At 38.4% G+C, this 121896-nt stretch overlaps 4 protein-coding genes across 21 annotated transcripts; all 4 read left to right on the plus strand.

Annotated features, from left to right (window-relative positions):
* The first annotated feature begins 841 nt into the window (after nucleotides 1–841).
* On the plus strand, nucleotides 842–21872 carry LOC101168808 (synaptotagmin-like protein 2). Its single transcript, XM_011483540.4, has 17 exons — nucleotides 842–882; nucleotides 2247–2438; nucleotides 6342–6499; nucleotides 8003–8117; nucleotides 9802–9853; nucleotides 9950–10046; nucleotides 12916–13440; nucleotides 15164–16438; nucleotides 16659–16723; nucleotides 17259–17363; nucleotides 17473–17642; nucleotides 18827–18929; nucleotides 19638–19799; nucleotides 19881–19974; nucleotides 20057–20162; nucleotides 20884–21089; nucleotides 21181–21872. Exons 2-17 carry the CDS (start codon nucleotides 2338–2340, stop codon nucleotides 21330–21332), a joined length of 3486 nt encoding a protein of 1161 aa, XP_011481842.1. The 5' UTR covers nucleotides 842–882; nucleotides 2247–2337; the 3' UTR covers nucleotides 21333–21872.
* A 3563-nt stretch (nucleotides 21873–25435) lies between these two features.
* Nucleotides 25436–78572, plus strand: LOC101168565 (disks large homolog 2). Of its 10 annotated transcripts, none has more exons than XM_020708842.3 (23): nucleotides 25436–25630; nucleotides 37460–37624; nucleotides 42577–42630; nucleotides 44605–44655; nucleotides 45684–45808; nucleotides 47375–47544; nucleotides 47863–47999; nucleotides 51030–51174; nucleotides 52804–52945; nucleotides 55159–55311; nucleotides 56874–57030; nucleotides 59143–59245; nucleotides 59811–59925; nucleotides 62989–63165; nucleotides 63323–63398; nucleotides 66198–66294; nucleotides 70384–70434; nucleotides 70812–70913; nucleotides 72530–72553; nucleotides 74008–74180; nucleotides 75775–75884; nucleotides 76207–76298; nucleotides 77647–78572. In XM_020708842.3, the coding sequence occupies exons 1-23, from the start codon at nucleotides 25565–25567 to the stop codon at nucleotides 77751–77753; spliced, it is 2592 nt and encodes an 863-aa protein (XP_020564501.1). In that variant the 5' UTR covers nucleotides 25436–25564; the 3' UTR covers nucleotides 77754–78572. The 10 variants fall into 10 exon arrangements, with proteins under 10 accessions (XP_020564501.1, XP_020564503.1, XP_020564502.1 ...); XM_020708844.3 differs by lacking the exon at nucleotides 66198–66294 and adding an exon at nucleotides 66678–66723; XM_011483536.4 differs by lacking the exon at nucleotides 25436–25630 and adding an exon at nucleotides 33180–33485.
* Nucleotides 78573–80637: 2065 nt separating this feature from the next.
* bbx (BBX high mobility group box domain containing) lies at nucleotides 80638–115140 on the plus strand. Of its 8 annotated transcripts, none has more exons than XM_078931214.1 (15): nucleotides 80643–80768; nucleotides 84092–84168; nucleotides 95079–95250; nucleotides 95326–95583; nucleotides 97007–97208; nucleotides 97282–97349; nucleotides 97455–97523; nucleotides 97852–97932; nucleotides 103530–103595; nucleotides 104756–105575; nucleotides 105683–105809; nucleotides 107428–107579; nucleotides 107815–107931; nucleotides 109460–109649; nucleotides 110814–115140. In XM_078931214.1, exons 3-15 carry the CDS (start codon nucleotides 95092–95094, stop codon nucleotides 110890–110892), a joined length of 2388 nt encoding a protein of 795 aa, XP_078787340.1. In that variant the 5' UTR covers nucleotides 80643–80768; nucleotides 84092–84168; nucleotides 95079–95091; the 3' UTR covers nucleotides 110893–115140. The 8 variants fall into 8 exon arrangements, with proteins under 8 accessions (XP_078787341.1, XP_078787340.1, XP_023818204.1 ...); XM_023962434.2 differs by lacking the exon at nucleotides 80643–80768 and adding an exon at nucleotides 82730–82867; XM_023962437.2 differs by lacking the exon at nucleotides 80643–80768 and adding an exon at nucleotides 82730–82867 and having other exon boundaries at nucleotides 95329–95583.
* Nucleotides 115141–115783: 643 nt separating this feature from the next.
* On the plus strand, nucleotides 115784–120458 carry tiprl (TIP41, TOR signaling pathway regulator-like (S. cerevisiae)). Of its 2 annotated transcripts, none has more exons than XM_004076387.5 (8): nucleotides 115784–115910; nucleotides 116506–116634; nucleotides 116751–116930; nucleotides 117216–117315; nucleotides 117594–117725; nucleotides 119461–119556; nucleotides 119641–119703; nucleotides 119832–120458. In XM_004076387.5, the coding sequence occupies exons 2-8, from the start codon at nucleotides 116510–116512 to the stop codon at nucleotides 119961–119963; spliced, it is 828 nt and encodes a 275-aa protein (XP_004076435.1). In that variant the 5' UTR covers nucleotides 115784–115910; nucleotides 116506–116509; the 3' UTR covers nucleotides 119964–120458. The 2 variants fall into 2 exon arrangements, with proteins under 2 accessions (XP_004076435.1, XP_020564506.1); XM_020708847.3 differs by having other exon boundaries at nucleotides 115827–115910; nucleotides 116531–116634.
* The last annotated feature ends 1438 nt before the right edge of the window (nucleotides 120459–121896 follow it).

Here is a 121896-nt window from a genome sequence, read left to right on the forward strand (position 1 = left end):
TGACCAAAAACACTTTTTCTGAAGGGAATGATACAGTCTCCTCTGACTGTTTTCCTACTAAACCACCTTTAAATATGGAAGCCACGTTTTTTTTTCCAGTTTCACTTTTTTACAGATAAAAATTACGGCAGTAGGTAACTGTGTCCTACTATAGATTCAAAATGAAGGGAATAATGTAAAAATCCAAATACTGCATCCATCCATCCATCTTCCAAACCCAATCAATCACTTTTGGGGTCATAGGGTTGCTGGAGCCTTTCCCCACCACTGTTGGGCAAAGGTGGAGTAAACCCTGGAAAGGTTGCCAGATCAAATCAATCAAAATTAAACACCAAATATTAAGAAAATCAGTCCATGCTAGCTCTTCTAACAAAAACATATTTTTGTAAGGACTCTTAAACCCCTCAACCAAAATGGAGCACAGCAGGAGGAGAGGCTGTTCCAAAACCTGGAAGCAGACACATGGTAAGTTAGGTCCTTTATGCTTTTTGGAGCACCTTTTTAGGCACTGTTGAAAGCTTATAAGCTTATCAAAAGGGCCAATGAGTTTTTTGTTTTCTTTTCAGATCTGGACTCTAGGCACTTTAGCTTTTTTACTTTTATGGGCATTTTTTTGTTTTGCTGTGTGAAGTATCTCTTATTCATTTATTTTTCAGTACAAAATCCACAGAAGCAAACAGTTACACGGCTTTACCATGCAGGGTTATACATGGTTTTAGCTAAAGCTGCAGTTCGGCTGCTAAAAAGCTTGTGACATTAAGCACTAAAATGCAAGTTTCCACTTTCTTTCTGGTTGTCTTATGTGTGAAGCTCCGCCCACCCACAGCAGCGCTGATTCACTTGGAGCTTTAATTACCATACAGCAAGGAGCCACAAAGTGAGGTGAGACTATACTTTTTTCCCCATTTTTTTAACTTTATCCTTGTCTTTGTCTCTTTTTTTTTGCTTTGATTTTTGTTTGTTCTTTGTTTGGGAAATACTGGAAAAATGATTTCAGTAAAACTAAACATTTTTGTAATTAAACAAATGTTTCCCTTTTTATTTGATCAGATCCAATAAACTGTTATAAAAATAACCATAAAAGACATAAAGAATTGTGGAATTTGAAATGCGTTGTGAAATAAATGTTTTTTTTAAATTAAAAACTCAATATTAGTTTTTGTACTCTAGTGTATTTTTTGGTCCGTGCATGGATAGCTTTTGCAGAACAGACTTATCTGTCTGTCTGTCAGACTTTTCTGGCACTGATATTACGGGAAAATAAATAATACAAACAGTTTTTTAAAATGTTTTCCAATATTTTTTTTACAACCTGATGACTGCTTTCAATTTGGGGAACAGTTGCCTCTGAAATTCAGGGAACTCTGTTACCCACTTATAATTATGATTCATGTGTTTACCCTATTTAAACACATTTCTTTTTAAAAGTAAATCATGAAACACGTGGGATTGTTGTCCTTTTCTCAAAGCAAGATATATATGTGTGAAGCAGCTCAATCATAGATTCAGGTTATTTTTCCATCTGAAACATGAGCCGTTCAGAGGTTACACTTTCTGATTTTGCACGATTGCAGTACGACTGTGACGCAACCATTGCACGCCTGTCATGTTCTCCACATAAGCTGACAAACATTACTTCCAATCTTATAGTGAGATTCTCACATCTTTTCCCAATAGGAAAACCATGCAGCATTCCCCAGAAAGATTTAGCTGTTTGAATGCAATGCAGCAGCTTTGCGGAATTAACTGTAGAACATGTGAGCATTCCTGAAAAATGTTCACACTGAGTCAGAGATTTGCTTTTTTCCCCCCAGGAAGTCTTATGTCTGACCACAACGGAGAGGCATAAGAAGGAATTTTGTGACTTTACCAAGATAAGATGTAATGTTTTTGCTTTTTCTAAGCTCTTGTGTAATGTTTCATAGGGGAAATATACAGTTCACACACACACACGGCTTACACAGGATTACAACAAAAACAACGTTTTCTCCCCCTTTTCCACAAGATTTGTAAAACTTTGTAAAACTCATGGCCATGTCAAGAACATTACATTCAATGCAACAAGGTCAAAGTAGAAAAACAGGGTGATTAAACTGAAATGAATCTGCAGTGTTTGTTTTTACATGTCAATTTGGTCTAAAAGGTTACAAAATCCAGAATATTTTCATGTGTTTTAGGGAAAAATTAAAAATCTAGCTTGCCTTGACATTCTTTGCTGTTTTATTCTGTTTTTTCGCAAAGCTCAGATGATTCGGCTTGAGGAAGCAGTGATGTCCAGTTATTAGACTAAAAAGAAAAAGCAGACATTATCACCGGACAAAAAGGAAAGGAAGAATCATGATTGATTTGAGCTTCCTAACAGAAGAGGAACAAGAGTGCATCCTGGCTGTCCTGAGAAGAGATGCAGAGCTCAAACAGGCTGAAGAACGGCGCATCGAGTAAGTCCCTCAGTTTAATTTAACTTAAAGTCCACTTATCTTTTGATGTATTGTTTGTAAAAGCATTCCCAGTAGTCTTCTAAACATTATAATGCTGTTTTTTTGAAAAAAAACTGTTGTTTTCTAGGACATGTAGTCTCTGCAGAGAGGCAAGATCATTAGAAATTTACTTCTGAGTTGTGCTTAATTTTATTTAAATACACTTTATTACCAAAAGCATTCACTCACCTGCCTTGGCTCACATGTGAACTGAAGTGACATCCCATTCCTAACCCATAGAGTTCAATGTGATGTTGGTCCATCTTTTGCAGCTATTACAGCTTCAACTCTTCTGGGTGTTCATAAGAGTTTTTGACTATTCTTCCTAAAGCACGTTGGTGAGGTCACACACTGATGTTGGTGGAGAAGGCCTGGCTCTCAGTCTCCGCTCTAATTCATTCCAAAGGTGTTCTATGGGGTTCAGGTCAGGACTCTGTGGAGGCCAGTCAAGTTCATCCACACTAGACTCTGTCCTCCATGTCTTTACGGACCCTGCTCTGTGCTCTGGTGCACAGTCATGTTGGAAGAGGAAGGGGCCTGCTCCAAACTGTTCCCACAAGGTTGGGAGCATGGAATTGTCCAAAATGTTTTGGTATCCTCAAGCATTCAGAGTTCTTTTCAAAGGGAACTAAGGGGCCAAGCCCTGAAAAACAACCCCTTACCACAATTCCTTCTCCACAAAATGTCACACTCTTCACAATGCGGTCCGAAATGTACCGTTCTCCTGACAACCTCCAAACCCAGACTTGTCGATCAGATTGCCAGATGGAAAAGTGTGATTCATCACTCCAGAGAAGGCATCTCCACTGCTCTAGAGTCCAGTGGCGGCATGCTTTTCACCACTGCACTTGACGCTTTGCATTGCACTTGGTGATGTTTGGTTGGATGCAGCTGCTCAGCCATGGAAACCTATTCCATGAAGCTCCCAAGGTACTTTACTTGGACTAACCTGAAGGTCACATTTAGTTTGGAGCTCTGTAACAATTGCCTTAGCAGAAAGTCAGCGACCTCTTTGATACTACACTGACCAAAAATATAAATGCAACACTTTTGTTATTGCTCCCATTTTTTATGGTATGAACTCAAAGATGTGAAACATTTTCCACATACACAAAATAACCAGTTCTCTGAAATATTGTTAACAAATCTGTCTAAATCTGTGATATTGGGCACTTCTCCTTTGCCAAGACAATCCATCCCACCTCGCAGGTGTGCCATATCAAGATGCTGATTAGACAGCATGATTATTGCACAGGTGTGCCTTAGACTGACCACAAGAAAAGGCCACTCTGAAATCTTCCGTTTAGTTTTATTGAGGGGGTCAGCGGACTCAGACAACCAGTCAGTATCTGGTGTGACAACCATTTGCCTCATGAAGTGCGACACATCTCCTTTGCATAGAGTTGATCAGGTTGTCTATTGTGGCCTGTGTAATGTTGGTATACTCTTCCTCAATGGCTGTGCGAAGTTGCTGGATCTTGGCAGGAACTGGAACACGCTGTCGTATACGCCGATCCAGAGCATCCCAAACATGCTCAATGGGTGACATGTCCGGTGCGTATGCTGGCCATGCAAGAACTGGGATGTTTTCAGCTTCCAAGAATTGTGTACAGATCCTTGCAACATAGGGCCGTGCATTATCATGCCGCAACATCTGGTGATGTTGTTGGATGTACGGCACAACAATGGGCCCCAGGATCTCGTCACACTATCTCTGTGCATTCAAAATGCCATCAATGAAATGCACCTGTGTTCTTTGCCCATACCATATGCCTGCCCATACCATAACCCCACCACCACCATGGGCTACTCGATCCACAACATTGACATCAGAAAACCGGTCACCCACACGACACCACACACGCTGTCTGCCATCTGCCCTGAACAGTCTAAACCGGGATTCCCCCGTGAAGAGAACACCTCTCCAACGTGCCAGACGCCATCGCATGTGTGCATTTGCCCACTCAAGTCGGTTACGACGACGAACTGGAGTGAGGTCGAGACCTCGATGAGGACGACGAGCATGCAGATGAGCTTCCCTGAGACGGTTTCTGACAGTTTGTGCAGAAATTCTGTGGTTATGCAAACCGATTGTTTCAGCAGCTGTCCGAGTGGCTGGTCTCAGACGATCTTGGAGGTGGACATGCTGGATGTGGAGGTCTTGGGCTGGTGTGGTTACACGTGGTCTACGGTTGTGAGGCCGGTTGGATGTACTGCCAAATTCTCGGAAACGCCTTTGGAGACGGCTTATGGTTGAGAAATGGACATTCAATTTCCTAGCAACAGCTCTGGTGGACATTCCTGCTATCAGCATGCCAATTGCACGCTCCCTCAGAACTTGCGACATCTGTGTCATTGTGCTGTGTGATACAACTGAAGATTTCAGAGTGGACTTTTCTTGTGGCCAGTCTAAGGCACACCTGTGCAATACTCATGCTGTCTAATCAGCATCTTGATATGGCACACCTGTGAGGTGGGATGGATTGTCTTGGCAAAGGAGAAGTGCCCAATATCACAGATTTAGACAGATTTGTGAACAATATTTCAGAGAACTGGTTATTTTGTGTATGTGGAAAATGTTTCACATCTTTGAGTAAAAGATGTGAAAAAATGGGAGCAATAACAAAAGTGTTGCGTTTATATTTTTGGTCAGTGTCCGCTGACCCTTCTCCATCAGAAAACGTGGTCTACCACTATGTGGCTGAGTTGCTGTCGTTCCCAAACTCTTCTATTTTGTTATGACAGAGCTGACAGTTGACTGTGGAATATTAAGGAGAAATATGGAAATTTCATGACTGGATTTGTTGTACAGGTAACATCCCATGACAGTTCCATGCTGGAATTTACTGAGCTCCTGAGAGCGGTCCATTCTTTCACAAATGTTTGTAACAACAGTCATGCAGACTATTGTTGAATTTATACACCTGATTCTGATCATTTGGATGGGAGAGCGAATATTTTTGATAATGTACCGTAGTGTACATCCGAAAAAGAACGTGTTATAGACACCAAAAATTCAATTGTTATCAGTGTGGGTCAGAGTGTCTTTATATGATATAAGATGGATAAACCACTCAGTTGAGGACCAACATGCCTTCTTTCAACTTCAGCAAAAGTACCGGTAGTGAGATTTTGCTGACCCATTTATTCAAATGTTTCAAATGAGAATGAGAGTCTTTGTGAGGTGCTCAAAAGTTAATTTGAGCAACAAATTAACTTTTGAACAATTACTACATGGGACATATCTGAGAATCTTTTTTTGTCCAGGCGTTTTTCAGCTAGAGATTCTCCCAACAGTGCTGAAAAATACAAATAAAAGTTCCGTTTATATACGCCGTCTCTGCATTATCAACCCTACAGAAATGTTTGTCATCCATAAACTAAAAATCTGCTGTTAAAAAAACAATTGAAACAAACAATTGAATTGAGTAAAAACAATTGAGAATTTACCTTTACAATATTAATTTAGCATTTAACCCTTGTGCTATCTTAAATGACCCCACCCTTGCATTGATGTGTTCTCCCTACCATGACAAAGGTGGAAAAGGTGGAAAGATTTCATGTAATCCATGGACACCAGTGAAGATCACAAATCATTGAAGAAAAAAGGTTCAGAGCACTGTCTAGTGGGTCTAGATGACCCAACTCCCAATGTGAAAGTGCCTAGGATAGCACAAGGGTTAAATAAAACACATGGATCTAAAATCCATTACAGAGACAGTTTTGTTGCTTAAATATCACAAAAGTTGAATAAACTTCCTCTGAGTTGCAGCTTTTTGTTGATTTAAAGTTTGGTAAAATGAGATTTTAAAAAGATGTTTTGAAGAAATAAGCCTTTTTTCGATTTTGATCATTTGTTGTCAGAACGCTCCAGAAAACTGTGAGCGATAAGAGTCAGCTGAAGTTCCTGACTGGAGAATGGTTCTACGAGACCAAACAGCTTCGCCACCAGGACCGGATCCATGGTTCTGACATCATCATGGCCTCCATGGCAGACAGGCGGCATCAGCCACTGACTATAAGTGAGTCAATATACTTTTTTTGTGTTTAGAAACACTGCAACATAACATGTAAGGGGTTTGCAGACCCAAATAAAATAGTTGGATAAATGTTCACGTTTTGTAAAGAAATCAGTTCAAAAACTGAATTTCCAACACTTAAGATTCAAATGTAGATGTTGGTGCCCTACATTGCTCCTTTGATACTTTGTTCCTGTCACCTCCTATTTCTTTTTGCAATATTTCCTTAGTGACATTTCACCTGATCGATGCAAGGCAGCTTTTTGTTTTTCATAGCTCATACAATAACAAACACTGTGGTTATCCAAAGTTACCTTTGACATTTGTAACTCCCAAATATATGCACTTTTTGGCATTATAACAGGTTGGTATTACCTAAATGTCAGTAAAATAAAATAAAGGTTACTTGAAATAAATTATACATTAATCATGTTCACAGTCATGACTGTAAGCCAAAAAAACTACGGTAATTCTAAAAAATACGTTGGAGGGAAGAACTTGAAATGTAGGACTTTTTGTCAATTCTGTCTATTCATAAAGTTATTCTATTTCATCTTAAAATATTAGCTTTATTTAGTTGTGTAATTTTACTAATTCTAAGTTTTTTGTTCTTAATTATAATAGTATTATTGTTATAGGTACCATTTTCTCTTTTTGTCATAATTCATAATTTCTTACATGTATGACAAAAAACAAAAAAGTGTTACAGTTTAGGGGGTTTTATATTTAAAGAGGAGAAAAAAGTAAGACTTAAAAGTTTATTGATTTAAAGAAAGAAATAAAAAGATAAATAAAAAGGTTAATCAACATATTGGGTTAGAGAAGAACCAACACAACTCATGTGATGCTTTCAGCTCTGGAGTCTTGAGATGTCCGATAGTAAAATAGTTTGCTGAATGCAAAATTTATGAATTTAATTCATGAATTTTTTGCACAGAAAACATGACTTAGCAGTTTATAGAATTCATTTGACAATCTACATAACTCCCATGGCTTAATCTACCACTATTAACATTAAAAACAACACAGCTTTAAATGATCTGAAAGTGGCTTTAGTTTGAGACATTAAACTAATTCCTTCTTTGAGTTAGTTCTGTTTAAAGTCTAAATAAATAGAGGTCAGTTTGAAATGGCTGAAGAAAAACATCAATATTCACTGTTGGAGTGGTGAGGTTTAAGGCTTGAACCCAAAATGGCTAAATGCATTGATTGACCTTTAGCCAAATTGATTTTTGGCTAAATTCAAGAGGTCACTGTTAGAATTGCTCTGCAGACTTCTGGAGATTCTTGAAATTCTAAAATTAGTGACCTGTCAAACGTGATCTGAAACTGGTAATAAGTCTTGCTCCTCCACCCTTTGAGGCATAGATTTCAGCTAATCAAAAACACACATCTGCTGATCAAAAATATTTCATATCTTCGGTGCCTTTTGCTCGGTGGCTCTGGAAACGTTGTCTGGATATCTGTCCGATGTTTTTGACAACAACTGTGTCCTTTATGCCACAGTGAAGGCCTCCTATGTGTTGGTGAAAAGCAGCAGCTTCACAAGCTGTGAAAGTACAGAGGAAATCTTTCCTTCTGGGTTCCGTGGATCACAGGAGGCTGAGCTCTGCACTGATGGGTGAGTGAAGACGGGTTAAAGGCAGACTCTTTCCTCCTACAGCCCACATTTTTAGCTAAATATCACGAAACAAACATGTTTCCCAAAAAACTGGAGCAATAAGGCATTGAGAGGTCTTTGCAGCATTTCTGTATTATAAGTGTAGAACCATTCCTGAGACAGACTGTCCAGGGTGCACCCTTGCCTTTGCCCAACAGTAGGGGATAGGCTCCAGTAACTGTGTGACCCCAAAAAAAGGATTCAGTGGTTCAGAATTTGGATGGATGAATGGATTTGGTTAAAAAAAAAGTCAAAAACTTGACAATTTGGAATTTGTAACCAAAAGAGATGCTGCTTTCATTTAAGTGTTTTAAAGAATAGAATATTTATTTTTGTTGCGATCTCTTATTTAATTTTAGAATCACCACTTCAGAATAATGGTCAAATGTTCCAGATTATTGATATTGAGTGTCTCTGTGTGCTGTGGCGTGCTGGGTTGGGTTTTCCTTTCTTTTTTAATGTTGTTTTGAAGTTGCTTGTAAGTTGAGTAACTCCTTCTGTGAAAAAATGCACACTTTAAGGGGTTACCGAGAAAAACGGGCCCCATTGATCTTTTAATCTTCTTTCAAATGTCACATGCTCCTGTTTGCCTCCGCTGCTGAGGACGGACAGTAATCCCCTTCAAGAATGCACTGTTTCCCAAGAGTCAATGTTTCATTTAAAACGCCGTATTGAGAGCCTTTACTGGCCATCAGTGAAGCTAAAAAGTGTCTAATAAGGAAAATCTTCAAAAAAATGAACGTTCATCAAATAATAATAGACAGAAAATGATGGACAGAGACAGACAGACAGATAGATAGATAGATAGATAGATAGATAGATAGATAGATAGATAGATAGATAGATAGATAGATAGATAGATAGATAGATAGATAGATAGATAGATAGATAGATAGATAGATAGATAGATAGATAGATAGATAGATAGATAGATAGATAGATAGATAGATAGATAGATAGATAGATAGATAGATAGATAGATAGATAGATAGATAGATAGATAGATAGATAGATAGATAGATAGATAGATAGATAGATAGATAGATAGATAGATAGATAGATAGATAGATAGATGGACTGGCGACCTTCGCCCACAAGTGACCGGGATAGGCTCCGGCAGCCCTGTGACCCCGAAAGGGAACAAACAGAAGAAGATAAATGAATGAATGAAAAATGTTACTTGTATTGTTGAAAAAAAATTGTGTAAAACAATTAATTTGGGTGTGGATTAAAATTATTGAATTAATTGATTACCTTTTCAAAATAACTGTATGCTGTGAAGAAAGAACCGATTTTTAAAATGAGCAATACATTTTCAAATTATAGTTATTTTCTAAATCAGGCTTAAACAATCTCAATGTTTTCAACAGAATTTAGAAATCTTTGAAGCAACATGAGGTTCCAAAGTTACTTTACTTATATGTGCTCTGCTGATTGATATATCATAAATTTTTATTCATTTTTCTGTTGTTATTATTGTTATTACTCATTCATTCTGTTGCAATTTATAATTTCTTACATGTTGACTAGAAAAAAAATTCTTTAAATTCCCATAGATGCTATAAAAATACAATTTTGGAAGTGTTGAGGTCCAGAATTAGGATTAAATGGAAAATAGTTTTGAAAAAATCTGTTCTATCCACAGATTCCAGAACACTGAGAAGAACATTCAAGCTGGTCTAAGATCTCCTCTGAAGGTGGGATTTTTAATGGCTTACTGACAACAGTTAGTCAAATGACAGTTCGTAATAATTTAGTTTTTTTTTTTTTTTACATTACTGTCATCTGTACAGAAGAGAGAAAACCCTTTTGATGATCAACACTCTCTAAAAAAGCAGGATTGTCAGTTAGAGGATGCAGAAAAGGATCCAGGTCTGACACAGAGAGGCGGTGAGTGTAAATGTCTTCTTTGTCATGTCATATCAGGTGTTAATGTGACTTTCTTTCATGTCAATCTGAGTAACATCCAGGGTTTCCTTTCATCTGTCTGGAGTGAGTTGACAAAAATACACCAGGAACTTTCTCAAGGGCAAGTTTCAGAGCCAGAGTTTATCAGTCAAAGCATAGATTTAGAGAGAAAAACATTCCAATGTGCTAATCTGAACTGTATGACTCCTAAACAGTTAATAAGAGCTCAGAGTATGAAGTTATGTGAAAATCGTCATTCTTAAAAAAACAAAACTAGTTTTTTACTAATTAGGTATGAGACTATGTCATTTGTAAGAAAATGCTTCTTTTTAAAATGATTGTGTTTAAAAAATATTCTTTTTTATGCAAGCTTTACCAATTTTTATTTATTTTGTTTTGCATTACGTTGATCGTGTCCGTTTGAACTGACAAAAATCATTACTGTCTCAATTTGACTCACCAAAGCCCTGTAGACTTTCAATAAAAGAAGTCCAAAAAAGTAAAAATAAAAGAAAAAATTTTGTACTTATATATGAAGTCAAATTAAATTTCGAAAGCACAGATAATTATAACTAATACAAACAAACAAAAAATATGTGGCATTACACTTTTTAAAAAATGATTTTAGGATTCCTACACTTACAGTTTTTCTCAGTCGCTTTAGTACAATTCTCAGATCAGAATGAAATTCCCCAAACTATTTGTTCAATCTTCACATCATGATGTCACTTGTGCACATCATTTAAGCAGTTTCTCACTTCTTTGAACAAGTTGCAATTGCTTTGGTACATCCATGCAAGTGATTATGTACAATTCTCTGTTCTTTGCTACATTATCAATTGTTTATGTCATGTTGATCAAAATGTATTATATAGTTCACTGTGCAATAGTCTTACTCCTCAAAACAGCTAGTCATTAGTTCATCGTATAAGTCATTAACTGCAAAATGGTTGACCAAGTTGTCATAATGTGACAAACATATTTTGGTGCATTGCAAGAGAGAATATTCGCTGTGATGTGGATGAGAATTTGTGGCCTAACATACAGGAACGACAAGAGGTGTAGGAGGACCACACCAATTCCTACTGCACTGCCTGTACAGTTGGACAGAATATTGTCCTATCTTTCTTTTCCCTTTGTGTTACAGTTTTTCTCAGTCGCTTTAGTACAATTCTCAGATCAGAATTGAAGTTTGCAAATACGTGTGTGCATTTCTCAAAACAATTTGTACAAACCGAAAAACACTATGGATTTCTTGCAAAAGCCTGTAACTTGCTCAAAATCTTTAGTTCATCTCTCAAAACTAAGTCTTTATGTCATTGAACATGTCAGTGCCATCAGAATGTCAAGTCCTTCTGTCATTGTCTACGAACAAGATAGTCAAATGACTTAGTCATGTTGTCAATATAACTGTGTACTTTAGAGGGAGGTTCTGATGGAAACTATGGCTAAAGTTTGGATGACAATTATTGTAAAATGTAAGTTACACCTTTTTTGTTTGATTGCAGGAGACTGGACAAGATTCACATTTACACTTTTATTGTTCATATTGTAATTTGTTGACAGACCATGTCATACCAAAATAGAAAAAACCCACTGCAAACAGTAACACAAAGGGAAAAAAAGATAGGACAATATTCTCTACAACAGTACAGGCAGTGCAGTAGGAATTGGTGAGGTCTTCCTACACCTCTTGTCGTTCCTCTATGTTTTGCCACAAATTCTCATCCACATCACAGCGAATATCCTCTCTTGCAATGCAGCGAAATATGTTTGTCACATTATGAAACCTGGTCAACCATTTTGCAGTTAATGACTTATACGATGAACTAATGACTAGGTGTTTTGAGGAGTAAGACTATTGCACAGTGAACTATATAATACATTTTGATCAACATGACATAAACAATTGATAATGTAGCAAAGAACAGAGAATTGTACATAATCATTTGCAGGGATGTACCAAAGCAATTGCAACTTGTTCAAAGAAGTGAGAAACTGCTTATATGATGTGCACAAGTGACATCATGATGTGAAGATTGAACAAATAGTTTGGGGAATTTCATTCTGATCTGAGAATTGTACTAAAGCGACTGAGAAAAACTGTACTGTTTGCAGTGTGTTTTTTCTATGTTGGTATGACATGGTCTGTCAACAAATTACAATATGAACAATAAAAGTGTAAATGTGAATCTTGTCCAGTCTCTTGCAATCAAACAAAAAAGGTGTAACTTACATTTTACAATAATTGTCATCAAAACTTTAGCCATAGTTTACTTCAGAACCTCCCTCTAAAGTACACAGTTATATTGACAACATGACTAAGTCATTTGACTGTCTTGTTCCTAGACAATGACAGAAGGACTTGACATTCTGATGGCACTGACATGTTCAATGACATAAAGACTTAGTTTTGAGAGATGAACTAAAGATTTTGAGCAAGTTACAGGCTTTTGCAAGAAATCCACAGTGTTTTGCTGTCTGTACAAATTGTTTTGAGAAATGCACACACGTATTTGCAAACTTCAACTCTGATTTGAGAATTGTACTAAAGCGACTGAGAAAAACTGTAAGACAGCTGGCGTTCGCTCAAGAGACACCAGGGGGCAGATGTGAGCCGCAATGTCAGATTCTCCTGGCAACAACACAATCTGAAAGAGATGAAGGAATAGGAAAACAGTGGTCCTCTCATTTTATATTTAACTCATGTCTAATAGGTTAAGTAACTTCAAACTAAGTTTTTGTAATTATTTGATATTAAATTAGTGGATTTGTATTTACACACGGAAGAAAACTTAATCCTAAAGCTAATGTCCTTTATTTGTTTTTCTTTATATTTTGCTTCATTTAGAGACCAAAATATCAGCTGACAGCTTCATCTCAACTGCTGCACAGAATAAACAAAAGATCAAGGATTACACAATCACAGAGGATGCATTTGTTTCATTTCCTGTTCCTGAAAAAACCGGGTCAAATATGAATTCTCAGGATGGATCACGTGGCAGAAGTTTTACTGAAATGCACATCATCCTTCAGAACCTGTCTGCTTCCAGCTCCACGGTGGCTCCATGTTCCTACCTGGACGCTCCGACTCCAGTCAGCCAGGAAACAGACAAGAAACAGGACAGTTTTGAGTCTGGTGGCCAAAGTGCCATAAGAGACCTGCAGAATCTTCAAGAACAGAGTATGCTAGGAATCCAACCTCTCACTTCTTCAGAGACAAAAAACACCAGCACTTTTAAGATCAGTACAGTCACTGGCACACGCAGATCCTGCCTACAGCAGAGTCAGGAGGACTCACAGGAAGGTGAACTCCCCTGCAAACATGATGCGAATGTCCAGAAGCATCACATTTCCCATCATCAAAACCTTGGTGGTAAGAATTTTGTTTGCCTGCAGATCTAAAAGTTGGAAAGAACGAAATGTCTCAACAATCAGGTGTCTAACAACTATTCCTGTTTTAGTATTTGACTATTTAGCCTTTTCGTACTTCTGATGAATCTAGCTGCTTTCTGCAATTTACTTCAATAACTTTTATAACAATCAATGGATAATTGCTTTGTTTGTAATATGATAAGAATTTACTGATATCATATTGTAGTTATAGAAATCTACAGTCCTGTCTTTTAGGTTTTAAGTTATTTGAGACAGGGTGTAACATGTGAATAGTTTTTGCGGAGGGTGAAGTCCCCAAAGCAACGTCTCACCCGCAGTCAGTCAGAGGTCAGGGTGCTTTGACAGACTGAGAGCAGCCTTCTAGGACATGCTGACTACTCATTTGGCTGTTTTGCTGTAGAGGCACTCTATAGCTTTTGCACTAAAATCTTAATTTTACATGCCTTCACACTAGCTTTTGTTTTTTGTTGATACAATATTAATTATCTTTGCACTCATGATTCCTCGTCCGTGTTGAATTTAAGCCCCTTAAAATCCGTCGCTGAATTTGGAACTGATCTGAAATTATAAGATGCTGTAATTCCGTAAATGACCACTGAAAGCTGAAAACATTTTCAAATGATTCCCAGATGGCATTTAACAAAAATTGACTCAGTAGATTTAGTTTGAGCTCAAAGTTGTGTGTGTCAGTGATTGCAAGGTGGGTGTGGGTGGACTGAACAAAACTCAAGAAAGTCACACCACACTCTGCAATGCATGTTCAAGTGGCCACTTCCTGTGAAAAAAGTCTAAGTAAATGTGCGTTTTGGGCTTTCACTTTCAAAACTCTTGCATTCATGCATAGCTGTGCAACTTTCCACAACCGTTTTTGCACTCTGTAAATGAAACATGCAACCATTGAACACACGTTGAGTGTTAAATCAGGTTCAACTTTGACCAATCACGGACTTGGACGTGATGTATGCATAGCATCCCCTTTAATTCATGGAATTGCCTTCCATTTGGAAATTGATCAGGGAGGAAAAATTAATAATTGACGTTTGTTTCCTGACGGAATTCTATGACACCAAGTCTTTCATGTCTCAGAAAAGAGCTCTGAAAAGAAAACGCTTGGAGCAAAATTTGGGAAATTTATACTGGCCCAATATTTTGCACTGAGCCTCTTTCAACTATAGGTGGCGGACATGCACTAGAATCGGGTAGTGACACTTTGTGCTTAACGCACGTTCAAGAATGCAAGTTTTGCGTTTTCTTGAACAAGCATCACATGCCTGGTATGAACATAGCATTATACTTTAGTCCGCCCCAATGGCCCATATTCGGAAAAGCTTAGATCATTAAGGGGCTATAAATAATTCTGCTAATATAGGCATAACTATCTTACAGAAAATTACTTTGAAGTTTTGCAAAAGTAAAATAAAGTTAAGAAAAAACAAAATTATCCCTTATCTTGTAGTTTCATCAAACAGAACTGTTAAAACACAGACTAAAAGTGTTCATGCTTTTTCCGCAGACTCCTGGCCGGTTAAAAATACTCCTTAATTTATGAAGTCGCTCATACTTCAGATATGAAACAGTTCTGAATAGTAGAACAAATAAAATCCCAACACTGGGTCACACATGCACACAGAGAACAGTTGGTACTTCTGCTGTCAAGTATTTAAAGGGTGAAATATACACGAATAATCCGTCTTTCTTTGCAGATGTCTGTGAGCAGTGTTACTTTGAGTCGATAATCCCAGCAGCTTTCAGCTTTGTTTCTGCTTTGGAGGAGGTGGAGAAACGTCCCTTCCTCGCTAAAGCCAGGAGCAGTCCAGACGAACGCTCACCTGAGGACAGCTCAAATGCCACCTCAGGCCTCAAACACAGCTCTGAAAGGTCACCTCAGGTTCCTCCCACAACGTATGAAAGCAGACTCCACACACTGGAGCAGGAAGAGATGGCCTGTACACCAGCAGAAGATGAGATTGAGAAGAAATCTCACGAAGAAGAAGTACAGACAACTCCGATCTCCCAAGTCAGGTCACTGCAGCTTGCTGTGCTGCAGAACCGTCCATTCAAAGAAACACTGACATTATTAGATGTGGATAATCAACAAGAGGGGTCGAAGAGCCAAGCTCAGGTCATGAAGAGAAAATCCAACTTGAAAGCTTCTTGGATGACAGAAAAGACAAGTGTTGATTTATCCTCAACGGGACAGGAGGTGAAACACAAAACCAAGACCAAGATTGTTCATTTTTACAGCTTTCATAAAAACCCCAATGCGAAAAACAACAGCGTCTCACCTCAGATTGGAAATCAGGAGGACACAACAGGAAGACCCATAGAAAAGGATATGCCATCCCAGATGGAGAATGACACGATGAAAGACGATGAGACGTACAGAGCCAACCCAGTGTTCATTTATGAGGATGACGCTCTGTTGGCAACAGAGTTAAAGATTACTGAGCCAGAGGACAGCCAGGGCACGTCAGGACATTTCATGGACAAGAAACTCTCATCTCCAGAAGAAGCTTTGAGCAGCTCCATTTTCACGAACAACCCAGTTTTTTCAGAAGATACAGTAACATCTGGGGAGGAAGTGGATCAAAACAATACTAAAGAGCGTCCCCGTCCAGATGGCTCACAAGTAAGCAGCTTCAGATGTGGGGAAGTTCAAGAACGTGACGCCAAGGCTGACACTGAACAATCCCCAAATTTCAGTGAATGGCAGATTCCGAAATCAAAAGACAAGTTTGAAAAAATCAGAAAGAGTCCAAGTAAAACCTACCCCCCAAACGATTTACCTCAAGAATCCTCATGTGCCAAGGAATTTAGGCTGAGAGAGTCTCCATTGAAAACCTTTCCAATAGACATCGTTCCCGAGGTGAAAGTTGCACAAGAGCCGCAGCAGAAGATAAAGTCAGAGTCCAGACAGATGGAGAGTTTCTCTCCTGTAAGAAAGCAGAGGGAGCTACCCAACACCAACACTGATGAGGGTATGTCTTCCTCTTCACCTGTTGCTAAACAAAGTCGAGACAGGGTCACACGATGTTTACTTTAAAAGAAAATAATTGTAAAGTGAGTAGGAAATGATAAAGAATTAGTGTCGATTGGATTTAGAAGCAGTGATTTGCAATGTCTTTAAATATTGAACTTTTGTAATGTTGTAAAAAGCCTCTTTTTGTCATTTTTTTCTGTTTTATCTTCCAAAAACAGCTATAAGTTTCTCCAGGTCAAATAAAATGAAGACCAGCTATTCTCTTCCTCTTCAGCTGGATCAGGTAAATAAAGTCTAAATGTTTTTTTTCTTTGCGCACTTCCTTGTTAAGTTGTACTAACGGAAGTTATGTTGCAGTTGCCTTCATTGGATCAATTCCAATCCCACCCCCCCAGAAACTTAATTATTGACTAAACTTCAATCACTCCCAACAAAAAAGGCTGCATGAGGTTTTGTATTTAAATCTTTGACAGAAAGACTAGATTTTGTGTACAAACAGAAAAAACATCAATTCAAACAAAGTACATCTGAATAATTAAATACACAAATGTGTAAACTCACACATGTACACACTCACACACACGCTTGAATGAGCAAATGTAACATGTACTGTATGTATGGTTTGATTGTGTGAGTCTGAGCACATTGAAGTGGTTCCTTTGGGAGTTTTGTGCATACATTGTGACATAGTTCTGGGTTCAACTTGGAAGACCCTCTTTAAAAAAAAGAAAATGAAATGTTTCCTACTTGTTCATAGCACAGTTACAGGTGAAATCGTATTCTCATCTTATTCGTTTGTTGTTTTGTTTTTTTCATAGAGAGCCAATGACAACACGTTTGAGACCAGCTTTGGACACAGGAGGAACACCAACAGCTCCATCTCTGACATGAGCTTCTCCTCAGAAATGGACTCCATGTCCCCTGTGTGTTAACAAACCTCACTGAAATTCTATTTATATTTAAAAAAAAAACGAGTCAGAATGAGTTTAATTGGTTCCCAAGCATTTTTTCTGTCTTGTTATGAATAAACAGATGAGCAGCAGCCTGAACAGCATCTGCCCTGCAGACGTCAGAGACACTGAGGTCCAGGGCAGCATACAGTTTGCACTGACCTACATCCAGAAGCTCGGAGAGTTTCAGATCTTTGTGGTGCTCTGTAGGGGTCTGGCTGTGGCGGACCCCAAGAAGAACCGTACCGATCCGTAAGTGTTTCTCATAAATGTTACGCTGAAAACAGAAGAGTATCTGTGTTACATTTTTTTGGTAACATGAAGCTTGTCAAAGAAAATATGGTCTCATCTGAAGTCATCTCCTCATACATGTCAGCTGATCATTTCTGCCAAAATACTAAATTGACTGGATTTTAATTCAAATGTTTTAAATTAATATTAAGTGTGATTTGACACAATTTCATTAAATGTCAATTCACGTATGTCAATTTTTATGTCCATTTGTGCTTTTCCACTTCATCATGCTCATTTAAGTTTGTTTTGTTTTAAACAAAATTGATGTGATTCAGTTGTTTATAATGTAAGCATGTCAGTCAATGAAATCCTCCACAAATGACTTTCATACAGTAAATTCTAATATAAATGGAGAGATTCTCAAACTCACTATTTTCAGAGACCTAAAGGATGGAGGGATGGGGGGATATCTACTGTATATGGATGCATAGATGGATAAATGTAATTAATGTAGAAATTAAAATATAGCTTTATGTGTTAATAAAAATAAAGATGCTGTCCTGGCCCCTCTGTTCCAAATGCCAGAGACAAAAATCTGTCTCAACACAGAACCCAGCAACCATAAACTCAATAAAGCCGACGCACTGAATGTGGATCGGGTTAGATCCAGCTTCTCCTGAAAAGCACAAAGGTTTGTGGGATGCTGGAAAGCAGTCAATGTACGTCTTCAGCCTCACACTCAGTGGCACTCTCATAGTAGCACTCTCAATCCGGCCTGCGTAAAGGGATTAAGATTCCACTCCAACTCCACTTTGTAAAACCATCTCACTCCTTTAAGCAGCTTAACCTGCTGTATTTCCCCCAATGGGAGGGGCCGGACCATTATACACAATGTAGCAGCAGCTGTCTAACCTCCCTGCTGCAGGCAGCATACAATAATTCACACCAACAGCTGGATCCTAGCAGGTCACATGTCTATGCTGCAGGCTAAAGCAGGTGTTTATTTTGTGTATATGTCTTTGAGTGTCGATCTTTTTCTGTGTAATTGTGTCAAAATCACCTTCCTCTTTGTTTTGACCCTCGTAAATAAAGGGAACAACCAGTTTTCTTTTTTTTTTGTCATCGAATGTGCTTTAGTGGGTTGACAAAGATGGCTGATGATCATTTCTGATAATAATACTTACCCTATCGTGCTTTTGCAGATATGTGAAATGCAGCCTTCTCCCTGACAAAACAAAGCTGGGCAAGAAAAAAACCTCAGTGAAGAAGAAGACACTAAGCCCAACCTACAATGAAGTCCTAGGGGTGAGAATACGTCTCCAATTTCCTTTTAACCCCCTTGACACCTATAGATGCAATTATGGACCAAACAACTTCAGCTCCAAAATTATCTTAATTTGCATCCAGATGAAAGCAAAAGCGTTAATGTTTTGTTTTTTTTCAGAGATGGAAATAAAATTGGCGTCTCTGAGTTAAACTTCTTATAAGCCAAAAAGTCATTCTTTTGCCACCAACATTTTGCCGTCTACACAAAAGTTTCCCACTTTCTGACATGCCAAACCAGGGTCTTAATGTGCCCGTCCCAAGCCCAGATAAATACAGGGGGTTCTGTCAGGAAGGGCATCTGGCGTAACATCTTTGCCAAACCAAACATGGGAATCAGAACTATGATATTCATACCAGATCAGTTTAACTACGACCAACATCAGCACTGTTCACCGAGAGGATGCTGGTGGAAATACTGTTGGTTGAAGGAGAGCTGAAGGTGGTTTTAGCTGGTTTAAGAGTAGACTCTACTCTAACACCAGCTAGCTGGAGATATTCTATTTTAAACATTTCGGCTGTGAACTGACACTTAATCAATCAAGTAAATTAAGTTTATGTAAATTTATATTTTGTGAATTAAATTAAAAAATAGTGGAGAATTTACAAAACTCTATCAATGTTGCTACATTATAATATATGGAGGAGAGAAATACTATTAATATGTGTTGATATCTTTTGATTTCATAGTTTAAAATCCCAATGGAGGTGTTAAGAATCCAGCATTTGAACATCACTGTGAGTCACAAAGACACGTTTGGGCGGAGCAGCTTCCTGGGCGAAGTGGACCTGGATTTGTCTGTGTGGGACTTCAGCAACACTCAGATTAACGAATTTCCACTTAAAGCAAAGGTGAAAGCTTCTTGTCAGTGTATTAGTCTGCAATGTTGCAGCACATTTTAGAGTTTTACTGACCCTAGTTGCACAATTTAGGTTCCAGTGCAGGTTTTAGCGGTATCGAGCTCTACGATGAACAGCAGAGGAGAAATGAGAGTTGCTTTACGATTCCTGCAGCAGCCCCCACAGAGTGAGTCTTTGATTGATGTCATTTGGTTTCCCGTTTGTGACGTAATCAGGTCTACCTTTTTATGAGCTGTGTGTGTTCACAGGCAGTGGAGCAGCACGAATAGAGATGGGTGAGGTCCAGATTTGGGTGAAAGATTGCAAGAATCTTCTTCCAGTGAGAGGATCCATGATTAACCCGTTTGTAAAGTGGTAGGAAATGAAGACTTTCATGTGTTGGTACAAATTTGCATTGTTAAAGTAATGAATTATACAAAACTGAGAGCAACTAATACACGTTATGATGTGATGCTGATAAGCGGTCAATAGGAAGACATCTATCTAATCCAATGCATCATAAAGAAAGAAATATATAGACTAAAACAGCATCTTAATGTTACCAGAATGTGAAAATGCTGATTTTGTCATAAAACAATAAATGGCAGATGTGTTAATAACTGTTAATGTTAATTTAATCTGTGATTATTTAAATTTAAACATTGAACATTTCTGTTGAAAGACATCATTTCAAGGGCTTAGTGGAAAAAAAGCTTCAAAAAGTCAATTGCACTACATAAAAGGAATTTGTACTAAGCATCAATGAAAGACCGCAACCCTACAAAGATTACTGGATGAAACAATAGTGGACAATTACTAAGATGTACTTTCCCTTCTTATTCTTTATTTTATATTTTTCTAAAAATCATATTTTCTGAATTTCTCTGACAGTTCTGCTGGAAAAAAAATCTATCTTTATCTTGAATTACACAAAAATACAAAATTAGGGAAAATAAATACTGTTTTACAAACTTGTGGGCCAGACAGATTATTCATAAGGTCATGACAAATTATTCGACATTTGTCTTTTATGTGTTTTTTTTCTTTCCATTTCCCATGCAAGGGCCTCTGAAAAACATGTTTTGTTTTTTTCCAGCACTGTGCTTCCTGACATGAGCAGTAAAAGTCGACAGAAGACACGCGTGGTGAAGAGGACAGTCAACCCCATGTTTAACCACACTATGGTGTACGAAGGCTTCAGACTGGACGACCTCAGAGAGATCTGTGTGGAAATCACTGTGTGGGATCAAGATCACCTGAAGAACTACTACATAGGTGGACTCAGGCTTGGGCTGGGGACAGGTGATTCATTACTGTTCCTCATTCACACACAATAACACAACATTTGACATGAATGTGCAACCAAAACTATATTGTGTGTTTGTCTTTGCAGGCAGAAGCTATGAAGTCGACGTGGTTTGGATGGACTCAACAGCACATGAAGTCAACTTATGGAACCGAATGTTAAAATCTAATGCTGAATGGGTGGAGGAGGTTCTGCCTTTGAGGTTGCTGGCAGGAGCAGCAAACAGTGTGTCAAAGTGATGCATGCTGGGATTTCTGCTCATGCTCATGGGAATGGGCTGACTTAACTGACGTGCAAATCACATCAACAAATCACTTGACGCAAAAACATTTTAAAGATCACAACAACAATTAAAAAAACGAAAGAAGTAATCATTTAAAAAAGCATTGCATTTAAGAAAACAAAACAAAATTCCAGAAACCTAAACGTAAAAACCAAAAAAAATTCTGAAAACAAAAGTAATTTCCAAAAAACATAATGAAATTTTAAAAAACGAAACATGAGAAACCAGAAAGGATAGATAACATGGGACATCGCTGATTGGATGATGATACCCGTATCGCATCGTGCTGCATGTTTTGTTTTCTAAAACGCTATGCTGTTTTTTTAAATATTTGTTTGGCTTTTTAATTGTGATCTTTGTGTTCTTGCGTTGAGGGATTTGTTGATGTGATTTGCACGTCAGGGCCACCGCACTCAAATTTCAACAAATTGAATCAAATTTGTAAAAATTGAAATTTTTGTTATGATGTCATAAAATGTATCTTGAATTTGATGTCACTAAATTTAAAAAGCATATATTTTCAATAATTACTGAAACAACACAAAATGAAAACTCTCTGGTTGTGTAGAATGAGATTCATTTATTTTTATCATGTGGTGGAGCCAACCTTTATTTAATGAATACACATTGATTTTGCAAAGGACTGAATCTTGCAAGCGGCAGTTTGTTTTAACTCCTTATTGCAGTTCTGTTCATCAATTGTAGGCCCAGTAGAAACTGATGAATGATCACCATTCAAAATATTTTAAACCAGGGTTTGGTTTACTTTGATGGAGACACCCAGCAATATGTTTAGATACTATGCAAAACTCAACAGAATTCAAAGATGTCTTTTTCACCATTGAGAGATTATGTTGAAAGTAATGGCTTTTAGCTGGTTGGCAGCTGTCCTTTAAAAATGCACCTTAAAACTAAATGAAACAACTTAACAGGACATTAAAAAACACACATTGGAACAAGAAAACAACTAAAAGTGCCTGTTGTAAATTGATTATTTTCAAAAATCTGTCAAATTATTTTCTAATTTCCACCACAAACAAGTCAGAGCATTTTCAAGATAGATGCAGTAAAAATAGTAAAGCTTTAAAAAGAAGTTTAATATATTCTCCTGGTGGATTTCAAAATGTATGTATATTCACAACATATTTTTATGCACTTAGATATTTAATCTGCTCACTGAGACATGTATGCCCTAAAATGCAGCTCGTATCCCTTTTTCTTCCTAAGGATTATTTAGTTTTATTATGGATTTCATTAATAGAAGAGGATTAACAACATCTAAGTCTTTGATTTGTAATAAGTTTTGCTCTAAAACTGTAAACTCCAGTTGTTTAAGAACAAATCATGACAATTTTTGAATTAATGAGCAGCTTTTCTTTTACCTTGAGTGGCATGACAAAAACCCAGACATTTAAAAACTCCCAATTAATGGAAACCTTGGGTTTAATTGTCTCTAATGATTCCTTTGCAAGGAGCTTTGGTCAGAAATCAGGCCAAGACATTATTTATAATCAAAATTATATTTTGCCTCGTTTTTTTAACCAATTAAGCAAAATTAAAGTTTAAAGATGTTATATCTGTGCCAAATTTGATGATTCAACATATAACTTCATTATTGTTATGATTTCATGTTTTACAATAAAATAAGTTTAGTTTAAAATAAATATATGTAAATAATTTTTTACTTTTTGTGTTTACTGACTGTAAAGTATGATTATTGTAATAACATTTACCTCTAAATAAATACTTTCATTATTTTTTGTTGTTATGTCAAGTTTAATTAAAAAAATGTAAATAAGGGCGAATTATGTTCATATAATATAGCAACACTAATGCAGTTGATGTTAGTCAGGTACACCATATTACCAAAAGTATTCGCTCTCCCATCCAAATGATCAGAATCAGGTCAGAATCAGGTGTCCTGATCACTTGGCCGGGCCACAGGCGTATAAATTCAACAACAGTCATGCAGACTGTTGTTACAAACATTTGTGAAAGAATGGACCGCTCTCAGGAGCTCAGAGAATTCCAGCGTGGAACTGTCATGGGATGTTACCTGTACAACAAATCCAGTCATGAAATTTCCACATTTCTCCTAAATATTCCACAGTCAACTGTCAGCTCTGTCATAACAAAATGGAAGTTTGGGAACGACAGCAACTCAGCCACACAGTGGTAGTCCACGTTTAATGATGGAGAAGGGTCAGCGGATGCTGAAGCGCATATAGTATCAAAGAGATCACAGCGCATGCAGGATGAAAACTGCGTAGCTTTGTGTTGTTGTGGTGCAACAACAGTAAAAGCAAAGTTGTCAACAACAAAAATGGAGGTCATCCAGCAGCTCCTTTTTTCCGCTTGGCTTTTGATACATTGTTTATACAAGTCATTTAATGTTGAGAGACGAGGGGCGGCTAAGCTGAATACGCTGGCACTGGTTTGGTCGTTATGACCTTCCACCAATGGATGAGTTTTATTGTGTGATGACAGTACCTCCCCCCTAACCTACGACCTATGGGGGGCCAAAAACGGTACGATTTCGGTCCAGCTTAATGGGTCCAGACCATACCCGTTGGAGGAAACCAGGCTTTGGAGTAGCCAATCAACCCATGAGGCATGTCTTTGGGCTGTGGGAGGAAGACGAAGTGCCCGGGAAAAACCCACACATGCATTGGGAGAACATGCAAACTCCACACAGAAAGTTTTCAGCTTGGATTTGAACCTTCTTGCTGTGAGGCCAAGGCGCTAACCACTACACCACCGTGCAGCCCTATTTTACTATCAGGTTTTGTAAAAGAATTCAACAACTGTGTGTTAATGTGAGAAAGTGATGTGACAAACTCAGCGCTTACCTCTATTTCTGGTCCTTGCCTCATGTGGAAAGTCTATCTGTGACCTCCCAGGTTGTGTCAATGGGCCAAGCTCTTAAACATATACATCCCTTGGAAGTGATGTGAAGATACTCTTTAATTGGATCAGCTGCGTGTTATGCCTGAAACGCTTCCCAGTTTAATCAAGTTATCAGGGAACCTGTATTGGACACAATTTTTCTCCATCAGAGCAAGAAATAAGCCATAGAAAAGGTCAAATGACTGCAATACTTTGTGGAAAAGACTCACATATTTTCTCTATTTTCTGAGATGGCTTCACCTTCAAATCCTTGACCAATCTATGTTTTTGTTTCTGTTACTCATTTCAAAGAAACGTCACATACTAGGCACAAAAACGTTTAAACTCATTAAGATCCAGGCTTTTTGGAAGAAACTAAAATTTTTAAGAATGTCACATGCATCAAATTTGAGAAACATCATTCTATACATCTCATTCATGTTATGTTTACAGAAGAATGTTTCCATTATATGGGAAAACTGCCTATTTAACTTTATTTCTACATCACAGGTCCTCTGTTGATGTGTGTCACAGTATTTCCTGTTTTCCATAGAGAACCCCAAAAAGATCCAATGGATGAGCTGGAACAAAATGCTAGTGCTGAGAATGCCCCCCCCCCCCCCCCCCCACACACACACACACAAAAAAAAGTTCTACTTTTGTGTTTGTGTTATCTTAAGCAAAAAGAAGTTGTGGTGTTTTGCACGCATCCATTCTGGTTAACCTCCCTTTGCGTTGCTTATTGGACACTGCACCACGTGGCATATCTTCTCCAGACAGGAGCAATTCTTAGCTCCATAATCTGAACAACAATGAGGTCACCAAACTTAAATGAGATTAACAGATGCAAAGAAACGTTAACCAGCGCTATCTCCACTGAGATGTGTGTTTTTGTGGTGTTTTAATCGCACAAAATGAATTTTAAAAAGCAGAAATTTAACAAACTATATGACAAATGTCTATGATGAGATGAGAGTTCTCATTCATAAGGATTTTAGAGCTTGTAAAGAATTAACTTGGCAAGTCCGGACAAAGTTACATAAAATCAATTAGGAAACATGTCTGTGTTGGTCCTCCTAGGTAAGTTAAAATGATCTCACACTGGCTACGTAAACCTGTACGAGTGGCAGCCCCTACAGAGGAGTGTATGTCATTCATTCACTTTAACGAGTTGAGACTGCCTGAGCTGCATCACTTGAAAAGATTAGCCCTGTTGCTCCGGTGAAGGAAATCCAAGCTGGTAACTGTACTCAGTTAGAGCACCTACTCACTGGGAATACAAGCAGGCCTCTTTGCACACAAATGAAGGCAGTCATCAAGGTCAAAATCTGCAACACAGATCTACACCAGGGTGGCTCTGGCAAGCAGGTACCAGGAGATTTCTAGAGGAAAACTGTTTAAACATTTTTCCCAACTTATCCTAAAAAGCAAGGGTTGTGTTATCCGAGTAGCTGAGGATCTTAAAGGTGATTGTGTAGCAGGTATTTTGATGCTTGGTTTGTAGTGCATTTTTAAAGACAGTGATGCTCGATATCTATTTGTGAGCTGCAGCTGACAGAAAATCTTTGTGCGGATTGTCGTGCTAACTGCTGTTACTTTTTAATCCCTGGTCTACTATGCAGTGGAGGTGATTTACAAAACACACTTAAATTGGACTTTACATGTAATTTTCTACCATTTTTCCTGTTCCAGAGACACAATAACATTCAGTGTTAGCTCCCCCTTCAACTGGGAGACAGAGTTCATGGGGCTAATATACTTTAGATTTTTGTTTTTTCACACAATGGGGACTGACTTCTTCTATTTGAGCCAGGTTCCGGCGTTGCCTGATAGTATCACAGTTTTCCAGCCCAGAAGTCATCAAATAATCACCTGACCTCACAAAAACCTGTTAGCTGTAATTAGCAACTTTGTTAGTACAACTTTGAGACCATTTTTAATATTACATTCACCCTTTTCCAGTCAATCAAACCAAACATTAAATAATGAACTGGTATTGTACTTTATAAATGACCGCACAATCTGGCAACACTGAAAGGGAGAAACGGGACCGGGTCAGTAGGTGGCCTATCTGTGGTCAATTTAAAAATCCATGACTACTATTCATTTTTTTAACGTATTAACTTAATGAACATTTATGGGTCGTAGACTTTTGACTGAGATGTAGTTGCTGAATTATTAGCTTTAGAACAGTCAAATTTAGATGTGTTTCAATGACAATTGGGTTTTTCGCTCTGCCTATTTGGCAAGTTTGGGACAGGTCCATAGTTTTGGGACGTATCTAGCCAAACACAAAGCTGAGAAACTGGCTTCTAATGCGACAGTGAAACACTGTGAGCTGTAGTCACCCCATGCTTTGTCTGTCCCTGTGGTGCAGTCTTAGCTTTCACGGTGACATAGATTGCTGCTGTGTGAAAAACTGATACAAGTGCATGTGTCTAAAGTTGGAAGCATCTTGGTTTGAAATGTCTCAAAAATCTGTCTCCAGGCGTTTTCTTTCACAGCTCTATTCCGATAAATAAAAAACTTGGTGTCACATAAATCCATCCGGGCGTAGAATGCAGAAGCACAAAGCATTGGTTCACGTGCGTTTACAAAGTCTTTTCATTAAAAGTGGTCGCTTAAACTTGTGTGGCATTCAGCACATCACACATGTTCTACAGCACCAGAGTTTCTGCAAAATATTTCTTCTATAAATCTATCCATGATCTTTCCCCCTATACCTTTCTGACCTTGTTTATGTTGCTACACTGGCCCATTCCCTCAGACCGTCCTCCTTCCTCTAATAGTTGGTTCTCCCCTCTGTTTGTCTCATCACTGTGGGGAGCATTTACCTGTTTTGCCCCCCAGTTTTGGAACTCCCTTTCTCCCAACCTCTGAAACGTTGGTTTGTTCTTCACTAGCAAGCTTGAAGACCCACTCTGATGAAAATTGTGTTTTTGGTGTTTTCAACGTGTTTTTGCAGCATTTTCCTCATGATTCAGGACATATGTTAAGAAAACTAAGCTTAAAATTGTATTTCTGAGTTTAATATTTATTGAAATCATTGTCGATCAGCAGCAGACGAAAAACTGTGTTTGAAAAAGTCTATGACGTATTTACTGGGCGGGCCACAAGCTTCCACTCCACAATGGTGAAGGGAAGGGGGGTGGGCTTACTCTGCGTCAACAGTCCACAACTCAGAAGCAAATTTCGAATGAAGTCCTGCTGTTCTGCAGAAACTAGGTCTTGGAAAACGACACAGTTTTTGATTTTGGCTAATGATGGCCAAAATCAAGAACAAAAGATGATCATCTGAGTCTTTGAATTTCACCTTTTCTGACTTGTATACTGTCCTGAAACTAGAATACACTTGCCTCTTTTAAAACTGCATATTTTTAACTGATCCTGTGTTTTTTAAGTCTTTATTTTATTGTACTCCAAACAAATGAAATATATTAATATTGTTATTTATAAATAATTGATCTCTTACCCAACACTGGGATCATGTTGCAGACGTTTTCTAGATTGAATTTTGACATATTGTTATTATCGTCTGACAATCAGTTCCCCCAAAAGTCATATTCTAGAATTAGATAAAAGCCGATTTTATTTGCCCTGGAAATAAAATCTTGCTGTTTCAGAGTCTGGTCAGTAAGAAGATGACTCCACAACCTGCTTATTTTTTGTTTTTGACTCTTTTAATGTATTTGTGCTCTAAGCACAAATCTGCAGGCTTTAGACATTTCCACCTTTAACCTTGGATGATATGCAGCTTAATGCAGCCTGCTAAGTAGGCTCAGTGTAAGCTTTGATCACACACTGCACAAGACTTCAATGGCAGACAAGTTGCCTGACAGCGGCTTATGAATTACTGTTCCATAATACATTGCAGGCACGTACAGCTGCTGTCCCGACCAAGGGAATCTAAAAATGGACTAGAAAAGTTAGAATCTCCTCTTTTAATCCTGTTGCGTATGCAATAAAAACATCGTGATGGGCCTTAATTCAAGCTATATTAGGTACAAACATAATGTTGTGGGCTATAATTGATCACAGAAGGCTTTTAGATTATTTATCTGTAAAAAGAAACCAGTGTTACTTGATATTTAATACTTCAGTAGTTGTGAAAAACTTGATTGTGGTTTGCATTCAGCTCACTTAAAGGTTTGAGAGGAAATAATGTGCACATCAAAGTTCAGCCCTTAAATGCGTTATGAGTGTGTACAGAGTTTAGCATCACAGTCACAACAGTGGAAAATTTCTGCTCTGCGTTCTTGTGGCTACCTCATGGGGGATAAATTTAGACTTTGGGGTAGGAGACAGAGACTGATGGGTTACTTGTCAAATGCTTTCATATTGTTCTTTAAAAATCTGCTTTTAGTGAGAAAAACTTGTTTCTACGACAGAAAACTCTAATTATCATTTTCAGCCTGCAAATGTTTCAAACGGTTCAAACGTTTGATGCAAGGCCACCAACTTTTATTAAGACATCTGATTGGTTAGTTAATATAATTTAAATAACTTGAGCTATAGCAAAAATATCATGAAAAAAATAGGATTTCCCAGAACATGTTAATGAATGTAGCAGAGCACGAATGGTTATTCTGACGGATGTAATGACTGAGTAACAGCTGTTAATTTTCTCTATAGAAGTCTATGGAATTTCAGCTTTTTGGAACCAGCAGATACTTCCTATTCGGAATGCGGGGGGAGGGGTTGTTCAGTCCAGTCCTTATTTAACTATCACTGGCTGTAAGCCAGCTGGAGAGAGTGTAAACAGATGGATAACAGGAAGTGGGGACAGGCTTACTTTATGCCAGCATTTCTGCCCACAGCTCAAAGGCAATGTCTAATGAAGTACTGCCGCTCTGCAGAAACTATGTCCTAGAAAACGACACAGGTTTTTGATTTAGCCTACAAAGAGCATAATCATATTTAAAAGACCCTTGGGAATGCTTTTACAATAGTTTAAAAGGGTTTAAGGTGGGACTTTAAGGCCATTCTGGGAATTGTCTGTACCTTTTTGTCTACATGCATGATAATTTTGAATGGTAAGTTCTTGGTATCCACCATTTATGTGTAAAAAAATGTGAACTGGTACCTTTTAAATTTAGATCATTGATTTTTTATTTTTTTTGTTGTAGTTGAAAAACTAAAAAATTTTAGTGTTTTTTTCTGCCATTAGAAGATTAATAATAGTTTGATAGAAATCTTTTTTTGTCTTATCATTTTAGTACGTGAAACAAAAACAAGACATGATTATAGCAAACATTGGCATTTCACAAGTGTGCTTAAAATGTGAAAATGAAAATTATTCTACATTGTTAAACTGTCATAATTGAAGCAAAATATACTATTGCCTTCAATGTTTTCTGCTGTGTGCTTCTAACTGTGTGTAAATATTCACTTGCAGATGCTCAAAATGCACTAACAAAAAATGGATTTTGATCCATTTTTTCATCTATTTATGGCACTTCTTTAGTGCCATCACTTTAACTCCAGTAGCATGTTGAATGAGGATTTATGGTTTTGTTTTGTTTGAGGACATGTCTAAAATATTCCTCCTTTGAGCCGTCCAGAACCTGCACAAATCAGAGGGGTAAACCATCTGATATTTAGGAACAGCAATATATTCCAAAGTCAAAATGAGCAATCTCCCTTTTTGCAACAGCAGCAGGTCATGGCCCTAAGACTTTAAAGGACTCATTATTATTCATCCAGCTGCAAACTGCTTAAGGTCTCTATTTGATTGAGTCAGGGTGAATGCTGTAGCATGACTAAGCTTCTCCATGGAGATTTTTCCCAAGCCTCTGCTGCTGCTATAGCATCTTTTTGCGGCTGTGATTAATCTGGATCCGTGCTTATGCGCAGGTGTTCAGAGCTGCAGTCACAGCAGCAGATTGAGTTTGAGCATGCTCATAATTGTGTCTCCTGCAGATGAGGAGGGGAAGCAAAAATGAATCAGGCTACAAGTCCACTACATGGACTGGAAAATCAGGGTGCTGTATGAATAGGAAGTTATGCAAATATCAGCAAAACCCAGCTAAAACTTGAGTAGGACTTTCATCTCTTTTGTCGGTGCAGCTGCTGAGCAGGAACATGTTTAAAATAGGTTTCGGTTATAAGACAAACAAATGTCTCTGGATAAATGCTCTTGTGCCAGCAGATGACATGAATTGAAAACTATCAAACAACAAAGCAAATTTATCTATGAATAATAATTAACATGCAAAAAACGTACATTTACATACAGAAGCTTGTGCAACACAAAAGTCATACATGACATGCAAAACAACATATCTTTAAAGTGCAATTTTTGGCAATTATTTTTACAGCTTTTGCATTTTTCTATTTAGTAATGGCCTAATAAGATTAAATATAAGGAAAAAATAGGTCTTAAAATCGCTAAAACATTTATAGAATGGTATAAAAAAATAGGTTTTAGATATTAAGATGAAAAAACGTTTTTTTAAAGCAAATAACATATTCTGTTACAACATAATACTTTAAGAAAGTTAAAAAACTTAACATTTGAATTATCTTTTTGGTGGAGAGCTATTAGCTAACAAATAGCATTTTTTTAAGTATTCCAAGCTTTTTTCTATTTATTTTAATTTACATGCAAAACTTTCAGATTAAAAAACAAAACATAATTAATATCAGGACTCCCCGAAAGGACCCGAATCTTTTAATATCAGAATTAATGAAAAAGGAAAAGTGTGCAGAAGTTTTTGCAAGCCAGAAAAGAACATAATGAAAAAAAATCTCATTTATGCTATAAAGTTTTCAGGCTATTGAGTATCTTGAAAACAAATATCACAATTAGTCAAAAGATCTTGCGACAAATGAAACCCAAAGGAGACGCGACGTGCAAAGCATGTGCAGTGTTTTCAGTAGGTTGTGTAATTTGTACAACCCTCTTCTGCACAGTCAGCCAAAGATTATTATTAGAACACATTATCACATCAAACCAGTAATTATTGCTGCACATTGCAGTCTGAGTAAAGAAAATCAACAGTTTATTAATTTTAATTTAAAACATTTCAGTAATCATTATTGCACATTACATGATGTGATACTGAGTGATGAGTTGTAATTAAAAGAGCTTTGATTATTTCACCACAATCAAGTTCACGCATGTATTTGGACTTATTAAAAAAACCTGTTGATCTTTACCGCCTCTTCATATCATGAAATCAGAGTTTCTTTATACATTGAATAGTTGAACATTGTTTAAGCTCATTGCTCAGCCTGTTCCAAATTTTAGTGCTGCACACAGACACACAGAAACTTGTCTTTGTTTTTCTTTTCATTTGATCTTGAAGTTTCTACATCCCCTCAGTTTGTAGCCTCCTTCATTTCCTAAGAACTGTTTTTGGATATTGCATGGTAACGATTTCCCACTAGCTCTGCATAGAAGTTGTGAGATGTAAAACCAACAAGGTCATACCGGTTTGAAAACTTTCTGATGGCTTGTTTTTAGAGTAAAAAGAGAGGATTTAGTGAACTCTTATAATTATCCCCCCAAATCTTTATACAGAAGGTGAAATGTAGTTATAATAAGGAGCAGTACTCTACTTTTGTCTTCTAATATATGTTTAGATTTATTTATGATTGAAATATTATTTTAGACTTTAGTTTGTGTTGGATGTGTAGCTTCCAACTTAGTTTGTCATCAATAACAACCCCTAAGAATGTGATTTCTTTAAAACTTTCAATTGAGACATTATTTATTTTAATTGAGAGCTCAGTATTGGCATTATAAATACCAAAATATCACTTTGGTTTTATTGAGGCTCAAAGATAATTTGTTGTAATCCATTCATGATTTTATTTTGCTTTGTTCACCACATTGATAAGTTCCCGATTGTCTGTAGAACAGATTATATTTTTATTATTGGGAAATACTATTTGTAATGAACTGGCACGCTGTTGGAGTTTTGTCTTTTTCCTCATAGATGGGTAGACTCCTGGCAGTAAAAATGTTGATATCAAAACTGATTCAAGAACTACGATTTCCATAGGTCCAAAGTTTTGTCAATGCAAATGCTCTAAGATCATGGATTTAACACTGCAATCAAGCCCCAACATCTGAACCCCACCTGGAAATGATCAAAAGCTGCATTTCTTCATATGACAATTGCAGGGTTGTTTCATAAGGCAGTCTTCCAGTTTTGAATCTTTTTATATGTTTATTACTTTCTAACTTCATTCTTTATTTTTGCCACACAAAATCCTCCAGGTGATGTAAACTAGTGTCTTGGCATACAGATCTTAGTTTTGGTCGACCTTTTAAAAGTTCCTGTTGAGTCAAACAATTTATAGTTATATGACATAATAACTTTTTAAAATTATAGGTTGAGTGCCCATGCCTTCAATAATGTCAAGGAAAATTGTTTCTAAAAAACCATAGCTATTGGCCAATATTGTACTCCGCACTGATAAAAAAAAAAAAAAAAGTTAGTTGAATTTCTGGGGTGACTATATGAATAGAAAAAAAAGCTGAACCATTTTGTCAGAAAAAAATCTATTACTAACCCTGAAATTTGTCTTTGATTAAAAAAAATACTCTATTTTGTGTATTAGTACATTTATGATTTTTCGGTGGATTAAAATGTCAACAATAGAAATGACTACTAATAAGAAGCTTAAAAAATGTTTTAACAAAAAGTTGATATAAATGAATTTGTGGTTAGTTTCAGAACTCTTTTTGTATCCTCCACATTACCTTACATTGAAATGAGGGAATATAACATTGAAAAAAATATATGTTTAATGCTTTTAACAAGAATTAGTGAATTAAACCTTAAATTAGGCTCAGAGACTATATATTATTTCAAATGTTGATAAGATTAAAGTAAATTACATGTTTTGTTCTTTCAACTTCTATTTCCCGCGCTTGTGTAACTCTGTGAAACGTCCGGGCTAAACGACTACAACCAAGAATATGGTTCCTACTTGGCTGGGGGAAAAAAACGCTACAGTGGGGCGGGGTGTCGGGGTTTTGTCGCAGTTGGCGATGCAGCATTATAGAAATAGTTCTAACACAACACTGCCTGTGTTTCCACACACATTTTTACTCCGTAGACTTTATGCTGCAACACGGTGGGCGGTAGTTTTCATGTGAGTACTTTTTTTCCTAGTACCGGGCAGAATTTTCCGCACGCAGCCCCCCCGGCGTACCCACACAAAAAAAGCTTGATGTACGAGCATGCAGGAGGAGAGGGGGAAAAGCGTGGGGGTGAGTAAACACTTTTAACAGTTCGGTGAATTTCGGTTCGTGTTGTCCACGTTTTTGCTGGGGAAGTGGCTCGGCGGCTGGGTTTGAGTTGAAACTGCAGAAACTAAAGTCTCTTTCTTCCAGTCTCTTCTCCAGCGCATCAGCCCCCTCCCCTCCCTGCTCCTGTCAGCTGAACATCCATTCACTGATAAGTGCGTGGAAGCCGTTCATGTATGAGGGGGGGCTGCTTTGTGATGCGGTTGGGATGAAACGGGAACTCCTGTGTGGATGAGACTGTGGGAAACAGGTGACGGGGAGAGGGATGCTCTGTTGGAACATCGCTGTTGTGTAATTGACTGAAGCGACTGCAAGAAAAGACCATAAAAACATTGGGATGACAATATGGCTCTTGATTATATAGAATCATATATATAAACAAAAATGCTCATTAGTACTTTGAATAAAACCGGTGATGCACTTCCTGCTTCTTTAAACCATTTATTAACTGGATTGTTTTATTAATAATGTGACAATAAATATATTATTTAGGTTATTTTCATTTTTCAAGACTCACTCCAGTGAAAATTTGTGTTTTTGTGGTGTTTTGAACATAGTCTTGTAGCATTTTTCTCATGGAGGACATACATAAAGAAAATTGAATTTCTGAGTATTTCTTCGTTGTGAATCAGGAGCAGATGAAAAAAATGCAGTTGGACAAAGCTTGTGGTTGTAGGCCACAAGCTCCTTGCTCCGCTGCATTCCGCTGCATCCACTTGCAGGTGAATAGATCCATGTAGGTCTTTGTTTTCGTGGTCCGAACTGGCATCTGGCTCAAAACTGTGGGGCTGGATAGCTGATGAGGAAGACGTAAGCTAGCGGGAGAGAGTGCAAACAGATGGATGACGGGAAGTGGAGACAGGCTTACTCGATGCCATCAGTGTCGCAATCAGAGGTGAATTTCTATTGGACTCCTGCCGCTTTGCAGAAACTATGTCGTAGGAACACGACACAGGTTTATTTTGCCTACAAAGATCTTAATCATAGTTAATAGACTGCTGGGAACACTTTTAAAGTAGATAAACTGATGATTGGATTTGGCCTTTAATGGGATGTTTCTTTAAAATGTGAAAATTAACTAAAAAATTGAAGTTTTCTCATTTTTAAGTAGGTGATTGTGGTTTAAGAGGTGGGGTGTTTCCCCGAACAACAGACTAGATTGGAAATGTAACCCTGAAGTTGTTTATGAACTAGAACAAAGCACGCTCTATGATGTAACAAAGGTTTTGACCCTTCCGTGTTTCCAGAGAGGTATTGCATTTCTTTCACAACAATCATAAAGAGGCCATGCAGTCTTCTGCCACACTCAGTGATCCTAAGAAACTGACTGTTCCTCAGTAGCATCTTTGGCTGATTGTGCAGAAGAGGGTTGTACAAATTACACAACCTACTGAAAACACTGCACATGCTTTGCACGTCGCGTCTCCTTTGGGTTTCATTTGTCGCACGATCTTTTGACTAATTGTGATATTTTTTGTCAGGATACTAAAAAGCCTGAAAGCTTTATAGCATAAATGAGATTTTTTTTCATTATGTTCTTTTCTGGCTTGCAAAAAAATCTGCATACTTTTCCTTCTTCATTAATTCTGATATTAAAAAATTAAAATGTTAACTTTTTTAACTTTCTTAATTTATTATGTACTAACAGAATATGTTATTTGCTTAAAAAAATATTTTTTAACTTAACATCTGAAACCTATATTTTTCTATAAATATTTTAGCAATTTTTAAACATTTTATTCCCTTATATTTAATCTTATTAGGCCATTACTAAATAAAAAAATGCAAAAGCTGTAAAAATGATTGCCAAAATATATTTTAAATTTGATATATTTAACTAATTTATAAAATTTTCATTTTTTAGCATATCATCGTTAAAGCTTTTGCCCTTTTTTTCCCAGTGGCCAGTAAATTAATTGTCTGTCTTTAACTTTGTTTGGGATATTCACAACTTTTTTGTGGCTTATTCAACTTTAAGCAAACAGTTTTCAAATTTCCTCAAACGTAGCGTAAATGTGCTCACTTCTATTCTGATGCATTCAGATTCACAGTTGCATTTGATTGAGGCTTCCTTCTTAAAAATAGCAGAACTCGTGAGCTGGTTTGGTTTTAAAAAAAAAAGCGTATGAAATGCATGGAGGGAAATTGCGAGATGACAGATGCAGGCTTGTCTGTGCTCCTCTTAAAAAAAGTGTAGAGTTCTGCATTACTACACTGCTTCTGTGACTTAGAAGAAGTTACTTTTACTGAATGATTTCAAAACATGAAGTCTGACTGATGTTTTTGTAAACTCATAACATTCTTCTGGCTTTCAAAAGTGCACAAATGTGACCTCAAACGAGCCCTAAAGTGAACCCTTTTCTTAGTTTAGTGTGTACTAAGCTTCTTTTTTACACCCTTTATGATGGACCCTTTTAAAAAAATAAAGATTTAACACAGTGCAAAGTAGGGCTGCACGATAGGAAAACTATGGAAGCATATGTGTCCCATATTTCAAAATAAAAGTCTATACTGGAAATGCTTCTACATTTTCTCAATGCAACTGCATCAATTGACTCAAAAATTAAATAAAAAATGCAATCCCCTCTTTGCATTATCGCTTGAATTACGTCACAGAGTGAGTGGTTTTGAAGTTGAAAATGAAAAGGGGAGGATTGATTTTTAATTTGATTTTCGAGTCAATTGATGCAGTTACATTATGAAAATGAAAAAGCATTTCTGGTCATTCATTTTAACTGTCAATTCAGATATTTCTAATTGAATATTGCTACACATTTACTAGAGAACTTTTAGAAAATCAAAGATCAAATACCATTTTCTTATCATTTTATTTAAGTGACAGAAGGAGGGGCGTTGAAGAAGAAAAAGCCGATTGGCGGATTTATTTTTAATTTTATTTTTGAGTCAGCAGAGATAGCTTTATTGTGAAAATGAAAAAGGTATTTCCGGTATTGACTTTTATTTTGAAATATGAGTCAACTGTGCTTCCGTAGAAAGTAGCGATATTAGTGATCAATATTTTGATATATGAATGAATGGTGAATAAAAAAAACAACAACTAACATAAATTGTACTCCAAATGACCCGTCTTTATAGGAGGCAGGGGTCTAACATCTAACATAAAAGAAATCTGCTTGCTAATATGTAGGGAGTTTTATTTGATATGTTGGATACTTCAAGCTGGCATGAAATTGTATTTGCATGTCACATTTCAATTGACCATTTACCACAGTTTGTGTTGTCTGTTACGATATGCCTGTCGCACAGGGTTAGTCACAAGCATGAGTCAAATCACAATGATGTTTAATGCAAGTTAAGAAAATGTACTAAGTTAATCGCCAACAATTTGGACAGAAAAACTCAAATGAATAGCAGTAAATACAAATGCTTTTCAGTATCTCCGCATTCGACGCACAAGAAAAGGGTCAGAAAAGTCAGGAGCTCGGTTAAAAATCTTAAATATTTACTGAGCAAGTTATTTCTTAAAGTCTATGACAGGACAAAAGGAAGTGAACAGAGCAAAGATAAATAATAAAGTGAATAATACAATAATGATTTTCTGAAAATAGCACATTGTAGTTTAAATGAACTTTTTAAAAATTATAATCTGACTTGTAACTTTCTGGAAAATATTATTTATAAAACAAAATAAATTCTTTGTTGTATTGTTAACTTAAATTATTAAAAATTTCCATTATTAATAGTAATGATTATGTAGTTCTAGTATTAATATTAGAAGTATACACTTTCCAAATAATACTACTTTCATCACAGCAAGTGATCAGATAAAATGTACAGCCCAATAATAAGTCGATATGGGTTAGTGTTTTTTTGCCTGAGATTTATTGTGTCAAATTCAAAGCAAGGGTATTTTATGCGTTACCAGCATTGAGATCCTATTTTTTGTTCTTCTCCCTTCTCTCCCTTTGTATTCATAGCAACTCCACTGCCAAGAAGAGGACCCTCTTAGTCCTGGTCAGGGGTTTCCAGGACTCATCAACGAGTCGCACGCTCCAGAGCTTGTGCACGTTTCAGAGAAAAGTCTCTCTGAGATTGAGAATGTTCACGGATACGTGTCCCACTCACACATCTCCCCTCTCAAGGTCAGAACTCACTCTAAATCTGTCTTTTTTATTGTACTGTACAATCACTGTAGAGACACTGCTCTCTATCCTGCTATCATCCTGCTAAGAAGGTTTCCCACACATAAGTTATCCTTTTTATTCATCGTCTTTGTAGTTTCGGGGCAGATAAAACAAGTTTGAACATGTGCGCTTTAATGCGCCTTCATGCATCTTGGCTTTGTTTTTCTTTAATCAATGAGATGCCAGAGTGGATTTCTAGGTTTCAGCTCTAAAGGCTTTGTTTGCTCATATCTGCAAAATAACAGCTCCACAAACGCGTTAAAGATTTTTGTATGTGAAACCGAAGGCACAGATCACAGGCCTGCATATTCAGTGTACATAGTCAAACAGTAAAATAAAGAGATCTAAAAACCGTTTTTACTCACATGAATTTTATCACTACAACAGTTAATATCACTAAAAAAGAGAGAAAAAGGAAACCTACAAATCCATCAAATCCCAATCTTCCAAATACTGAGCAGACACAATGCAGTGGAGAACTGTGGAGTGGAACGCCTCCTTTCCAAAGTCCCACTCCGATCATCCTTTGATCTATTTCAAAAGGGTTGCCAGTGGACCTTTAATTAATATGATGTTGTTTTTAGGCAAAATCAAAAAGCCTGTATTGTTTCTAGAACAGGGTTTCTGCAGAACGGCAGTACTTCATTTAAAATAATGACCGTTCAGGGGTTGACATAGCCCAGAAATTTGCACTGGCCCACAGGGCCAGTAGTTTTTGAAACTTACTGGCCCTGCCTGAAAGTTACTGGCCCGACACCGCGCATAGCGGGACCCGCCGCTCCGCAGGTGCTTGCAACTTTAGGGGGGTCCGGGGGCATCCCCCCCCCGGAAACTTTTAATATGGTGCAATTTGGTGCATTCTGGTGACATCACTTATTACTACACTTTTCAATGACTGAAAATAGACCATATCAAACTTAAATCTGCTCTAGTCTGTTTCAGATGTTTTGAAGAGAGCACTGCAGTGTAGTAGGTAACACTAGTTCAGAAGTTTTCATGGTGCTTCTAATGGCAAATATCGCAATAAATCATAAACCTTAAATGTGTTAAAACAATCTAATGGCAGCTTGAACCATTTAACGAATCAAATAAATCCCTTAATGCATTTGACCAATCGGATGGACGCCTTCACATTGTTGACCAATCAGATGGAGCCCTGTTATGTTAGATGTTTGTAACCTATGTCAACGTGGGTCATTTGGAGTATAATTTTTAAACTGGGAATGGTTATTTGGTTATTTTGCTGTTTGTTTATATACCGCAAATTATATCGTTATCGCAATTTTAATCTCTGATATCGCATATCGCGAGTTTTCCTCATATTGTGCAGGTCTAACTGAGATCATTCAGCTAACTAGAAATACTTACTGCTTACAGTGTTGTAAAGAAAAACAAAATTAAGTAGTTTAACATTCTACTGCATTTGAGTCTGAGATTCAGGTATTTGGAGTTGCCTTTAATTCTTTGACATTCAGCTTAAAGCTTAGTGCATACAGTTTCATCTTCAATGCATTCATTAAATATCTTGCTGTCCATACTACTAATTATACCCACTACTCCATCCAACATATTCCTATCTATTCCTGCCATGTCTTCCACATCTCTGACATGCTTCAGTCTCTCTTCAGTGACGGTGTCGGATTTATAATCAAATGTAATAATAACCCACTGGCTTGTGCCTTCGTTGTTGCTGTTTAACATTGTTTTGTATTGAATTGTTACATTCAATAAAGTTTGAAAAAAAAAAGTAGTGAGCGTGTGCCGCGTGGTGCTCGGCAGTGAAAGCCGCGCGCGCGCAGGCGGGAGAGAAGGAGAAGTGATCAAAGGTTTCCCATAGAAACCCTTGAAGTCTGAACACAGGACTAGCAGAAAAACTAAACTATGAAGACGAGGTAAATCTACACGTTTTCGCAAAATTTACTTTATTGAAAAAGGTGAAGAATGTATAAACCGTTAGATATTTTAGTGGCCCGAGCGGACAAGTGAAAAGTAAAGTCTTGTGGTCCGCACTGCTCGAAAAACAGGACCGGGCCAGCGGACAAATGGCTATGTCGAGCCCTGCCGTTGTAGAGGTGCAACCCTTCTGTTTACATGATCTCCTGCTAGCTTACAGCCCCTCACACCCCCAACCAATCAAAAATTATACAGTGGAGGACAAAATTGTTGGTACCCTTCAGTTAAAGAAAGATAGTCCACAATGCTCACTGAAATGACTTGAAACGTTAAAAAGTAACAATAAATTAAAATTTATTGAAAATTAAATAATCAAAATTAGTCATTAATTTTGAGTTGTTGATTAACAGAATTATTTAAAAAAACAAACTAATGAAATAGGGCTGGACAAAAATGATGGTGCCTCCAGAAAAGACTGAGAACTAATTGCCCAGGGGGTCATGATGAACTCAGGTATGTCCTTTAATTGACATCACAGCTGTATTCAAACCCATAATCAGTCAGTCTGCCTATTTAAAGGGAGACAAAGAGTCATGTTGCTGTTTGGTGAAAAGGTGTGAACCACACTGAACATGGACAACAGAAAGCGAAGGAGAGAATTGTCCCAGGAAATTAGAAACAAAATTATAGACAAACATCGTACAGGTAAAGGCTATAAAACCATCTCTAAGCAGCTTGAAGTTCCTGTGACGACAGTGGCACACATTATTCAGAAGACCACGGGAATGTAGCCAACCGCCCTGGACGTGGCCAGAAGAGGAAAATTGATGACAAATTGAGGAGACGGATAGTTCAAACTGTATCCAAAGAGCCCAGAACAACCTCCAAATACATTAAAGGTGAACTCCTAGATCAAGGTACATCAGTGTCAGATCGCACCATTCGTCGTTGTTTGAGCCAAAGTGGACTTCATGGGAGACGACCAAGCAGGACACCACTGTTGAAAGGAAACCATAAAAAAGCGAGACTGGAATTTGCACAAATGCATGTTGACAAACCACAAAGCTTCTGGGAAAATGTCCTTTGAACAGATGGGACAAAACTGATGCTTTTTGGTAAGGCACATCAGCTCTATGTTTGTAGACTCAAAAATGAAGCATACAATGAAAAGAACACTGTCCCTACTGTGAAACATGGAGGAGGCTCAGTTCTGTTTTGGGGCTGTTCTGCTTTGCTGCATCTGCCACAGGGTGCCTTGGAGTTGTGCAAGGTAAAATGAAATCTCTAGATTGTCAAGACATTCTGGATAGAAATGTGCTGCCTAGTGTCAGAAAGCTTGGCATGAGTCGCAGGTCATGGGTCTTCCAACAGGACAACGATCCAAAACACACAGCCAAAAAACCCCCAAGAATGGCTCAGAGAAAAGCGTTAGACTATTCTGAAGTGGCCTTCTATGAGCCCAGATTTGAATCCCATTGAACATCTGTGGAAGGAGCTGAAACATGTCATTTAGAGAAGACACCAGTCAAACCTGAGACAACTGGAGCAGTTTGCTCATGAGGAGTGGGCCAAAATACCTGTGGACAGGTGCAGAAGGCTCATTGACAAATACAGAAACAGTTTAATTGCAGTGATTGCCTCAAAAGGTTGTGCAACAAAGTATTAAGTTATGGGTACCATCATTTTTGTCCAGCCCTATTTCATTAGGTTTTTTTTTTTTAAATAATTATTTTAATCAACAACTCAAAAGTAATGCTGGATTTTGATTATTTAATTGTCAATAAATTTTAATTTATTTTTACTTTTAATCGTTTCAAGTCATTTCAGTGAGCATTGTGGACTTTCTTTCTTTAACTGAGGGTTACCAACAATGTTGTCCTCCACTGTAGCTCTGCAGAAACAGGAGTTTTCTACATAACAAAACTTCATCTTGATACACGCCTTAAGCTGAAAAATCCTACTTTGCTTTTGTTATTTCTTGAAAAAAGTTCTCCAAACTGCTTAGTCTTCTCCATACAGTTTTAAGTGTATTAATATTCTTTAAAAAGAAAATGTACATTAAAAGAATTGGTGGATGGGGGTACTTTCCTGATACTGTTGTTTACATGGCAGTATTGCCGTCAACTGCTAAATATACAAAGGTTGTCTGATGATATGGTACAAAAAATAGTCACGTACAAGTTCAATCGTATGAACGTAATTCTAATGTGTGACCACAAAAAAGTCAACAAACAAAACTCTTATTTAAGGCCACAAAAATGGTAAAATTGTACAAAGGAAATACTAATGTGTTGTTTCTACTTTACTTTAATAAGACAATATAACATTGGACAGTACATTCTGAGATAAGCCTGCTTTATGACTTGGACTGAATGTCTCGCATTACACTACCATAAACCACGGCAACATTTGTGCCCACCCAAAACATTCATTACAGACACATTCCTTAAACAACTCAGAATCTTAGTTTTTCTGGGAGTCCCTCCTTTTTATCATCAGCCACTGTGCCAGGTTACATCAGCTCTACTTTGATAGAAGTTAATTAAGGAGGCTTCACGTTGAGATTCTCCACCATTTACACCAATGTTTCTGTACATGCATGATGCAAATGTCTTTTTAAAGCATAAACATATAGAGTTACAGTTGATTTTCATCATATTTTAAGTCAAGCTACCAGTCAGAATGTAAAGGGAAGATAGGTGGTTACAGAAAGAGCTTGAGAACAGAGGAGAATGACAGAAACACATTGTTTTTAAAAAGACATACTATGACCATGAAACATGAACCCAAAGACTTCAGTAGATCTAAGAGGAGGCAGGTGAGTGAAAACCAAATAAAGCTATGTTTGAACAAAATAGGGAAAACCAATAAATAAGTGCAATTAACGCAACCAAAATCCCAGATACATTCTCAATTTTAAATTTCCTTTTTGATTGATCTGCAGAAGTTGCTTCCCATGCTCTTATATTTTTGTATCAACAACCACAGCAACTGCGGTGTTTCTGTCTCTCTTACAGGCCAGCCCAGCTCCAATAATTGTCAACACAGAAAACTTGGAGGCACTTCCTACTGTGAGTGTGTTTCCACAACACTTTAATCTCTTCAGGCGCTCAGCCAACGCCTCCATTTGATGGAAACAAAGTCCCAAACAGTAGAAATGTAACTACAAATTAAGTGAGGTCACTTTTGTAAGATATTTTTTTTTTACTGTTTAGACTTCAGTGGTCACGCTGTGTTTATTAACAAAGTTCAGGGCTGCTGTCGAAATACCAGGTTTTTTTTTTTCTCTTGGGATGAGTCTCTAATATTAAAGACAAGAAAATACCGTAATTTCCGGATTATAAGCCGCTACTTTTGTCACACGCTTTCAACCCTGCGGCTTATTCAATGATGCGGCTAATTTATGCATTTAGTTCTTTCTATTTTTTTAATGCCTTTTTTCTAACGACCGCAAGGGGCGCTCGAGCAGAAAGGGTAAGAATGAGCCTGGGGGAATACGGTATACAGTAATCCCCCGCCCATTCGCGGTTTAATATTCACGCCCTGCCCATTCGCGGGTGGCCGCAGATGACGTGACGTCACAAGCGTGAGGCGCAGAACAGCGCTCATTCCGGAATTTTGAAAAACTCTGTACTTTACTGTAAAGTATTGTTTACCCGTTTAAAATGCCATCCAAACACCTTGCATCATCTCCAGCTTCTGGAAATGAACCCAAACGGCAGATAAAGGTTCTGACTCTGCAGAGGCTCTGGCTCTGGGAGTTTTAAAACAGCGTCAATTATTCGTGGATTTTAGTTATTCGCGGGGGGGGGGGGGGGGGGGACGTAACCCCCGCGAATACGCGAATACGTGAATGTGTCAAGGAAGACGCAAGTTTAATGTAAATTCTTGCTTTGTGAATGAATAGCAAGAACAGACCCTCATCATGGAAAATGCAAGAAGAAAAGCAATCGTTAAAAACAGTGTGAAAAAATCCACCATCACCGACGGGTTTGGAAAAGCCGGTCTGCTGTGTGACGGAGAGGACAGTGCAAGCTCAGGAGTGAATTTATCTCAGGATGAGAGTGACACTGATAGCCACAACAAAGAAGAGACCGAGAGAGAGTGTGGCGAAGAATATCTGACGCTATTCCAATCCGACACTGAGGAGGAAGACTTCCATGGTTTCAGTGCACAGGAGGAAGATGAAGAAAGCTCTCAGTGACTTTTACGTTTATGTTCTTTAAAACAGCCCTGTTAGTGCTGTGTTACGGAGTGTCACTGTTGTGGAAGAAAACTTCTGGCGCACGCGCTGCGCAGCGCTTGCCTCTGTGCAGAGGTGCTTGCCTATCAGTTACTGCTGCTCTCAGTGACTTTTTTTTTCTTTTTTTCTCAGTGACTTTTACCAGTATGTTTTTTAAACTACCCCTGTTAGTGCTCTTACTACATATTGCTGCCGTGTTACTGCCGCTCACAGGCACTGTTTGGAAAGAAAAACTTAGGTATATTATTAAAACTTTGAAAACTCTTTCTGTGTACCGTTTTTCTTTGTAAATATATCATGTGTTGAACCTTTCCTGCGATTGTTTTTTTTTCTTTCTGACGGTGGTCAGAAATTGCAGGGGAGATCCTCTCCGCTAAAGGCGGATCTTCCTTCGGTTGTTCACTTCCCTGTTCGGACCCTCAGAGCCTCCAGAGCGGGTTAATAAAGAATTATTCATCTTCTTCTGGTGGAAACCTTCTTTTATTACAGTTCTCCTTCACTCTGTCTATCAAACATGAACGCGCACCCCCAACACACTTCCGCTGCACGCGTTCCCTCCTTTTTCTTACACACAGGCGTGGTTTCAGCACATACACATCCTCATTCTACAGCACATGTTTCAATGTGGGCACATGCGGCTTGTAGACAGGTGCGGCTTATGTATGTACAAAATGGTTTATCCTTTAAACATGTAATGGGTGCCGCTTCTAATCAGGTGCGCTCTATAGTCCGGAAATTACGGTAATTCAAGTTTTGCCATATGCTGTATGTCAGTCCTGATTGTCTTTCCTTCTTTTGTCAGGTCAATGGCATAGAAACACAGTATGATTTTGAAGAGATCACTTTAGAAAGGGTGAGTATTTCAGATTCACAGTTTCTCATGAAGAAATTTCCAAGAACACAAGAACGGGAAGACATCCCAAGTCACTCGTGAATAATTCTGTATACATTTTTCAAGCTAATATTGTAAACAGGTGTTTAGACCATCTCAGTATTAATCAACCAATGATCAATTTCCTTTTATTTATCTTACCTTGTGGAAAAGGTGGATGAAGTTTAAATTTTCCATTGCATCTTTATGGAAAACTCTTTCAAAAAAGTTGCTGTTACTTTGAGACCTTTCCAGCAATATCATGTTTTCCCCTGTCGACTTCGAGATTCAGCAACAATTTAGACCCAACAGGAACACCATCAATAGGTCTTAAGGGTGCTGCAGGGCCACACAAGGAGACAATCACACTCACTTGCATTAAAGCACCAATTCACACAGTGTATTATTGCAAAATTTAAGAACAATCAAACTGGGCAAAAGTTAAACCATTCATTATAATCCTGTTTGGTCCAAATAGGACCAATAAGGCCAGCCCTTTTAAACTGCATGTTAATATTTGCCAAAGTTAGCAACATTTGACATCAAAGATGTTTCAGTGAAATTCCTGTACTGAGCAAGCAGCAGCTGACTGTAAGGAGAAAAACTCTTTAAGGATGGATGAATCCAAGCAAGAATTTAATTCATGGATTTGCAGTTGAAAACCTGGACCCCAGACTTTGGCTGCAAATTAGCCCAACAATTTACAACTTCCTCTTGATTTCTAAGAGGAGCTGACTCTGATTGGTTAAATTCTGTTTTCTTTGTTTTTTTGGTGAGTTTATTTAATTATTAGTTTATATACAACTTACACTGCTTCACAAAATAGCTCTTTGGCCCATTTGAGATATCTGGATTCTTATGTAAATGCTGGAGATTCATATGCAGGTTAAGTAGATCAACTAATATTTGCAGTTTTACGCTTAGGGTTTTCTCTGTTTGATCACTTTTGACACGTATAATTCAGCTTCTGCAGCAAAGTTGTTGTAATTACTAAGCGTTTGTATCTGCAGAGTAACTCAGGGCTGGGCTTCAGCATAGCCGGAGGGACTGACAACCCCCACTTTGGGGAAGACCCTGGCATCTACATAACCAAGATCATCCCCGGTGGAGCTGCAGCTGAGGATGGACGCCTCAAGTCAGTCTTGCTCATTTCTCTGTCAACATTACGTGCAGCACATGTTTTATCACATGTTGGTCCATGTGGGCTGGTGTTTTGTTCAAAGCATATGTATGTGAGAAATGTTTCCAAAACTTAAAAAAAAAAAATTTCCATCAATAATTGTGTCATGTACAGCCTGCAGCCTGTAAAAGAATACACTAAAAGGCAGAGAGTTATGGCTCAGAATCACAACACAATGAGGAGCAAAGTACATAAATAAATGCAAGATAATTATTATTATTATTATTATTTTTACTTCTAACTGTCCAACAGCTGAGCAAACAGATGAGAGCTGAAGGCCTCTTGTGTTGGACATATTTCACTGTTACAACAGGGGTTATGAATCTTCTGACAAACCAGAGGCATATCTGAAAAAAACCTTTTGTAATTTAGCCTAAGCTTTATTCATCTTAATTATATTTATAACATGTTATAATGTTAGGGTAGAAGATGTCCATGATAGAGTGAGGTGGAAAACGATGATTCGCTGTGGCGACCCCTGATGGGAAAAGCCGAAAGAGAAAGAAGAATTATATTTATAACAGATTTTTGTTGGACCGGACGGAAAAGAAAAGGAAGGAAGAAGAGGGGGGGATAGGAGGGTGACTATGGGGGGGGGGGGGGTAAAACCATGAAGCAGCATAAAGCAACAAGTTGCTGGATGGTTATAATCATTACAGTCAGGTTCAGATGTAATAGAAGGCTAAAAGGGGCGGGGCCTGTACACAATACAACTAACGATCACACACATATTTATGCATTCAGACCAACACACATGAAACATTTAATTCAGTTACGCAAACTATTTGAACACAAGAGCATGGGAAGGAGCCTCTTCTAAAAGCTCAAAGATTGTTACAGATTCCATCAGTCTTTATTGGAGCAGCATCCTTAGACCCGGTTTATACTCCATAGCGATTTGTAATCGCTCAAGTTATATTGGTCGCAAGGCCATCGGAATAGAATCGCCCCAATCACTGCAAGATGTGACACAAGCTGATGACATCATCCATGACTGTAATTTTACACCTGTAGAACAGTCGCATATGGCGCCATTAACCTAAACTTATTAAGAGCGTTTAAAAGACGCTACGGTGGAACAAACTTTAAAATTTTAAGTAAAAAAAAATAAATAGAATCTTTGAGATCTCTTTATATCACTATAAATAAAATACCTCTGAAACGCTGGAAACAATCGCATCATAAGGCTTAAAATGTATAAACGCCTATTAGAAATTGATCAGTTATCATGGACAGTCCCCAGCAAAACCAGCCAACCTTGGTATGAACTAGACTGGATGATTGTGGTAGGTTTGCGATGCAATTGATGCAATGGCCAATCGCTATGAGATATAAACCGGTCTTTAACTTAAAGTAAACGTGTATAAAACGAGTCAACAAAAATGATGCAATGACACACAGTATAACAAGTGTGTTTACAAGCTTTTGTTTCTATTTATTTTATACACAATTACAGTTAGACCTCTAAATAAGATGTTCTCAGTCATGGTTGCTTTGTAACATATGACGCTGCTGTTGCAGAGTAAATGACTGCATCCTTCGGGTGAACGACGCAGACGTAGCCATCGTGTCCCACGGCAAAGCCGTAGAGGCTCTGAAGGTTGCAGGTTCTGTGGTGCATCTGTACGTACGTCGACGCAGGCCGGCTCCAGAAACTGTCGTCGAGATCAAAATCACCAAAGGGCCGAAAGGTGAGTTCATTCATAAAAACTGAATTTCTTATAATAATAATGAAGTAAAGACACTCTTTTTGTCTAATTACAACACTTTAAAGAGAAAATTTGATTTAAGGAAATAGTAAATATTTAAAGAAACATCAATATTAACTACTTGTAACTTTTTACAGTTAGCCTCTTTTTTACTCCCCTAACTTCCCTTATATACAAGCTTTGATTATTTAATTTTGACAAAAAAAATTAACATGCACCTTCAGCATTTCCTGTATGCAGTGAGACACATCATGGTTGCTAAAACTAACAATCTGTCCTCATGTGTACAACTGCGCACAGGACTTGGTTTCAGTATTGCAGGGGGAGTTGGAAACCAACACCTCCCTGGAGACAACAGCATATTTATCACCAAAATCATCGACGGGGGGGCGGCACAGAAAGATGGCCGTCTGCATGTTGGCGACAGGTTATTGATGGTGAGCAATGTGACTTTTTTTTTTCTTTATGACATTAAAACAGCTGTACTTAGTCTTTGTGCATCCCAGAAAAAGTTCAACCCTCTGGTTATAAAAAGAAGAATAAAACTACAGTCTGAACAAAAACCTATAAAAGGTTGTTGAAAGACAGGTAGATTTTTAAGTTGCAGATAGACTGCAGTCAAAAGCTTCAAACAACATCAGGGATAAGACCGTCTTTGGATTGTTGGATATTTTTAAAGACTCAAGTTTAAATGCAGCGACATCAGACTCTCCTGCTGCAAAAAATAAATAATTGGATGGTGAAAAACAGACAATCTCATCCAAATCTTTCTTTGTCTGACTCAGATATTCCTTTTGGATGGTCTTTTATTGATAAAATTGAGCACAAAAAATTAAGAGAAAACCAGTTATGAGATTAGCTAATTTAATACAGGATCAAATACAAACATTTAGGCTATACAGATCAATAGTTTACCACTAACCTGCAAGTCCAATGTCTGCAATGCCTCTTAATGCTTTAGTCACAATTAGTGATGGGCTGATATAATTTCTTCCAGCCAATACTGATAACTGATATTTCCCCTGCAACTGCGGCTGATAGCCAATATTTGGCGATACCAATACTTAGGTGTCTACAGTAACACAAAGTTTAGATTTCCTTTTTGTTTCTTTATTATAAATGCACAAATTTTCTTAGACTGGACAATCACACTGTACTTGACCTTTTTAACATACAGCAAAGGTTCTCATGGGAATAAGTATCACCTTAATACTTTCATATACAGTAAATAGATCTGAAAGTATTTAGGCCATTTATTGAATATTGGACATAGCTGTAAACCATAAGCTCCCCATTGCCAGGGATCTATTAGGAACTACTTGTATCCCTATCAAAAATGACATTTACCTAAAAAAACAGTCAATTACTGACTATAACTGTAAATGTAATCTTTCCAATCTGTCAGAAAGAAGTATACATTTCAAAACTAAAGTGTTTCTGAAAACAGTCGGTGGAATGTTTATTATCGGACTGATACGATAAACTTAAATTATGCAAATATCGGCCGATACCGAAACTGCCACAGATATATCGCCCACTAGGGTTGGGCGATGTCCCTTAAATTGGCCGTTGACGATGTTTGCTGTCAACCATCGGGATGGACGATGACATCGTCGGGGGGGGGGGGTATTTTTACATTTTTCGTTCGTATATAACTGCTATTCGTTTTTTTGCTTTTTTCATTTTATTTCCCAACTAATGACTAATCCGCGATGATCCAGTATAAACTGAGGGAAGTGACTTTAACAAAAAAAGTAACAGACAAAATAGAAAAGAAGTAGTCCGCTCCCGCACTTCACTAGTGAAGTGGACCGGCGGAGTGCGGACTTAAAGCTTTGTGTTTTATGGGAAGGGGGGGGGTTGTACATGAGCGGCATGTGTGGGAGATTTAAGACTGCGATCCGTCCCGCAGCTCTAGGGGTACAAGCAACTTCCCTTACAGGTGGAGACGGGCTGTGTGTGAGCAAAATAGGAAAATGCACACAGGTGGCCCACACAGGTGACCCATCAATGAGCTATTAAAGATACGGTCATGCTGCTGACGACGGGTGGCAGCAACACTTATCATGCAGCCGGTGAGACGCAGACGTGTCATGTAAACGTTTCATTTTTTCAAAAGGACGGAAGAAGAGTGAGGGAAACCTGGGCACTGTGGCTGTTAGTGCTGTTCACATGATAAGTGTGATTTGGACGCGTGTGGCAATTGCACGCGATCAGGAGCTGGTCAGGAGATCCTACTAATGACTAGAGCAAGGGTCGGGAACCTTTTTGGCCGAGAGAGCCATGAACATCACATATATACACATATATAATTTCGTGAGAGCCATACAATATTGTAGCGACTCCTGGTGCTGCATGGTTTTGCTGATGGTCTTGTCTGGTTAATACTTGGTGAGTTTTAGCTTCATGCAGGCGTAGTGACTTTCATCCGTTAAATGTAGGTTGGTCTTAATGTGTCTTAATGTTCTTTAGATGTGGGAAAGACTGCTCACATGCATACGTGGAGCCAAACATTGTCAGTACAGCAATACTCGCACGCTGCAGTGTGTGTGACGGGAAGCGTGTTCTAAGTTTTGACAATCCGTGCGCAGTTTCACCTTGCTGCCAGTGCCCACTACCCCTCCCCTTTTCCTACATCCCGTCCCTGCAGCTGCGTGCTCCTTCTCAAAGACGGGAGCGCTCAGCTGCAGGCACAGCAATTTGCAGGTTTCAGGCTGTTAAAACTCTGTGATACACCAGACAATAGTAAACCGATAGTGGCGCAGATTTTTCTCTCTCCAAGCACCGCTACTACTGCATGCCCCCTCTGGCATTGCATCACCCCCAAGAAGGACTGGTCTAATGAAACATTCTTTTTATAATTAAAGATTTGTCTGTGAGCCAGATGTGACCATCAAAAGAGCCAGATATGGCTCGCGAGCCATGGGTTTGTGACCCCTGTAAGTGCGTGTAACTTACATTATCCTATACTTCACGATACACTTACCACACACGACAACAGTATGTTCCATTTTCATGATGTCCCTTTAAGTGTCCCACAAGGGAACAACTGCAAGACACACCTGCGCTCCCTTGAAGATGCAGCCGCTCCTGTCCATGATCCTCCACGGGCCCCGGAGAAGCCAAAAACCGACAGCAACCGTGTAGCTAAGGCAAAAGGAACAGACACAGAGTGGCCTGAACGTGAATTAGATTTCCCTTTTTCTTCTCTCGAGCGGCTTACTACACCCCTTAGGTCGTCTTCATGTATGGATCAGTTGTCAGTGTGTTCGAACCCTGCTGGAAACTAAGGGTCTGATTCTAATTGGTTTATCAGGTATGTAAGATACCTATAATGGTAGATCTGAACCTGGATCCAGAAAAGCATTAGGGAGAGGATAAAAATACATTATTTTAGTCATAAAATAATACATTCTATAACATTCCCTTTGAGAAGCATGTTTGTACAGTTTGAACTGTGTCCGCAGGTGAATAACTGCAGTGTGGAGGACGTTTCTCATGAAGACGCTGTGACCATTTTGAAGAGCACATCAAATGAAGTCTTTCTAAAAGTGGCAAAACCCACCCAAGTCTACCTGTCAGATTCATATGGGCTTTCCAATGTCAAACGATGTAAGTCTTTACTTCTGTTGGAAGTGACCTCTCTTTATCCACCAGCTTTTTTAATCTAGTTTAGACATTTTACTGTTGAGCGTTTTGAGTGTCTTCCAGATAACTAGAGCTATGACTGGATGGAGATGCTAATTTTTTTTTAATATCTCACATTTTTAAGCAGCTAAATGAAATGGGGCAGGCTGGAGATTTTTACATTTTACTCATTGGTTGTGTCCGAATTCTTTCTATATTCACTACAGAGTGCACTAAATAGTCCGTTGGCCATTTAGCAGTGCTATCCAAATCTACAATTCCAAAATCGAGTGTCCTAGAAATTTCCCAGAAGTCTCTACGAAAAACCAGTGTGCATCGATGCTCACTAGATTGGCGAATATAGACCTTAATGCATTGCATCGGAACAATTTTTGCCCCAAAAAATGTACTTAAGCCTATGTCTGAATTCCCACCCTAACCCCTATTGACTAAAAAACTATATAGTGTGGCACTATGTACTGCCCTGTATTTTAAAAGCAATTCGGACACCATGCTCACTATTCTTTTTTAATATGACGTCATCGATTTAACAAAGTTGAAATCTAATTTATATGAGCGCTTTGCAACAATCATTTATGAGTCCACTGTCTTCTGAAGATAAAAACTTTGATGGTTTATCAAAAAAAATTCATTTAAATAAAAATGTTGGCAAAAATTGTTCTGACGCAATGAATTGTGGTCTATATTCGCCGATCTAGTGAGCATCGATGCACAATGGTGCAGAGACTTTAAGGAAAATTCCATCGCACTCAATTTTGGAATTGTAGATTTGGACAGCTCTACAAAAGGCGAACGCACTATATAGTGCACTATGTAGTGAATAGTGAAGAAATTCGGACACAACTACAATTCCAAAATCGAGTGCCCTTGAAATTTCCCAGAAGTCTCTGCAAAAAATCTGTGTGCATCGATGCTCACTAGATTGGTGAATATAGACCACAATGCATTGCGTTTGAACAATGTGCGCCAAAACATTTGATCAATGACGATTTATCGTATTTCGGGCAGATACTCGCTGCAGTGTTTTACAGGTAAATACCCTAGGGCGGTTCAGTCAATTAACTCACCTGCTCAGCGTCCTATTTAAGCCCAGGTGCGCAGTCGTTCATTCTCTTTCTTACCTTCAGCGCTCATTCTTCGCCCCACCCTCCTCCCCGGCTTCCACCTGTGGGCTCCGTAAAGGGGGGGTTTTGTTACCCGAAAGTGTTATGGAAATTTCTCATGGAATTGAACGGAGCCTTATGCCAAACGAAAATATGTGAATGCCAACTTAAAGAATGTGGAAAATGTCAAATAAATATTTCTTACTGCAAGAGTTGTCTGACTGAAATTAGATTTTACTTAGTGAAATCGATGACAACATATTCGCTGTTAAAAAAAAAAGTAGTGAGCATGGTGTCTGAATTTCTTTTAATATCTAGGACACATCTAATTACTAACAAAAAAGAGGCTTAAAAATGCAACAAAAAAATTAATAAGTCAGAACAAAACAAAGTCCCGCAGCAATAGATAATAAAGTTATCGTCCTCACCTGCGCTGATTTTCTTTTTCTCCTTTTTTTCTTTTTTTTACAATTTTCCCGATGTTCCTTAGCGTTTTCTCCTACAATGGAAAGTCTCACCTCCTCCCCCATCATCTTCCGCACACCAGACTTCAGATCTGATCTTTGCTCCGCCTCCCCCACAAGTCACTCCCACCTCAATATGCGCCTGCAGGATGAAGATGAGATAAGCAGGTTAGATTGTTTTTTCAATTTTTTCTACTGTTGAGTTGGAGGATCTATAGTTAGAAATGTGCACCTGCTGTTTCGATGCATGCTTTTAAGAGCTTTCATATTTTCAAAAATTATTTTTGTAAAACACAAATATTCCTTAAGTACAGAAACCTATTCTTGTCTCTAATACTTAGTCTGACAAAGAAACCAGAGGAAAAATAAAATCACATTTTATCTCAATTTTTGTTTGGATATTTGACATTGATAAAGAAACAAATTAGGGTGTGACCTTTTGAGTGACAGGTGAAACGGGGGCGTGCTCTAATGATTTTCAGGCTTGCTTTTTAAGCATATTTGTTCATTTTTACTCAAATATGAATATTGGTGTCATATGCAGTAGATTTTTCAGTTGATCCAACCCTGAGCTTTTCTGTCCGGTCTTTGTTAAGTGTTCACCTAACATAACTTTATTTTTGAAGTTCTTTAACTCAACAGAAGCTGCAGCAAATGTTGTACACTAAAATTATAACAAAAAAGAGGCTTAAAAAATGCTCCAAAATAATGAAATAAATCAGAACAAAACAAAGGCCACAGAGAAAATTTGATTTTGTTTGGATGTTTTGAAAATGGACAGTGAAGAACCTGTTTTGTTATCAGTATCAGTGGTAGATGACTATGACTCATCTGTTGCTGGGGTAAGATGTAATTGAATTTATTTACCATTAATCACTTTACCAAGGTAACATTGACGGACAGGACATCGAAAATACATGAGGATCCCAGAGAGTTATTTTTTATTTCAAAAAGGCAACATAATAAAAGCGGGCAGCAAATATCAAACTGTGCACATTTTTGTCTTTCTTCTATCCCAGGCCTAACAAAGAATAAAATAAAATGGATTAAAAAAGCAAAAAGTAACTGTGGGGCAGAAAAGTATTTAGTCAGCCACCAATTGAGCAAGTTCTGCCCAGGTAACGAAGGATGTTGCCCATCGACGGCCCCAAGCCATTACTGCTCTAGAGGAGATCTGCATGGAGAAATGGGCCAAAATACCAGCAACAGTTTGTGAAAAGTTTGGAAGACTTTCAGAAAATGTTTGAATGCTGTCATTGCCAGCAAAAGGTGTACAACAAACTTTGAGTTGAACTTTTGTTATTGACCAAATACTTATTTTCCACCACACTTTACAAATAAATTCTTTAAAAATCAGGCAATGTAATTTACTGGATTTTTTTTCTCATTTTGTCTCTCATCGCTGTGGTTTGCCTATGATGAAAATTACAAGCCTCTTTCATCTTTTTAAGCGGGAGAACTTGCAGTTTGTGGCTGACGAAATACTTTTTTTTGCCAAAAAGTGCTCCTCCTCCTCAGACAGAAACATCACAAACGTAGACATCTTGTCTTTGGTGGAGGAAGAAAGGATTCAAGTGGACAGCTGCCTGCAGGGACACCGACGGCTTCATCCTGGACACCACCATCAATAAATAAAACATTAATAAATCGTAAATCAAACAAATGAACTTCCAAACATTTGGAGCGTTATCAATAAACATTCAGCTCACCTGTTCAATTGAGTTTAGTGGGGCAGTCTGCTGCGTGCTGTGCGGCGTTCACTTGCCGCTCTTTGATCACCTCCACTTTAATATCGTAAAATTACGAGGTTTGTTTTCATACATTTACAACTTAAAATCTCTTAATTTTACGAGTTTTTTTCTCGTAAATTTACGACTGAAAATCTCGTAATTGTACTTTTTTTTTTTTTTTTTTTGGTGTCCCTAAAACTCCATCGTAGTAAAGAAATCACAGTGCTTTTTGTGGGTGTAGGATATTGACCTGTGAAACGACTTGCTGTGCAAAAAATGGGAACAATTTGGGATTTTATTTAAGAAGTTTTACACTTCATCTAATGTTTTTGTTGCACATCAGTTCCAGATTTGATCCTCAGCACAAAACTGAAATGGTTTTGGCAGCTCTGATTCTGCTGCCTCCACAGACGACTGAGGAACTTCTGATGAGGGGCATTGTGATCCTGACGCTGCAGTTCATGTTTGCTGTCAGCAGGAGTCCCCATAAATGCAACAAACGCTACCTCATTAAAATTACTCTGTGAAACCTTCAAAATAAAGTTCATATGACCACATGATGAAAGTCATCAACTGTGTTTATCTCAGATCCTTTCTTACCCCATTTAGGGACCCGATTGTCTTTAACTGTCTCCTTTTCCCCCACTTTAGGCCTCCAGAGCCGGTTTACAGCACTGTGAACAAACACTGTGAAAAAGCTCCCTCTCCCCGACACAGTTTCCCTGCAGACTTCAACCAAAGCCCCGTTCACTCCTCCCCCCAACCTAACTGTCACTTAAACCCGCTCCCTGACCCAAACGCCAGGTACTCTCCACTACCTTCATCACAGCCTTTCATTACCCTCTATGTTCTTTTCCACCCACATCCTCTTCTTCATTCACTTCTTCTTAACTTCTTCATTAGTTTCGGTATTTACCAAACATTCCAGACTTGTCTTACTTTAGCCCCTCCCCTTTTTGAGCTCCTCTTCCCTGAGTGTTTGTTCCCCTGATCATCCATCTTTTAGTTCCTCTTCATCCAGACAACCTGCATCTTTTGTTTTCATCTCCTCCATTTCTCTGATGACCTTGGCTTAGTCAGCAGCAGTTTAAGTAAAGGGTTTTAGACCCGTTTTGGTTTCCAGATCCACAAGTACAAAGTTGTCGACAACTTCAGAAAACCTGTTTGTTTTTTTCCATCTTTGTAATTTTACAAAATGCTTGTCTAACAAGATTATTCCCCTCAATGGTTATCATCACTTTGCTTAATCAGAAGTTTAGATGAACAACTAGTTGGCCTTTGGCTTAAAACTGTTTCATTAATTTTACATCAATATTTGAAGCATCAATGTTATAAAATGATCTATTTGGGAGGCAAATACGTGTATAAACTTTGATACATATAAACCCAATTCTGCATGTTATTTTACACATCATTTTGACAAAACAACAACAGTTACAGTTTTTACATTTATTTTTTTAATAAAGTAACATTGGATAATCCCCAATTTGCAGATGATTATTGATTCTTGGGTCCCAAAAAGTCGGGTTAGGCCTACATTCATTTGTTGAGAGAAACACTGATGGAGCACACAGCTATGATACAGATCAGTGAGGAGATGGTGATGAATTTGCAGGAAACAGGAAAATGAATCCAAAGAGCATATATAACTGGAGGAGTAGCAGAAAGAAATAACACCTTATGCCTTAGTGACTGTATGGGGGTTGACCCCCTTTTAAAAATGTTCCCTATGAGCCGTAGCCCCCAGCATGCCTGTTTTCATCATATGGGTTCACAGAGTGGTCTAGGTCCATGATATTTTGTGTGTGCCACCTGCCTACAGGTTTCCCCACTTTTTTGCCCCCAGATAGCCACCAGGAAGAGCAGTTGTGACCAAGACCTTAAAGAAGCTTTTCTGGTGCTGTTTGGTTGATCTGCCAGAGCTTTTTTAGTCATTTTTAGAGTTGGTAGAACCTCAGCTTTCAGTCCACTCCAGTCACGCATTTCTTAACTTCGTGGACCACAGTCAAAGCCACACAGGTGGTATTCTGTCAGGTGATGTTTTCATTGTGTTTGCACTATTGCCTCTGTATGTAATGTGAACATCGCATGCTTCTCTATGTGTGGACAAGCGTGAGACAGACAGAAATAGAAAGTGTGTGTGAAAAGGTTCCTTTCCCCCTCAGTACTGAATTTGGGCCAAGCCATCGTAAGTAGAGCACCGTCCCCCTGTGGTGCTCTGACATTCTTTGCTTTTGCCAGAGGAAAGTTTCACAGAGGATCTCGCTGCATTGGGATCTTTGCTCGCCTTTGTGACGCCAACTCGGGAAGATGCTGCGGCCCACCGAAGCTCCAGACATGATGTTTTATCTGGACTGTCTGTACAGGGAACCCAGGAAAGTGGTTCTGCACAAGGGCTCCACGGGCCTGGGCTTCAACATTGTAGGTGGTGAAGATGGAGAGGGGATCTTTGTCTCCTTCATTCTCGCCGGAGGACCCGCCGACCTGAGCGGCGAGCTTAGACGAGGCGACCAAATCTTATCGGTAAGAGACAGATTCACACTTTCACTTGAAATGTTTGAGTCAGTCCGAAAAAAAGTCAGCAAATCTGGGAAAATGTTGCTACCTGTTTGCTTGATAAGATTCAATAAATTGTTCTTTTTTTTTTGTCTGGTTATATTCAACTTTTTCCTGTAAACGTATGTCATCTTTAAACTATTGATCAAACAGAAATGTTGCTATTTAAGCAAAATGTTAGATTTAACTAAATAAAATAAAATATCGTGTTTAAGAGGTCCCTCTCTCAGAATGCACCATAAAAACTAACACCCAGAGTTTAAAACAAAGGAAAAGTTGATTTAAATGAAGGAATTATGGCAATAAAGATGTATTAAATTAAACAAAACAAAATTAATGTGTATTTTAAAGTACAATATTCTTTACAATCATCAAAATAGACAACCTATATATCCATATATGTGAGAAACTACTTTAAATCTGTAATGATAAGTTTTATCATTTCAACTTAGAATTAGTGCTATTATTTAGGGAATACACACTTAACCTAGGTAGCTGTCCTGGTTCTATCTACCACACGCTACGCTGCAGGGTTACAAAGGTTAAAGTTACAGCTCTGTTGTCAAGTAGGATCTATTAATCTGTCTTTGCCATCACGTCTCAAATATATTTGTTTACAGATAAGAGATTTGAGGGAATTTTCTGTTCAATTAACAATTTTACCATAATTTAATTTTGTTTGATTTATTATTTCTTTTGGTCCAACTGTCAGAAACTGAAATGTGTGCAGCCAGATGGGGAAAATAAACAAAAGAATTTAAAGTAAATGTGCAACTGTGTGCAAGAACTGATCGGTTCAACTGGAAAATTATTATTTTTTTATTATTTTATTATTATTATTATTATTATTATTATTATTATTAAATTTTACTGGTTCTTAATGATTTTCTATGTTTTTTTTATTGAACAGCAGCTCTGTTCAAAAAAGTCTTAGAGAGCATCTGGTATTCTTAAAAATGACTAACAGTAAAAAACAAAACAAAAAAAAAGTTTTGTGTCAAATTACTAACCTACATTTTCTTTGAAATCAACATCTTAAATCCAGAACAGATTTTTTTTAACCCTCGTCTTGTCCCTGCTTTTAATTTGCGCCCAATCGGCTTCTTAATCCACCCAAATTAAAGAAAGTAATTATCATTTCCACGTCGACCTGGTTTTGAAGTCTAACAATAACTTCTCCACCCCCACCCCCCACCCCCCCTCACTGAGCATGTCTTTTTATTCTGTGAATTGAAAAGATACAGTCTGAAAACAAAAATGTTAATAATAAAATGTCAAAGAAATGCCACAACAATCCATTCATGAAGACTAAAATGGTTGTTTTGATTTTCAGGTTCCAACTTTTTCCTACTTTTTTTAATATGTATATTTGGTGGACTTCCCAGTGTCACACTTTAGTCTGTCGTTCCTCATTCTCAGACAGTTGCAGAACTAATGGATGTTTTTTATATTGTTGTGTTGAGATGATTCAAACACCGATGCATCGCAAAAACATATGAATTTACCCCAGTCCTAAAAATGATTAGTCCTCTAAAGGTTCAAATATCTTGTATGTGCATATGAAGCTTATCTCAATATTTCACTAAAAAGCAAAGTCAAGAAGGGAGTAGGAAAAAAAATTCCAATGTTCCCTCGCTGCATCGTGGTTCACCTTTTGCAGTTTCACAGATTTTCCTTTTTTTTGTACAATTTTGCATGTTTTATTTAATCTGCTATGTTCTGCGTTCTGATTGGTTGCTGACCTTGTGAATCCATCTCCATGCCGTGTCTATCATGTTTGCCACATTTACATAAATCTGTGATTGCTAGCAGATCTTTGTTTTTCATTCTGTCACACTGGACGTGTTTTTCTAGAAGGTTTAAACTTTGAGTGTTTAAAAAAGACAGAAAAGTGTGAAAATGTTTATTTGGGTCTGAGAAAAGTGTATAAATTGTGTAGTGAGAGCCTTGAAACATTTATAATTCTACATCGTGGATTTCACCTATCGGGTTTTATTATTTTTATTTTTTTTACAACGTAACCTCTGCGATAAAAGAAGGAGAACTATGTATTACTTCTAATGTTTTGTTTTGAAACAGGTGAATGGGATCGACCTCAGAGAAGCGACACACGAACAAGCAGCGGCAGCGCTGAAGGGGGCGGGGCAGGTGGTCACCATCTTTGCCCAGTACAGACCAGAAGGTAAGTCACCGCCAACCAATCGCTAAAAACAGAACATAAGGGATGGGAAAATGGTGTAAATGACAGATTTATATATCTATTTCAAACTAAATTAGATGCAACCCATTAATAGCCTGGAATCCCCTTCTGATATGTCCTAGTCTGTAATAAGATTATAAAAGGGAATGGGTAAAAAAAAGAGCTATTTGTCTTTACACACAGGATCCAAAATATTTTCATGGAGTATGAATTATTTTACCTTTGAAACCATTTATTTTAACATTTTTCAGGGAGGAAAGAGCTTTTATGCAAGTTTTTAAGACAACAATTCATCAATTAAAAAGAAAACGTTCACCTTTGTTGAGTAAAAAACTTTTTTTTGTCAAACAAAAGAAAATAAATCTTTTCATAAATTATGACATATTTAATTGTTCCTTTAATTACACAGCTTCTTTATCAAATTGTTTCTGCAATTTGGGAGTTCTGTTATTCCTCTTAAATTTTTTGCTTCTGACTAAAATCCACGGTTGTCATACACAGCATTAAGCTGAGCTTTTTCTTCTAATTTTCTCGTTTTGTCTTTCAGAATACAGCCGCTTTGAAGCCAAAATTCACGACCTCAGGGAGCAGATGATGAACCACAGCATGAGCTCAGGGTCTGGATCTCTTCGAACCAATCAGAAAAAGTCCCTCTATGTCAGGTTGGTTTTCTTTGAATTCCAGTTTGAGTTAAAGCTCATTTCTGAAACTGGCAAAAGAAATGAATGTCTAATGGCACCGTCATTTTATTTTGAAAGCACATTTCTACAAGTTTGAAGATAAAATAAAATGATCTGCAACTTTTGGGGGGGGGACAATTTTCATTTTTAAAGTGTGTTGATTTGAGACAATTTTAATACAACAGTAAGTTAGCATTTGCTGTGTGTACCAAATAAGCTGAAATGATTCTCCCTCTGTTTGGTTCTGGCTGCTGGTCCCAAAGCTGAGCTGTTTAATGTTTGAATAGTAGATCAGAAAATTAGTAGGACTCCATCTTTCTAGCTTTTTTACGGAGCCCCTAAAGGGCCATTGATAGGAAAAAAAATGGAGGAAAAAAATTTTTTTTTGAAGTAACAAAAATTTTTTTTGAAGTAAAAAAAATTTTTTGAAGTAAAAAAAAAAAAAAAAAAAATCTAACTGGTGCGCACCAGTTAGTTTCAGGTGCGCACCACTTAGTATCAGGTGTGCACCAGTTAGTTTCAGGTGCGCACCAGTTAGTTTCAGGTGCGCACCAGTTAGTTTCAGGTGCGCACCAGTTAGTTTCAGGTGCGCACCAGTTGGTTTCAGGTGCGCACCAGTTAGTTTCAGGTGCGCACCAGTTAGTTTCAGGTGCGCACCAGTTAGTATCTGGTGCGCACCAGTTAGTATCAGAAGATATCAGATAGTTGACCTGCTTGCTCATTGTGCACCAAGTAGCTACAGTTGTCTTGAGAATGGCTAAAGTTGAGGATATGGACCTTGTAAACTTTCTGAAAACACCAAATATTACTGACAATGTCATAGGCTACGTTCACACTGCAGGCTGAAACGACCCAATTCCGAATTTTTTGCCCCTAAGCGGCCCAATTCCGATCTTTTCATGACAGTCTAAATGACACAGATTCGATCTTTTCAATTGCGACCCAGGCCCCGTGGGTTTGCCGTCCTGATTCCGAATTGTAGCCGTTCTTTTCAATTGCGACCGCCGTCTGACCGGCCAGGCGACTTGATTCCGAACTGTACGTCATCGACACGCAGCAAACGTCATCATTTTGCGTTAAAGTAGGCGGGAACGAGAACGTAAACATTAACCATGGTGGACGATGCTGCTGAGATCAGTCAGTGGAAGGGAAGCGAGATCCCCGATTGGATTAATATTTGGGCTGATCGCTCTTTTCAAGCCAAACTCCAGGGCTCTTATCGCAACTGGGCGGTTTTTGAAAAAAATTCCAGCTAAATGGCAGAGCGTGGTGTTGAACCTTTACCGCAATAACTTTTTTTTCTTTCTCCCCTTTCCACCGTGCTCAGAAGCGCGGGGGACCCGAAGCGATCCTCCTCCTCCTCCCTGTTCTGATCCTTAGATTCTCCAGAACGGGTTAATAAAGAGTCCATAGCATTTATTTTGGGGGAAACCTTCTTTTATTACCGCCCTCCGTAACACACAACATGAATGCGCGCACACACTGCCCCCCCCCCCCCCCCCATTCTCTATCGCGGCACGCGCTTGCACACACGCGGGCGAGCGGCTCCAACACATACACATTCCTCTTCCACTACAGTGGGTACAGACGATCCCGACTCCATTGCCTTCTTAAAATGAGAAGATTGTAATTGTGCTGCTCCTTCGTGAAAATAAATTTAATATTACAAAAAGAGCTCCGCTTTTGACAACACTGTTGTTGACATCTGCTCCGCAAACAAGTGACGTCGTTCACCGTTGAGTATTCTTCTGGCTTCTGCGCATGCGAGTCTCGTTTGGGTCGTGTCACGGTCACACTGGAGATCACAAAAGTTCGTATTTACTTGGAAATGTGAACGGTCTAGCAAACAATTCGGATTTTTTCAAAAAATCCGAATTGAGCATTAAGCCCTGCAGTGTGAACGTAGCCATAATGTCACCTGAATCTAATTGGTGCGCACCTGATACTAACTGGTGCGCACCTGATACTAACTGGTGCGCACCTGATACTAACAGGTGCGCACCTGAAACTAACTGGTGCGCACCTGAAACTAACTGGTGCGCACCTGAAACTAACTGGTGCGCACCTGATACTAACTGGTGCGCACCTGAAACTAACTGGTGTGCACCTGATACTAACTGGTGCACACCTGAAACTAACTGGTGCGCACCTGAAACTAACTGGTGCGCACCTGAAACTAACTGGTGCGCACCTGAAACTAACTGGTGCGCACCTGAAACTAACTGGTGCGCACCTGAAACTAACTGGTGCGCACCTGATACTAACTGGTGCACACCTGAAACTAACTGGTGCGCACCTGAAACTAACTGGTGCGCACCTGAAACTAACTGGTGCGCAATGTTTTACTCCCAAAAATTTTTTTTTTACTTCAAAAAAATTTTATTCCTCCAGTTTTTTTTTTTTTCATCAATGGCCCTTTAGGGGCTCCGTACTTTTTGAATCAAAAAGGTAGAAAAAGATTTAAAAATATTTCTTTTTACTTGATTATATTTGTAAGGATTTCTTACCAGGATTACAGAGAAATTATATTTTTCTTTTGTCAAAGAATTAAGGTTTTTTGCACTCTGTGTACATATGTGGGTCTAAAGTTGCAAAAAGAGAAATTGAACTTCCTGTTTGAAGCCTGACAGCTCAAGCAAGTCACTTAATATTAAATGGTAAAAGGTCTATACTTTCTACCTTCCTCGAAGGCCCAAAGCGCTTTACAGTCACAAACCCATTCACACACACACATTTACACACTGATGGCGGCTACGCAGATGAACACTGGCGCCATCCTCTAAAATGTTAGGTAAATATATCTTTATATTGTTTTAAGGAATAAATAATGACTAAAAAGCTAAATTTATAAAAAGGTTTACAAAAAATGATATAATAGGGAGAGTAAAAAAAAAAAAAATTTTTCCTTTACCTATTAGAGTCTCGTATGACTACATAAAATCTGTGAAGAAATTAAGCACAACTCTACTGATTTATGTAAAATGACGAATTAAGTTTTTGTTTACTGTTGAATGCCATGTCTCCCCCTGATGCTCCTCTGTTTAGAGCACTGTTTGACTATGAAAAGTCCAAGGACAGCGGACTCCCCAGCCAAGGGCTCAGCTTCAGGTACGGAGACATACTCCATGTCATCAACGCCGCCGATGATGAGTGGTGGCAGGCCCGCCGTGTCACCCTGCATGGAGACAGTGAGGAAATGGGTGTCATTCCTAGCAAAAGACGGTGAGCAGGAGATTATAATCTCGTTTTGACGATGTTTGCCAACAAAAAGCTGAAATAAACAAACCTCAGCAGCTGACTTGATTTTAACACTGAAATTAAGTTGTGCTTAGTGACATACGTCCTTTATACCGATAATAAGGAATAGATTTCTTTGCAGGGTGGAAAGGAAAGACCGTGCACGCCTTAAAACTGTGAAATTCAACGCAAAACTCGGGTCTTCTGATTCAAGAGCGGTAAGTGCATTACAAACATGGCGATGTGAAAACATACTTAACCGACATCATGTCATAGATGAAGAGACTATTTCCCCTTCCAATCTGTTTGATAAAATGAAATCTGAAAACATCTTAACCTAATGCCCTCATCTTAAGATCCATCTCCTTTATCACTGCATGTGTTTTTTTGTGTCATTGCTTCTTTGTTTTCAATCTGATTCTTTTTTTTGTGTTGCTTTTCCTATAGCATGACCTCAATAAACTCCTGCCTCATTTTGCTTTTATTTGAAATTGTTTTCAGCCAATGGAATGATGGGAATACCAGTAAAATGTCATTTCTGTTGAAATTGAGAAAAAGAAGAAGTAGTGATGAGAATCACTAATACCGTGGTCTGGGTGAATATTCGATTCTGATTGGCTGCTGGGTGTACATTAAAAAGTGATAAACCACAGTGATAACCACACGGTGAAAAAAGAAGTTCCTAGTTCCCACCTAGCTTAAATGTTTTGTATCACTGCGGCGGCTTCTTTAAAACAACCTTTTGATTCATCATCTGGACAAAAACAAGCGGTAAGAGGTGAACTTTCTCTCTGAACTGATGCTTTATTGAACCCATCGGAAAGATCAGCATATATATATATGTATCGCCGAATCTTTACTGCAGCGGTGGTGCGGCGCGACGAAAACAAGAATTAAGGACTAAAAACTGGTTAATATGTTTTGCTTTTGTAAGTGACCATGGTATAAGCGGGTTAATGACCTTCAAAGTGTGCATTATTACTTTTTAGCGCACTTCGCGTCGGACGGTTCAAGCTTCCACGGTGTGCGTTAAAAAGTAATAATGCATACTTCTTCGGCCATTAACCTTTACTAATACCTATTTGGAGGTGACATTATTTTGTTGTTGTTGCTCTGCTCTGTTGAGTCGCTGAATTTTTTTGGAACAGCTCAACTGGCCCGTAGGTCAGTTCTCAAAATATTACTAGAGAGCCTTTGAATGGATCCCTGCCTGTTTTCCAGCTCTCCCTTCACTACTTGCTGCTGGTTACCTGGATCCAGGTGTGTTGTGTCAGTCGGAATGAGGAGACGCCTCAGTCAAATCAGCAGAAAACCGAGCAGGGAGAACTGAAAACCAGGCAGGGTGGTAGATCTCAAAGACGGTTGGACAGTCTTGGTATAAAATATTTAAATAACCTAACAAAAAAGACATGTGAAAGACCTGTATGCTGATGACCTAATGCTATTTCACATGGTAGTTATGTCTAAAAGTGCCTCATTGTGAAGGGTGAAAAAACAAACCTTTCTGACTGCTATTGCTGTTCTTACAGAACACAGCACTAAAAGTTGTCACGTGGTCTACTGCCACCTAGTGGTGTCAGGAAGTTGAACATTTTTCAGTCCTGTTTTAAGTATCAACAAGATGTATAAATATTTAAAGACCTATTGTCTGCCTACAGCTTTGGAAATAAATTAATCATAGTATAAAAAAAACCCTATAGTGCGTTTGCCATTTTATAAACCTGTTAGAATCTAAAATTGCAAAATCGAGTACCCTAAAATTTCCCAGAAGTCTCAGCGAGAAACTAATTTGTTTCCATGCTCATTAGAGTGGTGAACATGAACCACAATGCATTGCGTTTGAATGATTTTTCAAATTATTGTCTTATAAATAGTCTTTGTAAAATGTTCACATTTGTTAGGCTTTTACTTCGGGAAGTAGGGCAAATGGGCACTAGATGGGGGCAAGATAGTATCACATTATGTAGTCTTTTAGGGGTTATGGAGCAGTGAGGGAATTCAGGCATGGCCATTGTATCTTAACTGGAACTAGTTTTTTCATGTACATCAGGGGTGGGCAATTCCAGGCCTCGAGGGCCGGTGTGTCTGCATGATTTCCAGACATCCTTGCCCTAATCATGGCTGATTACCTGGTTCAGGTGTGTCCAGCCAATCAGAACATGCCAGAGCAGGGTATGCTGGAAAACATGCAGGAATGCGGCCCTCAGTGCCCACCTCTGATTGTACATGTTTAAGAATTGTGTGCATCAACCAAGACAAGAGTTGTTAGCCTTGACAGCAGGTCACAAGACGACCAGATACTAATGCTAGCGGGGTGTTAGATAAAAATGTTTTCTTCTTGCGCACCAGTTCTTAGGGGAGTTTGTCAGTGCACACATGACATGGTCTGAACAGTTTCTTTCAGTCCAACCCGTGCTTCTCAGTTATAACTTCTCCACATGAGAATGTTTGCTCCAATACTTCTGTAGGAAAACTTCACCTTTTCTAAACATCAAATCAAGGACTCAGTATGTTTCATGGTTCATGTGAATACTAACAAATATCGTTTTTTCATTGAAAAGAAGAGCTTTTGGAGTTTTTGGAACTAACGATGACCCATTTAAGATTTATCTCATTTATTTTAAGTTTAAATTTGTTTTATTCGTCTCACATAAACTTTTTTTTCTTTTCATTTCAACAAATGCATTTTTAGTGGTATTCCTATCATTCTGTTCAATGCAACTGCGACACATCAAGCAGTACACAAAAAATGTATTATATAAATATAAGCGCAAATTCAAAAAAATCTTTCATTTTCAGTCTTTTTTTTGTCATAAACGAACATCAGAGGTGTGGAGGGAAACAAGATTTTAAAAGTAAATTGGATCGGTTTCATTGACTCTCAGTGTCGTCTACTAAAATAATTTTAAAAAGAAAGTTGAAAAACTTCTTGATGTCTCCCTTTTTGCAAGTTTATACTTTGCTGCATGAACTTGACAGATGTGCCTGTTTGCGCCATCCTTTCTCTGCCTTCACAGTCATTCACTGACACGCATAAAAAGAATTTCACCTTCACACGAAAGTTCCCATTCTACAAGAACAAAGAGGACGAGCAGGATGGCAGTGATTCCCAACGTAAGTATGCCCGCAGACAGAACCGTCTGAGCGTTCGTTTGGACCCAGCGAGCAAACCACAGCGTTTGACGCGCAAAGCATCATGGGCAATCATCCTTTCCTGAGGTTTTTTGGTTTTGTTTTGTTTTGTTTTGGGGGGGCGGGTACCATCAAAGCTCAGTGTAGCTCATCCGCTCCATCTGAATGATTCCTTTCCTGTCGAGTAACAAGCAGGTTTATTCCAGGTTTGATCTGTAAGTCCGGTTGTACTTGGCTCCCCCTGCTGGCGGCTCACTAACATTGCAGGAAAGTGTTTGTGGACTCGGTCTTTTGCTTATGTTGCGGCTGTTTCCCTTCCTTTTTATTTTTCTTGTCTCATCCGGCTCATGTGGCTGGACCGATAGGACATCCTGGGGATAGGTGATGATGGGTATGGGACAAAGATTTCCAGTAAGTTTGTGCACACTGTAGCCAATGTGGCACACTCTTTTTCTGAACTTGTTTCCGCTGCCTGCCTTAGTGCATGTTGTGGTAGTTGGATGTTGCTTCTTGCTTATAAATTAAAAGACAAAATTATGCTCCTTAATCTCAGTTTTTATGCGCATGATGTTTTAATCTGCTTGATGGTCTTGGATTGTTGTGAGTCGATTAATTGCTAAAAACTATAATACTTACCGGTAGTCGTCGAAATTGTTTATGTCGGTAAATTTTAGTTTTTATTCTTGCTTAATCACTGAAGTTTTGACTTTTGCTGGTATAAGAAGTTGTTTTTGTCCAAAAAAGTCCTCGAAAAAAACAGGAAAATCTCAAAGACAGGCAAGTCGCAATTTTTGAACCAAATAAAAAAGATCTAATATCATAGATAGAATCAACCAATTTTTTTTTTACTTATTGCTGTTTTAATCTCCTAATGTTCTGTCTTTATGTTTAGTGGTGGCTGCCTCTTGGCCAGGAGGTTTATAATTTTAATGGAAATATTCTGGTTAAAAATAGGTTAATAAAGTAAAATGAATTAAAGAATTATGGTGTTAGCCAATATGCATCTTAATGATTAAAATAGTGGTATTAATCTACTTTTTTCAGCTAGAAATGAATTATTTAATATTGATATAAATTGAAAATGGTAAAAAAAAATTCAGTTCAGTCAAGTTTCTCCTTTAGTGGGCCACAGAAGATTTAAAGAACCTTGCAGAATCAAGCCGACGTGCATTTATAATTTACAGCCATTGCTAAAATGATGTACGGGTTTACTTTTACTGCACTTTTCTATCTTCAAACACAGTCACTCACTGAAGGCCTTACAGTGGCGTCAACCTATACCCACCAGCATCAGTTTGGGGTTTGGTGTTCTACCCATGGACGCTTTGACACATGGGCAGGCAGGAGGGGAACCAAATCAACAATTTTCTGATACGAGGTTGACCGCTCTACCTCTGCACCATGGCTGCCCGCGTTTGTCTTTAATATGACAAAAGATTTAATAAAATACAGACATGAATTCAGATGTACAGTGCCTTGCAAAAGTATTCATCCAGTTGGATGTTTGTCCCTTTTGTTGCTTTGATAAATCACTTATGGTCATTAAAATTTGTCTTTCCTCACACAAAAAATTATCAGAAAAAAATCCTTCAATGTCGATGTGAAAACAGAATTCTACATGAAATGAAATATAACTGTTTGCATAGTTATTCACCCCCTTCAAGTCAGTGTTTAGTAGATGCACCTTTGGCTGCAATCACAGCTTTGAGTGTGTGTGGATAAGCCTCAGTCAGTCTTGTACATCTGCACACTGGAATTTTGCTCCATTTGTTTTTGCTAAATTGCTGAAGTTCAGGTTGCGTGGATATCAGGCATGAACAGCCCTTTTTAAATCCAGCCACAAATTCTCCATGGGATTTAGGTCTGGGCTTTAACACCCCCCCCCCCCCCCCCCCCCCCCAGAACATTTACCTGGTTCTTTTTAAACCGTTCCTGCGTAGCTTTTGCATTATGCTTTGGATCATTGTCTTGCTGAAAAATAAATCTCCTCCCAAGCTGTAGTTTTCTTGCTGACCGAAAAAGATGTCCTCCAAGATTTCAGTGTATTTTGCACCATTCATTCTGCCCTCTACCTTTACAAGCCTTCCAGGGCCTGCTACTGAGAATCCTACCCACAGCATGATGCTGCCATCACCATGCTTCACAGTGGGGAAGGTGTATTTTTGATGATGTGCAGTGTTTGGTTTCCGCCAAACACATCGTCTTTTCTGATGGTCTCATCAGACCAAAGAATCTTCTTCCACTTGATCATGGAGTCTCCCACATGCCTTTTGGCAAACTCCAGTCCAGATCTAATATGCATTTTCTTCAACAGTGGCTTTCTCATTGCCACTCTCCCATAAAACTGTGACCGGTGAAAAACCCGGGCAGCAATTGCTACATGCACAGTCTCTCCCGTCTCAGCAGCTGAAGCTTGTAACTCCCTCAAAGTAGTCTCCTACTTGCACGGTTACTCCGTTTATGGTCTGGGCAGATTCACACATGTGCCATATTCCTTCCATTTCATGTTCAATGCCTTGGAGTTTTTTTTGTATCCATCCCCTGACTTCTACCTGTAAACAATCCTTTCTCTGAGTTGCTTGGAGTGTTCCTCTGTCTCCATGGTGAAATAGTAGCCAGGAATACCGCTCCCCCAGTCTCTGGACCCTTCATAGTGACTTGGGACACACCCACACTACTCAGGTGATCTTCATTTCACTGATTGTGAGGCTATTGCCACTAATTGGATAGACTTCTATTGAATTAGACCATTACATTTAAAAGGAGGTGAATAATTAGGCAAAAAAATTATATTTCATTTCATAATTTTGTTTCATTGACATTACTTTGTAAAATTCCGTTTTCACATTGACGTTAAAGGTTTTTTTCTAGAAAATTTTTGTGTGAGGAAAAACAAATTCTATTGACAATGAGTGATTTATGAAAGCAACAAAAGAGACAAACATCCAAGGGGTGAATACTTTTGCAAGGCACTGTACCTGATAATGGATCAACAAATGCAACATCCCAAAAAGTGTGTTGCACTTATATATATATATATATATATATATATTTATTTATTTATATATATATATATATATATATATATATATATATATATATATATATATATATATATATATATATATATATATATATATATATATAAAACTCAAAACATATATATATATATATATCTATATCTATAGATATAAATATATATAGATATGTTTTAAAATGTATTTAAAACATAAAATAGGGTAAGAATGAAAGAAAAACAGTGATAATTACAGCTGTCACTATTTCATCTGGTCAGCTTCTTGTGGAACTGCTGCTGGAACATGTTTTATGTGTTCTGTAGTTTTATTCATTCACATTAGGGTTTTCTAGACTTGACGGTATCACTGTTTGCATGTTCTGGATGTTGGTCACCGTTGTTGGTCACAAAGTCTAAGGCAGCAGTTTAGCTACTCCATAATGTCACCCAGGAGCTCCACACACCTGCATGAGCATGCTGATTCTTTACCTGAGTGTTCTGCAGGGATGCACCTTCCTGGATGGCCTCTTCAGACCTAGATCAGATGTATTGAGTGTTTGCATGATGCATCACCACCAGAAATGTTTGCCTGTTCGCATGTCAGTGTGAAGTGAAATAAATAATCTTTATAATGATGCAAACATGGATGCATATCACATTGTTATTTTAGTAAGACATAGTTCAGATATTGTTTCAGGGTTTTTTTTCCATATAGGTATTCCTAACTCAACCGTTATAAATAAACTGGTTATGTTAAATTAGGCATGTCACTAAATTTACCAAACTTCCTGACTTTTTCAAAATGTGTTTAATGTTCTTCATTATTTTTTTATATCATATGTTTTATTTTTTCACTTTCTGAGTTTCAACAAGGATGAAAAACGTTAAAATAGTCTCATTCATTTGGATGTAGTTGCAGCTTTGCCTCAGTGTTGCAAGCTGAAACTGAATTCTTCTGTTTACATGCCATTTTGATAAACCTGACAAACTACTTCTTATATTGTTTTATTGTTAAACACAGAGTCCCTTTTGTTTATTAATCTGTTTATCACCAGGAAATAAAGATGAGGGGATTCTGTCATATGAATCTGTGCTGCGACAAGAAAGTAAGTAAACAGACACTGTTACTGTTATTATTCACTTTAATTTGTTTTTTATTGTTCTTAAGAAATGTTCAAATAACTGTCTTGCCAAATTTTTATTTTTATTTTCATGTAAAGAGTTTTGAAGCAAAAAGTCCAGGTTTGATTGTGTTAAGTAGCTGAACAAGCCAACCAATTTTTTAATATATAGTTAAATTGGACATTTTCAAATGTTGGTTGGCAGAACAAATCATTTCAGATGTTTGGTTTCCAAACAAATCTTTTGACTTAAGCTGAATAAAACCCATTTGAAGGCATTTGTTGGGAAAAAAAAGGATTCCATTTTTTTGGTGAAAAACGTAGCTAATCGAGTAGATATCCTGGTATTCTTTTGTTTCTAGTTGATTATGCCAGACCAGTCATAATCCTTGGACCGATGAAGGACAGGATCAATGAAGATCTGATATCAGAGTTCCCAGACAAGTTCGGTTCTTGTGTTCCACGTAAGTACCACAGTCAAAGTGAACAAACTTCAGCAGATTTCAAAACAAAACAAAAAGGTTTTAGAAGTATTCTAACTTGTACCTTAGGTTTATCATGATTTCATGTAGAGTTAACATTTATTTATCATTGCCTCAACTCACAGTACGTATTAATTCCAGCATCATCTGATGAAACAATTTAAGCCAAACGAACCAAATTAATAAAAAGTTAAAAATGTACAACTGTGTTTTTCCAATGACAAATTAGTTATTATGATCAATAAATGTGTTTTTCCTGATGCTACATTCACACCGAACCCAAGTTCTAGAACACGCTTTTAGCATAAGATGTTCACACTGGACTGTCGCTACGTCAAATTCAAATACGTTTATTTCTAAAGCACCGTTCATGAAAAAAGAACAGCTCATGGTGCTGTACATAAAAGCAAACAAGCATGCAAAAGCACCAATTCCCACTCATGCAATTAAGTAATAGAATAAGTCCCACATAATGAAATAAACAAAACAATCACAAACAAAAGAGAAATGATTATGAAAAAGCTAAATAAGAGAGAACCCAGAAGGCGCCGTCCGCCCTATCCTCCTGCATATGAACTTACAGTTGGAAGAGGCTAATCCAAGTCCCTTTTTGGTCAAAGTTCGACCTGGTTTAACTTTGAACGCATGTTCAATAGCAGCACATTTTGTATGTATAGCGCAAAAATTGACGTTAAAAACTCGAGTAGCGACAAGTGAACTTGAAAGCCTGAAATGCACATATAGACGCGCTTACATAGACCTTTTATTGACAGTGGTTACCTGAATGCGTGTTGCTGAGGCCAGCGTGAGTGTAGACGATTGCATTATCCGAGTGTTTTCAGATGGTCTGGAATGAAGACAGGGAGGACTGTAGAGTTTTTGACCTGACAGCTAGTTTGTGAAGACTTTAAATTAGTGCTGATCTTTAGAAAATGACAGTAGGGTTTTTTTCTGAAAATGGTAAAACTCCTTGTCAAAAAATTTCATCCATTATTTAGTTAGCACTAATGGTGCACCGACTAAAGAGCTGTGAATATTACAATTGATTGTAAATTTAAATAAAGTACAGAAAATACAAAAGTTAGAATTTTTTCTATCTTAATACTGTTTTTCAGGTCTTTACAGTACAGGAGATCCTCTATCCCCCAATTGATGAAAAGTCCTAAAGGCAAATTGTTGTAAAAAAAAAAAAAGTTGGATAATTTTGTTTATTTAACATATTTTTTTATTTGTTCACTTGTTATTTGTCAAACCAATTTTCTTTTGTTCATCCAGGATCACATAGAAAAGAAATGTACTTATTTTATGTCTAAAGTTTGAACAAAAAACGTACCGTAAGGTTCTAGAAGTAGGAAATGTAGCTTCACATAGGGAAAAATGATCAATTCTAAAGTGATTTATTGATTATTAAAGGTCTTAAATTTTGTAGCTCAAATTATTAATTTGCTTTAACAACACCATTTATTATGACAGTTTAAAACAAAAGTAAAAAATCAAAGAATCTTTTCTTTTGTAAACTTGTCTGCATTCACCTTTTGAGGGCATGTTTTCATTTACCAATCTCTTTTATTTTATTTCACCTCTTAAACCTTTGAAAGCTGCTAACAGTTCAGATTACCAAGGTAAGTAAGCAGCTAAACCAATTTGACATTTTATCTTGAATTGCAGCAACATCATCGTTGTACAGTCACTTCAGGGTGAGTTTTGATTTCTAGTAATATTAAAAGAGTCATGGTAGCAGTTTAGTCCTCAAAGTAAAATTAAAAGAAGAACAACGATGGAAACTTGATTCGTCGGATTTGGATACGACTACAGCCAAATCTTTGTTTAAATCCATTTAGAGCAATCCTTTATTTAAGAATAAACAAACCGAGTCATATACTGAGTTTAGTTTAGAAAGCTGTTCTTTATGAAGCAGTGGGACCAAACAAAACCTTCAAGAAAAATAAACTCCCTCCACTGCTGCTTGGCATGATTCTTCTTTAGAAAAAAACTGTCCTCGATATGGAGCCAGTTGAGGTGGCTCGTGCATCTGGTCCAGATGCCTCCTGGATGCCTCCCTGGGGAGGTGTTCCGGCCAGGTCCCACTGGCCCCGGGGAAGACCCAGGACATACTATAGAGACAATGTCTCTTGTCTGGCCTGGGAACGCCTCGGGGTCCCCCCAGAGGAGCTGGAGGAATTGGGTGGGGAGAGGGCATCTTTGCTTAGAGTGCTGCCCCCGCAACCCGGTCCCAGATAAACAGAGGAAGATGGACGGATGGAACAACTGTCCTTTGCAGCCAGAACCATTCTTTTGAAAACCCAATTAATCACGGAGAATCTTCTGCTAAACAGCACAACTGGAACACTTAGAAGTTTCACCGCATAAATGTTGAGACATCCAATCCTGCAAAGTTCTGTCCTGCCTCCTGCTCACAACTTGGTGCATCAAGGCCGGAGATTTTCTGGCATCTTTGGTTCTGAATGTTTTTTGGAACAAGGTCATTTCACAGAAGTGGGAGCAAAGAAACTATTGCAAAGTCATTCTTGGAAACACAACAGTCGCAGAGTTTTGCTTTTTGACCGTGATTATTGTAGACATAATTACATTAGATTTTTACTTCATAACCGCCTAAAAAACCCTTTATAAGTCTTCTTTATTGGGATAACTTGTGCAGATTGAGCTTTCAAACACATGTCCTGCCAATTTAAATAATAAGAATCAATGGCTGCTTTTTACTTACAGTAATCACTTGCTAGCATTTTAGAGTAGCTGGCTTCAGTTTGCTAGTTGCACATCAATGTGTTTTAGTTATAATGGATTTTTGGCTTATAAGTAGCTGGCCTTTCTATTTCTTTTGATGGATCAGAGGATTATAAACTCCAGATTATTAATTAATCAGACTTGGTAGCGTGCTTTGGTGAGAATAAAGTCTTCATCCTCTTCAATAGAATCAGTTTTTCCTCTTTTTTGCAGCACTTTAGGTCTTCCGTTTTTCTGTTTGCTTCTGTTAAACAGTGTCACAAATGTTATATCCACCATTTTATTGTTTAGTTCAGGCATTTCTGACATATTGCTTTTCTTCACCCCAAAGATACAACAAGGCAAAGGAGGGACGGCGAGGTCGATGGGCGGGACTACCACTTTGTGACATCCAGGGAGCAAATGGAGAGAGATATCCAAGAGCACAAGTTCATCGAGGCGGGACAGTACAATGATAATCTATATGGAACAAGTGTCCAGTCTGTGAAATATGTGGCTGAGAGGGTGAGAATCTTCCTTTGGGACATTTAAAGCCTTAGTCACAACTGCTCTTAGGTATGGATACTAGCGGTGTAGGGAAAAATCGATTCGGCAATATATCGATTTAAAATGCTTTGAGGACGATGTTTATTTAATTATGTATGGCGTCCTTTAGCGTCTGACTCTTGTTTTCCACTTGAACCTCCGACCTCTAGTTGGCAGCACCGCCCACTGAGCCTCGTTGAGCAGCTCTACACCGCACAAAACAACCACAAGTTCTCAGCAAAAAAGACGTGCACTACTTAGTTTTACTTAGGATGGGTACCGAACCGAAACTCTGAGCCATGTTGCTGCCAGTATCCTATAAAAACGCAGATTGTGCTAAGATAAGAATGAGTGAATCAGTGCAATATTGCTATATGTATCGTATTGTAGACGCGTATCGGGATAGCTACCACATCGCCAAACTCTTGCCGATACACACCCCTAGTGGATACGTGCTGTCTGCGGTTGAAAAATGGGCAAATATGTACAAAATTTCAAAGTCGTAGGCTGCTTGGTGAGCCTGTGGAGCAAAAATGTTCATGCACAATTTTTCTTTTGGCATGCTGGGGGGGACAGACACCTTAACACCTATTTTTCATTTTTCCCTAACCCTGCCCACTGTGCAAGGGACCCATTAGTCCTGTTGAAGTGGGCACTCCATGCGTGCAGCCTGACTGTTAGAAATATGGAAATTAGACAACCAGACCGCTCTTTGTGTGTCTATCCTACGGGCGTATCACATGCACACCTCATCCATGCAGCATTTGGGCACGCTCAGTAAGGAATCAATACGACAGCATCACTCGTATGTCATCAGTGCGTGTACATTTTATTATGCTTACAAATAATTCACAATACACTTAACCACACTGCAATGGTACGTTACATTTGATGATGTCCATTAAGGTGGACGCACTGAAATACACACCTACGCTTCCTATATGATGCAGTTGCTCATGTTGATGACCCTCCACGGCCCCAGACAACCCAAAAACTGGTATGGGTCAACCCCCGGGTACATGTGACTAAGGCTTTAGTTCCACTTGGGCCACCTCAGCAAAAGTACAGGAGTTTTAACACTTCAGTGAAGAACAGAAAGGTGGTTCACTCATCACTAGGCCTGCACAATATACCGTAAATTTATCGTTATCGCAATATCAAGCTGTGCAATATGCATATCGCAAAAGACAGCAAATTTGCAATAAATGATTACCTTGGATGTGGCCAAACAATCTTATGGCAGCTTGAAGTGTTTAATGGATTGAAAGAATCCCTTTCTGCATTTGACCAATCAGATGGACCCCTTCACGTTGTTAACTAATCGGATGGCGCCCTATTATGTTGTATGTTCGCCTCCTATGTCAACAAGGGTCATTTGTAGTATAATTTTTAAGCTGTTGTAATGGAATGGGAATAATATTTTGGGTTGTTTTGCTAATTGTTTATATACCGCAAATTATATCGTTATCGCAATATTAATTACTAATATCGCATATTGCGAGTTTTCTTCATATCGTGCAGCCCTACTTGTCACCATATGATGTAGAAATGATTTGTTGCATCTTTTCTTAAGGGTAAACACTGTATTCTGGATGTTTCTGGAAACGCTATCAAGCGACTTCAAGTAGCACATCTCTTCCCGATTGCGATCTTCATAAAACCAAAATCTGTTGAATCCTTATTGTGAGTATTGTTCAAGGTCTTTTATATTGACTTTCAATGGCATACCATTTGTTCCTTTCAATAATATTTTTTTATCTCATCTGTAAATTCCACATGTATTTCATCCAGTTAACCTCTGATTGATACCTCCAGAATGTCCAAACATAGCTTAAACACATTACGATCTTGTTGTTTCATCTGACACATCCACTGAAGTCACATACAGTTTTATAACAGTTTACACTTCCCTTTGTTCTGATGCATTTTTATGTTGGGATGATTCTGCTTATTCTCAAGGAAAAGGAAATCTTTAAAGTTTTGTCTGTCTCTGCTGTGCTTGCAGAGACATGAATAAAAGACTTTCTGAGGAACAAGCAAGGAAGATGTTTGACAGAGCAATGAAGCTGGAGCAGGAGTTTGGCGAGTTCTTCACAGGTGAGACACTAATTGGAGCTTGAATGCATCAAAATGTTTGTGGAGTCCGTGCCTCAGATGTTGTCTCTTCAACCAACTCTTAAAGCAAAAAATATTTTCCGGTAAGTACACCACTACAGTGGTGTAGTGGTTAGCCCTCCCGCCTGGTTCAAATCCCAACTGGAACCTTTCTGCTTAGAGTTTGCATGTTCTCCTCGTCCATGCATGGATTCTCTTGGGACGCTCTAGCTCCCTCCCACAGACCAATGAAATGGAGTGTAGAATTTCTAACAGGGTTAGAGAATTAGATAATCCAAGGTACTTTGTTGACATTCTACAGGCGTCCTATTAGCATTTGCGCAACATGTGAACACCCTGAGTGTGCAGAATGGTACCAGTACTTGCACCTTTTTTAACGGTTAGTGTGGCGTAATGGCACTGTACGACAGCATCATCCATATGTCATAAGTGCATGTAATTAACATTATCCTTACAAGTACTTCACAATAGACTTACCCCACGCACGGCAGTGGTACCTTCCATTTAATGATGTCACTTAAGGTAGCCACGCAAGCCTCAAAGGAACTCCAAGACGCACCAGTCCTCCCTTTGAGATGTAAAACTGCTACTCTATACTACTTTCTACAGGCCTGGACAACACAAAAACCTGCATCACCCTTACGGATCAACCCCCCATACGGGTGCATGTGACTAAGTTGTTACATGTGTGTAACAGCCACTGTGTAACGGCACGACTTATTTCCTGCATTTGGTTCAGACGCAGTTTATTTTTGTCTTTGTTGAAGAGATCCAGAAGTTCCTGTTCCAATGCCTCAAACTCTTTGCAGGGGTCAGTCACTGCATGACTCTTGAGGAGCAAACCTGAGGAAGATTAGAAATGGGAGCTGGCTTTGTCCCGTTAGCATAGGACACAGAAAATTTGCTGTCACTTTAGTCAGCGACTTCTGGGTGTAAATATCGTCTCTTGCATCTCATCAACTGACCTGTGCCTCTTTGTTACTCTTTATGTGAGCTTGTGCTCCTAGTGGCCATGATCCTGTTCAGTTTGTAAAAACATGCCTAAGCATATGCTTGTTTATTGAAGTGGAGATGCTCTATTTATTTATTCATCTTTTTATATTTTTAAGACTAAAGCCACTGCAGGGATGTGTTTGTACTGTCATAGATGTCATTCAGCATGTTTGCACTGTAAAAGTAGTTAAACCTCTTGGTTTTCTTGGCTAAATTGGTGTAAAATATCACGGCATTCTGACAGACTAGAATTGTTTGGCTTCTAAATGCAACAGGGTGGAAAATTCTTTTTGAGTCCTGGTTTCATTTTAAGTGCATCTTCCTTTTTGCTTTCCAGCAATGGTTCAAGGAGACTCCTTAGAGGACATGTATAACCAATGCAAACAGGTCATAGAAGAAAATTCAGGGCCCTATATTTGGATCCCTGCAAAGGAAAAACTATGACTCACCCTCCTTGAAAGAAACCAAGACTGCTTGGAATTAGTAATAAGCTGTAAATAAAAAATAAGAACTGAGAAAGAATGGATGTCTTCCATTTATACTTGCTAAGAATAAGTTATTTTTTATTTCTTTTTATGCTGTTGTTTTGTTTTTCACTAGATGTGGATGTTTAAAGATAAAGTTGCAGATGGGTGGGGTTTACATACAGAAGTACATACAGCTGTAGCACCTTTTTTTCTCCCGTCACACTGCAACAAGCAAATAAAACACACCGATTCCAATATGCCTTTTGGTTTTGTCTCAGAAACCTTTTTTCAATCATAATCTTGAAATGGAAAAGGAAAATGTGTCCTCACAGGGGAAGAATAGCTCCTGTTTTAAACCCTGAGTAAAAATGTTTACATGTAATTTTGTTATCAGACTTTTGCACACTCATAAAAGCAGATTAACTGCAAGCAAGATCATTTCAAATTTGAAGCTTTGGGGAAATGTATCTGTGAAGAGGGCGGAAGTTTGAGCATCACTGCACTGTGCTGGAGGATTTTGGCGAGAAGACATCACTGATCCGGACAGGAACCGCACCGTATCTCAAGTCACAAATCCTACGACGCCGAAGCGGAGCCACTAAGGTGTTCTAGCATCTGTCCTCCACTTCTGAAGCTAGTGTCTTATTGCATGCTTCATATTTGCAGAATGCAGGAGGAAAGCTTCATGGGTTTATACCTGCTACTCATACATCAAAATCTATACAATGTCTCGTATTTTTTTCCAGACAAAATATCATGTTTGTGAGCATAATAAAACCATAAAAATGACTATAAAGTGATTCATTGTATTTTTATTTAACTTGAAGTTGATTGTATTTTTTGTGGGGCGGCTGTGTTGCAGCGTTGAGGCAGTCAACCTCTGATCGGAAAACTGCAGGTTTGATTACCACCTATATGTCGAAGTGTCCTTGGGCAAGGCACTGAACCCCACCTTGCCTCTGGTGGAAAGTTGACGCCAATGTTCGGCAGCAGAGCCTCCATCAGTGTGTGAATGTGTGTGTGAATAGGTAAATGTGACTGTAAAGCGCTCAAGGCCTTCAAGGAAGGTAGAAAAGCGCCATTTACCATTTTTTCACAATAATAAAAGAAAAGGGAGTTAAGAGAAGACTACATTATGAAAAAAAGGATGCTCGTTATTTCTGCTGTGTTCAACAATAACTTGGAACAAAATATTAAAAATAAATAATTGATGGAGCTTTAAGGATTTTTCTTAAATTTGAGAATTACTTAAGTGTTTGCATTTAGTTAAATTTGCTTCAACTTTTTTTTATTACTCAGAATAATGTATTTCTGCAAAAAACAAGAAGAAAAAAACACAAAAAATATATTTATAAAAATATAATAAAATGGGTGGTCATTGAAGGAGATAGCTGTTCAAGTTTATAACTGTAGGATGTTCAGTATTTGTTCTCCCTGGTATGTATAGTGGAAGAAACCGCTTGGTAAAGCTACTTTATTTTTGGGTGTTTAGTGTAGTGGATCCTGCTGGAAAACTAGTTCAACATGATTCTTTTCACATTCATCTATAGGAGCTTTATATCAACCCAGATCTGTCAGGACCTTCACTTTTTGGATCCACTGGTTCTGACTGTTACCAACCAACAAACCAACATTTGTCCCTTCTTTGGTCTTGACATGAAGAGTACTAAGGAGAGATCCAACCCTTGCAGTTTTAAAATCCCGTTCTGCAGACTCTTTCAGTCGAAGAGTTCATGACTCAAAGCCAAGCCTTCCATGTGGCAAGGATGCTCCACCCTCTTGACATTACCACACCAGTTAATGCAACTTAATTTTGACATAATGCAAATCACCGAACAAACCAAAAAGTGCTTCACTGATTTTTGTTTAAATCCATTATTTTTTTAAATACCAAGAAAAATTTCCAACCATTTATAAAAGTTGGAATGTTAAAGCTGGGAAATTATAAAAAGATACAAGTCAATCAGTTATTTATACAAAATCAAGACACACATAATTTGTATGTTCGTAAAACTTGAGTAGTAAGTTTGGTCCAACTTTTAAAAATGTGATTGATCTGGTTGGAAATTTGGTAAATAAATACTTAAGCACCAATATAAACATTAGGTTTAGCTATTTTCAAAAATCATTTCAACGATAACTGTACCTATCTGGGTTATGGAGCCCTGGGCATAACATTAAAAAACAGTTTTGTCAAATTAATAATTTTGTGGCCAGGAATAAGTGAATTCTGTTTAGCAATTAGTATATTGGGACTACAAATGAACATTTTGTGGGCACAAGCTTGTAATTTGCACACACAAATTAGCATTTTTTGGCCATGGGTATTTTGTGGCTGAAAATGATGTTTTTTATTGGCATTTTGTTGGCACAATTTTGCTTTTTTGTGTGGGGGGGCACACATTAGCATTTTGTGCACACAAATTAGTGCACAAAATACTTATTCTTGGCCACAAATGGTTAATTAGAACCAACAACTTATTATTATTTGTGTAAAGACCAAGCAAGGCGCCGTACTGGACAACTAAAATAGTGACAGAAAAAAACAAAAAATGTGTTGTGTACTGCATTTTTCGTTTTTTTTCCATAACTTTCAAACTTAAGGTGAGACAGGGGCAGAACAGAATGTAAAAGTCTAATTCAACTGATGATAACGATAACTAGTTTTATTCATATGTCATAAGCATGTCCATTTCTGGTGTCCGTAAGTACACCGTCCCAGCATGCCATTTTTCTGAAGCGTTATGTAGACTAAACACATTTGTGTTCGAAAGTTTGCAAACTGCATTGACTTCCGACCCTCACCTAGCAATCTAACGAGGCTTCTCGTTGGTGAATTTGAACTGTCCATCAAACGGAGAGTCCACTCACAGGCAGCATTGTATGGTAGGGATGGGTTTTTATCACTGTTACTGTGCTGCAAAACTGTTGACAATATCCCAAGATTGATGATTTAAACAATAGTCTTCCCGTTTGCTGCGTTCACGGACAGGTACGTACTACTGCTGGCATACATCTCAGCCATATTTTCGGTCACGTTTGTAGAAAACGTACACGTTAAGCACCCAGGAAGTGTAAATTAGCCCGACAAAAGGTGTCTAACAATCATCTCATCGGATTATAGCGACAGTTTACTGTTAGTTAAGTTTTGTGCAGGTTCGGTGAAACAGGCTGGAAGTTGATGTAAAGTCTCGGTGATGCGGCGTTTGAAAGCCTGCTCAGAGCCGATGGGATTTTTTCCCCCCCACATCGGGGTAAAATGAAAGTCATTTCTGTTACATTGTGTGACTGAACTCGTCGTTTTTTCGGACCAAACGAACTCACGGTAGTGTTACTTTTGGGGAGTGGGGTCGTTAAATGTGTCGTCTTTGCCGACATTAAAATTCATCATCTCCGAAAGCTTCGTTTCCGTGACAGCATTAAACTGCACAAAATTACGACGACTTCCGCTTTACGTTTAAAAATAAAAGTATGCCCAGATCGACATGTCATTCTTTTTCATCATGAAGTGTTGGATAATGTTGACAGAAACACCACAGAGCACGATTTACAATGTATTGTAACATATGCAAAAACTCATTATTTTTCATTCTTTCCTCGTTTTTTTATGCTTAGGCGGATTGAAACCGTTTTTAAAATTGTTTTTTCGCTCGGCTGCATTTCATACAGAGAATTTTGTTCTAAGATAAGCAGAGGACGTGGACAAATGAATATAACAATAACAAATAAAACAAACATTTAGGAATAAAAAAAACCCAGATAAATAACAACAAGAAAAAGTTTTGAACTAAGCCCGGTAATTTGCTGTAAACAATCACTACTCCCCTGGGGAAAAAATACATTTTTTAAATGTATTTTATTGAGTACTGTATACTGGACAATAACTATAGCAAATAAAAAATAGACCATGTACGCGTAGTGTAGGAAGTATAGCCTACTAGCTGAATACTTCTTAAGACTAAATTCGAACATGTTTAAGTCACATTCAAATCATGTTTTGATTTATTTTAAAATCATTTAATTACGATGATTCCGTTTTTAGCCAAAATATTTTTTTAAAGAAAAAAACAGTGTTGTTTTCTAGGACATAGTTTCTGGAGAGCAGCAGGAGTTCATCAGAAATCTACCTGAGCTGTCAGCTGGAGTAAGCCTGCCTTCATTTCCCATCACTCCTTTGCTCTCCCGCTAGCTTACAGCCTGTCACAACCCCAACCTAACATTAGTGGTGCAAAAAAAAACTTGCAACCAATATCAAAGCTATCCAGCTGTACGGCTTAGAGCCAAATGGGAGTTCAGACGAGGAAGACGAAGACGTACATGGATCTAGTTGTCTACAAGTGGATGCATTGGGATTGAGCCCCGGTTGTAGAACACTGACCACCTAGAGTGTTTTACAGATGGCAGTTTTTCGTCTGTACCTGTTTCTCAACCATTTGAAATCAAAAATTCAGAAAAGCAGCTTGAATTTTTTCCGTTAGAAGAAAATTTCCCAAGAACATGTTAAAAACACCATAGAAAGTAGAAAAGTAACTAGAAGTGTATTGCATCACTTTTAGTATAAGGATACTTGAGGTTCGCATAAATACTATAATTTATGTTAAGGGTGCTGAGAAAACTATTTGTCAGATTAACCATGACTTTCTCGCAGAAGGTTTCAAGGTGATTCTGAAAACTAAATAGTCTCGGAATAAAAAAAAATATTTATATACATACATACATACATACATACATACATACATACATACATACATACATACATACATACATACATACATACATACATACATACATACATACATACATACATACATACATACACACACACAATTTTGTTATAGGGGTGTAATAAACTCTTCAAAATTGTCTGAAAACGAGTTTTTAAATGTTACTCTTTACTTGTGCACAAAGCATGTCGGGAGAAAAAATCTCCAACTTATTTTGATTGCGCTGCTCCAACTTCCTGCTCGCGGTGGTGTTCTACTTGACACAGCTGTTCCGAGTACAGCAAGTGCTGAACTGTTATCATGTGTTTTTAAGTTAAAAACGCCACCAATGATGAGAGGGCCCCCCTGGTTTTTACGAATCCTGCAGGTGAGTTCGTCACAGACAAGTTGTGCGTTTATTGCTTAAATGTGCAAACGCGCTCGTGCCTTTTATGTCAGCCTCTCAGCCACTGAAAAAATGTGTTATTATTGCAGCTTTGGACATGATGTCCGCCCGTTGGCTCCCTCGTCTCGGTTTGTTTTTGTTTACCGTCGCCATTTGAGCATTCGTTGTCGACTGTTTCAGCCTCCATGTCCTCCTCAATCCTCCAACTGTCGTGTGAAATAAATGTCGGAGCTTCTTCTTCTTACTGAGGTGGTAGGACTCCCCCTCCTCCTCCCCCTTCCTCCTCCCTTCCTACCCGCATCACACAGCCCCCCACGCGAGCCCACGGTTGCTTGCTGTAGTCGAGCACGGGGTTTGGGGGTGACGGTGGAGTCGGGGACTTTTTTCCACCACCGGTCAGCCAGCGGACGCTGTCGGGGAGAGGATCGCCTGCGCGAGCCGCGACACGTCCAGCTAGCGGGAGGCAGAGCTAGCAAGCTAACTAGCCACTTTATTCCTGGTAACAGTGCGAGGAAATGGAGCTGCTGCCCGGCGAAACCTCCTCCACGGATGCACACGGCTGCATCGAAGAGAGCCACTTTAATTAACCACTTTTTAACCGTTTTCGCGGGGCTCGCAGAGAGGCGGACGTCACCGGGGAGTTTGACAGCAGCGAAATCCCCCCTCCACTACTGTACTTTGGGTTTTCTCCTCCAAACCGAAGCAAGATGGACTCTCATTCGGCTTGTCTCGTCAGAGCTCGGATCGACATTTTGCTATGAGTTTAAAAAAAATATGCATAAAGGTTGGAGCGCAGTATGTGGGAGAATAGATTTTTAATTGGTAGCACTTTTTGGGTTTGTTTGTTTTTTTCACCGTTATTGCGCGTGCGATGCTCGGCACAACCGGACAAGACTTCCCCTCAAGGCAAACAAACCGATCCGGCGTCAGCAGTTTCACCTGAACGCACAAATATACGTCTGCGCAGCGAAATAGCCCCCGCAGCTTCGTCTGTCTGATGGGGACCGGTCAGTGGTAGATGTGTCGCTGGGTTTCGGCCTACATGTTGTGCTGCTGCCCACAAGGGCGGATCGGCTGCACGGTGAGTGATCAGGTCCGAAGCGCATGACCTGTTCAAAGTGGCCCGCGCGCGCGCGCGCGCATCTCACCTGCAGCCCAGCCCAGGTCCGTAGCAGATGACTGAGGGAGCTGTCTTTTATTTTGTAGGTCATCATCATTGTATGACAGAGGCTGTGGCAGATTCATCCCCATCATTCATACAGCATTTCCATAGTTTTTCTCGTGTAAGTATTCCGTTTTTTCCCCCCATAAACACAGACACACACACTTACCTATGCAAAACAGCCATTGCATCATTCATTAATTCATGAAGCCCATTTGTGCCTCAAAGTGCAAACACGCTCTCAGTAGTGATGCAGAAGGAGTTGTCATAACTGAGTGTGCATTCAAACACACATAAACCATCGTAATTTAAAGGGAAAAGACACAATACATTGACTATAAATACTTTTTATTATTTAAAATCATATTTCTGTTTGAATTATTATTTTTCTTGTTTTTTGAACTTGTCACACATTTTAATAACAAGTCTTTCGAAAATTAAGTTAATTTTATAATGATACTACACCTGACATGTTAAAACTTTATTTAAAAGTTAAATAAAACATTAAAAAAATAAACTTGTGTTTAAAGACCCATTCATCTTTTCAGCTATTTTCAAAGCCGTGGTTTTTTTTTTTAAATTATGATTATGCCGTTTTTAGTGAAGATTTTTTTTAAATGTCGCTTTTTCAATCACAGTTTTTGCAGAGAGACAGTAGTTGATTAGAAATTCAACATGGAATTGTGGGCGTGTCCGTTGGCACAGAGCAGGCCCCCCCTCCTCCCCTTCCTATTGCTGAGAGCTCTCTGTTTATGCTTAGGGATCCACTTTCACCAAGATTCGGTTCAAACCTCCATTTTTAAGTCACAGCTTTGATTTGTCTCAAAATATGATCACTGTATTACAAAAGAACAATGAGAGACAAAAAATATATTAGAAAGCTTTATTTATTTATTTATTTCATTTCCTAATTAGCAAGGAACAATGACGAAACCTTTCAGTTGGCTTCTACTAAGCCTAGTGTCATGTAATAAAAAATAAATATCACATTCTTCCTAAATTAAGTACAACACGTGTTTGATGCTTTAAATGTAAACATAATGGTAAGCAGTAGGGATGCAGCGATTCCCTTTCTCCACAATTCGGTTGAATGGTTGAACATACATGCCTGGACTACGTGCTTTCCTGCTAGCTTACAGCCCCTCATACCCCCAACCTAACATTACCGGTGTAACGAAAAAGGCCAGCAATATTGGAGCTATCCAGATGTAGAGTTGTGAGCCAGATGCCAGCTCGGACGAGGAAAACAAAGTTGATCTACTTGTCTGCAAGTGGATGCATCAGAATGGAGCAGAGCAGGGAGCTTGTTGCCCACTTTTCTGTCACACATAAGCTCTTTTTCAAACAGCATTTTTTTTCCTCTGGTACTGATTCACATCAGTTCAAAATAAAGAAATACTTAGAAAAGCATTTTTATTCTTTTTTTTCTTGATTTATACGTCCATTATCAGAAAAATGCCAAAAACATGTTTAAAACACCAAAAACAGGATTTATCGGAATGAGTTTTTAACTTCAAATAAAAAAAATAGTTTTACACTTGAACCTGTTATCAGACTCCAAAAATGTATGAAAACGTCTTAAAAAGTTACTCTCTGGGTCTTTAATCAACATGTAGTTATTTCAGTTGAAAAATGAAGAAATGGTTTATTAAGCAAACATAAATGTTCTTGCAAATAGATAAATAGATGATGATATAGGAGTAGCACAAAAAGACTCCTAGATGTTTTATTTTCCTTCTTTTTACCATAAGCATGCTCAGTTCCCATCAAGTGCTACTTATACTGCTCTGCTATTTAGACTTTTCAAATGACATTTGACGTCTTTAGATAAAACTGCAAGAGTTTGATCTCAATATCTCAGATGGACTCTCATGTAAAACTACCATTTAGTTAACTGTTGATAAGATGCCCTTTCCACATCTGTAATGGATTAATTTGCATATTTTTGGTCAAAAATGCACAAAAAGTGTTTGTATTATTTGACATAATCTATATTTTAAAGTGAATTGTCACCTTTTAAATGTAATTTTTCTAATATTGTCATTTCTTTCTTGTTTTTGGTGTGTGGTGCCTACTTCCGTTTTTTTTTTTTAGTGGGGTCCTGGATGGAGCAGTCACTCAAATCACTCTGATAGAGTCAATTTCTTTTTTAATATATATATTTAAAGCAGATGCAGCTTTAGATTGACATTTAAAGGCAGAATATAATGAATTATTTACATGGCAGTGTTGATTGAAGGATTTACTGGAATTCACAGAGAATCTTAAGGAAACACTTCTTTACAATTTAGTTAGCTAAAACATGGATGCATAGGAACATCATTTATATCATTTTGGCTCTACAGTAGATCAATTTTGCTCCCCTTTTTTTTGCTTCCAGATCTTTAGTTCTAGGTTTTCGTTGTGAGCTCCAGACTGGACATTATTGCCACTTTCTGGTCTTCATTATGCAGACATGTATGGGTTTTGTCTGCCTGACTTGCAGCGTTTTAAAAGTATCACAAGTCTAAAGACTTCACACACCTCCAGCACAGTGCTGTGTGGTGTATTTACAGCGCTCAGAAAAGAACCAAACACTCAGAACATTTAGAGCTGAAGTTCCAAAATAAGTAGAACTTTGATAGACATTTTAGGTCAATCTAAAATGTAATATCAGCAGTTAATGTGTAGTGGGCGTGTGCAAGAGAAATAAAGCAGGGTATTTGATCACATCAGCACACTCAAATGTCTTCTACTGGGAGTACAGCTGCAGGAGCGGGTTTTGGCCATAGACATATGTGTTCTGAAGCAACAACCCCAAACATAACTCACAGGATTCCAAACAGCAGAAATTAGACAAAGTGTGTGTGTGTGTGTGTGGGGTGGGGGGGGGGGGGGGTCGTATTGACTGTGATGTGCTTGGATAATTTAGCAACCTTCTGAAAAGGACACAATTTCACATCACCAAGCTAAGTTTGAGTTTTGTTACGCCCACAACTCCCAATCGAAAAGGGACACCCCTAATAGTGGACTAGTTTAAGAAAATCAAAGCAGCTGATCTGTTGTTACAAGCCAATTTGACCCTTTATTACCAGAGATGTCGCCGGCAGCATGAAATACAACACTCTTCAGTTGTTAACGTTATTTCTATAAATCTATCCGATTCTAAAGCGGAGGAAAGCAGCTTCGTGCCGAGCTTCTTTTCTTCCCGTAACTACATGAAATGTTGCACATCAGTGAAAAGTTACTATCAGTGAAAAGTTACTTTTCGCCGCTTCAGGATTTGTGGCAATTGCATTAATTTTGTAAACATTTGAAGAGTTACAGTAGTTTGAATAAAGGCTAAACTGGAGCTAAAGCTCTGGTGTTAGAGAAAAAAGTTTAAAAATTGTGTTTTTGGTGTTTTTACCAACGTTCTTGTGGAATTGTTCTTATGATGGAGGACAAATATAAAGAAAGTAAATCTTAAAATTTATGGGTATTTCTTAATTAAAATCATTGTGAATGAGGAGCAGACGTTCCCTGCTCTGCTCCATTCTGATACATCAGACAAATAGATCCATGTACGTCTTTGTTTTCCTCATCTGAGCTGGTATCTGACTCATAACTGTACGGCTGAACAGCTCCAATATTGCTCACCATTTTTGTTACACTGGTGATTATAGGTTAGGGGTGTGAGGGGCTTTAAGCTATTTGGAAAGTATGTCAACAAATGGATGATGGGAAAAGTTGAAATTCTGTTGAACTACTGCCGGTATGCAGAAACTACGTTCTAGAAAAACAACAGTTTTTTTGATTTTGGTTAAAAACAGCATAATCTTAATTAAAAGCTTTTAAAATAAATCAGAAGGTGATCAAAGTGGAACTTCAAAGGTTTTAAGTGACAAACTGAGAATAAAGGTCTTTGAAATTAGTCTGCACAAAAGTTCCCTTTTTAGTTTAGGGTTGGACTTTCTAACATGGGAGTCAATGGGAAAATGACTCCTACTGAAACCAGTCTCTAGTGGCCAGTTGGGGAACTGCAACACTTGGCTTCAAATTCAGGAACAGAATTCTAGGTTTTAAGAATGTTTGCATTTGTATTTTACACGTGTAAAGGTTGGAGTGCCATGGCTTCACCCACTAAATCCACATTTGGAATAAGGATGTAAGAAAACTGATAAATAGAAACATTAGTTACTAAAATGTTTTTAAAAAAGTGGTGCATTTTTGCGTAGTGATTAGCACTCTAGCCACACAGTGACAAGATTCAATTCCTGGCTGGGATCCTTCTGTGTGGAGTTCGCGTGTTCTCATGCACGCGTGGGTTTTCTCCAGCACTCCAACTTCCTCCCAAAAACAGGCTTCATAGGTTAATTGAAGGCAATAAATTGTGTGAATGTGAGTGTGTGTTGTTGTGTGACCTTGTGACGCCCTGGCGACCCCTCCAGGGTGTACCCAGCCTTCTCCCCAACAATGGGTAGGCTCCAAGCAGGTTTAGAAAATAGACAGCAAAGAACTGGCAAATACAGCAACACAAAAGGCGAAAATGTATAAATATGCTAAAAAAAAATAAAGTAAAAGAAATGGCTTAAAGTTGATTAATTTATATTTATAGTTACTCTTTAAAATTTTTAGATTGTGTCCTTTTTTGTCTTTCATGCTTACTTACAATACTAATGCCGATCTTTTAAAAATTTTAAATGCATTCTTTATGGAGGGCTTCATTTATGGAGTCTCTCTCCAGTGGAGACATCAGTGGCAGTTTGGGGATCGGTGTTTCCCCAAGACACTTAGGGTGAATTCAAACTGGGAAAACCATCTTTTCGGGACCCAGTCCGCTTACCGGTAATGTGGTCCGGTTTGAGCTCTGAACCTTGCATTTTGGTCTGTATTCAGACTACCGTCAAGCGGCCTTTACTGATTACAAAGCTAGTAAACAAAACCACTTGAATAAAAATCTCTTTGCTCATTGGTCAGGAATTACAAGGGCGGGGCAAAGCAACAAGAGGCAGAAATTATGGAAGTCCTGTGCTTTTAGTTCATTTAAACCTTAGATTTTGCTGACCAATTTTAAATGCCTGTATCAACAACAAACTTGGCAATTTTTACTCACTTTCCTGGTCCGGTGGAGACAGGCTGCAGGGCGGTTAGTGGTAAGAAGACGTCTAAGGAGGTATGCTGATAAGTGTTTATGATATTTAGATTGTTGGGAAAACAGTGAGGATCAATGTGTATCACAGTAAAAATTATTTTGATGAGTCTGAATTCATTTGAACACATTTCAATGAGTCTCTGTGTCTCATTGTTGTGGTGTTGCGGCCTTATTTTAAGAGAATTCTGTTAAGGAACTGTAAGGTAGCTTTTATGATGACGTTACAGCAGCGCATGCCGCGTAACGAGACACAGAAAAGCATGTAAGAAGCGTTTTCAATGGTTTTACAATGAATGTTGAAACAAGTAAACAGTTGGACTATTTTTTTCCTCTTTGATAACACGACAATCGTCGTTTTACATTTGTCCGCACAGCTCATCTGTTGCTACATTACCTACTCTGTTTATGCCTTCTATGTTGGCCGTTTTGGTCCAGTTGTTCCGAGGACGGATTGTATTCAGACTGAGGAATCTCAGAGCGAATCGAAGCTCAGTCCGATTGGAAACGAACCAATACCACCTTGAAAGAGCAGTTCCTGATCCCGGACCAGGGTCCGCTTGGGTTTATTCAGACAAAAAAATTTGTTCCTGAGTATCAGAGGAAACAAACTCTGGTTCACTTAAACCGGACCAAATGTATCCAGTCTGAATACACCCTAAGACTCACAGACTAACAGACGACCACTCTACCAATAATCAGCTTTGTCTGATTATTATTACAGATTATATCACATTTGCTCATCATTGGGTTCTTTTTAACCTTTGCTAAAATGGTTTATGTTTACCAAATGGGCATTCGAATTTTTTTCAATTGATTCTAGTGGGTGTTAGTGAGAGTGTGCATGCAGGAGTCCCTTCATCCCTGCTGAGTGATGATGCTACAGTCCTTGCCAAGGCCCTGACGGCCTCATATGAAAGAAGATATCTGGCAGCTCAATCTGAAAAGCCCCACGCTGTCACTAAAGGCCTCATCCAGCCAGCAAGCAGCTCCACAACATGAGTAAGAAAAAACAGCCACACATGAGGCTAATCCTTTCACAAATAAAACATTCGTAAGGCAGCAAGATTTTCTCTGGAAATCAGCAAACGCACTACTTATTTACTCGCAGCTGCAAAGAAGCATTGCATGAGTCATTTTTCAAATACTGATTAGCTTGTCATTGACTTTTGGTACGTGTTTAGAAAGCCTGAGATGCATGGAGCTGAATGAATGTGTAAAAAAAAAACAAATAGAGCTGTGAACAAAAAGCAGTAGAAAGCAAGTTCCTGGAGCAAAAAGTGCAGCAATCTTTTTCATGCACTTTTTTGTCACAAGCAATCCAATGTACATCATTGTTTGATTGTAAACAAAAACAAAAAAGTTCACAGTGGCCTTTTACCAGCTTTCCACAAAGAGTCTGAAATACTGTATCATAGTGTGGTATGTAGGGTTCCCCACTGCAGACCAAAAACACACAAATACTAGTAAAAGCCAACAAAAAGTAAATCACAGTTCGCCCCTCTTCTTACATTTGCGTTAAAAACTCTATCTTCATCTTAAAACTCACAACATCCTTCACATGACTTGTTTGACCTGTCAAGTAAAGGAACCCGGGGGTGATGTGTGTGTAAATGTGAGTGTTTGTGGGGGGGGGGTGTCACACTAGATAATTGACGGTTTAGTTTGTGGAACCAGTTTTGTGTGTGTGTGTGTGTTGTTGCTGACTGTAGCCTTGAATTTTATCCACTGTTCTTCCCAAATGGATCCCCTGTGATGTAAGAACCTCATGTTCTCAGGTAAAGGGGTTTACGGTCAAATATGGCCGCTCTTTCAAATACAGCAGGAACGACACACCGGCCACATTCAGCTGTAGTAGGAATTTTCTACTCGGTCGTCTTTTGTTCATGACATGCAGCTGCTTGTACATTACCCCTGTAACTGCAGCTGGGTTAAATAAAAAAGCAATGAAATGATATAAAACAAGTCTAACTTAATAATGTAAAGTCTAATCTATGATTGGAATTTATTTTGAAGCCGTTGTATTTTCTCAGAGGAAAAATAACAACTTTTTCATTTTGTTTTTACTGTTAGAATTCTCAATTTTGCTAAGACAAGATGTTAAGTTAAGGTCATTTGTTAAATGAATACAGTTTTTAATAAACTAACAAAAATAGTTTTAGAAAGAAAATTGGACAAATGAGACAATATTTAGTAAAAATGTGTCCAATAGGGAAGCAAACTGGATTGTAAACAAGTAAATCAAACGTTTGTTGATTTAGTAATTTGACAGTAATGCTCAGTCATATTTTTAGCCTAGACAGACAGTTTGATGAAGTTTCTGAGCCAGAGATCTATGAGTGAGTGTTTGTTGTTTCACGTTATCTTTTTGAACAATCAGAAAAAGTCTGGAGTTTTGTCCCTTTTTGCCGTTTAATGTGAAGAACGGACTCTGAACCCAAACCAAACTGATGTGAGAGGCAAAGCTGTATCAAAGATGAAACACAACTTAAAGAATTATGAGAAAATTGAGCAGTTAAAACAGTGAAATATGTATTTTGTGGTGTTTTATTTTTGTTTTTATGATCTGGACAAAAACCACAGATTGAAAAACAAACCAATCTAAGGAACTAAGCTCACTAAATTCAGAGCAGATTAGAGATAAAAAGTAAAAAAAACAAATACAATTTTTTTTAAAGCCACTGGATAAAAAAAAACATGTCTATTTTAGGAGGAAGCCTGTGCTTTACATGAAGCGTCTTGATCAGATCATGCATATTTAACTTGGAATGAGCAGAAGAGAGATGTAAAGACAGAACAGAACTTGTTATGATAGTATTCATTGTTAAACAGGAGCTAAATACAACATTGGGCAAAAAATGTAGAACGGTCCCTTATATTGTGTCTAATAAATGCAAAAAATGCAAATGCATTCATCTCCCCATCATTTATTTGTCTAAGAGAGCAGCTATGTGGTGATGGGTTACATTATTTAGTCCCCACAGGAATTCCCTGTTGAGTGCAGCTTAGATTCCCAGTATAAAACACAGCGATAAAGTTCATCAAAATAAAATTCTTCCCAAAATTATCGTGTGTTTGAGATCTAACCATAGGAGAAAAAATGTGATTGAGCAACAGTATTCTTGTTTCAGAGATGTGGCTTCAGCTACTTTCATTTTTAAAGTCTACATTTAAACTCAAAAGACATTGAGTTGTGTTTTGGTCGTGACGCATTGGAGAGAACATCCGCAGCTTGAGCTTTTTTTCTGTTATTTTTTTAAGGATTTGTAAAAAGAAAAGGTTTGGATAAAACTTTTGAAAATGTTTTTTTTTTTGCAAATTGGTTTTATACTAAACCTAAAGGTACATTCAATAGGAACAAACCGCAATATAACATTTATTGTAGGGATAAACCTGTTCAAAACCTGCGCTCTACACCTGTTTTTGATCTTTCCCGAAACATTTGGGAAAATGCTTCTGGAGTTTTTACCCAAATAGTGGGCTTCTTTGAATTTTTATCATCTTGTTCTGCAAAGGTGAAGTCTAGTTAGTGCTCACTATTCATCACTACATTTAACTAGGTTAAGACATTAAAGTACAATGTAGGTTTTTGTGTAAATAGAATGTTCTTCAGTCTATCCATCCTCCCATCTACATCCTAAAAGGGGTCACAGGGGTCACAGGGTCTGTCCCATCTATCACAGGCCATAGGCAGGGAAAACCTGAGCATCAACGAAAAAGTAAATCATTTTATTACATGTCAAGACCATATTTTAGAAGCCACTAGGTCATAAAATACAAATGCATATAGCAAAATATGTATATTTTTGTACAGCACGCCCATAGGGCTGCTAAGGGAAAACATCTGACCCTGTCTTGTGTGGTTCTAGCCATGGGCAAGTCCATTGCAGTAACATATAGGCAATCATTTTCATCTTTTCTTTTTTTTTTTGCCAACAACCTTGTAATCCAACAAACCTGCAACATTCTGTCCCAACTCCATTATTTCCTGGAATATTTCTTTATCCTCTTATAGTATCTTGATAAGTTCATTATTTTTTGCATCATTGTGCTAATGTAAGCTGCAGGAGTGTACAATGACGACTCCTAAATCTGAAGCCAACACCTGTAGATGAATGAATAATGCGTGCATGCAGTACAAGCCAAATACCTTCTGCTGCAGCCCAAACCGGTATTCATGTACGAAGAATATCAAGAGAGGATACATGCACTCTTCAGAGAAATGGTTAATTACCAAGTGTTGGGAGTGACAATACTGGCATTGGAACAAAAACTACATCTCTCCTCAACGGTTGTAATAGTTGTTGATCTCATGGACCATACAGGTTTCTAAAGACCCACTCCGATCCTCTTTTGATCAATTTTCAAAGCGTTCTTTTGATTATGATTTTGCCGGATTTAGTCAAAATCAAAAACCTTTGTCGTTTTCTTGAGCATAGTTTCTGCAGAGCGGCAGGAGTCCGTTGGCCCAGAGTAAGCCTATTCTGACTTCCTATCATCCCTTTGTTTACGGTCACCCGCTAGTTTACAGCCTCTCACAACCTAACATCACTGGTGCAACAAAAATGGTGAGCAATGTTGGAGCTATTCAGCTGTACAGTTCTAAGCCACATGCCAACACAGACATAGTATGGAACCAGTGGAAAACAACGACGTACATGGATCCACCTGTCTGCAGGTGGATGCCTCAGAATGGATCAGAGCAGGGAGCTTGTGGCTCGCCAACTGTATCACCTACGTCACAACTACAAGCTTTTTCAGATGGCATTTTTTCCTCCTGATTCAGAACAATTTGAATAAAGAAATACACAGAAAGGCAATTTTAATATCAAACGTTTTTGTAGATGTCCATCATGAGAAAAATCCTATAAAAACATGGTAAAAACACCATTTTCATTGGCGTGGGTCTTTAACATCATCAAGAACAGCCGTCTCAAGGCGACTTTTAGATAGATAGATAGATAGATAGATAGATAGATAGATAGATAGATAGATAGATAGATAGATAGATAGATAGATAGATAGATAGATAGATAGATAGATAGATAGATAGATAGATAGATAGATAGATAGATAGATAGATAGATAGATAGATAGATAGATAGATAGATAGATAGATAGATGACTTTATTAATCCCACAATGGGGAAATTTCATAGGCATGCAGAGGTTTTTTAGCTAAAGAGATAACGTGCTTCTTGTGTATATCTGTTTCTCCGTTCTGATCATCTCATTTGATAATCCACACATTACCCCTGTAACTGCAGCTGGGTTAAATAAAAAAGCAATGAAATGATATAAAACAAGTCTAACTTAATATCGTCTAATTTATCATGGATAGACATGATAATCCATGATGACTTTCCCCCCATGATTGATGTTTTTCCAGTTTGAGCTGATGTTCTTTGAACCTTGTTTGAGTTTGTTGTTCTGAATTCAGTGCTGATAGCTCCTGCTTCATCTTCCACGGTTCCTCCAGCACTTTTGTTTTGTCGCTACCTGATTTAATCTTTCAACTGTTCAAACAAACCACCTCACATCATTGTCTTAAATGGATTTTATTTGCTTAACTTTACTGATGAGGGGCCCAATTTCACAGTTTGTACAGTCCAGGTTCCTTTTGCTTTTACTGTTGAGCCAACAGATAACAGAGGGGGGAGGCATTTCTAATTAAAAATGGTAAACTTTCCTATTTGTGCACTCGCAAGATTATTGACGTTAATGAAAAAAAAGCACACATTAACACAGCTTTCTGCATTTCTACATATACCGGTACATTTATTCATATTTTTAAATATTACACAAAAAAATTAAAAATCCAAAATACATTGAAATTTAATTGTTTGCATTTGCCATTGTCAATGTGAGGTTTGTGTGTTGATAAAAAATAATGTAGAGCATGGATCTGTAATTTTGTTTTAGGTACGGTAGTACCATGAAGAGTGGAGGAAGGAGCAAGGAGCCACCTGTCGCTGGGGAGATCACCGGCAAACGTCCCAAACGCAAATGTCTGCAGTGGCACCCCCTTCTTTCCAAGAAGGCTTTAGATTTCTCAGAAGAAGAGGAAGAGGATGATGAAGAGGAACTGGAGAAGGTGAGTGTGCAAAAGGACGCCATGTGATGGAATCATGGTGCATGGATCCTGACACTTGTTCAAATATGGACCCAGCAGCCAGGGCTGTGCAGTCCCAACCAGGACCCCCAGGTGCAGAGTGGAAGCACAACAGAGGAGGTTGAGGAGGACTCCAGTGAGCAGCGGGCGCGCCGGCCAATGAATGCCTTCCTCCTGTTTTGCAAGCGCCACCGTTCCTTGGTGCGGCAGGAACATCCCCGACTGGACAACCGAGGGGCCACCAAAATCTTGGCTGACTGGTGGGCTGTGTTGGAGCCCAACGAGAAGCAGAAATACACTGACATGGCCAAGGAGGTGGGACGTTTGGTCACCTGTGCTTTTGTACCAACTGTCCTTTTAGTAAGATAACAATTTAATTTAAGTTCCAGTAAGGCCTGGAAACTGAGAAAAAAAGGGAAAATAAATGTGAATTCACTAATACACAACCAATAAAAATTAAACAACGATTTTAAATTGTTATTTTTACAGAGTTGATTAAAAAATTGCTAATGAAACAAGCTTAGGCAAAAAAAATGGTTCCCTTTACTGAATATTTTGCTGCTATATCTTTTTGGGCTGTAAAATGTGTACAGCTTTTGTCTTTTTGCACTTATACACTGGTAAAAAAAAAAAAAAACAGGAGCTCTGGTGCAGGTTTAGTGTCTCAGCAGAAGTAGGGCACCTTGACACGAGTTCTGATAAGACCACCACCAAGTAAAATTGTTTCAACTTGTTTTGGCTTTTTATGAGGTCACTTCTAGTAAAGTGTTTGTGAATGTTCAGTTAAGTACTACTGACTGGCATGTCATACCTCCCAGCAGCAGGAGATGCTGTGTTTTAGATGGCAACCTTTGTTTTTTTAAAGGATTTAATGACATTCCTCCCAAATATAGAGAAATGAGTCATAACTATTGACTGAATATGGGAACTGGACTGAGTGACAGTGACATCACCCATTGAAAACGGTTTACTTCTGGCTCCGATGAAATGAAGTCAATTCAGTTGCCATTTTTTTGTAATGTGGACTCCGCCATGTTGGGGCCAGATGACATCTGTGAGCAGTGATTGGGTCAATCTTAGTCATTTATATTGCAGCCACTAACCCCAACCAGGAGAGAACTTGTTAGGAGGCCACACCCCTACCAATTGAAAGTGGGCTCGGATGAATCTGTCAATTAAATGGTTTGAACATTTGATGTGAGACCACATGCTTTTACTGAGGCATCTGATTGGTCAGTTTATAACTTAAATACCTTGCAATAAAGAAATCATGAAAAAAATAGGATTATACAACATTTTTAAAAAGGTATTAAATCATGAATGGTAATTCTGACAAATATGATACTGAGTAATAGCTGATGACATCTCAATAGAAGTCTATTGGATTTTTTGCTTCTTGGTACTTCTTGTTTGAAACGCAGGAGGAGGGATATTTCTGTCCAGTTCTCACATACTGTCATTGGTCGTAATGTACAAATATTCTACCATTAAATAAACAACTATATAATTTGGAATAACATCTTGCTTTATGAGCGGGGTTTTGTCTTCCATTTAAATTTAAGATGACACATTTTAAGCAAAGGGATCAAGCTAGATGCTCACTTTATTTGATGAGAAATATTTACTTTTGTGATTAGGTTCATTTATTTTGCAATGTGTCTAATGATCTAGACATTGTTGAAAAACAGAAGTATTTCTGATAAATGTGGTTTTCTCCCCAAATTGTTTTTTCTTGCAGTACAAGGATGCTTTTATGAAGGCAAATCCAGGCTACAAGTGGTGTCCGACCACCAGCAAACCGGTCAAAAGCCCTTCCTATCAGACGGTTGGCAATCCGCGCAAAAAGGTTTGGTCCTTTTCCTGCAACTCACCCAAGGACTCCACTGCCAAAAAAGTGCCGAAAACCAACAGCTTGCCGCAGCTGAACTTTGCCATGGCAGGTGTGTATTGTGCAGTTTTGCAGTAACATGTTGAACTGTTGGATCATTTTTGTGTGTGTGTCATTACTGCCAGATCCTACAAAGATGGGAGGCCTTAGCATGCTGCTGTTAGCTGGTGAACACGCTCTCACAAACAGAGAGGTGGGTGCTTGTCACAGATGTCATTTTCTTTTTTTTTAAATCATTTTTACTGTATTTAATTGTTGTCCAAAACAGTAACTAAGCTCAAATATGTTTATTTTCTAGATCCCTTCTAAACCTAGTTTACCTGACATAGCCAATGAAGGAGACTCTTTTCCAGACGAGAAAGAAGAGGTATTTTTCCTAAACTTGATGCTCTATATTTGATGGATCAGATCTTTTAGAATTTTATTCTTTAGAATGTATGACTTAGCATTCAGAAAGTATGATTATTTTATTATTATGGTTACAGTTAGACTTTCTTGGGCCTGTAACATGAATTCATATTAGATCGTTCTTTCATCTAGAACATCAAAATGGCTAAGTGTTGAGGTTTTATCTTGTGTAAAAGAAAATGTTTGTTCATTTAAAATGATCCTTTGATCCTTATAATATTATTGTATAAAAATATTAATAATGAAAATCATAATCTTATGTTCTTTTATGGTAATAATGCTTTCAGATTTCGTCTCAGACCATACCAAACAGAGTGCCTGACATCACTGAAAGCAGGGTCGAGTCGGCCCTTTCCCCTGTGGCAGAGGTACGAATGAAATATTATGATTGCACTGAAACCAGCCGTGTCTATGAGGATGTACCACATTTGCGATTATTTTGGGAGGGGGAAATAAGTTTTATCATGTTTAAGGACAATTTCTGTCAGGCCAGGGCCCCCCTAATCTATTTGATCTGATTCAGCAAATGAAATGATGACATAAATGGCGCCTGATGTGGTCTGTTGTTACTGTAGCAAATCTAATTAAAGGTTCCGTGTTCAGTGTGTTCATTGATTGTAGTTAGATATTTGGAGTTCCTCTTCCTTTACCTCTCATATCAAATCAGTTTTTATTATTCTTAGACATGTATCAGCAAAGCATTTTTGCACAGAAAGCTTCTGCTTATTGTACATTTCCTGTTTTTTTTAAAGCTGTGATTAGCTAAATAACAAAGAAACACAGACAAGCCTCTTGTTAGACAAGTGGTTTGATATTTTTTTAGGAAGAAAATCAAAATACAATCAGTTTAAACATATTGAGTGGAAAATCTGAATTTTATTTTACTCAAAATACCCAGCAACAACCAGTGTGTCAGCTCGGTTAACTGGTTTATCCAAAAATGACACATCTGACTGCAGGTTAGCTGTGCCTGCAGCCATCACAGATCTGTGAAACCAAGAGATAACTTTGAGGGGAAAATCCTAGATCATAATTATCACTCTTGATTTCATCGTTTGATGTTAGTTTTTACCGTAGAAAAAATCAAATCCTTCAAAGCAATCATTCTGGAACACAACTAAACTGCCTGTGATGTGTGTAGAAGTTGTGGGAAAGAATCTTTCGGCTGAGCAAATACCAACCTCAGACTGTGAAAATGAAACCAAAAGGAAAACAGAATGTAGACGACGTCTGGTGTTCCTGTATGGAAGCAATTCTGTAGCATTAATAAAAAGCAAAGTCAAAACCAGAAATGCTTTTTCATTTTCAAAATGAAGCTGCATTTTTTGACTCAAAAATAAAATGAAAAAGCAATCCACCAAAATGCTTTTTCTTTTCCTTCCTCAACAAAGCTTATTCTGTCACTTAATTAAAATGATAATTAAAATGGTATTTGACATTTCATTTTCAAGACGTTCTCTGGTAAATGTGTAGCATAATTCATTTAGAAATGTCTATTTTGACAATTAAAATAGATTAATAGAAATGCTTTTTAATTTTCAAAATGAAGCTGCATTTTTTGACTCAAAATTAAAAAGAAAAAGCAATACTTCAAAATGCTTTTTCATTTCCTTCCTCAACACAGCTTATTCTGTCACTTAATTAAAATGACAAAGAAAATGGTATTTGACATTTCATTTTCAAAAAGGTCCACGGTAAATGTGTAGCAAAATTCATTTAGAAATGTCTAATTTGACAATTAAAATGGATTAACAGAAATGCTTTTTAATTTTCAAAATGAAGCTGCATGAAATGACTCAAAATTCAAATGAAAAAGCAATATTTCAAAATGCTTTTTCATTTTATACTTAAAACCGCTTATTCTGTGTCATAATTAAAACGAAAATGCAAAGAGGGGATTGCATTTGCATTTTAACATCCACCCTGGGAAACTTGTAGCAATATTCATTTCGAAAAAGCATTAGCAGAGGGGAGGCGGGGCGATGACGTCACTGCTTTCTCTGTGTGTCCGGCTGCTGTCGCTGAGATACCTGGTGTGTCTGTGTTCGCATTGAGATCACCTAAAACCGGGTCCTGTTCACAAACCGCTGGACTTGGACTGCTCAAACCTGAATTCCTGGATCTTAATGCGAGAAATGCAGCAGAATGTTCCTTTATCTCCCTCGCGAATCAGAAGCTGTGAATCGCAACCCAACTTCTTCAGCGTCGTCTGACCGCACTGATTTAAAAACATATGATTGAGCAAAGCAGGCCCTTAATAATAATCATGACAGTAATAAAAGCACATTATGAAGATAGTCTCCTGCAGCTTCGCGCTGAGTGAGTGTTTTTGGTCCAACCAGCAACGTTTAGCATGGAGAAAGAAATCTGCTATCTGTTGATGGAGCTCCAGCTGTCATCAAACAGCAAATTCAGCGCGAAGCTGCAAATAAATGTGTAAATATGTGGGAATTGCATCAGTCTTTATTTTGTTCTGGACACCACTGAAAACACAAATTCATATGATGGTTTCTCAGATCGTAGCAGCATTTCCGCCTTCAGCGATCATCGGGAGCTTCGCGCTCCGCTGTGCGAAGGCAGCTGGCGGTCCGAAGAACAAAAGCTTGTCCGCGGTGCGTCAGGAGGAGGACCGCAGAAGGCGGACATGCAGCTATGTAGTCCTTAGAAGCTGTGGAAACTCATCAGAAGTTCACAACCATCACAAAACCCTCGTCTCTGCTGCTAACACAGTCTGCTCCTGGTGCGCGTGTGTGCGTCAGTCAGCAGCCGGACACACAGAGAAAGCAGTGACGTCATCGCCCCGCCTCCCCTCTGCTAATGCTTTTTCGAAATGAATATTGCTACAAGTTTCCCAGGGTGGATGTTAAAATGCAAATGCAATCCCCTCTTTGCATTTTCGTTTTAATTATGACACAGAATAAGCGGTTTTAAGTATAAAATGAAAAAGCATTTTGAAATATTGCTTTTTCATTTGAATTTTGAGTCATTTCATGCAGCTTCATTGTGAAAATTAAAAAGCATTTCTATTAATCCATTTTAATTGTCAAATTAGACATTTCTAAATGAATTTTGCTACACATTTACCGTGGACCTTTTTGAAAATGAAATGTCAAATACCATTTTCTTTGTCATTTTAATTAAGTGACAGAAAAAGCTGTGTTGAAGTATAAAATGATAAAGCACTTTGGTATATTGCTTTTTCTTTTAAATTTTGAGTCATTTCATGCAGCTTCATTTTGAAAATTAAAAAGCATTTCTATTAATCTATTTTAAACGTCAAATTAAACATTTCTAAATGAATTATGCTACACATTTACCATGGAACGTCTTGAAAATGAAATGTCAAATACCATTTTAATTTTAATTTTAATTAAGTGACAGAATAAGCTTTGTTGAGGAAGGAAAAGAAAAAGCATTTTGGTGGATTGCTTTTTCATTTTATTTTTGAGTCAAAAAATGCAGCTTCATTTTGAAAATGAAAAAGCATTTCTGGTTTTGACTTTGCTTTTTATTAATGCTACAGAATTGCTTCCATAATCCTGTGGCTTTAGCTATGCCACTTTTTGCAAAAGTAGCGAGAGCGTGTCGTTTGTACTACCAAACAGCCAAAAAAACCTGCTTTATTGAAGAACCGTTCATCAACTATAGATTAACAGGGGAAAATGGAAGGATTTTTAAATAGAACCTTTTCCTCTTTGATTGTATTTGCTTCATCTTAGGACCCAAATTATCAATAAACCTTAGTTGTGTTTTAATAAAACGCACATAGAAAAAGAAAAACACAGAGAAACACAGAAATGCTAAAAAAATCTTCTACATGTATTTTATGACAAACATAAACAAATATTAAATAAATTTAGTGCTGTTGATTCTTCGGATTTTCCCTTTTTAAAAGACTTTTCTCCTGGCACTTTACATGTCACATAACATTTCCATTTCCATTCAAAAAAAGGGAAACTACTCCCATTTAGATTTGCAAATGCTTTCTGTCTGTTTAATTCATTAAATCTCCAAAAAACAAATAACAATATCCATACAGGACAGAGTCTAAAAAAACAACACAGCTGTATGTTTGTGAGGTCCTAGGAGAATGATGCCGGAAATCAGCTAATTTTAAAGAAAAGTAGCTCTAATGCTTCCATTATTATTGACGTTAGTACAGTGGACCATCCTGTGAAAAAAGAGAGAAGATGATCTTATTTCATAATTCTTTGCCTCATAACATTCAGAGGAAAGCAGTAGCTTTCATTACAGCCAAGGAAAGTAACGTGTTCTTTATTTTGACGAGCTGCTGCTTTGATTAAGCAGCTTATGAAGCTTGATTGACAACAGGCTACAAAAAATGTATAGATTGGCGCCACAAAATAGTTAAATCCTATAAGCGAAGTATTAATTTGTGGCCACAAAGTAATTAAATAAATAAAAAATTCTAATTAGTGGAAATTAAATAGTTTAATTGCATGAATGTACATTAATAGTAGTTTGTATCCACATAATATTTAAATCGACGCATAAATTACTTATTTGTGGCCATAAAATAGTTTATTGTACTAAAGAAATACTAATTTGTGGCTATAAAATTGCATAAACAAAATACAAATGTGTAGCCACGAAATAATAGAATTGTTTGCATAAAATACCAATTCATGGTCACAAAATTGTTAATTTGGCCCAAAAAACCCCGAATTGGTTGCAATAAAATAGTTAATCATATGATAGAAATAGTCATTTGTGGCCAAAAATAGCAAATATATACAAAGAAATTACTAACTTTAAAAACTTAAAAAGAGATTCATTAAATTGCTAAATTGTACAAGGGAAACACTAATTTAACTTCAAGATTCAAGATCAACTTTATTAATCCCCGAAGGGAAATTTAGTTAAAATTTAGTTAGTTTAGTTCTTAGCTTTCAATGTCCTTTTTAAATTTCAAAAAAGGTCATAGGGTCACTGGAGCGAACCCCAGCTACTGTTGGGCAAAGGTGGGGTACATCCTGAACATTTTAATGATTTTGTGGCAACAATTATTAAATTATTTTTGCAGCCTGTCATCAAACAGGCTCCACAGAAGCCAAACATGCCAGCAACCAAAACACAATATTTTAACTAGAAACAGAGATAAAAGAAATGCTACAATAAACTACACGTTTCACTCCATATCAGAGCAGGAAACTTTCATTTTCCCTTTAATATGTGTAAAGTATTTAGGTGTCATTTATCATAATAAAAAATATGAAAAAATGTCAACCTTTGTATTTTTAAACACAAACAATAAAATAGGGCAAATCAAACCCACAGATTATCAATTGAAAATGTTGATTTTTTTAAATTATTTTTTTTATTTGTAGCCATCTGATCTAGCAGTCATTTTTTGGTAGTATATTCTTAAAGCTGTTGTCCAGAAAGAGTAACACACTTTTAGTCTGTGTCTCTGCAGTATCACACATGCAATATCAGCTGCATTTAATCGCAGTTTTTCGTTTTCCTACAGCTGAAGATGAAGCTCAGAGCTGTTGATGCATCTGAACTCAAACAAAACTGTCTGTAGTTTGTCTTAATAACACACTTTAAACTGTGATTTTTGCAATCTTTTCACACAATTGAGACGTAACTGTAATGCTGTCTCCAAAAAAAAAGAGAAATACTTTCTGATATCTAACCTCTGAAGACAACGATGTTAATAAAAGAAAAAAGATTGATAATTGTAATAGATAACAAAATTGAATTTGGTAAATGCGGTAACATCTTGTACATTTAAATGCTTTTTTGAAAACCTCATTGGATTTAATGGTAAGTTTGTACTTCTGGTCATGCAATTATAGGTAAGTTGGAAAAGTTAGTTTGTCAAACCATTTGGTTTTCAAATCCGTATTAGAGATGTGAAAAGATTTAGCTTCAAATGTATGTTTTCTAATATTAAAGCTAAGTAGGGTGTTTGATAAAGTCTGCTTTCATGTCTCCACAGTCTTCCCTGTCTGTGGCTCCTGAAGGAAAACCATGCAAACAATCTGCGCTTTTCCAGCTCGCAGAGGTAAGCAGGTTTGGGTTTTGTTTGTGCTTTACTTTGAGTTAATTTCTTTCAAATTTTAGTTGTGGATGGGAGTACGGGCAGGGAGCAAGCCTGCCTAGATTTCCCATCATCCCCCTCTCCCAGTAGCTTACTGCCCCAATTTAAACCCCAAGCTAACATTAGCTTTGGTTGTGAGGGGCCAGATGGCTGCTCAGACTAGGAAAACAAAGATGTACATAGATCTATTTGTCTGCAAGTGGATGCATCAGAATGGCGTGGAGCAGGAAGCAACTACTTTTTCAAACAGCCCTTTTTCATCAGCCCCTGATTCACAACAATTTGAATAAAGAAGTACTAAGAAACGCAGTTTGAGAGCGTTCCGTGTCAGACCCTTAACCATGGATGTAGCTACTAATGCGCCTCGACTTTCCTACGCAACGTTATTTTTCTATACCCACTAACACTAGTAGCACACAGATCCGATTCAACAAGCTCTTAAAGGCAAAATGAAACTTCTTATCATGCTATAATCTTACATGTTCATCTAAATGTATCCATTTGATTCAAAATAATTGTCTGGTTCACTTAAAAATCTGCTTTTCATAGTAAGTCTGTGTGGGCCAAAATCCCTTCTGCAGCGTGTCCAAACCTGGTGAAAAACTACAGTAAAGGTTTGGCAAACAAAGGCTGCTGAACCAAATATTAACATAGATTTTCTCAGGTGTTGAAATACTTATGTACAGCAGTAGCATGCAAATCATTCTTTTAAGAAATCATGCAATGGGATTTCCAGATTTCTTTTAGATAATGTCTCTCACAGTGGACATGCACCCAAGATGCAAATGTCAAACTCCAATTCTTGATACTTAGAGGAGTGACATAGTGTTACGTTTTGTTACGTATGTTTTGTTTTGTATGATATATCGGTTGATCTTTTGGAGCTTGTCGTCTCAAAAGTCTCAAAGAGCGCTGGGAACGCTTAGAGAATAGATCAAAAGAGGATCAGATTGGGTGTTCATCTTACTAAAATCAATTCTGTTGATTTGAACTATTAAAGCTCTTCATGCTCTTAAGTTTGTAGAGGTAATTGTGCAGACGAGATGTATTTTAAATTGACTTGGGGGGGGGGAACATACCGACATCCACTTATGTAAGCGTCTGTTTCTGCTGTGTTTATAAAGATGTGTTTAGCGTCCGAGGCTGGAAAAATGGACGCTGTTGCATCTCCTCCAGAGGACAGCTCCTCCACAGCTTCTCTGCAGCAAACTGCTGTCAAGCCTGATGTGAAAGAGGAGGGATCAGACCCTGACCACTATCCCCACATGCACACATCGCCCCTCTGCCCTCCCTCCCCTACTTCTACCTCGACTGACGCCACGCCCCCTCAACAGAACAGGCATGCTTCACGTGTCAAAAAGAAGAGCAAGAAGAAAGAGGCAGCCGAGTCAAATCACAGTGAAATCTCCAGTTCTCCGAAGCAAGTCAACAAGAAATGCAACCACTCAGAGGCGAACATGGACAGCATCTTCAGCACTATCGAGGCAGTGGCCAGCGGGGCCTGGGCTCCCACAGATGACAAGAACAAGAAGAGGATGCAGACCTGTTTGGGCAACTTGCCGAAAAAGAAATGTAAGACCAAAGCTAAGGCGTTTGTCAAAGAAAAGGAAGAGGAGATGGACGAGAGCAGTGGGCAGCTGGGATCCCCTGACGGAGATGTGAAGGAAAGGATGACTGACATGGCCCCCAAAACGGAAGCCGAAGAAGATGCTGCAGAAGGAGTGGACATCCAGGACTGCATGCCAGAGCCTCGTGTCTCCCAGTGCAATATTTCACCTGCTAAAGAGGAAGAAAGGGGAAAGGAGAGCCACAGCGACCCAGCCTTTGAGCTGAACACAGAGAACCGTGGCTCCAGGAAGTCAGAGCGGAGCTGCAAGGGGGCTTTGTATAAAACGCTGGTCTCTGAGGGAATGCTGACGTCACTGAGAGCAAATATTGATCGAGGTATCCCATAATGGCTCAATGATTACTCCTGTCATGGACCACATGGCAGGACACTTCGAATTCATGTTGTTAATCTCTTCATTTGTCTGCTTGTAACTCGTCTGCAGGGAAAAAAGGTGCTTTCCGTGCTTTTGATGATGCTAACTGGAGTCACGAGAGCTGGACCATGTCAAACATAGGACCTAATAATCCCAAGAAACTCAAGAAGTCCAAGTCCAAAGACGAGTCACAGAGGTTAGTCAGGTTTGCGTGCATTGCTCTTGATTTACGAAAAAGCATCAGAACTGATTATTTTTGCCCTTTGGGAATCTTTTGGGTGGTTTTCATAAACAGTGATCTCTGATTTATTTAATCTTGAAGTCGCTCTTTGTTTTTGCAACTTCCATCCTAAGGACTTTATGAATCATCTCCTCTGAAGGACTGACTTCTTCTGCAAACTTCTGGATCCCTTGCTCCATTCTGGGACTTCCAGTCTCAAGGGCTCATAAAGCTTCTGACACCACTGTTGCCGTAAACATTCACACCTTCTGGCCTTGGGATCATTTGTATTTTTGATCAGGATCGAGCATCACTTCTCTCTCTGATGCTACGTTCACACCGCCCTCGGCAAAGCGCGTTTAAGCAGCCATTTCCAATTAAAAGTCTATGTAAACGCGTATAAATGTGCGTGTCGGGCTTCCGTGTTCAAAACTCTCACATTCATGTGAAGCTATGGAGGTTTTTAAGATTTGGTAGAGATGAATGGATGGTGTCCTTTTTAATTTACGCAAGTGTCAACTGTTTGAAAATAGATAATGAAGGGGAAATGAATAAATACTGTTTGTGCCCGTCTGGAACTCTATCACACCAAGTCTGAAAGAAAGAGCCTGGACAAAGACTTGCTAGATTTTTGCCGCTTCAGCATTTCGCACCGAGACTCTTCCAACTGTGAGTGCATGCACTTGCATGGCATACAGACAGTGTGAACACCATGTGCTAAACGCACGTGTCACCTGTCTGGTGTGGACGTAGCTTTAGTTGGATGACTTTCATGCGTCTTGCATCATGGTTCCTTCTCCCTCTACTGATCCTTCACAGGTTCACAGCTTCCCTCAGTCGCCTTGACGTTCTGTTCTTTCTTTGAACTTTCTTGTGCTCAGATCGGTGGCCTCCCTCTTCTCCACCTGCAGCCAAGTTATGACATCACTGACAAATTTGAATCTGGCTCTTTGGCTATTTGTCATTCCTCCTCTTCAGCTGGTTCTAGAGGACCTGTCCTTATGACAAACATCGTTCATAGTTACCGATTGCTGTGGGTCTCCAAAGTAAGTCCAAACATGAAATCAGACGTGATCATCTCGCCTCTCTTTGATACCTGTGGTTTAGGAAAACACACCCAAACAACTCTTGAGTTTCCTTGCTTGGAGATCTTGCTGAAGTGACATGAGTCCATGTTTCATACATTGCAGACATATGGTTTGATGTTCACCGTGCGATTGCTTCACTTTGGAACTGATATATTTTTAGCCTCTTTGTGGTGATCTGGCTGATCCAGGCCTCTGCAGAATAGAACTTAATGCTGGTTTCGGTCTTAATAAGGATTCCCACTGTCACGTCAACGTTTCAAAGACATCTAAGGAGTTTTATGCCTCCCAGCTCTACATATTGATGCCTCACTGGTTTGCTGCTGTGGTGCTTCTTCTAGCATACCTCTGCTATATTGAGCCTTACTGATCTCAGCACACTCTGCTCAGACACTGCTGCCCCCACAGAAGGAGCAGCTTACAGAAAAAACCCAAGCAGCAGTTGGACAGCTTCTGACGTGGCCCTGACATCTGTATGACCACAATAACGCGGCTTGATTTTTCTACAGCCTTGGGAAACTGGAGGAGGAGTTTGAAAAGAAGTTCAACAGCCTCCCGCAGTTTAGCCCGGTGACCTTTGATAAGAAGGGGATAGCAGTCGCAAAGAAAAGAAAGAGTGACGGCTCGACCAATCAGGAGGACACCCCCAAAGCTGGGAAAGGTACGAATTAAAGTCGACTCTAATAAAAGCTAAACCAAATGAAAACGTTGATTCTAGACTGTGAAATATCCCACCATCTCACCTACAATCTATTTTGAAAAATAATTCAAGCAAAAGACATTTGAATGTTTGGAGAATCCATGAATGTCTTCTGGAAATACTTTTAATTTAGCTATTATATTTTAACTTAATGTTAATGTTTAGAGTCAAGTACACTCTGCCTCTCTGTTCCTAGATGTCCAGGCCCCGTCTAGCATGGAGATGCTGGTTGGCAGCCAGAAGAGGAAGGCTAGGAAGACCAAGATCACTCACTTGGTTCGCACGGCTGATGGCAGTGTGTCTGCAGCAGAAGGTGACGGACTTTCCTCACAAATAACTTCCACTGTAGGCCCTTCCTCTTCCTGTTCTTCATTTCTTGTCAAACTTCACATCCCACCCCAGCAGAGTGAATCATCTGATTTTATTTATTTCTTTCCATTTTTATTCTTTCCTTTTGGTTGTGCTCCCTTGGCTTTGCAGCTCCCCCTCCATTAGGTAGATTGATGGACAAACACATCCATCAAAGGTCCTATGCAGTTCACATGTGTGGTTTCTATCCTTCATTTTTAATGTTTTCAAGGTATAAAAAGTGCTGAAATTTTATAATAGCTGCTAGAAAAAGCTAAAAATTGTGCCAGCACTTTACTGCAGCGTTTTAATTAAAAAAAAATAGCTTTAAACGAACAAAAAGCTGTTCTGCTGAAGATAATAATAATAAAGTTTTTATTTTTCTGTTCTTACAAAGTACAGTTTTTTAAATTAGCAGCATCACTTAACATCATCACTAGTTTCATGAATTCCCAGTTTACCACAGCTGCTTTAGTTAGCTAAAAGTGCTGTAAAGTGGGCCCTCAAAGCTCTTAGCATTTGACCAAAGAAAAGTATAGACCTCTGATATGTGACGTCACAGCCCCTCCCCCATTTTGTGAGTCAGATTTCAGGAGTGAGTTGCTGCTACAGATCTTTGATGTATGATCTAAGATGTATTCTTATATATTGACACAATAAATAGTATTCATATTTCAACAATGCAATGAGCATCACAAGTATCAACATTGCAAAAACAATTTATCATACACATAGTGCGGGTGAAGATAACAGAGACTGACAGAAAAACAGCCACATTCCGGCTCTGCAGGAACCTGTGATGCTGCTTCCTCACATGTGCATCTTTTTGGGAAACGTTTGCGTCTTTTTTCCGTTATTCCTTTACCGTTAAAGACAACAAAAAAGTTTTAGTCTGCACCCTTTTAACACCGGTTTAAACCCTAAGGGTATCCATCCTCTACATATGTATCACTTTTAAGACAAACAGAACGGTTTAACCATAGGCCTGCCTGACACAAAATGTTCACTGCAGAGTCTGCTGGCATCTGTAGGCTGCCATCCTTCCCTTTTCTGTTTTCATCCGTGGAAATTGCTTTAAAAAAAAAGAAAAAAAAGAGATGCTTGAATTTGGAAATTTTCTATTTTTTGTACAACTAATAGCAACGCATCTGCATTGTAAGAGATTTGGTGGCTATTCCTCTACACCAAAGTTGCAGATTTAACTTGTCGGATGTATCCTAAAACGGTGGACAGTGTTGCACACATGACGTCAGTGCAAGGGGTCTATATAAACTGGATATCTAACAATAGGATTTAAATTTAGGTGGAGTGGAAGCTGCCACAATAAAGCCAGCATTTAGAATGTCAGTTTCTAAGTGACCCGTAGGTTTAAGTATGTGCTGTCGACCTCGAGACGGCCTGTCCATGATCTACAGCACCATGTCCGTGACCCGCTACAGACATGTGTGAGTGACATCAGATCCTTTTTCTTTATTGACTGTCTTTGGCTGCAGAGGACAAAACAAAGGACCTGAACCAGGAACAGGATAAGAAGCCATTACCCCAACAGAATTTATGCAATGAAAAAAGGTGCTACAGTCCCCGAGCAGAGGAGGCAGACAGGAGCACCGAACCACAGGAGCTACCTACATTCTTCAGCTTGGCGGCTCTTGCTGAGGTAGCAGCCATGGAGAACGCTCACAGGTAAGGAGTGTGGCATTTGGGCCTCCACGCCCTACAGCTGTTCGAAAGAGCTAAAGCACACGCAAAAGTCTGAGAAAAGTATCATATTCACACACAGAGTTGCTGATGAAGGATCAAAGCATCTTAAACTTTATACTGATGAAGGTTATACACCATGTAGGTGAGCAGTCTTAAGACTATCATCGCCTAAAGTCTGTTTACAGACTAATTCTGTCACAGGAAATGCAGCTAAAATACTAAAAAGTCAATCGTGTAATATTTCTGTTGTACCTATTAACCCTAAAAATCAACACACTCTAATTAAAGGGCTCAGGCCCAGAGTCCGGTCCTTATGGCCAATGTGAGAAGCCACACCTCCACCTAAAACCTCATACTGTGTTCACACCGAACCCAATTTGTCCAAAAATGTTTTCATAAACCTGACGTTCCCACCAAGTGTCGGAGAAGCAACAGTCCAGACTTTTTAGCTTCATCACTACATGGAAGTATTAATTGTATATCTTTGTATCTCGTAAACGATCAAATTCTTTACCAAAGTTCAGATATTTGAGCTCTGGAAACATTGTGAAGCACAGGGAAATATTTGCCGTGCCACATGAAAAGCGCTGCTGCTAGACCGCCGAGCTCGACACTCCAAACGCTCATTGACTTAACGTGGAAGCTGAACGCCCCTGCCACGCAAATCCCATTCGATGTGAATGTAGCTTTAGTCATAGCACCCTTACGGATGGGTACGGGGGGGGAAATGGGCATCCTATGGTGGCCCATACGAGATATCAGTTACATTTCACCTGCCCACCCCGTGTGTGCATGTACCTGTACCGCACTAACAACTGAAGTGTGGTGTAAGGGCACCATTCAGCAGCATCGGCTACATATCATCAGTATGTGCAACTTACTAATACTTCATGATACACCTACCACACACGCACAACAGTGGTTCCATTTTCATAACATCCCTTTAGGTTTCTGCACGAGCCTCAAGGGAACTGAAAGACTCACCTGCACCTGCACTCCTGTCCATGACCCTCTGCTGCCTGAAGGACACACTTTATATTGAGAGAATGCATGCAGCAATTCTGTTTCACGTTTGTTTTTTTGTTGGGGGGGGGTGTACAAAGTGTGCCTGTCACCTGTTAAGTGCTTTGTAATGTCCTGTTTCAGAGGCCAGAGGAGCTTGGCTCCGAGTCAGAAGAAGGAGCTGGCCCAGACTCCGGTCCTCATCTCCTGCGCTGATCAGTGAGCGGCTTTTGACGGGATGAGGGGGGGCACCCGGACGGCAGCAGAGGCGCTTTCACGTCCTCCTCATCGCTTGCCGGGGAGGGATCGAACAGACTCCAACTTCCTTGTTGCAGAGAATTCGCTTGAGCTTGGATCCTTTGGAGGCGAGGGGGGATAAAAAACAAAAACCCCTCCCCAGCTCCTTCTTCTCCCTGCTTGTTGGTGTCTGTGTGTCCTTCTAAGCCTTCCTTTGGTTTCAGTGATAGGTGTCTTTCTCACGGGACAGGAGGCTTTTCTAAACTGGGCGTATATGAGGTACTTCTCTACGGTCAGTGTGTTACTTACAGGGGGGCCACGGTTTTATTTTGGAGGAGCAGTCCTTTATTATGAAACAAAAACACTTTTTAAAAAAAAGAAATCAACAAAATACCTTTAAATACTCAATCATCCCATGTCGGGAAATATTTATTTTTTGACTTAAACAGTCTAGAAGTCGTGTCTTTGTTGAAAAAAATTACTTAAAGATTACTTAAATTATTGTATTTTTTAGGTGGTGACATTTCTTCTTCTGTCAGCTAATCTATGCACATGGACTATTATAAAAATTATACATGTCAAGTCGGACTGCTTTCTGTTTGTAATGAACTGACTGGATGAGTATCTCATACAGCCAAGCTCCTGAGATGGTCCCTGGGAGCTAATGTCAACGCCCCGCGGACGCCATTTTTTAAAATGTGGAGTTAAAGAATCTTTTCCAAGGGAGGCGGGCGGGGGACACACATTAGTGCGCTTGTTTTTCTAGAAGAACCCAGGTTTTTTTGTCACTTTTTTTACCTCACACACATGCCTGCTGTAGAGCTCCCTCTTCCATTCCCTCCAGCTTCAACCCAAAACCTCTTCACCAGGGTCAATTGTTGCTATGGTTCACTTTATGGAGAGAAATCCATTTAGAAACGCTTATTTTATATATATATATGTATACATATATATATATATATATATATATATATATATTTTGTTTTGCACCTCCCCTGTTGTACACTAATGCGGTTTTACTAGTTGAAGAAATCACGGGTGAGCTTTTCGTGTGTCGATGTGATGCTACTCCAATAGAGTATGTGGTAGCAACGAGTACTAATAGACTGAATGTGAAGACGTGTGCTTTCCCTGGCGTTTGCAGCTCGCCACAGCCGTGGGGGTTTGTGTTGTTCGTCCGTCAGCCGTGTGCTGAGCGCGTGCCTGCTCGCTGCGTGTGTGTTAGTGCGGATAGCCGGACAGACAATATAGCCTTAACTTTCCCCGTTCGCCGCCATAGTCGTCTCAGCCTCAATGAGTAGAAGCAGCTTTGATTAGCAGAATGCCATTTTTGTCTTGACATTTTGGATTATTTTGTTGTTGTTGTTGTTGTTGTTGCTTCATGTTCCTGCATTTTTGAGTAGCAGTTACAATCTTAATCTCCGTGTTGTACTTTTTAAAAATTCCATAAAACCTGCACTAAATCCTAGCTGAACTGTAATTTACTCGTGAAAGGCTAACTTCGTCGCACCACTGCCTGTCTCAGGATGAGCTGTACGTTCCCACAAGTTAGGTGTCACAGCTCTTCTAACGAAAAGAGCTTTTTTTTATTGTATTGTTATGTGAGTTTCATTGAAGTATTAATTGATTGTATTGAGATCAGATGTACTTTGGTTCCTCGCAGAACCTACAGGCATTTGTCGGTTCCTCCCATTAGCCTTCTGAGATTTGATTGCTCTCAGTACAGCTCTGCTCATATGTAATCATGTTTTTCTTTTTCCAGTATTTACAAACGTATATGAACTATCTTCTGTTTCTCTTTAGCCATTCCATGTTGTGGTGTGCTCTTTACCTTCAGAAGGCCAGAGGGTGGCAGTAAAGCTGTAGATTTATTGTCTTCCCTGAACGCCGGGAGGCTGGTGGAGGCAGGATGGCGAGCGTTCGCCTCCTCAGCCACCAGCCGCTTGTTCCTCTGTGTAGATCAATACTTTTTAAGCTACGACACGGGGAGCAGCTCCCTTTCGTTTGCTTTTCTTCCAGGCGCGTGCGTTTGTGGGGGGGTTGTTTTCTAGTGTTGCCTCCCTCAGTCCTGGATTCAGGCTGTCTTGAACAGTCGCCACCTCTGAGTGCGTTTGTGGTCACCTGGAGAGCTGAACTGCGCCGTCTACAGACGCACAAGCCGTTCAGACTCAGACTACAGACAAAGTGTTTTCTGATGCACAAATGGCTTGAGGAGTACAATGTTTTTTTTTCTTGAAATAGAGTATTTTCCTAAACAGAGACATGATATCCTGATCATGTGTTGTTTTTTTTTTTTTTTTTTTGCTAATCCTTGTGAGCTAATAGTGCTATACACCCAAGAAACCTACAAATCCTTGTTACACTTGAGCTTAAAATCTTAACAAGCTGCATGTTTCCCCGTTAAGCAAACCCACAGTCCATTTTGTGATCATGTAATTGAAAATAACTCATGTATGTGCGCGTGCTTTCAGATGAGAGGAAGTTGCATTACAGACGCTGTCATCCATGTAGTCCTTCGACTGAGGAGTAAAGAAATTGTCTTCCCAACCCCGAAACACAAATGTCTGCTTAAAGCAACCGAATTCCTTGACATTTTCCAAAGAAAAAGGAAAGGTGCACTCGCTGAGCACTTCATTAGGGACACTTTAATCAGCTGTTGGTTAACAGAAATCAGCCAATCACATGGAAGGGTTTTGATTAGTCAGATCTGACTGATTTTAAGTGGTTGCTTTTTTTTAAATTTCTTGTGACAAGGTTTTTTTTTTTTTTCTTGCCCAGCACCCAAACCTTCGCTAATTATGTTTACGTTTTTAAAACTCAAGAAGGTAGATCACAAGTTTCTCAACCATTTAAATGATGACATCATTTCAGGTCTGCTCCAACGCTCAGTTCGGAACTTTGTCGGCTCCCTTTAAAGCAGATCCGCTGCCATGTGATTGCCTGATGAAATGTCAGCTTTAAAGCCACACGTGTTCGCTAATATGGTGCCCAGTGAGCGTATATATGTGTATATATATATATATATATATATATATATATTCAAAGGAGCATTAAAGACAGCTAACAAAAGTGTTGTGCTGGATTTGTCAGGTTTTCTGAGTCTTCAGGTAATAAAATCAGCACAATTCATCCTGAGTTTCCAGTGGGATCGTGCTTTCTGGCAGCAAAAGGGCACCTCTTTATATATTAGCACCTTATGACCCAAACCAAAACGATCACGGACTTTATTTATATATATATTTATCTAAATATATATGAACTAAATCCATGTGTCCAAGAATCCAGTCATCAACAAAACCAAGAACAGCCATAGATGCATTATGCTTATCACCCTTCCACTTTTCTATCCGGGAGATGCTTATATACTGTTTAGATTCCTATATTAGTTACCAAAATGACTATAATACCCTTTTGTGCTAGTACTGTCTTCTTGAATGTAATCATTTTGTACCTGTATTTTTCTAACTCAGTCATGATTGTACTGTAGGTGTGCTGTGATGGTACGCTGCTCCTTCTGAGCGTTGTCTGCTCCCAGCAGCTCTCGTCGGAGGATTGCTGCTGCGCTCTGAACTCAGTGGCACACAGTGTGTGTGTTTGCGTGTGTGCGTGGGATGGGTCAGGAGGACTAACTGTACCATGTGAGCATCCATGATGAGACTGATAGCTGAGAGACTGTTACCCTCTGAGTGGTGGGCCAATAGCATTCCCTTGGTTTGATTCATCGTTTTTTTTTTTTTTATATATATTTTTTGTTTGCTTTTTCCTCTTTGCAGTAACAGTTAACATCTGTTCAGGGCAGTTTGTAAAACTCTATGATCAGAACTATTGAATGCTTGAGTTTCGTTTTTATTTATTACTGTTCCTTTTTCAAAGTTTCGACAAATAATAAAGAAAAGCGACAAAAAGCACAACTCAATATGCATCTGTTTGTACACAGACATGTAGAAGAGGATCTGCCCTTTACAGGAATGTAGACCTTTTGTTGTGACGATGTTCTGCTACATATTCCAAGTCTCTTTCTTCTGATATCATGTGCTTACTCTAATTTGTGTAATGGATGTGTGTCAAGTGTGCGCGTTTTTTTCCCTATTATTTGATGCAGCCTTGCCTTACTGGAATCCCTGCTAGTGTGGGACCCCTCAGCCAAACGTAGTCCTTCCCACAACTTTGTCATCACACTGTCTGCTGACACAAGTATCACTTCTCTAGCACCTATTAAATGACATCTAATACATCTGTCTACACGTGTGGTGTCTTTTTTAATCTGTTTTTGATTGAGCATATTTATTCTGGGAAATCGACATGTCACAGGAATCATTTGCCAAACAACGCCAACAAATAGCACTCAACTATTTACAGGTTTTAGGTATATTCCTACATTAATGACAAAGACTTATCTCACACGTGCTGATATTAACTTATTCACACAGACGGGTACACACAAGATTTGCATAACCATCAATAAACTGGTGTCAAGCCAGCCCTCTCTTCATTCCTTTTCTTGTTCTTTTTAAATATAACCGTTTTTTTGTTTTTTTTTAGAAAGTTGAAATTTTAAGATAAAACTTGTTTTAACCTTGTGTGCGTAAGTCTGCCGTTGATTAAAACGTAATTATCAGTTGTCAATCAAATCTTTACTAATGCGTCCATAAAATTCCATAAACCCGCCATTTCTGTTCTTTAAATCGAAAGCAAAAACCATTAGTTTGTTAACTAAATGATAAAATGCTTAATGTATTCAAATAAAAATAAATACATCCGAACGAAGTGGTGCTACGTAAAACATATTGGCGGCCGAAAGTCACATACCAGTACCATCATAACATATTATATGACGAAATAAAAAGCTTCAAATTTATGCTATAATAAAATAAAATAAAAAGATTTAAAATTGTTGAAAAATGTTACAGGGCATGTGGAACCATTTGTTCGGAACCCAAAACACAGCCGGACATATTAAAGTGACGCTCCCAAGCAGCATTTGTGAAAAGTAGCAAGATCGAGGTAACAATTTGTGTAAATCTTAATTTTTCACTTCTTTTAATACATTCAGTTTATTGCTTACCTTTATAACCGTTTTAAACTATCGGATAGTCGCCGGAAAACCTCCAGAACAGCGGCTTCCGCTGAATGCAGCCCTAATCAGGAACATTTAACAGAAAACTGCTTGTTAGTTAAATCAGGAGAGGAGGAGTGTGTGTTTCATTCATTTCCACCCAGTAATTAGAAACAAAATATAAGTGTGATATTTTAATGACTGATAAAAAAGCGGGGATTGTAACGGCTTTGAAAAGATACACATTGTTGTTTTTTCTGTTGCTTAATTATAGCTAATTTCGAAAATTTCTAACAAAACAGGTGAACTCGTGCACAACTGTTTAAAAGTAATAATCAAATCACTTTAAATTTATTGTTACATCATTGGATTTATTTACATGGATCTTTGTTCTGAAATTCAGTTTCATGATTGTCTGATAATTTTACAATGAGTATTTTAAATTTTCCCTCACAGCAGAAATATAAAAACTGATTGTAAAAAATTCCATTAGAACTTTGTGGAATTTAAAAAAACGTTTTCAAATGAGAATTATTTCTGTAGCTGAATGCTGGCGTCTGTGTCCAAGATGATGTCGCACGGCTTCAGGAGCAGCAAGCAGGACTTTATGTTTGGACCGTGGAAAGTGACGTCCGCCAAAAACCACATAATGAAATCCAAAGATGTGGAACGGTGAGATGCTCAGCCTAAAAACAGCTTTCTGAAAAATTATTTTTATTTCTCTCTCATAAGACTTTTTGGGATGCTTTTCAACTGTTCTTTTTTTTTTGTTACCTTCTTTGTCCCAGGTTAGGGGAGGAGATCAGCATGCCCTGTCTTCCAGAGATGCTGTTTGGAGACAACGTCCTGCGCATCCAACACGCAGACGGTTACGGCATCGAATTCAATGCCATCGATGCCCTTAAAAGAGTCAACAACATGGATGATGCTGTGAAAGTGGCCTGTGCTCAAGAGTGGCAGGAGAGCAGGCAAGCCCCGAAAACCCAATTCTTACCCACAATGCCTTTTCAAAAAGAACAGCGTGCACATTTTGTACGCAGTGTGGAAAAATACTTGGTTTGGAAAATCACAAACATGCATGAATTATTCATTTTAAAAACCATTCAGTTAATGTAGTGCTGACGTTGTATAGGTAAAAAACCCGTTCTGGCATTTCTACATAATAAAGTCTTACTGAATAAATACACAGCTGCAGATAATGGGATATTATTATCAAATATTTATAAATCTTCTTAATGTAAATCTCATTTCAGAGCGGATTCAGAGCACTCCAAAGAGGTGGTAAGGCCTTATGATTGGACATACACCACAGACTACAGGGGAACCTTACTTGGGGAGGAATTGCAGATGAAGGTTCGTATTTATTTTTTCTTTGACCCTTGTGCTATCCTAGGCACTTTAACATTGGGAGTTGGGTCATCTGGACCCACTAGACAGTGCTCTGAACCTTTTTTCTTCAATGATTTGTGATCTTCACTGGTGTCCATGGATTACATGAAATCTTTCCACCTTTATCCACCTTTGTCATGGTAGGGAGAACACGTCAATGGAAGGGTGGGGTCATCTAAGATAGCACAAGGGTTAACAGAAGATGGTTTTAGTGAGTTTGCTTTAATATTTTTTTCGCAAAGGTGACGGAGACGTCGGAACGAATCGACATGGAGAAGCTGAAAGCCCGCGAGAACATCATGTTCTTCGACGAGGTGTTGCTGTTTGAGGACGAGTTACACGACCACGGCGTCTCAAAGATCAGCGTCAAAATTGTGAGTTTTGTCCCACGCGGCCGTCAGAACTATCACATCCACCTCCATTTGGTCAACGCTTAGAAGTTTGGTGAACGATCAGAGTCGTGAACGCCATTTCCTGATCCAATCAAGGCTCTGCCACAACAAGAGCTTGTTGGAAAATAGTGAGAAATATTGACATTATTTTCCTCTTCATCCTACTGATTAAAGAATGCAAAGAGCAGATTAAGAGAAACCACAAAAAACTTTATTTTGCTAAAAATATCTAGACATGTAAGTTTTGCTTTACACAGATAAAAATCACAAAGTTGTAATTTTCAACAGTTTTCATAAATATGACAGCAGAAAATAAAAAAGGGAAAATCATTTTAAACCCTTTTTATTTATTGAAAGGCTTTTTAGAGACTGGCAGTAAAAAGAGCTTGTTTTAGAGAAAACAGATAAGAACCTAAGCTATAACTTTCTATCTGATTTACAATCAAGTACAAAACAAGCAGCGACTAATCCAGAAGGAAATCGTTCTAACTATGATGCAGTAAAGTTACGATCAGTGATAATGTTCATTTTAATGACTATTGTCTTTAATCTGGTTGATACGATGAATAATGATTATTTGTGTTTGTACTTATTTGACGTCAGAACATCAGTTGCCACAACCTCATCATCATGCAGACTTTTTCGAGCTTTTCACGCTAACTTTAGAGAAATTGACTTTAAAGTTTTATTTTGTATTTCTTGTCCCCTTCTTCTAAAGTCTTAGAAATAAAATTAGTTATTTCACCGCACCTGAAAAGATTTTCTTTTTTTAACTTTATCTCCAACGCAAAAAGTTTTTTCCTTTAAAAAAAAAAAAAAACCTTTAAAAAGTTAAAAGCAAAAAATGTGTGCATTGTTTAATGTAATCTCAATAGTTTTTCTATTCTTTATTGTAAATTTGGACATCGTTGGATCTTTAGTGCATAAATGTTTAAAAAAGTCTAAATTGGTCAGGTCATGGGTTGTGTGTGCTAATAACAATAAAAAAAAAAACACAAAAATAATTAGTGTTGTTGTGGTCTAAGTGTTAGGCAGGCAGGATATACTTAATGTTTCTGGAGTTCTTTAAAAAGAAAAAAACATCTTTTGTCTGCAAATATGTGCATAACTTTGTACTAATTTGTTTTTTTTTAATAACTGCAGCTAAATTGAGCCAAATTGGTTCATTTTTACACCATTCACCGCACCGTTTTTGCTGCAATTTAGCATTTAAAGACCCATTCGATCATCCCTTTCCCGTCACCCATAACTGAGAGCTCTCTGTTTACATGCTGTCCCACTAGCCTTTCAGCTACCTACCACCCTCAACCTAACATTACAGATGCAGCGATAATGGTGATCAGTATGGGAGCCATCCAGACGTTCAGTTTTAATGCAGATTCCAGCTCAGACGAGGAAAACAAAGACGCTCATGGATCTATTTGTCTGCAAGTGGCTGCATCAGAATGGAGCGGAGCAGGAAGCTTGTGACCCGACTAGCACATTTTCTACATCTCAAATTGGCTCTTTTTCAAGCTGCATTTTTTCATCTGCCCCCGATTCACAACAATTTTAACAAAGAAATACTCAGAAATACAAATTTATTCTTAATGTTCTTTAAACGTGTCCTCCATCATGAGAGAAACAACGTGCTAAAAAAAATAATTTTCATTGGAGTTGGTCTTTAAAGAATCTTCTTGATCGTTTATGTCTTTGGTGTTGTTGTTTTTTTATGCAGAGGGTGATGCCCACCAGTTTTTTCCTGTTGATGCGGTTCTTCCTCCGCGTGGACGGAGTGTTGATAAGAATAAACGACACTCGGCTGTATCATGAGGCAAGACGCTGTGAAGGAGACGATTCATCTGCAGCCGGAGTTCATCCTTTACAGTCAGTCATGGTTTTTGCTTTTGTGTTCCAGGCTGGTAAGGACTACTTACTACGAGAATTCAGCACAAGGGAAAACAAAATAGCAGAACTGAAGGTGAGAAATGACAAACTGTTATGTGAAAAAATATATATATATACAGTCTGAGCAATATTTCAGCGACGTCATTTCTAGTTTAATCAGTAGGAGTCCTTGGAAGTCACGCACGTTCCTGTTTTGTCTAGCACGTTCCCTCAGGAGTTTACGCGGATCCCAACGAGATTGCCCAGTATTTGACCCTGAAGCTGACGGAGTACGAGAAGCTGGAGCTTCCAGAGACGCAGCCTCAGAGTGACCAGGAAGAAACCATCCAGTGACCACCCCTCCATGACGTTTCCACTCATGTCTGATCATGTTTCAGCTATTCACATATGTGTACAGGGATACCTTATACAAATAACGCTGTTGAGGAACTCTGAAACTCACTAACATGCTTTTAGTTGAGTGGAACATTCTGTTTGTGTACAGCTAGTTGATTCTGGAAGAAAATCTCTGTAAATACGGCTTCTGTTTCTGTTTTTCAGGTAGAGAGTGAACACACTTTTTCCATTTCTTTTATCGTCATCTGTCTTTAAATGTTTGTAAATGTCAAACGCATAACCGCAAATATATCATTTGGGTTTTTGTGTGTTTGATAGATTTTTAACTTCTTGTTATAAACAGTCATGTTTTTTTTTTGGCTGTAAAAAAATATTTGCTATTATTAAAACTATCGTAGATTTTGAATGACATGTAAATCCCTTATTTTGTATTGTATGAGTGGCATTCTTCTGCCAGCTTTTAATAGTAAAAGAGAAAGTAGTGAAAAAAAAGAACAGTTTTCTTTACTTCTTAAGAAAAAATATGGGTTAATATTTCATTGAAGTGTTTTACAATCTATGTGTGAAAAAGATGTACAGGATGTAGCAATATTGAGACTTATTTATAAGCAAATATTTAACAATGGTCAAAAAATCGGCCGGCCAGAGTATTGAATATTTTGTTGAATCCATCTATTGATCCATCGTAATAAAAACACCTTAACCCTTGTACTATCCTTGGGAGTTGGGTCATCTAGACCCACTAGACAGTGCTCTGAACCTTTTTTCTTCAAAGATTTGTGATCTTCTCTGGTGTCCATGGATTACATGAAATCTTTTCACCTTTATCCACCTTTGTCGTGGTAGGGAGAACACGTCAATGTAAGGGTGGGGTCATATAAGATAGCACAAGGGTTAAAAATTCACACATTCCAGCTCTAATCCAATCAAGAAACATTGAATTCAAAAACATTGAATCAAACACCATAAGTATTTTGAACCCGAAATTTATTCTATTTTATTGAACAATTGGAACATGACAAGCATTCGGCATTTACTCAGGAGACCTGTCAGTCACATTTATTAGATGAAACAATGCATCTGGGAAGTCTGTGGTAAACTGTATCAAAAAGAGTCGTATCAGGGAGAGTCAGTCCACATCCCTGCTCAGTATCACATCCTTCTTGCTCTGTTGAGAACAGATCCACTCCAGAGGAAGAAACCCGGGTACGGGGCCCCAGTTCCTGCTCCAACAGGCTTGCAGCTTCCTCTGCACTGGACTCCAGCTCCACTGAAATCAATGACAGAAAACTATCAGCTGCTGCTGGTCTTTCATTCAGGAAGAAGTCAAGTTCATCAAAATGAGGAGAAAACATCTTATACCAGAAAATCCTTAGGGAGGAGTCAAATGACCAAACTCAGATTAAATACAAACGTCTTAAAAATATACCATCTATAAGTCTGGTATTCCTCCTCTGCCTGAAACTCTGTAATATTTCAAGTACTTTAGTATGCTGCATATCAGAACCTACAGACCCTTCCAACCATTACTGACACATCTGGACACGTCTGATGATGTTCACATCCCGTCATTTACTGTCATGTTTAAGTGCAATAAAACACTCTAACGTCACAGACCTTAATAGGTGTGAATAAGAAGCATTCATTAATGTAATTAGTATTTCTGAGACACAAACTGCTGCAGTTTACCTGACACATTCATTATGTTTTCAGAAATGTTTTCATTTTTTTACATTTCGTTTTTCCTAAAATGTAATGCTGCTTTTTATCATTTGCTTTGTTTTTGGGTTTTTTTAAATTGTCGTTGTGATCTTTAAAATGTTTTTTTACTGAGTTTAATTTGTTGAATGATTTGCACTTCATGGGCCACCGTAGTCTGAGGTAAAATCAAATCGACCAATTCGATTAAAAAATAATTTCAAAATGCAAT

The sequence above is a fragment of the Oryzias latipes genome, chromosome 14, assembly GCF_053564925.1.
Source record: "Oryzias latipes strain Hd-rR chromosome 14, Olatipes_Hd-rR_3.1".
Lineage (NCBI taxonomy): Eukaryota > Metazoa > Chordata > Actinopteri > Beloniformes > Adrianichthyidae > Oryzias > Oryzias latipes.

What these genes read in the sequence shown, in the direction of transcription:
- tiprl (XM_004076387.5), top strand. Translation starts at nt 116,510, where the DNA reads ATGCTGGCGTCTGTGTCCAAGATGATGTCGCACGGCTTCAGGAGCAGC. An exon ending in CAAGAGTGGCAGGAGAGCAG is followed by an intron (nt 116,931 to 117,215) that starts GCAAGCCCCGAA and finishes ATCTCATTTCAG; the next exon opens with AGCGGATTCAGAGCACTCCA. An exon ending in ACAAAATAGCAGAACTGAAG is followed by an intron (nt 119,704 to 119,831) that starts GTGAGAAATGAC and finishes TGTTTTGTCTAG; the next exon opens with CACGTTCCCTCAGGAGTTTA.
- LOC101168808 (XM_011483540.4), top strand. Translation starts at nt 2,338, where the DNA reads ATGATTGATTTGAGCTTCCTAACAGAAGAGGAACAAGAGTGCATCCTG. An exon ending in CCATCATCAAAACCTTGGTG is followed by an intron (nt 13,441 to 15,163) that starts GTAAGAATTTTG and finishes CTTTCTTTGCAG; the next exon opens with ATGTCTGTGAGCAGTGTTAC. An exon ending in CAACACCAACACTGATGAGG is followed by an intron (nt 16,439 to 16,658) that starts GTATGTCTTCCT and finishes TTCCAAAAACAG; the next exon opens with CTATAAGTTTCTCCAGGTCA.
- bbx (XM_078931215.1), top strand. Translation starts at nt 95,092, where the DNA reads ATGAAGAGTGGAGGAAGGAGCAAGGAGCCACCTGTCGCTGGGGAGATC. An exon ending in CGCTTTTCCAGCTCGCAGAG is followed by an intron (nt 103,596 to 104,755) that starts GTAAGCAGGTTT and finishes GTGTTTATAAAG; the next exon opens with ATGTGTTTAGCGTCCGAGGC. An exon ending in GAGAGCAAATATTGATCGAG is followed by an intron (nt 105,576 to 105,682) that starts GTATCCCATAAT and finishes ACTCGTCTGCAG; the next exon opens with GGAAAAAAGGTGCTTTCCGT.
- LOC101168565 (XM_020708842.3), top strand. Translation starts at nt 25,565, where the DNA reads ATGAAGGCAGTCATCAAGGTCAAAATCTGCAACACAGATCTACACCAG. An exon ending in ACTTGGAGGCACTTCCTACT is followed by an intron (nt 42,631 to 44,604) that starts GTGAGTGTGTTT and finishes TTCTTTTGTCAG; the next exon opens with GTCAATGGCATAGAAACACA. An exon ending in AATCACCAAAGGGCCGAAAG is followed by an intron (nt 47,545 to 47,862) that starts GTGAGTTCATTC and finishes AACTGCGCACAG; the next exon opens with GACTTGGTTTCAGTATTGCA.